Consider the following 114,551-nt stretch of genomic DNA (forward strand, 5'->3'; position numbering starts at 1 on the left):
CTTCTCATTCTTATCCACAGACAAATTGCAACACTCTTTCTCAGTTGCTTCTGCAGTGCCTGTACCTGAAACAAAAGGCAATTGGTACAATCTATTTACACATTTTGCATACAGAATGAGCTTGCCATCTCTAAGAATTTCACAGCGAGATTTAGCAAACACCACCTTAAACCCTTGACGATCAAGCTGGGAAACACTCAACAAATTGTCCTGAATATCAGGTGCATACAGGACATTCTTAATAGTTGCATTCAGGCTCTTTAAGAACACAGTTCCCTGAGCCACACTTGTGAGAACTGTCCCATCTGCTTGATGAATTTCTTTCTCTTGCTTCTCAAGCTGAACAAAGAGATTCTTATCTTTGGCCACGTGGTTTGAACAGCCAGAGTCGACCACGAAGAAACTCCGCCCATGTTGACTGGAACAGCGAGAGATCAAGGCCTTTGAAGTAGCAGGTGCTTGGGGATTTCTTCCTCCTCCCCCTCTGCCTCTGAAGTTTCCCTTCTTCTTTGAAGACTTCTTGCACTGGAAACTCAAATGGCCTTGTGCTCCACACGAAAAGCACCGCTTCAATTTCAAAGCTTTAACAGCAGCAGTTTCACTTTCACTTTCCCCTGCTGAAGACTCAGGCACATTTTCAAGCACATTTTTAACAGCACAGTTTTCCCGGCTTTCTTTAACAGCCTGTCTGCGATCCCACTCATTCAGAAGCACGCTAGACACATAATCTTCTGTTAGCCGGTCAGAAGGCATCGTGGAAATCTGGGCAGCTACTCCATCATAAGACTCATCTAGGCTATTGATCATTAGCATTGCAAATACAGCCTCTGAAATAGCCAGGTCTCGCTGAACAAGGTCCTGTCTGAGACGCTTTAATTGAGATAGATGGCTAGGCAAATCACCACCTTTCTCCAACTGCAGCCTGCACAGCTTCTTAAAGAAAATCACACTGGAACCAGCATTTTGTCTCAGATGCATCTCTCTCAACTTATGCCAAACAGCTTGTGCAGTCTCTTGACCCTCTAAGTTCACCAGCAAGTGGTCTGAAACACTCAAAATAATTGTCCCTCGGGCTTTCATATCTGCAGCATGCCACTCAGCCCAATCATCACCATCCTTATCTGGAGGGTCATCTTCTATCGTGTGAAATAGCTTTTCCCTCTGTAAAAGCGCTTTCATCTTTACTTGCCAAATTGCATAGCTTTCAGGCGTGAGGAGAGGAAATGACAGAGCCATCTGGCCAGAATGTGCACAGGCCATGTCTGCTATTACTTAGAGCAAGACACTTCCCTCGTGCAACACAGATAAAGCCTTGACTCCTTCAGCCACTCTCTCTCCCACTCAGAGCGCAATTAACAGGCAAACAGGGATGCTATCTTCTTCCTTTGGCAGTCAGCAACATACCTCCATAAATCAAGCAGCAGCAACAGCAACAGCGGCAGCTTGAACACTCTGCTCCAAAACAGCTCTGCTTCTGGGCACCGTAAATTAGTCCAGCATGCAGCGTCCGTTCCACCGTCCGGCAATCAGCAACAGAAACCTCTGGCGACTGGGACGACTGGGACGCCTGGGATGACTGGAACAACGCCAGGTCAGACGACTGGAACAACGACTGGGCCCATAACCGATGTCAGCATCGCCCTAGAGCCAGTGTGCCAACTGGACTCGTGTACCTCAACCCCGACTGGGCTGGGCGAGCTGGGTAGCACCGCCAGAGACCTCCTTCCCGCAGGAAACGGTCACAGTGCTGTGGACTCACAGCTTAGAGCTGAGAGGACCGGATTCACTGTCTCAATACTACAGTCGTTGCGCAGCAGAGTTTTGCAGAGTCTTGCAGAGTATAAACCACTCGGAGAGCAGCTCTGTAAAATGTCTTCCTTTTATTCTATAACTACAACTATGGTACAAAACTATATACAGAGCTAAGTATTCTGAGCATAAAGCAATGCTACACTGAGAGTCTGCAGCTGCTCTTAGCAGCAATCTAATCTCTAGGTTCTCTAACACTCTCACTCTCTCCGATACACTGACTGACTGACTCTCTCTCACACACACAGATATGTTGCTGGGCAGAATAAGTAAATAGGCAGGACACGCCTCCTCTTCTCTGTGGAGAGTCAGCAGAGATCATCAGGAGATGGTCAGGAGATTCTTGGGTATGGGAGGGGTGAAATCTCCTCACGCCCTCCCATCAGATGTCAAAGAAATAAACAACTATCAGAGTTTTAGAAGACATCTGAAGGCAGCCCTGTTTAGAGAAGCTTTTAATATTTGATTAATCATTGTATTTTAATATTGTGCTGGAAGCTGCCTAGAGTGGCTGGGGACACCCAGCCTGATGAGTGGGGTAAAAATAATAAATTATTATAAAATTATTAATATAAGCACAAGCAGCTATTTGTGCTCCTAATAGAAAAACACCTCAAATATGGAAACATATAGACTGCCCAAAAAATGTGAGTATGTGAAACAAAGAACTATAAACAAAGAACTGTTTATAGATGTAATAAAGAAAAAACAATTAGCAAATACAAAAAGAATGGTTAGTTAACGTATTTGAGATATCAAGATGTAAGAGAGAATTAACTTTACAACTGCCCAGATGTATTCAGCATTCATAGTGGGTCATGGAATGAAATGGTCTTTTTATTTACCAATCTTCTTGTTCCACCATGTTTCAAATACTGTCTGATAAAGTGGGTTCTCCTTCATGAAGAGCACATGTTGTGGTGGGAGCAACCATGACATCCCCTGTTGCTGGGCGGGTTAGTTTGGATGGCCACGAATTTGATTGGGCACACCAAATTAAACAATGGCAAAACAACACATCACAATAAAAAAACAGAAAAATAGAAACAAGTAAAAAAAAAACAAAAAAACAAATCGAGCCTTCCCATAACTTTTCTTTCATTTGCTTGTTTCCCTGACCTCCTCACACCTCCCTTTTTTGTATTCTAAGTCAATTATCCATTTCAGCAAATCCTTTCCCTCTCTTCAAAATTTTTATCCTGAAAATTTATCTTGATCTTAATATAAGTTTACTTTCCCTCTTTTCACCAATTAACAGTCTATTTTTCTTAAATCTTTGATACATTTTCCCTAAAATCACAGAGATCCATTCCAACATCATTCTAACATTCATTAATTTTACAATGTTTCTGTAAATAGTCTTTAAATTTCTTCCAATCTTCCTCCACCGACTCTTCTCCCTGGTCTCAGATTCTGCCAGTCATTTCCGCCAGTTCCATATAGTCTATCACCTTCATCTGCCATTCTTCCAGAGTGGGTAGATCTTGTGTCTTCCAATACTTTGCAATAAGTATTCTTGCTGCTGTTGTGGCATACATAAAGAAAGTTCTGTCTTTCTTTGGCACCAATTGGCCGACCATGCCCAGCAGAAAGGCCTCTGGTTTCTTCAGAAATGTATATTTAAATACCTTTTTCAATTCGTTATAGATCATCTCCCAGAAAGCCTTAATCCTTGGGTATGTCCACCAAAGGTGAAAGAATGTACCTTCTGTCTCTTTACATTTCCAGCATTTATTATCAGGCAAGTGATAAATTTTCGCAAGCTTGACTGGTGTCATGTAGCACCTGTATATCATTTTCATTATATTCTCTCTTAAGGCATTACATGCCGTGAACTTCATACCTGTGGTCCATAACTGTTCCCAGTCAGCCATCATAATGTTATGTCCAACATCTTGTGCCCATTTAATCATAACAGATATCACCGTTTCATCCTGAGTATTCCATTTCAACAGCAAATTATACATTCTTGACAAATTCTTAGTTTTGGAGTCTAACAGTTCTGTTTCCAATTTTGATTTTTCCACCTGGAAGCCATTTTTTTTATCCAAATTATATGCCTCCATTATCTGATAATAATGAAGCCAATCTCGCACTCTATTTTTTAATTTTTCAAAACTCTGCAGCTTTAATCTGTCTCCCTCTTGTTCCAAATTTTCCCAATATTTCGGCCGTTTAGCCTCCATATTGAGCTTTTTCTGAGCCTTCGCTTCCATTGGTGACAGCCACCTTGGGGTTTTATTCTCAAGCAAATCCTTATATCTTATCCAAACATTAAACAGTGCTTTTCTGACAATATGGTTTTTAAAAGCGTTATGTGCTTTGACCTTATCATACCACAGATATGCATGCCACCCAAAGACATTATTAAAGCCTTCTAAGTCCAACACATCAGTGTTCTCAAGAAGCACCCATTCTCTCAGCCAGCAAAAAGCGGCTGATTCATAATAAAGTTTTAAGTCTGGCAGGGCAAATCCACCTCTTTCCTTAGCGTCAGTTAATATCTTAAATTTTATTCGAGGTTTCTTGCCCTGCCAGACAAATCTAGAGATATCTCTCTGCCACTTCTTGAAACACTCCATTTTATCTAATATTTGCAATGTTCGAAACAAAAACAACATCCTTGGCAATACATTCATCTTTATCACAGCAATTCGGCCTAGCAATGATAACTTCAGATTTGACCATATTTCTAGATCCTTTTTCACTTCCGTCCAACATTTTTCATAGTTATCCTTAAACAGATTCACATTCTTAGCAGTCATGTTAACCCCTAGGTATATTTTCTCCCCAAAATTGTTTACCCTTTCCGCACAGATGGTTGCTAACCAATGCCTAAGCAACCACTCACGTACTGTAATTCAATAATTCAAATCCCATTAGCAATACCACCATTGTTATAAGTAAGAACAATGAGGTCGGAGGAACATCACCTGGGTGTGAGGCGTGAAGGCAGCTCTCTGCAAGGCCCTTTCCACCTGGTCTAGGGGGCGAGGCCCCAACTCACCAGCCCTACTGAAGAGGCTCCTCATGAGGCTGGAGGAACATCGCCTGGCTATCGTTTTATTTGTTTTAATATGCTGTACACTGCTTCGGGACGCAGGTGGCACTGTGGGTAAAGCCTCAGCGCCTAGGACTTGCCAATCGCATGGTCGGTGGTTCGAATCCCTGTGATGGGGTGAGCTCCCGTCGTTTGGTCCCAGCTCCTGCCCACCTACTAGTTCGAAAGCACCCCTAAGTGCAAGTAGATAAATAGGTACCGCTATATAGCGGGAAGGTAAACGACATTTCTGTGTGCTGCACTGGTGCTGGCTTGCCAGATGCAGCTTAGTCACGCTGGCCATGTGACCCGGAAGTGTCTGTGGACAGCTCTGGCTCCCGACCTCTAGAGTGAGATGAGCGCACAACCCTAGAGTCGAACACGACTAGCCCGTATGGGCAGGGGTACCTTTACCTTTACCTTGACACCGCTTTGAGATTTGTATTAAAAATATAAAGCAGTATAGAAATTGAAAAGTAAATAAATAAATAAAAACAAAACAAAACCAGAAGTTGTGTAGGAAATATCACCTGTAACTACTGAAATCAATGATACTGATTAATCATGACAGTAGCAGTTCCTCTGAAACCTTACTTACTGGAGAATCACATAGAAAAAAATAAGGAGAAGCTTTTTAAGCCTCCCAATATATTGTTTTCTCTTATTCAGTGTATAATTAACCACCATCTGGTGTTCTAGTCAGGCCTTCATACTGAGCAGTATCCATGACAGTTTCTTAGTTTCCCAAACGTTGAAAAAGGTTGTGGACCCCTATTTCAGAAAGACCACAGAGGATTTTAAAAGTAATTGCACACAGGAATTGTAACAGATAAAATACAGCATGGTTATACGATGTAGAAAAAGAGAGATTAATTTGCCCATATTCTGATAGAACAAAAAACAGAGATGTTAGGCTAATTTGTTATTTCTTCTTTATTAACTTCTCCTTGCAGTTCAGTTCAGGCTTCAACACAATGATGTAGCATTTGGGAGCAAAGATGGAGCCCAGTATCCCAACACTGGAGGCCAAGATGGAGAAGATCTCCACAGCCACCATGTATTTCCCCTTGGTGCTCAGGTACACTGGAACAAATGAGATCCAAACACTACAAAACAACAACATGCTAAAGGTGATGAATTTGGCCTCATTGAAGCTGTCAGGCAGTTTCCTGGCAAAAAAGGCCACAACAAAGCTGAGAATGGCCAAAAAGCCCATGTAAGCCAGAACACAGTAAAACAGGGCGACTGACCCTTCGTTGCAGCCTAGAATGATTTCCCTCATTGCAGACTGCATGTCAGAATCAGGGAATGGGGGAGAGGTTCCCAACCACACAGCACAAATGCCTGCTTGGATAAGGGAACAAGAAATCACAATGGTGCTTGCCAGTCTTTTCCCCACCCACTTCCTCATTCGGGATCCTGGTTTGGTGGCCACAAAGGCCAGAACCACCGTGATCGTTTTGGCCAGAACACAAGAAACGGTCACTGTGAAAACAAGGCCAAAAGCCATTTGTCGGAGCAGGCAGCTCACTGTTTCTGGAGGGCTGAGGAAGATCAATGGGCAGAGGAAGCAGAGCAGGAGGAAAGTGAGGAGAGTGTAGGTGAGGTCCCGATTGTTTGCTCTGACAATGGGTGTGTCCTGATGTTTAATGAAGATGGCTAGGACCACCACTGTGAGGAGAGAGAGAGAAAGAGCCAACAATGCTAAGCTCAAACCCAGAGGCTCTTTAACGGACAGGAAGCTGATGGTCTTTGGAATGCATAGTGATTTGTCTCTGTGTGGATAGTGATCTTCGGGGCACCGAACACAGTCATCTATGTCTGGAAAGAAAATAATATATTCAGATTTCAAATGTTCTGGATAGCAACTACAAATGCTACCACTGTGAAACTCTTAAAATAGAAATATCACAGATGTCTCCTTTATACATTTGAAAAGTACCATGTATATATTGTGTCTCCTACCTTTCTGCGATGAAATCTTGCCTTGAGGACATGGAGCACAATCATAGCAGCAGAATGGCTCCCCCTCCTTCTTTTCCTTCCTGGAACCAGGAGGGCAACTTGGGTTACATAACGAAAGGGGTGGAACCTGCCCATTTAAATAAACACATAAACATTTTAGCACACAGAAATTAGTAGTATTTCAACCCACCCCCAACTAGAAACAGGAAGACACTAAAATACTTATTCCAAACTCAGAGCCAAACTACTCATTTTTCTATTCATGCTTTACAAAAAGTGTGCTCAACCTGACCATCTGGGGAACAAATATTTCAAAGGGAGTGCGATCTGTTGGAATGTAATGTTAAAGATATTCTCTTTTCCTGTCTCTCATGGATGTAGGAATTATGCCTCACCTGGTGAAAGCTCTGGTGCCACACCATTCTGTTGTCATCAATGGAAATCAGCTGGCCTGGGACAGCCTCCCCACCCAGTATTCCAACCTTGACTCTCATGAAGGAGTTATTTGGAAAAGTGACTATGTTGGTAATATCAAAGCCAGCTTCTACTTCCCTGCTCTCACTGAAAGATACCGTTTCTCCAGCAGAGTTGTTAAAGGAGACACTCCTAAGAAAGGGATGGAGCTGCATTGGAAGAAAAATAGGAACTATGAAGTAATACATATATCTCTCCTTACTGACACTCAGGATGCCTTCAGCGTTCGGTACTGGCAGGGACTGCTATGCAAACAGAATCCACTCATTGGAAATGGTTCGTAAGGCGATCATTCACAGAGAGAGCCAATGATTTCCTTTCTCTCCTATAGGGAAAATCCTAATGCATTCCTGACCAAGAAGAAATGAGGAAAAAATCCACGGCTTTCAGTTCCCACTGCCTGGATATGTCACACCCCACGGAAGAGAATCGTAGGGTAACCAGCCTCAAACAACGATCATGAAGACATCTAATAAACGCATGAAGGGGGCTAATGCCATGGAGTAAGCTTTCCATGAGTCTGACCAAACTGCGGGAGGCAGTGGAAGACAGGAGTGCCTGGCGTGCTCTGGTCCATGGGGTCACGAAGAGTCGGACACGACTGAACGACTAAACAACAGCAAAGCTGTCCTACCAGGCTTCGTTTATGTCACTTCCCTTCAGTTTGGGAGGAGATGGGCAACAAAGCCTTTTGGTTTGGGGAAAACTCAGCCTACATGTGAATTCTCTGGACTGATCTCACCTTCTCCTCTCATTGTAGGCTTGGATCCTCGCCTCAACTTGTGTGCAGAGAAACTGCTTGTAAAGGAGCAGGACAGAGCAAGATCAGATTCTCCTTCACTTACAGTTTCTCTATAAACATAGGTACGTATTAACAAAGAAGCAGCACAGTTCAGGATTCGCAGCTACTGCTTAACAACTGGAGGAGGAGCTTATCTGCCTACGTTAAGCGGAGGATCATAGCCTACAGTTAGTACTTGAAAATTTTCAGTTTAGTCTTCTACATTTAGATACGATGAGGTAATCTTTATTGTCATTGTCCCATACAGAACAACGGAATTGAAAAAATCTACATCAGACGTTCAAAAACCAACAAGCCTGCTATCCCTCCTATCCCAGCCTGGTTAACCCCCTAAAAACTCTGATACCCCATAATTAAATACAATATACTCCCACAGAGACTACCTTACACTGTGTTTAAAACCAAAATCACAATTGAATAAAAACTGTTTCTCAGGAGGCTAGTCCTAGTTTTTATAACCCTGTACCTTTTTCCGGAAGGCAAAAGCTGAAAGAGATCACTTCACTGCCCATGTCAAATAACTTGTATGTTATGATAGCATTACCTGCCAAGGCTGGAATTTCTGAAGCGTCTGCATCCCTCCTTCCACCGTTACCCTGTATTTGGTCCCGGGCAAGAACATGGCATGTAGAGCATGTGCTGTGGCATAAACAGCATTATAGATGCTATAGCTGTGGCTTGTTATGCTCATCTCAAAGCCAGACGAAGGGAGATCTTCCAGCTTCTCCTCTCCAGTGCAGATTTCACTGGCCTGCTCTTCTGTGTTGGGGTTTGGAAATAAACAGAGAAATACCTGTGCCCAGAACTGCTTGACAAAGCCATTTCCATTTGCCTCAAAAGGATTTTGTACACGAAGAAAGGCTTTGAATCCTTGTACCACATTTGAATAAACTGCAAAGGAGAGGGAACCGTGGAAGACATGCATGTCCCAACTCATTTGGTAGGTCAATGTTGTGAAATCCACCTGTGCTGTCAGAATCCACACCTTGACCACAGATGTTTTGTTAATATTTTCCATTTCACCTAGCACTAGCATTGTTCGCAAGCGAATCATGGGCGTTGTTCCTCCATAGAAAACAACAACCTTGGCTTCACTTTCTATAATAACATGATAGATTTGGATGAAGTCAGACTGCACATGATAAAAGTCTGCCAGATATGTTGTTTTCAGGGTTGTCTCTGAGAAGGCCAAGCAAATGCCTTTCTGGGAGAGCAGAGGTCTCAGGGTCTGAATAAATCTCTCTCCACTGTCATCATCCACAGCGAGCAACCCAACCCACGTCCAACCAAAATGCAGAAGTAACTCAACAATCCCAGTGTACTGATGGGCTTCATTGGGCACCATCCTATAGAAGGAACTAGATTGGCTTTGACCAGGATCTTCTGGAGCAAAGGAACCATAAGTGAGCTAAAGGGAATAAAGAGGCATAATTCATAAATGCAGAAGAAGGACTGTATGTGTATTCAACCCCTGCCTGCCATGGAGACATGATGAGCCAGTTGCCTCAGGAAGGAGACTCCAGGAAGTTGGGGTGGCGGCCGATTTGGCCTCCATGGAGTGCTGCCCTGCTTTGCTCTCCTTTCTTCTCATCTTCTGTCTCCAGTTCATCCTCCTTGCTTTCCTGTGCTGCTGCTGTCTCCCACCCTAGTTAATGCACGAGGGTGTAAAGGCCCTAGAGTAGTAAGCTGCTGTTGCCTATCTTGTGTAGGTCATGCCTCCCTTACCTCCGGTGAAAAGAGGGCACCTTTCTGCCAACACATGAGCCAAAGTGCAAAATCAATCCAGACCATTCTCTGCATGCCTCAGTTGAAGCTCTGTACAGAACCATTTCCAAACATAAATAGAAAGTCACCTATTGAAAATCCTAGTACAGTGGTGCCCCGCAAGACAAATGCCTCGCAAGACGAAAAACTTGCTAGACGAAAAAGTTTTCCGTTTTTTGAGTCGTTCCGCAAGACGAATTTCCCTATGGGCTTGCTTCACAAGACGAAACGTCTTGCGAGTTCTTGTGAGTTTGTTTCCTTTTTCTTAAAGCCGCTAAACCGTTAATAGCCACTAAGTCGCTAAGCTGCTAATAGCCGTGCTTCGCAAGATGAAAAAACCGCAAGACGAAGAGACTCGCGGAACAGATTAATTTCATCTTGCGAGGCACCACTGTATTGACCTTTGAAAGCTCTAATTTGTCTGAACCTCATATATCTAGAGGGCTACCTTCTCCCACACCACCCACACTTCCTGGTTTATTGGGTGAGGCCAGGTCACACCTAATACATTCTGCTGCCTGAGATAGAAACCAACTGCTCCTGCCCTTGAATCCTCCTTCAATATACCAATAGGACCGTATCATCCACTGCACTTGGGACACCAGACTAGTTAGAGGAGTCAGGGGAGGCACTGCTGAGACCTAGAGCAGAGAGAAAAGGCAAGTGTGCTTAAGAAGGGGAAATAGGACTGCCCACCTAGAGCAGACATCTTTAATTGCAAAGCCCACAGGAAACACATTTTGTGAAGAGCAGGACCAGCCTCCTTTTTTAGTCACAATTCTACAAAACGTTTTTGGATAGAAAAGATCATGGTGATTGAGTGTGAAGAGTCCAAGGCAGTATCTTACCTGGGGAATCTTGTAGATGCTCAATATGTCTGCCATTTGGAGGGAGGTATCAAAGTCCAGTCCCCCAATTACTGCCACCAGGTGTTTCTGGGTGTCGCACTTGTAGTTGGGTATAAGTGTGGAGGGAAGGTTCAGAGCAGCCCGGTAGGTCATCCTTTCATTGAAGTAACTGTCATAGATGTGGAATCCTAAGGTGATATTAGGTAAAATCTTGGGGTTCTCATTGATCTCCTTGACAGCAAATATCAAGGCCAGAATATGCTGGTAGTTCTTTGGCACAACACTGCAATGAGAATTTCATGCTATATATATTTGAAATATATGCTATGCATTTAAAAAAAGGGGGGGAGGCTTGACAATTCTTCAAGATTTTAGTTGAAATTTTGTCCTATTATATATGGAAAGGAGTTTCCCTGAAGGAATACATTCTATCCCACTTTTATACTTGTAGCTCACTTTTATTAATACAGTGGTACCTCAAGTTACAGATGCTTAACTGCCATTTCTTGGCTGATCAGAACCTTCAGCCAATTAGTCTGTTGTTGCCCAGGCCAATTGGAATGAATGGACCGGATCCAGTCCCTGTCTATAAATGAAATTCCCTCTCTTCCCCTGCCACCAGTCCTCTGTCATCGAACAAGCCTGCACCATAGTGAGAGCACAAGGCTACAGACATTGACAGTCACACAGAGACATCAACAGAAGCCATAAAATATTTTGAAACCATGAAGCTGATTAATTATACGACTACTACTACTACTAATAATAATAATAATAATAATCCCCCCTTCATCCGAAGATCTAACATGATAAAAATAGAGTGTAGGGGCTGCCCTTTGGGCTTAGACATATACAAATCAGTTATTTACAGGTACTGATCTGATCCCACAAAAAAGCTGTATCGAAATGCAGAGAAGCAGGTAGCCAGGCTTAATGTAGTTATTCTCATCATATTCAAACCTGTGACACATTTTAAACTGGGATGGTTATATAAGACTAGCCTGACTTGGATGAGAAGATCTGAATGAGAATTTCACCTCAAAGGAGAGGTGAGCTTTAAAGACAATTCACCCCAAACTTCCAGAGATGAAGTTCAATATTCAGAACAGAGAAGGGCTTTCCATCTTAAAGTAGGTAAGTTTAAGTTGTGGCTCCTCTTGTGAAACCCTTCTTGGAAGAAATTTGGTGGGATGTGGGGAGGAGAGAACTCATGAATGAAAGAAAGACTCTCTCATCTCACTGACGACACATTCAGATCTCAATTTCCCACCTTCCAAGCCAACTCTTTAGCTCTGAAACGGTCCCCCCTCCCCGACACCTCTGCCTGGAAGGAAATCCCTCTAAAATCAGTGGAACAGGCTTCTCTGTAAGCCTGGTTAGCGCTGGGGAAAGTTTCTGTATCACCTGATTACTACTTAATACATAAGTATTTACAAGGTATTAAGAAGTTGATGGGTGGTTAGCCTTTCTGTGAAGTCAAATTTGTCAAAATTGGTAAAGAGATGAGAAGCAAGTCCGCCAACGATAAGATCACCAGGTTGGTAGTATTCATGTGGAATTCTGGACAGATCATGGATGGTGCAACGTGTATGTTTGCACACCATATGAGGCAGATGAAAGAGAATGGGCACAACAAACAGCAACATACTGAGGCAAATATTCTTTCTCATCCGACACCCTCATTTCCATTTGGAAAATGAACCTCAGCTTCAGAACCACGCTCAGTACAATATTCTGCCTTGACAGGAACAGCACTTCCCTACCAATTCACAGATTAAAATCCTATTTTACACCTCAGCAAAGAGAAAAGCAGAAATCCTCCCTCTTCCTCTTACCTCTCCTTTGCTTAGAATGGCAGGAAGGGGTTTTATGCCCAGACTCAGGCTGGTATTGCCTGGAAATCTATTGAGACATTATTCAAGAGAGACTTAATCATGATGAGATTGATAATTACAGCTGTGATGATAACTAGGTCTCTCTACATCAAAAACAGCAAAATGACCAGAAAAAACACCAGCACATGCTTCTGTTATTTCATCAAAAGTGGTTTCTGTCTGTTTATGGGACAACGAAAGAGCATGCAAAAATAACTACAAGGAGGAAGAAAAAAACAGAACAGAACAGTGGTCCAGTCTGCTATCAGTGCTGAAAAGCTTCATCTGAACAGGGGAAATGTTCAGTCTGACCTCCAAATTTCCCCCCTGAACATCTGTTCATTAATTTACAGACAATCATACTAAGACTGAAAAACTGTGAAAGAGATTGAGTTATGACAGATGATTTGTGTAGATGGCAAGTAAAATTAAGTATAAAAAAGAAGAATACCCTGTATGCCAAGATCCAGGTTTGGGGCAAGTGCTCTTTGGTGAGAGAACCCCAGCACAGATTTCAAATCACAAAATTCAATGAAGTGTGGAAATATAGGTTGTTAGATCTTAAAAATATACCCCCATGAGTTCCAAAACTTCCCTCTCCCCTTACCATTGAAATGGACCACACATCTGGCTTGCTTCCAAACTCTTCAAAGGTGAGGTTCATGTGTTTCTCCATATATCAGTCAGAAAACACAGGCAGTAACACTTGGCTTAGTTACAGTGGTGAAAGCTCCAAATTATTGGTATCTGAGTCCAAGAGAGCCATGAGTTCTGAGCTTGTAGCAACCAGTTAAGACCTTAAATGTTGCGCTTCTTGGGTAGACTGATAGAGAGCAATAGGCCATGTATTTCTGGATAAAGCCTGCTGGCGGGGCCTATGATTCTAAAGGTTGGTAATTAGGGTGAGGTAAGCTAGCCTTTGCTATTTTGGAGCTCCGCTCAAATTCCAAGAGTGTCTTGGTATGTAATTCTAAGGTAAAATGGTTCTGTTTGGTGCTGCAATCTCTCAATAACGTATTTGCTTCTATTTGCTGCTTTCACTTCTTATTGTAGGAATTCATCTGAATGTGGTATGTAGGTGCTTGGTTATGGCTATAACTTGTGGGCTTGTGGCTCAGCAGGCAAGCTTTTTGTCTTGGGGAATCCCAAGAATATCCAGCATCCAACCTGAGTTCCATGACTCAGAATTTTGGGTGACTTTGCTGGGGTAGTGTCAGGGTTCGTTTCCCCTGGTTACCCTTGGTTAAAGGGTGTTGTCAGGAATGAGGTGCAATAACACATCCCAATGCTTTTACCAGCTAGCAAGAATAAAGGAGCAAGGTATTAACTACGTACCCAGGCAAGCTAGGATATCCACATTAGCACAAAGCAGAACAAATGTCCCCAAAGCTTGCTCCATGACCAGCAGTAACATAGAACTTCCTTCTCAAGAACCCATACCAATCATTTGAAGTAAAAGGGATCCAAAGATCCAATATAAGTTGACAAATAAATCAACAGTTCAAAAGTATTCGGTGTACATAAAAAAGTCCACTTACAGATTTTTTAAGACTCTTGCTTAGCCCTAAGAAATACCTCCTCACAAGCCATGCCACACACCCTGGTTTATGCTGGTTTATATATGTTCATTATAAGGCAGGTGAAAACAAGAGGGAAAACTGAAAGCCAAGTTGTGAGTGAAGCATGAGGTAGATAGCGGTTTATACCCTTTTTCTGGAACCTGATATAGTATCCCCTAATGAGACTGATTTAATCATGACAGTAGCAGTTCCACTGTAACCTTATTTACCAGATAATCACATAGAAAGGAATAAGCAGAAGCTTTTAAAGCATCCCAATATACTGCTTTCTCTCATTCAGCTTCTAATTAACCTTTATCTGGTGTTCTAGTCAGGTCTTAATACGTTCCAGTACCCATGACAGTTTCTTAGTTTTCCAAATGCACCCGAAAGTTGAAAAAGGTTGAGAACCCCTATTTCAGAGAGACCACAGAGGATTTTTAAAGGAATTGCACATAGGAATTGTAACAGATAAAATATAACAGTTATAGGATGTAGAAAAGGGGAGATTAATTTACCCATATTCTGATAGAACAAATAAACAGAGTTGATAGGTTAATTTATTATTGCTTCTTTATTAACTTTTCCCTACAGTTCAAATCAGGCCTCAACACAATGATGTAGCATTTGGGGGCAAAGATGGAACCAAGTAAGCCAGCACTGGAGGCCAAGATGGAGAAGATCTCCACAGCCACCATGTATTTTCCCTTGGTGCTCAGGTATACTGGAACAAAGGAGACCCAAACACTACAAAACAACAACATGCTGAAGGTGATGAATTTGGCCTCATTGAAGCTGTCAGGCAGTTTCCTGGCTAAAAAGGCCACAACAAAGCTGAGAATGGCCAAAAAGCCCATGTAGCCCAGGACACAGTAAAAGAGGGCAACTGACCCTTCGTTGCAGCCTAGAATGATTTCTCTCATCACAGAGTGCATGTCAGAATCAGGAAATGGGGGAGAGGTTCCTAACCACACAATGCAAATGCCTGCTTGGATAAGGGAACAAGAAATCACAATGGCATTTGCCAGTCTTTTCCCCACCCACCTCCTCATTCGGGATCCTGGTTTGGTGGCCACAAACGCTAGAACCACCGTGATCGTTTTGGCTAGAACACAAGAAACAGTCACTGTGAAAACAAGGCCAAAAGCCATTTGTCGGAGCACGCAGCTCACTCTTTCTGGACGGCTGAGGAAGATCAATGGGCAAAGGAAGCAGAGCAGGAGGAAAGTGAGGAGAGTGTAGGTGAGGTCCCGATTGTTTGCTCTGACAATGGGTGTGTCCTGATGTTTAATGAAGATGGCTTGGACCACCACTGTGAGGAAAGAGAGAGAAAGAGCCAACAATGCTAAGCTCATCCCTAGAGGCTCTTTAAAAGACAGGAAGCTGATGGTCTTTGGAATGCATTGTGATTGGTTCCTGTGTGGATAGTGGTCCTTTGGGCATGCAACACAGTCAATCATGTCTGGAAAGAAAATAATACATTCAGATTTCAAATGTTCTGGATAGCAACTACAAATGCTTCCATTGTGAAACTCTTGAGGTTAAAATAGAAATATCACAGGTGTCTCCTTTATACATTTGAAAAGTACCATGTAAATATTGTGTCTCCTACCTTTCTGGGATGAAATCTTGCCTTGAGGACATGGAGCACAATCATAGCAGCAGAATGGCTCCCCCTCCTTCTTTTCCTTGCTGGAACCAGGAGGGCAATTTGGGTTACATAAAGAAAGGGGTGGAACCTGCCCATTTAAATAAATACATAAACATTTTAGCAGAGAGAAATTATTAGCATTCATCCCCACCGCCTCAATTAGAAATAAGAAGACATTAAATTACCTATTCCAAACTCAGAGTCAAATTATTCATTTTACTGTTCATGCTTTTTTAACAAAAGAGTGCTCAACCTGACCATCTTTGTGCTCCCTTCAGGCCCCCAAAAAGAATGCATGAGGGCTCAAGTTGGGAAGCGAATTAGGAGTTTATCTTCACCAGCCCTGCATCCATTGTACCCATGCATAATAGGAATAACTGGTCCATACCCGATTTTCTAATCATAGCACATGTTTAAAATTTTGCTTCTTTGAGAGAACAGCCGCATAGTGTCAAGAATGATCTACAAATATTGATAGATGCATAAGAGAGAAGAGGTTTCTCTGCCATATATAACATTATATTACGAAGCATATTGTTTTCGTTGTTTGAAGGAATGGATGACACTGCAGATCCCACATATCTTAGATTTAGATTTAGAGAATATCTATACATTGATTGATTGATTGATTGATTGGTCATGATAATATTTTATGTAGTGCAGAGAAAATATTTCGAATCAGGCTGGAAAGCCAGGGATGGGCTGCACCGATGATCTATAAGTGCAAAAACGTTCTTTTTTTTCTATCTTTCATGGATGTAGGAATTATGCCTCACCTGGTGAAAGCGCTGGTGCCACACCATTCTGTTGTCATCAATGGAAATCAGCTGGCCTGGGGCAGATTCCACACCCACCCTTCCAACCTTGACCCTCACGAAGGAGTTATTTGGAAAAGTGACAATGTTGGCAATATCAAAGCCAGCTTCTACTTCCCTGCTCTCACTGAAAGATACCGTTTCTCCAGCAGAGTTGTTAAAGGAGACACTCCTAAGGAAGGGATGGAGCTGCATTGGAAGAAAAATAGGAACTATGAAGTAACGCCTATGTCTCTCCTTACTGACACTCAGGATGCCTTCAGCGTTCAGTACTGGCAGGGACTGCTATGCAAACAGAATCCACTCATTGGAATTGGTTCGTAAGGTGATCATTCACAGAGAGAGCCAATGATTTCCTTTCTCTCCTATAGGGAAAATCCTAATGCATTCCTGACCAAGAAGAAATGACAGGAAAATGCATGGTTTTCAGTTCCCACTGCTTGGATATTTCCCACCCCACGGAAGACAATTGTAGGGCAAACGGCCTCAAAAAACCACCATGCAGACATCTAATCAATGCAAGAAGGGGGCTAATGTCATGGAGTAAGAGATCCTACCAGGCTTCCTCTATGTCACTTCCCTTCACTTTGGAAGCAAATGGGCAACAAACCAAATTCAAATTGTAACTTGCTAAACAGGTGAACTATCTTTCCGAATGGGAAGTAGAATAATTTGGCGTTCACTGGAAAGAGCACATGTTAGGGTTTTGCACTCTTATCTCCATGCCTTTATTTGCCTTTCTGTCAAATAAATTGTATGTTATGATAGGTATTACCTGCCAAGGCTGCAGTTTCTGAAGCTCCTGTATCCCTCCTTCCACCGTTGCCCTGTATTTGGTCCTGGACAGGAACATGGCATGTAGAGCATGTGCTGTGGCATAAACAGCATTATAGATGCTATAGCTGTGGCTTGTTATGCTCATCTCAAAGCCAGACGAAGGGAGATTTTCCAGCTTCTCCTCGCCAGTACAGGTTCCACTGGCCTGCTCCTCTGTATTGGGGCTTGGAAATAAACAGAGAAATACCTGTGCCCAGAACTGCTTGACAAAGCCATTTCCATTTTCCTCAAAAGGATTTTGTGCCTGAAGAAAGGCTTTGAATCCTTGTACCACATTTGAATGAACTGAAAAGGAGAGGGAACCCTGGAAGACTTGCATGCCCATGCTCATTTGAAAGGTCAGTGCTGGGAAATCCACCAGTGCTGTCAGAATCCACACCTTGCCCACGGATGTCTTGGTCACATTTTCCAATTCACCAAGAGCTACTATGTCTCTCAAGGCAAGCATAGACTTTGTTTCTCCATAGAAAACCACCACCTTGGCTTTACTTTCCATAATAACTTGATAAATTTGAATCCAGTGCGGATAAAGGTCATAATACTCAGCCAAATATGTCGTTTTCAGGGTTGTCTCTGAGAAAGCCAAGCAAATGCCTTTCTGGGAGAGCAGAGGTTTCAGGGCCTGAATAAATCTCTCTCCACCTTCACTTTCTCTAGCAAGCAATCCAACCCACGTCCAACCAAAGTGCAGAAGTAACTCAACAATCCCAGTGTACTGATGGGCTTCATTGGGCACCATCTTGTAAAAGGAAGAGGATTGACTTTGACTACCATCCTCTGGAGAAAAGGACCCATAAGTGAGCTAAAGGGAAATAAAGGAGCATCATCTACAATTGCAGAAGGTCTGGGTATGTGCATCCAGGAGGCAAAATGAGCCAGTTGCCTTAAGAAGGCAGGTTCCACAAAGCTGGGAGGAGTGGCAGGTTGCACCCTGTGTTTCTCAGCTTCCAGCTCCTTTTGTGCCACCCCTGCATGTCCAGTTTCCTGCTCTCCTGCTTTCCTCTCCAACCTCCACCTTTTCTTCCTCCACTTTCTCCTCTATGCCTTCCCAAGCTGCTGCTTTCCTCTCCCCTGTTTTTTCACTTTGTTTCACCACAGCATTTCAGCTTCTGATTTCATGGCATCTTCCCGTCCTCTCTCAAACCACTAACACACAGAATCCCTATGAAGTGCAACAATGTGTGGGCAGCTGACTCCTGATACGCAGGCTTCCAGCTTTGCAAGAGAGCAACTTTTGTCTCCAACCAGTAGCCCATGGAGATAACGGTGATTTTAGGTGTGTGTGGACAAGGAAATGGGGTGAGAGGAGAACTCTTCTAACAGCACATTACATTGTGAAGGGCAGAATCACTCTCCTTTGTCTCTCACAACTATTTCTATATTAAAGAAATCCTTTCTGAATAGAAGATATGATGGTGAATGTTTGAAATCCCCAAGGCAGCATCTTACCTGAGGGATCTTGTAGATGCCCAAGATGTTTGCCAGGTAGACGGAGGTATCCAAGTCCAGTCCCGCAATAACTGCCACCAGGTGTTTCTGGATGTTGCACTTGTAGTTGGGTATAAGTGTCGAGGGAAGGTTCAGAGCAGCCCAGTAGGTCATCCTTTCATCGAAGTAACTGTCATAGATGTGGAATCCCAATGTGATGTTAGGCAAAATCTTAGGGTTCTCATTGATCTCCTTGACAGCAAATACCAAGGCCAGAATATGCTGGTAGTTCTTTGGCACAATACTGCAAAGAGAATTTTATGCTGTATCATAGAGAGATATACTATGCATGTCTTTCAGGGGCTTCTTTATAATTCTTCAGAATTTTAGTGTCAATTTTGCCCTAATACACATATAACTGCAGAACAATTTCAACTAAAAGAGCAGAATTTCAGCTTAATGTAGGACTCATTCAGACTTCCCGATTCCTGCCATTTTTCTCCAGGAAAATCTGATCTTTACCACTGAAGTGGAACTCACACCTCCCTCATTACGTCTCCCAACTGACAGTTAACTGACTTTTATTCACAGATCACTACCTTCAGCTGAATATAGTCAGATTGTATCTAATCCAGGCCCTGTCTATAACTATTAAAGACAATCATCTAGCCTGACTTGGATGAGAACATCAGAGGTTATTCAAGCATCACCTCAAAGGAGAGGCGAGCCTTTAAGACACTTCACATGAAAGTTTATGAGGTGAATATTAAGAACAGAGAAGGGCTTTCCATCTTAAACTAGGGAGGTTCAATCTTTGAGTCCTCCTCTTGTTAAACTCTCCTTGGAAGAGATTTGCTGGGACCAGGCTCTCTTATCTCACTGACACATTCAGATCTGCATTTCCCTTCAGTGGAAGTAAATCCCACTGAAATCAGGGGAACTAGCTTCTGAGGAGGCCTGGTTAGAGCTGGGGGATATTTCAGTATCATTTGACATTTGATGTCTTTACTGGGTATTAAGGCGCTGGTGGATAGTTAGCCTTTCTTTGAAGTCTTCTTTGTCAAAAGCAGCAAAGAGATGAGAAGCAAGTCCGCCAACAATAAGATGACCAGGTTGGTAGTATTCATGTGGAATTCTGGACAGATCATGGATGGTGCAACTGATGGTATGTTTGCACACCAGATGTAGCAGATGAAAGAGAAGGGGCACAATAAACAGCAGCATATTGAAGCACATATTCTTTCTCATCAAACGGCATTATTTCCATCCAGCACATTAACCTTGCTTCACAACCAACCTTAGTATAATATTCTGTTTTATCATGAATATCACTTCTCAAACAATTCACAGATTAAAATCCTATAACTTGATTAAGAAAATAGTTAAACTCCTTCCTCTTCCTTTTCCTCTCTCCTCTCCCTTGCAAAGAATGGCAGAAAGAGGTTATAATACCAATGTTTTGACATTGGTTAGTATTCTCTGGAAATCTATTGAGACATTATCCAAGGGATACTTAGCCATGCTGAGAGTGATAATTATAAGTGAGATAATAACAAGCTCCCTTTACATCAGGAACATCAGAAAATGCCCAAACATAATAATAATAACCCTGTTTCTGATGTTTCATTCAAAGTTCTTTCTGACTGTTTATGGGACGACAAAAGGGCACGCAGATTTAACAGCAATGAGGAAGAAAAAAACAGTGGGCCAGTCTCTTATCAGTGTTGACCAGTGGAAATGATTAATCTGACCTCCTAAAATTTCCCAGCCGAACACCAGTTCATTAGTTTTCTGATAATTATACTGGGATGAAGGAACGGTGAAAAGGACAACTATTTGTGTTCCTGACAGAAAAGCACCTCACCACTAGTCAGTGGGACACTATATAGAATTAATAAATAAAAAGTAGTGAATGGTGGTATTATATTTTCTAATAAAATGGAGCTTAATTTTACTCGTGTTCAAAATACTTTTAGTCCAAAATATTCATTCAGATGCATTCTGCCCATCGTATAACAATAAACCCATTAAAAATACCAAAATCGTTATTCATTGAGTTTTAAGTTTAAAACTCCCACACCAGGAATGGTCCAGCATATATTGCCCATGACCACAGGCATCCCCCACTGCACACGATAAATAACCAAATAATTTAATTAATACCCAGAAATGGAGGGAGAGGGCTGGAGAGTTCTCATGGCTTGTGAGGGCAGAGACTGGAGGTGCAGCAGGGGGTTGTTTACGCTACTCAGCCCCCCCCCCACCGGACAGTTAATGTGCATAGAAGAGCAGCAGAAGCAGCAACTTTCCCCACACATCCTCCAGTCAGCCCCCAAAATTCCAGATGTGTGTATTTTAGGTGCAGTATTTTTGATCTGGAATGGAGGGAGAGCAGCAGAGAAGGCATCCAAAGAGTTTTAGAGAGTACTCCCCACCTATCCAATTTTTTATTTATGAATGTGGGCCACTTGAACATAACCCCCAAGTAAGTGGGGACTCACTGTACTGAAATCTCTGAGACTGGTTCATCATGACAGTAGCAACTCTACTGAAACCTTACTGAAGGGGAAAAATATAGAAAGGAATGAGACTTTTTTTAAAAATGCCGCTCAGTGTTTTGTTTTTTCTTGTTCAGTTTCTAATCAATTACCCTCTGAATTTCTAGTCAGGTCTCAATATTTTATGGTACTGATGGTTTCCAAAATAATGCTTAGGGTTAAATCAAGATAAGGGGCTCCTGTTTCAGATAGACCATATTTTGGTTTTAAAAGAAATTGCACAAAACAATTGCAACATGTAAAATATAACAGAATTTAATGGTGTGGATACGGAGAGATTACATTGCTCATGGTTTGGTGGAAAAAAAAACCAAAGGATGAAAGGATAATTTATTATTTCCTCTTTATTAAGCACTCCTTGCTGTTCAGATCAGGCCTCAACACAATGATGTAGCATTTGGGAGCAAAGATGGAGCCCAGTAAGCCAGCACTAGAGGCCAAGATGGAGAAGATCTCCACAGCCACCATGTATTTCCCCTTGGTGCTCAGGTAGACCGGAACAAAGGAGATCCAAACACTACAAAACAAGAACATGCTGAAGGTGATGAATTTGGCCTCATTGAAGCTCTCAGGCAGTTTTCGGGCTAAAAATGCTACAACAAAGCTGATAATGGCCAAAAACCCCATGTAGCCCAAGACACAGTAAAACAGGGCAACTGATCCTTCGTTGCAGCCTAGAATGATTTCTCTCATCATTGAGTGCATGTCAGAATCAGAGAATGGGGGAAAGATTCCTAACCACACACTGCAAATGCCCACTTGGATAAGGGAACAAGAAAACACAATGGCACTTCCAAGTCTTTTCCCCACCCACTTCCTCATTCTGGATCCTGGTTTGGTGGCCACAAAGGCCAGAACCACCATGATAGTCTTGGCCAGCACACAAGAAACAGTCACTGTGAAAACAAGGCCAAAAGCCATTTGTCGGAGCAGGCAGCTCACTCTTTCTGGAGGGCTGAGGAAGATCAATGGGCAGAGGAAGCAGAGCAGGAGGAAAGTGAGGAGAGTGTAGGTGAGGTCCCGATTGTTTGCTCTGACAATGGGTGTGTCCTGATGTTTAATGAAGATGACTAGGACCACCACTGTGAGGAGAGAGAGAGAAAGAGCAAACAATGCTAAGCTCATCCCCAGAGGCTCTTTAAAGGACAGGAAGCTGATGGTCTTTTGAATGCATTGTGATTGTTTCATGTTGGTATAATGATCTTCTGGGCATGCAACACAGTCAACCATGTCTGGAAAGAAAATAATACATTCAGATTTTGGATGTATTGGAGAGCAACTGCTAACGGTGCGAGTAGGGAATGGATAATGTTAAATTAGAGGTATCACACATATTTCCAGAATAACCAGAATGAACATGATGCATGAGAACTCCACCTCAGCACTTTGCGTTGGGTTATGTGGAGTGTCCTGTGATGGCTTGCTAACTCCACATAAACCACATTGCTATTGTTCAGAATAGGTACAGTCCGTGAACATTTTGCACAGGGGTTCCATTCCCAGCCCTCTTCCACCCCCACGCCCTATTCTGACCCCATTCCACCTCGCCCGGGTATGTGATCGCGCATCAATCAGACGCATGTTTGTTTGTTATTGCATGAACTAAGACAGGTGTCTCCTACCAAGTCATATCACTGGTGCATTGAATTCAAAATTGCCAGCTGTATTTTAACCTGTGACAAAGATTAGATCATGGGTGACAAACAGATTCTTCTTAGGTCCATAATCCTTTATGGGGGCTGTCTGCCAATAGGTATGGAGGAGAAATTTTGTTTTTATGCCACTTGAATGGGAAAGTTATCTAAATTGAACTCAATGTAACAACACGTTAATCAAAGTACAGATGCCCTTAAAAATGTTTACTTCTTTAAACATTTGTGATGTAGTTCTCCATTCAAACAATACATACAAAAATGCACACGATACCACAGATTTATTTATCCTTTTCCTCAGCTTCTAACATGACTTATTTCTGAACAACATATATCCTGATTCTCTTACCCTTCTGGGTCGAAATCTTGCCTTGAGGACATGGAGCACAATTATAGCAGCAGAATGGCTCCCCCTCCTTCTTTTCCTTCCTGGAACCAGGGGGACAACTTGGGTTGCACACAGAAAGGGGTGGCATCTCCCCATTGAAATAAACACATAAACATTTTAGCACCCAGAAATTATTAGCACTTTTTGTTTCCTTTTTCTTCCAACCAACAGTAGGAAGACACTAAACTACTGTACTTATTCCCGACTCAGTGCCAGCTACTGATTTCTTTTTCATTGGTTTAAAATAAAAAAAAAATAAAAAATGCTGAAACTTACCATGTTGGAGCCCCTTTCGGGCTTCAGGAAGAATGCATGAGGAGGCAAAGGGGCAGAGGATTGGGGATTCTCCTTCACCAGCACTGCCCCTATTGTCCCCATACAAAATATAATACCTGTTCCACCCCCTATTTTCCAATCATAGCATGTATAAAACAATTGTGCTTCTTGGAGAGGACAGAAACATACTGTATTTTTCGCACCATAGGGCGCACCTAGTTCTTAGACGGGTAAATCAATAATAATAAAAAATCCCCCCCCCCAGCCCCAAAGAGCAGCTTACAGGCTGCGCACAACCTCTCCCTGCCAGAGGGTTTGCGCGGCTATGGAACAAGCCAAGGCAGCGAGTGGGATGGATCCCACTGCCTGCTTTGGCTTCCTCTTTAGCCCCACGCAATCTCTCCCTGACGGGAGAGGCTGTGTGGAGCTAAAGAAACCATAGCCCCGTGCAGCCTCTGCGCGCGGCTATGGCACAAGCCTGCATTCGCTCCATAGGACGCACACACATTTCCCCTCAATTATTGGAGGGGAAAAACTGCGTCCAATGGAGCGAAAAATACGGTACTCCAAAGAATGAGCTACAAACTTGGAGACTGTGTGGAGAGTGATCTTGTTCTCAGGTCTAACTTGTAGATTTCCCACAGGGTCATTTTCTGTATAAAACCACAAATATCTACCTTATACAGTAACAACTGAAACAATATCACCGCCAGTTCAAAAGGCCAGAGATACTTTAATCTGACAAAAAACTGGGGGAAGAGGAATGTTTTCACCTGGCACCTAAAGAGATTTAGGTTTGAGTCTTCCTCAATCTAAGAAATCAATTTCCTCATTGCACTGTTGGTGAGAAAAACAGCTGCCCACAAACTCCATAGTCCCTGCTTCCTTCCCATCAGAGCAACCAACACCTCATTCTTGACAAGAGACTCATGAAATACCCTGGGATAGAGAGACACACAAGGTAACAGTCACATGTACACCATATCCAGATGCAGGACAAGACTGGCCATGGGTGTTATCCTGCACAAGATGGGCCATTGGCCTGATCTAGCAAGCTCGTCTTACGTTCTTATGTAGTGCAGAGGAAAGTCTATAAGTGCAATACCATTGTTTTCCTATATCTCATGGATGTAGGAAGTATGCCCCACCTGGTGAAAGTTTCAGGTTCAGAACGGATCTCCAGAACGAATTAAGTATTTAACCTGAGGTACCACTGTATTCTTACACAGTGCAGAGAAAAAAATGTTTAGAATCTGGCTGGAAAGGCAGGTATGTGCTGGACTGATGATCTGTAAGTAGAATAACATTCTCTTTTCCTATATCTCATGCATGTAGGAAGTATGCCCCACCTGGTGAAAGCTTCTGTGCCAAACTATCCTGTTGTCATCAATGGAAATTTGGTGGCCTGGGATGGCTTCCACATCCACCCTTCCAACCTTGACCCTCACGAAGGAGTTATTTGGAAAAGTGACCAGGTTTGTAATATCAAAGCCAGCTTCTACTTCCCTGTTCTCACCAAAAGATACAGTTTCTCCAGCAGAGTTGTTGAAGGAGACACTCCTAAGAAAGGGATGGAGCTGCATTGGAAGAAAAAGAGTAACTGTGAAGTAATGCATATGTCTCTCCTTATTGGCACTCACGATGCCTCCAGTCTGTCTATACATGCAGGAATTGCTATAAAAACCTAATCTGTTCCGGAGAAATAATTCGTAAGGTGAGCATTTGCCTTCTCGGGTGACGATTTCTATCGTTTCTTGTGGGGGAAATTCCAATACATTCCTCACTAAAATAAAAAAAACAGCATCCTTTCAGTTCCCACTGGTTGGATATCTCCTGCTTCCAAGGAAATGGTAATCAGCACGCTTGAACCTAATTAATGCACAAGGTGCTTGATGCCACAGAGGAAGTTGTCCTGCCAGGCTTGGCCAATGTCACTTCCCCTCACCTTGGGAGGAAATGGGCAACGAAACCTTTGGCTCCACTCAGCCTACATTTGAATGATGTTCCTGTGGAGCTCGGAGCTGCTCCCCCCAACCAGTTTCCTATGTTTCAGACAAGAATGGAGTCTGAAACCAGTATTTTCTATACCAATATTTACGACCTTTAACCATTTTGTAACCAAGCTATGTTTGACTGCCTGCAAAACTGACAGCCGTATGGAAAAGCACATGAATCTGGCCTTTGAAGCGTTTTGTATGTAAACAATGTATAACTTACTAATTGTGTGGTCTATCCTTGTGCTAAGTAAGTGGGATGCTTTGGGATTGACTTAAAGGGCACATTTTAAGATTTTAACACCTAAATTTCATGCCTTTATTTGCTGCAGGAGTTGCCATATTAAATCTCTTCTGGGTTCTGTCACGAAGGAATCCAACAAGAATGATAGTTTAGCAAGCTAAGTAAAAACTAAAAAACAGGTTTAAAGTCCTCTTCCTTGCTGTTCCCCATCTCATTTCCATAGCCAAAGATACTTTTTTCTCCAGCATTTCCTTGCCAGGTCTCTCCTACTCGTCTCAGTCTAGGCTGGGATCCCCCCTCTAACTTCTGTGCAGTGAAGCTGCTTTGGAAGAAGCAGCACAGTGCAGGATTGGATCCGCCTTCATTAACAGTTTCTCTGCACACAAAGGAAGTTGCTCACAAAAAAGGGGGACAGGTCTGGTACTTCACTGTCTTACTCCATGAGTAGCTTTTCTGCACACAAGGGGAGAATGTGCTCTTTCACTGGAGCCTGAAATTTTTCAGGGTACTGTTTTGCATATCACAGCCTATGTCAAATAAATTATATCTCATGATAGGCATTACCTGCCAAGGCCAAACCTCCTGCATCCCTCCTTCCACCGCTGCCCTGTATTTGGTTCTGGACAAGAACATGGCATGTAAAGCATGTGCCGTTGCATAGACAGCATTATAAACACTGTAGCTGTGGCCAGCCATGCTCATCTCAAAACCAGATGAAGGGAGATTCTCCAGCTTCTCCTCACCAGTGCAGGTTCCACTGGCCTGCTCCTCTGTATTGGAGTTTGGAAATAAACAGAGAAAGACTTGTGCCCAGAGCTGCTTGACAAAGCCATTTCCATTTTCCTCAAAAGGATTTTGTGCCTCAAGAAAGAATTTGAATCCTTGCACCACATTTGAATGAACTGTAAAGCAGAGGGAACCCTGGAAGACCTGCATATCCAGGTTCATTTGATAGGTCCGTGCTGTGAAATCCTGCTGTGCTGTCAGAATCCACACCTTGCCCACAGATGTCTTGGTCACAATTTCCAATTCACCAATTGCTACGATTTCTCTCAAGGTAAGCATGGACTTTATTCCCCCATAGAAAACCACCACCTTGGCTTTACTTTCCATAATAGCTTGATAAATTTGGATCAAGTCTGGAAACATGTCATAATACTCAGCCAAATGTATCATTTTCAGGATTGTCTCTGAGAAGGCCAAGCAAATGCCTTTCTGGGAGAGCAGAGGTTTCAGGGTCTGAATAAATCTCTCTCCACCTTCACTTTCTCTAGCAAGCAAGCCAACCCACGTCCAGCCAAAGTGCAGAAGTAACTCAACAATCCCAGTGTACTGATGGGCTTCATTGGGCACCATCTTGTAGAAAGAAGTGGATTGGCTTTGACCACCATCCTCTGGAGAAAAGGACCCATAAGTGAGCTAAAAGGAAATAAAGGGGCATCATCTACAATTGCAGAAGGACTGGGTATGTGCACCTAGGACCTGCCCACCCAGGAGGCAAAATGAGCCAGTTGCCTTAAGAAGGCAGGTTCCAGAAAGCTGGGAAGGGTGGCAGGTTGCACCCTGTGTTTCTCAGCCTCCACCTCTTTCTTTGCCATACCTCCAATCCCAGTTCCCTGAACTCCTGCTTTCCTCTTCTCTGCCCTCCTTTTCTTTATCCACTGTGATCTCTAGGTTTTTTCTGTACTGCTGCTTTTCTCTCCCCTGTTTCTTTCATGTTGCTTCACCACAAAATTTCAACTCCTGATTTCATGGCATCTTTCCTTACTCTCTCAAGCCACTAATACACAGAATTTGCATCAAGTGTCACAATGCATCAGCAGCTGACTCCTGATAGGCAGGCTTCCAGCTTTGCAAGAGAGCAGCTTTTGTCTCCAACCAGTAGGCCATGGAGCAAAGGTGAGAGGGTGTCAGCTGGTAGCATGGAATTTGGATACATGTTTTTAGGTGTGTTTGGACAAGGAACTGGGGTGAGATGAGAACTCTTCTACCATCACATTACCTTGTGAAGGGCAGAATCACTTTCTTTCGTCTCTCACAACTGTTTCTATATTACACAAATCCTTTCTGGGTACAAGAAATCATGGTGAATGTGTGAAATCCCCTAGGCAGCATCTTACCTGCGGAATCTTGTAGATGCCCAAGATGTTTGCCAGGTAGACAGAGATATCCAAGTCCAGTCCTCCAATAACTGCCACCAGGTGTTTCTGGTTGTTGCACTTGTAGTTGGGGACAAGTGTGGAGGGAAGGTTCAGAGCAGCCCAGTAGGTCATCCTTTCATCGAAGTAACTGTCACAGATGTGGAATCCTAGTGTAATATTAGGCAAGATCTTGGGGTTCTCATTGATCTCCTTGACAGCAAATACCAAGGCCAGAATATGCTGGTAGTTCTTTGGCACAATACTGCAACAAGAATTTTATGCTGTATCATTGAGAGATGTGCTATGCATGTTTTTCAGTGGGCTCTTTATGATTCTTGAGTATTTTAGTGTAAATTTTGCCCTAATATACACATATCTGCAGAACAATTTCCCCTAAAAGTGCAGAATTTTAGCTTAATGTAGGGCTCATTCAGATTTTCCCAATCCTGCCATTTTCCTCCACGAAAATCTGATCTTTACCGCTGAACTGGAACTCACACCTCCCTCATAACCTCTCCCAACTAACAGTTAACTGACATTTCTTCACTGATCACTACCTTCAGCTGAATATGGTCAGAATGTCTATAAAGATTAAAGACAATCATCTAGCCTGACTTGGATGAGAACATCAGGGGTTATTCGAGAATCACCTCAAAGGAGAGGTGAGCCTTTAATACCCCTCACACAAGAGTTTCTGAGGTGAAGATTAAGAACAGAGAAGGGCTTTCCATCTTAAACTAGGGCTGTTTAATCTTTGAGTCCTCCTCTTGTTAAACTCTCCTTGGAAGAGATTTGGTAGGATGTGGGGAGGAGAGAACACATCAACAAGACCAGGCTCTCTCATCTCACTGACACATTCAGATCTGCATTTCCCTTCAGTGGAAGTAAATCCAACTGAAATCAGGGGAACTAGCTTCTGAGGAGGTCTGGTTAGAGCTGGGGGATATTTCAGTATCATTTGACATTTGATGTCTTTACTGGGTATTAAGGCGCTGGTGGATAGTTAGCCTTTCTTTGAAGTCTTCTTTGTCAAAAACAGCAAAGAGATGAGAAGCAAGTCCGCCAACAATAAGATGACCAGGTTGGTAGTATTCATGTGGAATTCTGGACAGATCATGGACGGTGCAACTCGTGGTATGTTTGCACACCAGATGTGGTAGATGAAAGAGAAGGGGCACAATAAACAGCAGCATATTGAAGCAAATGTTCTTTCTCATCAAGCAATCTTATTTCCATCCAGCAAATGAACCTTGCTTCACAACAAACCTCAGTACAATATTCTGCCTTATGATGAACAACGCTTCTCTAACAATTCACAGATTAAAATTCTATTTTATAACTTTATTAAGAAAATAGTTAAACTCCTTCCTCTTCCTCTGTCCTCTCCCTTGCAAAGAATTGCAGAAAGAGGTTATAATACCCATGTTTTGACATTGGTTAGTATTCTCTGGAAATCTACTGAGACATTATCCAAGGGATACTTAGCCATGTTGAGAGTGATAATTATAGGTGAGGTAATAACAAGCTCTCTTTACATCAGAAACATCAGAAAATGTCCCCCAATAATAATAATAACCCTGTTTCTGATGTTTCATTCAAAGTTCTTTCTGACTGTTTATGGGACAACAAAAGGGCATGCAGAATTAACAGCCACGAGGAAAAGAAGAATAGTGGGCCAGTCTCTTATCAGTGTTGACCAGTGGAAATGATTAATCTGATGTCCTAAAATTTCCCACCTGAACACCAGTTGATTAGTTTTCTGACAATTATACTGAGACGAAGGAATGGTGAAAAGGACAACTATTTGTTTTCCTGACAGAAAAGCACCTCACCACTAGTCAGTGGGACACTATATAGAATTAATAAATAAAAAGTAGTGAATGGTGATATTACATTTTCTAATAAAATGGAGCTTAATTTCACTCCTGTTCAAAATGCTTTTACTCCAAAATATTCATTCAGAAGCATTCTACCCATCGTATAACAATAAACCCATTAAAAATACCAAAATCGTTATTCATTGAATTTTAAGTTTAAAACTCCCACACCAGGAATGGTCTAGCATATATTGCCCATGACCACAGGCATCCCCCACTGCACACGATAAATAAACAAATAAATTAATTAATACCCGGAAATGGAGGGAGAGAGCTGGAGAGGTCTCATGGCTTGTGAGGGCAGAGACTGGAAGGGCAGCAGGGGGTTGTTTACGCTACTCAGCCCCCCCCCCCCCCCACCTGACAGTTAATGTGCATAGAAGAGCAGCAGAAGCAGCAACTTTTCCACACATCCCCCAGTCAGCCCCCAAAATTCCAGATGTGGGTATTTTAGGTGCAGTATTTTTGATCTGGAATGGAGGGAGAGCAGCAGAGAAGACATTCAAAGAGATTTAGAGGGTGCTCCCAACTTATCCAATCTTCATTTATGAATGTGGGCCAGTTGAACATAATCCCCAAGTAACTGGGACTCGCTGTACTGAAATCTCTGTGACTGGTTCATCATGACAGTAGCACAGCCACTTCCAACCTCTGAAGGAGGTGTTGTTGCGGGCATCACACCCCCAACACACGCGCAGAGACTGGCTTCCAGCCCCATGCGATCTGGGAAATCCTCGGCCGCGTCATCCCCGGCCAGCCAATCGGCTTGCCCCGGGGTGTGTGGCTTGCCTCGTTTAAGGCAAGCGTGGCTGGGAATCTCCCTCTTTGGCCACTCAGCTGCGTTGGTTTCCCACCTGCCCGCCCTTCAAGGTTCCTCTTTTGACCTTGCTATGGACCTCGGTTGGTCGCCGTTAAGGGGCCGGATAGGATTTTTTTCCACTTGGCAAATTGGCACCAGCCATTGGGTTTTTTGCCTACCTCGTAACAAATCATCACAACTTTCTCGGCTTTGGCGGTTAGGCATTGGTATGGGTATTGTTATGTAGATATATGGGTGGTAGCGCCATCACCTCCCCCGGATATTGAAGGGTAGTCCAGTAAAGGATTCCGGGGGCCGTGGCCCCGTCCAAAGCCTATGGAAACCAGGGCCCAAGGCACGCCCCCGAGCGGTGACCCCGGGGGAGTGCCTAGTTGATGTGCATCAGCAGGGCTCCCCTGCTGGTGTTAACCCTTCCCGGTCTTCAAGCAAGCAGGCTGAAGCTGGATAGTCAATAGGACCAATGCCTAAGCCAATACCACTCATCACCTGTAGCCAATAAATTTGTGGCCTAATTATAGCCTATTAACCTAAATTACTGTGTCCTGTGTCTTTATTTCTACTGGTGGGAGGCGGGATCTCGCCACACAACTCTACTGAAATCTTAGTGAGAGGGAAAAACCTAGAAAGGAACAAGCCTTTTAAAAAAATGCCTCTCAGCATATTGTTTTTTCTTGTTCAGTCTCTAATCAATTACGCTCTGAATTTTTAGTCAGTCTCAATATTTTATGGTACTCATGACAGTTTTTTGGTTTCCAAATAAGCCTTAGGGTTAAAACAAGATGAGGGGCTCTTGTCTCAGAGAGACCACAGGGGAGTTTAAAATAAATTGCACATAACAGTTGCAACATGTAAAATACAACATAATCAAAAGGTGTGGATCAAGAGAGATTAAATTGCTCATAGTTTGGTGGAAAAAAACCACAGGATGAAAGGATAATTTATTATTTCCTCTTTATTAACTGCTCCTTGCTGTTCAGATCAGGCCTCAACACAATGATGTAGGATTTGGGGGCAAAGATGGAGCCCAGTAAGCCAGCACTGGAGGCCAAGATGGAGAAGATCTCCACAGCCACCATATATTTCCCCTTGGTGCTCAGGTACACTGGAACAAAGGAGATCCAAACACTACAAAACAAGAGCATGCTGAAGGTGATGAATTTGGCCTCATTGAAGCTGTCAGGCAGTTTCCTGGCAAAAAAGGCCACAACAAAGCTGATAATGGCCAAAAAGCCCATGTAGCCCAGGACACAGTAAAACAGGGCAACTGACCCTTCGTTACAACCTAGAATGATTTCTCTCCTCATTGAGTGCATGTCAGAATCTGGGAATGGGGGAGAGGTTCCTAACCACATACTGCAAATGCCTGCTTGGATAAGGGAACAAGAAATCACAATGGTGTTTCCAAGTCTTTTCCCCACCCACTTCCTCATTCTGGATCCTGGTTTGGTGGCCACAAAGGCCAGAACCACCGTGATCGTTTTGGCCAGAACACAAGAAACGGTCACTGTGAAAACAAGGCCAAAAGCCATTTGTCGGAGCAGGCAGCTCACTCTTTCTGGAGGGCTGAGGAAGATCCATGGGCAGAGGAAGCAGAGCAGGAGGAAAGTGAGGAGAGTGTAGGTGAGGTCCTGATTGTTTGCTCTGACAATGGGTGTGTCCTGATGTTTAATGAAGATGACTAGGACCACCACTGTGAGGAGAGAGAGAGAAAGAGCCAACAATGCTAAGCTCATCCCCAGAGGCTCTTTAAAAGACAGGAAGCTGATGGTCTTTGGAATGCATTGTGATTGGTCTCTGTTTGGATAGTGGTCCTTTGGGCACGCAACACAGTCAACCATGTCTGGAAAGAAAATAATACATTCAGATTTTGGATGTGTTGGAGAGCAACTGCTAAAGCTTCGAGTATGGAACTGATAATGTTAAATTAGAGGTATCACACATATTTCCAGAGTAACCAGAATGAACGTGATGCATGAGAACTCAACCTCCATCTTTGTGGTGGGTTATGTGGTGTGTCCTGTGATGGCTTGCTCACTCCACATAAACCACATTTTTGTTGTTCAGAACAGGTACAGTCCATGACCTTTCTGCACAGGGGTGCCATTCCCAGCCCGTTCCACCCCCACGCCCTATACTGAACCCTTCCAACTTGCTCGGGTGCACGATTGTGCATCAATCAGACGGATGTTTGTTTGTTATTGCCTGAATTAAGGAAGGTGTCTCCTACCAAGTCATATCACTGGTGCATTTAATTCAAAATTGCCTGCTGTGCATTTAATTCAAAATTACCTGCGACAAAGATTACAAGATGGGTGACAAATGGATTCTTTTTAGGAGTGGGTCCATAATCCTTTATGGGGGCTATCTGCCAATAAGTATGGAGGAGAAATTTGGTTTTTATTCCCCTTGAATGAGAAAGATATCTAAATTGCATTCCTTGAATCAAAACGTAAACCAAAGTAAATTTTCCCTTAAAAATGTGTACTTCTCTAAACATTTGTGATGCAGTTCTCCAATCAAACAATATGTACAAAAATGCACACGTTACTACTGATTTATTTATTTATTCTTTTCCTCAACTTCTAACATGACATACGCTTTGAAAATTATATATCCTGTGTCTCTTACCCTTTTGGGATGAAATCTTTCCTTGAGGACATGGAGCACAACCATAGCAGCAGAATGGCTCCCCCTCCTTCTTCTCCTTCCTGGAACCAGGAGGGCAACTTGGGTTACATACCGAAAGGGGTGGCACCTGCTCATTGAAAGAAACAGATAAACAGTTTAGCACACAGAAGTAAGTAGCACTTTTGGCTTCTTTTTTCTTCCAGCTGGCAGTAGGAAGACACCAAATACAGTGTATTCGAAACACAGTGCCAGGCTACAAACACAGTGCCAAAATAATAATAATGTGGAAATTGACCATGTTTTAGCCCTTTTCTGGCATTCAGAAAGAATGTATGACCACTGAAATTGGGAAGGGGGTTGGGGGTTCATCTTTGCCAGTCCTGCCCCCTTCCCCCCCCATATATAAAGTAATACCTTTCACACCTCCAATTTTCTAATCGTAGGAAGTGTAAAAAAAAACAAAAAACATGCTTTGTGAAGATGACAGAAGTGTAATTCCAAAAATGATCTACAAATGTGGAGACTTTGTGGTGTGTGGTCTCACCAGCTCTGCCCATCTTGTTCCCATAGCTGTTCCACCAATGATCTTTGCATACTAAGCGGAAAGCTCTGACAGGCTGAACACAATGAGAAGCCTCCCTGTAGGAGGTTCCGTATGACCAAGCTGTAACGGTTCTCTTCCTCGTCGTTCTTCGGAATCCATCTAGGCTCCCCTCCGACAATGATTAACGACCTAAGTCTTTGATGAGGCTCAGGCACGCTCCCCTATTACGCAGAGTATCCGAACAGCTGAAGGAGCTGAAATATGTGCTACATTGCTACATTTATTCCTAACTACGCAGGACAGAAAAGAATATGCGACTACTCTCTCTGTGAGAGACAGTGAACAACAGGAAACAAAGAAAGAGGAAACTAGTAACATCAACATCCGTCTCCCGTCTCCCGTGAGACTTCCAGCAATCTGGAATGTCAATAGAGTCTTGTGACTCCAAAACCTGCACAGTGGTACAACAGAAACCTAACACTCCCTGTGATTTGGGATTTTGTGTTTTTTCTCGGTCCCCAAATATGAGTCTTCTAAAGGGGTTCAGCCAAATGTTCTTAGAAGCTCCCTTCACACTCCCTGCCACGCATTTTATCTTAACAGATGCAATTTCAAGTGTATTTTATCCTACCAGGTGTATTCTTCAAACCATTTTGGTCCTTTTTTGAGTTGAGAATGTACCACAAGATCCACAGAAATGTGAAACCTGAAGGATAAGCAATGATGTTCCAATATGTGTACTAGTCTGAGAGTTTCCATAAAATTGTAGACAATATGAAATTCTCCTCCACCCTTGCCTACAGTTCCTTTTTCCTTAGGATACATGTGGCTAGCATAAGCACACTTGGTTTTGGGTTGTTTTTTTTAAAAGAACATGAATAATGGAATGTGTGGTTTGTCTTAGGTGTCTCACTAGAATTAGGGCTGCCATATGTCCGGGATTTCAAAGGCGGAAGCAGCGTCCTGGGGAAAGTTCTGGAAGGTGGAGGTTTGTCCTGGATCTTTGGAAGTAAAACAAAAAATTGTGGGATTTTGGCATTTTTGTAAAAAAGAAAAAGTTCAACAACTTTCAGGGTGTCCTGCAATATGTCAACCCTAGTATCACTGAAAGGTGTGATAGTTTGGGTGTGATTTCTCCTCCATTAAGTCAATGTAAGAAATACATTAGAGGAATGTTTTCGGCTGGTGCCTACAGATACAAAGGGAGGTGCCAGGCAAGCCATGTCTTGGGGAGGGCTGATTCTTCTCCAATCTAAGAAGGCCCTTTCCTCATTCTACACTTGGTGACAAAGAATAGCTACCCACAAACCTCCACAGCCCCTACTTCCTTCTCAACCATCAGCATTTGAACTGAAAGCGACAAACCCCTTCTTCTTCCCAAGAGACTCATGAAATACACTGGGATGAAAAGAGCCCCAAGCCAAAAGCCACAATCCATATTCAGAAGCTGGACAAGACTGGCCAATGGCAATATTCTGCACTAGTTGGGTATTGATCTGAGCCAGCAAGGTCATCTTATGTTGTGATTTCTGCATTGCAGGCCAAATAGCCGTTGTGATGACTTCCAACTTAAGATTCTACAGGGCAGAGAAAGAAAATTTAGAATCTGGCTGGAAAGGCAGGTATGTCCTGGACTGATGATCTGTAAGTATAATATCATTCTTTTTTCCTATCTCTCATAGATGTAGGAATTATGCCTCACCTGGTGAAAGCTTCTGTGCCACACCATTCTGTTGTCATCAAGGGTGAATTCCTGGACTGCGGCAGCCTCCCCGCCTACCCTTCCAACCTTGACTCTCATGAAGGAGTTATTTGGGAAAGTGACCAGGTTGGTAATATCAAAACCAGCTTCTACTTCCCTGTTCGCACTGAAAGATACCGTTTCCCCAGCAGAGTTGTTAAAGGAGACAGTCCTAAGAAAGGGGTGGAGCTGCATTGAAAGAAAAAAAGTAACTTTGAAGCAATGCAAATGTCTCTCCTTTCTCACATTCAGGATGCCTCCAGACTGTCAACACAGAGAGGTGGTGACATGCAAATATAATCTGTTTTCTGAGAAATGGTTTGTAGGACGAGCATTCACATATTGAGCCAATGATCTCCATTGTTTCCTATGGGGAAAATCCCAATGCGTGTCTGACCATGCTTGGATATCTACACACACTCTCACTGCCCAACAATCCTCATATAACCAGCATGCTTGAGTCTAATAAATACATAACGGGTTTAATGCAGGGGTCAGCAAACCTTTTCAGCAGGGGGCCGGTCCACTGTCCCTCAGACCTTGGGGGGGGCAGACTATATTTTGGAGGGGGGGAAGGAACAAACTCCTATACTCCACAAAAAACCCAGAGATGCATTTTGAATAAAAGGACACTTTCTATTCATGTAAAAACACGCTGATTCCTGGACAGTCTGCGGGCCAGATTTAGAAGGCAATTGGGCCGGATCCAGCCCCCGTGCCTTAGTTTGTCTACCCATGGTTTAATGTCATAGAAAAAAGTGTTCTGACAGACTCGGCCAACGCCCCTTCTCCTTACCTTGGGAAGAAATGGGCAACAAAGCCTATTGTTCTGCTCACTGTATATGTGAATTTCATTTGTGTGGAGATCTGAACTGCTCCCTGCAGCCGCATGGAATTAAGAAGCCTGTTTTTCAGATAAGAATGTAATCTGAAACCACCATTTTCTATACCAATAGAAAGATTAGGAACTTTTACCATTTTTTCTTCTACTTCTGCAACATTTTTATGAGTGTTGTGTTCCAAAAAACTGTTGAACTTAGAAGAGTTTTGTAAGTAAACCACATTATGACCTGCTAAGCTTGTGATCTATTTTTGTGCTAGGAAAGTGGGATATTCTGGAATTCACGGGAAAGGGCATATTTTAAGGTTTTACATCCTGTATTTCCATGCTTCTGTTTGCTGCATGTTTTCCCATGCACACAAAGGTAGTTGCTCACAAGAAAACTGGAGAGTGCAGGATTGGGTCCTCCTGCTTACCAGCTGTAAGCAGAACAGTTTGATTCTTCACTGAGCTAGTCCTCAATGAGCAGCTTCTCTGCACACAAACGGGGAATGTGGAGCTTAAAATTTTTCAGGGTATTGTTTTACATATCACAGCCTATGTAAAATAAATTATATCTTATGACAGGCATTACTTGCCAAGGCCGGAACTCCTGCATCTCTCCTTCCACCATTCTCCTATATTTGGGTCCAGGCAGGAACATGGCATGTAGAGCATGTGCTATGGCATAGACAGCAGTATAGAGACTGTAGCTGTGGCCAGACATGGTCATCTCAAAAGCAGACAAAGGGAGATTCTCCAGCTTCTCCTCTCCGGTGCAGGTTTCACTGGCCTGCTCCTCTGTACTGGAGTTTGGAAATAAACAGAGAAATACCTGTGCCCAGAACTGCTTGACAAAGCCATTTCCATTTGCCTCAAAAGGATTTTGTGCCTGAAGAAAGGCTTTGAATCCTTGTACCACATTTGAATGAACTGTAAAGGAGAGGGAACCATGAGAGATTTGCATATCCAGGCTCATTCGCAAGGGCGGTGCTGTGTAATCCAGTTGTGCCGTCAAAATCCACACCTTGCCATCAGATGTCTTGGTCACATTTTCCATTTCACCTAGTACTATCATTGTCTGCAAGGCAAGTATGGACTTTGTTCCTCCATAGACAACCACCACCTTGGCTTTACTTTCCATAATAGCTTGATAAATTTGCATCCAGTGGGGAAACATGTCATAATACTCAGCCAAATATGCCATGTTCAGGGTTGTCTCTGAGAAGGCCAAGCAAATGCCTTTGTGGGAGAGAAGAGGTTTCAGGATCTGAATAAATCTCTCTCCACCTTCACTTTCTCTAGCAAGCAATCCAACCCATGTCCAACCAAAGTGCAGAAGTAACTCAACAATCCCAGTGTACTGATGGGCTTCATTGGGCACCATCTTGTAGAAAGAAGTGGATTGGCTTTGACCACCATCCTTTGGAGAAAAGGAGCCATAAGTGAGCTAAAAGGAAATAAAGGAGCATCATCTATAATTGCAGAAGGACTGGGTATGTGCACCCAGGACCTGCCCACCCAGGAGGCAAAATGAGCCAGTTGCCTTAAGAAGGCAGGTTCCACAAAGCTGGGAGGAGTGGCAGGTTGCACCCTGTGTTTCTCAGCTTCCACCTCCTTCTTTGCCATACCTCCAATCCCAGTTCCCTGAACTCCTGCTTTCCTCTCCAACATCCGCCTTTTCTTTCTACACTTTTTCCTCTATGCCTTCCTGTGTTGCTTCTTTCCTCTCCCCTGTATTTTCCACTTTGCTTCACCGCAGCATTTCAACTCCTGATTTCATGGCGTCTTCCCTTCCCTTCTCTTCCCTTCATCTCTCAAGCCACTAACACACAGAATCCCCATCAAGTGCCACAATGTGTGTGCAGCTGACTCCTGATAGGCAGGCTTCCAGCTTTGCAAGAGAGCAGCTTTTGACTCCAACCGGTAGGCCATGTAGCAAAGGTGAGAGGGTGTCAGTTGGCAGAATGGAATTGGGATACATGTTTTTAGGTGTGTATGGACAAGGAAGTGGGGTGAGATGAGAACTTTTCTATCATCACCTTACCTTGTGAAGGGCAGGATCACTCTTCTTCGTCTCTCACAACTATTTCTATATTATACAAATCCTTTCTTGATAGAAGACATCATGGTGGATGTGTGAAATCCCCTATGCAGCATCTTACCTGGGGAATCTTGTAGATGCCCAAGATGTTTGCCAGGTAGACAGAGATATCCAAGTCTAGTCCCCCAATAACTGCTGCCAGGTGTTTCTGGTTGTTGCACTTGTAGTTGGGTATAAGGGTAGAGGGAAGGTTCAGAGCAGCCCAGTAGGTCATCCTTTCATCAAAGTAAGTGTCATAGATGTGGAATCCCAGTGTAATATTAGGCAAGATCTTGGGGTTCTCATTGATCTCCTTGACAGCAAATACCAAGGCCAGAATATGCTGGTAGTTCTTTGGCACAATTCTGCAAAGAGAATTTTATGCTGTATCATTGAGAGATATACTATGCATGTTGTTCAGGGGGCTCTTGATAATTTTGCCCTAATACACACATATCTGCAGAACAATTTCAACTTAAAGAGTAGAATTTTAACTTAATGTAGGGCTCATTCAGACTTTCCCACTCCTGCCATTTTCCTCCAGGAGAATCAGATCTTTACCGCTGAACTGGAACTCACACCTCCCCCATAACGTCTCCCAACTGACAGTTAACTGACATTTATTCACAGATCACTACCTTCAGCAGAATATAGTCAGAATGTATCTAATCCATGCCCTGTCTATAACTGTTAAAGACAATCGTCTAGCCTGACTTGGATGAGAATATCAGGGGTTATTTGAGCATCACCTCAAAGGAGAGGTGAGCCTTGTGTAAGACACTTCAAACGAGAGTTTCTGTGGTGAAGACTAAGAACAGAGAAGGACTTTCAATCTTAAACTAGGGAGGTTTAATCTTTGAGTCCTCCTCTTGTTAAACTCTCCTTGGAAGAGATTTGCTGGGATGTGGGGAGGAGAGAACACATCAACAAGACCAGGCTCTCTCATCTCACTGACACATTCAGATCTGCATTTCTCTTCAGTGGAAGTAAATCCCACTGAAATCAGGGGAACTAGCTTCTGAGGAGGCCTGGTTAGAGCTGGGGGATATTTCAGTATCATTTGACATTTGATCTGATTATTTGACATTGGATGGCTTTACTGGGTATTAAGGCGCTGGTGGATAGTTAGCCTTTCTTTGAATTCTTCTTTGTCAAAAACAGCAAAGAGATGAGAAGCAAGTCCGCCAACAATAAGATGACCAGGTTGGTAGTATTCATGTGGAATGCTGGACAGATCATGGATGGTGCAACTCGTGGTATGTTTGACCAGCAAATGTGGCAGATGAAAGAGAAGGGGCACAATAAACAGCAGCATATTGAAGCACCTTTTCTTTCCCATCAAATAGCCTTCTTTCCATCCAGCACATGCACCTTGCTTCACAACCAACCTCAGTACAATATTCTGCCTTGTCACCAAAGACACTTCTCTAAAAATTCACAGATTAAAATCCTATTTTATAACTTGATTAAGAGAAAGGTGAAAATCCTTCCTCTTTCTCTGTCCTCTCTCTTGCTTAGAATGGCAGGAAGAGGTTACAATACCCATGTTTTGATATTGGTTAGTATTCTCTGGAAATCTACATTATCCAAGGGAGACTTAGCCAAGCTGAGAGTGATAATTATAGGTGAGATAATAACAAGCTCTCTTTACCTCAGGAACATCAGAAAATGCCCAAACATAATAATAACAACCCTGTTTCTGATCTTTCATTCAAAGTTCTTTCTGACTGTTTATGGGACAACAAAAGCCCATGCAGAATTAACAGCAATGAGAAATTCACTGGGCCAGTCTCCTACCAATGTTGACCAGTGAAAATGATTAATCTGACCTCCTAAAGTTTCCCACCTGAGCACCACTTCATTAGTTTTCTGACAATTATACCGAGACGAAAGAATGGTGAAAAGGACAACTATTTGTGTTCCTGATAGAAAGAATAAGAATAAGAATAAGAATAAGAATAAGAAGAATAAGAATAAGAATAAGAATAAGAATAAGAATAAGAATAAGAATAAGAATAAGAATAAGAATGAGAATATATTATTTATACCCCATCCACTCTGTGTGGCTTCCAACAGAATATTAAAATACAATAATCTATTAAACATTTAAAGCTTCCCTAAACAGGGCTGCCTTCAGATGTCTTCTAAAAGTCTGGTAGTTGTTTTTCTCTTTGACATCTGATGGGGGGGCATTCCACAGGGCGGGTACCACTACCAAGAAGGCTCTCTGCCTGGTTCCCTGTAGCTTTGTTTCTCACAGTGAGGGAACTGCCAGAAGGCCCACAGAGCTGGACCTCAGTGTCCGGGCAGAACGATGGGAGTGGAGACGCTTCTTCAGGTATTTTGGATGGATGCCCTTTAGGACTTTAAAGGTCAGCACCAACACTTTGAATTGTGCTCAGAAACATACTGGGAGCCAGGGTAGGTCTTTCAAGAACTGTGTTATGTGGTCTCAGCGGCCCCTCCCAGTCACCAGTCTAGCTGCTGCATTCTGGATTAGTTGTAGTTTCCAGGTCACCTTCAACGCATGAGGGAAGAGAACAGAACCCTGAGGCACCCCACAAGTGTAAGCCCAGGGGTCTGAACACTCACCTCTCCCCCCCCCACTTTCTGAACACGGCCCAGGAGGAAGGAGGGAACCACTGTATTACAGTGCCCCCAACTCCCAGCCCCTCTAGACGGTCCAGAAGGATGTTATGGTCGATGGTGTCAAAAGCCACTGAGAGATCCAGCAGAGCAAGGAAACAGCTCTCACCTTTGTCCCTAGCCCGCCGGAGATCATGGACCAGTGCACCCTAGGCAGTTTCAGTCCCATGATGAGGCCTGAATCCCGACTGGAAGGGATCCAAATGGTCTGCTTCTTCCTGGCGTGCCTGGAGTTGTTCAGCAACCACTCGCTCAATCACCTTGCCCAAGAATGGAAGATTTGAGACTGGGTGATAGTTGGCTATATTGGCAGCATCTAAAGATGGTTTTTAAAGAAGCAGTTTGATAACCGCCTCTTTCAGCGGGTCTGGGAAGGCTCCGTCACAGAGAGAAGCATTCACCACCCCACGAAAACCCATCACCCAGCCCTTCCCGCCTAGCTTTTATAAGCCAAGACGGGCAGGGATCAAGGAGACAGGTGGTCACTTTCACTCGTCCAAACAGCCTGTCCACATCCTTGGAGGAAAAGCACCTCACAACTGGTTGGTAGGACAGTATATAGAAGTAATAAATAAAAAGTAGTGTGTGGTGGTATTATACTTATTAATAAAATGGAGCTTAATTTCACTCATGTTCAAAATGCTTTTACTCCAAAATATTCATTCAGATGCATTCTGCCCCATTTATTAACAATAAACCCATTAAAAAAACCCAAAATTGTTATGCATTGAATTTTAAGTTTAAAAATCCCCATGAGGAATGGTCTAGTGCATATTACCCATGACTACAGGAATCCCCCACTGCACACAATAAATAAACAAATAATTTAATTAATACCCAGAAATGGAGGGAGAGAGCTGGAGAGTTGTCATGGCTTGTGAGGGTAGAGACTAGAGGTGCAGCAGGGGGTTGTTTATGCTGCTCAGCCCCCACCCCCACCTGACAGGTAATGTGCATAGAGAAGAGCAGCAGAAGCAGCAACTTTCCCCACACATCCCACACTCAGCCCCCAAAATGCCAGATGTGGGTATTTTAGGTGCAGTATTCTTGATCTGGAATGGAGAGAGAGCAGCAGAGAAGACATTCAATGGGTTTTAGAGGGTGCTCCCCACTTATCCAATCTTCATTTATGTGTGGGGGGCACTTGAACATAAGCCACAAGTAAGTGGGACTCGCTGTACTGAAATCTCTGAGACTGGCTAATCATGACAGTAGCAACTCGACAGAAACTTTACTGAGAGGAAAAAACCTTGAAAGGAATGAGACTTTTAAATAATAATAATAATAATAATAATAATAATAATAATAATAATGCCTCTCAATGTATTATTTTTTTCTGTTCAGTTTCTAATCAATTACCCTCTGAGGTTCTAGTCAGGTCTCAATATTTTATGGTACTGATGGCTGTTTTTTGGTTTCCAAATAATGCTTAGGGTTAAAACAAGATAAGGGGCTCCTGTTTCAGAGAGACCATATTTTGGTTTTAAAAGAAATTGCACATAGGAATTGCAACATGTAAAATACAACACAATTTAATGGTGTGGATACAGAGGGATTACATTGCTCATATTTTGGTAGGAAAACCCCCACAAAGATGAAAAGATAATTCATTATTTCCTCTTTATTAAGCACTCCTTGCTGTTCAGTTCAGGCCTCAACACAATGATGTAGCATTTGGGAGCAAAGATGGAGCCCAGTATCCCAGCACTGGAGGCCAAGATGGAGAAGATCTCCACAGCCACCATGTATTTCCCCTTGGTGCTCAGGTACACTGGAACAAAGGAGATCCAAACACTACAAAACAAGAACATGCTGAAGGTGATGAATTTGGCCTCATTGAAGCTCTCAGGCAGTTTCCTGGCAAAAAAGGCCACAACAAAGCTGACAATGGCCAAAAAGCCCATGTAGCTCAGGACACAGTAAAACAGGGCAACTGACCCTTCGTTGCAGCCTAGAACGATTTCTCTCATCACAGACTGCATGTCAGAATCAGGGAATGGGGGATAGGTTCCCAACCACACAGCACAAATGCCCGCTTGGATAAGGGAACAAGAAATCACAATGGAGCTTGCCAGTCTTTTCCCCACCCACTTCCTCATTCGGGATCCTGGTTTGGTGGCCACAAAGGCCAGAACCACCGTGATCGTTTTGGCCAGAACACAAGAAACGGTCACTGTGAAAACAAGGCCAAAAGCCATTTGTCGGAGCAGGCAGCTCACTCTTTCTGGAGGGCTGAGGAAGATCAATGGGCAGAGGAAGCAGAGCAGGAGGGAAGTGAGGAGGGTGTAGGTGAGGTCCCGATTGTTTGCTCTGACAATGGGTGTGTCCTGATGTTTAATGAAGATGGCTAGGATCACCACAGTGAGGAGAGAGAGAGAAAGAGCCAACAATGCTAAGCTCATCCCCAGAGGCTCTTTAAAGGACAGGAAGCTGATGGTCTTTGGAATACATTGTGATTGGTTTCTGTGTGGATAGTGGTCCTTTGGGCATGCAACACAGTCAACCATGTCTGGAAAGATAATAAAACATTCAGATTTTCGATGTGTTGGAGAGCAGCTGCTAACGGTGTGAGTATGGAACTGATAATGTTAAATTAGAGGTATCACGCATATTTTCGGAGTAACCTGATTGAAAGTCATGCATGAGAACCCCACCTCAGAACATAGCTGTCAACGTTTCCCTTTCAGATTTCAGATGTGTTGCAAAGCAGCTACTAATGGTGTCAGTATGGAACTCATAAGCTTAAATTAGATATATCACAGACATTTCCAGAGTAACCAGATTGAGAGTGATGCCTGAGAACCCCACCTCAGCACTTTGTGTTGGGTCATGTGCAGAGGTGGAGCTACTTGCTCTGACACCCAGAGCGGCATGTGGGCGGGACTAGCCAGCCCAAAGGGGCAGGCGTGGGGGGCGCTGCTAGCTGCCCATGCAGCAAGCATCCAAGGGCACTGCCAGTGCAGTGAGCGTTGGGGGGAGGGTGGCGTGGCGATGTCAGCCCCCTCAGGGATTTCACCCAGGGTGGTCCACACACCCCGCACCCTCCTTCCTCTGCCAGTGGGTGTGTGGGTGTCCTGTGATGGCTTACTAACTCCCCATAAACCGTGTTGTGCAGTTTAGATGGACAAAGTTGGTAAGTACAAATACAAATCAGCCTCGCATTATAATTGTTCAGAACAGGAACTCAGGAATGTGTCATCCCAACTCAGATCTCTGGTCCATTCAGCTCAGCATTGCCTACTCTATTTTAACATTCATCATGGGTGACAAATCCTTTTTTGTAGAGGGGGGGACAAGGACAACGTCCATATTCCATTATGGGGGCTGTGTGCCAATAGGGATGGAGGAGAAATTTGATTTTGTTGACATTTGGATGGGAAAGTTATGTAAATTGTACTTCGTGAACCAACACAAAGCATAATAGAGTTTCCCTGAAAAATGGTACAATTCTCCAATCAAACAAAATGTACAAAATGTATATTTCCATAACTTTTCCATAATTTCTAAGATTACTTATGTTTGAAAACTATATCCCTTTTGTTTCTTACCTTTCTCAGATGAAATCTTTCCTTGAGGACATGGAGCACAACCATAGCAGCAGAATGGCTCCCCCTCCTTCTTCTCCTTGCTGGAACCAGGAGGACAACTTGGGTTACACACAGAAAGGGGTGGAATCTGCCCATTTAAATAAACACTTAAACACTTTAGCACACAGAAATCATTAGCACTTTTTGTGTCCTTTTTCTTCCAGCCAGCAGTAGGAAGACACTAAACTACTTATTTGAAACTCGGTGCCAAGTTACTCATTTTGTGTTTGAAAAAAATTATACTTCATTATATCACTGTGGAAAAGAGAACTGCGAGAAAATGGAATCTTATTTGAGTGATTATTACATATTCCAAGTACCCAAAGAAAATCGGCCAGGTTTGAATGCACCTGTATTGATATCTGAATTACAAATGGCAATTGTCAGGGGACTGCCATCGGAAAGCGGGAGGGAGGCAGGGGGATACAGAGAGCCTCCAGTGATTCTGAGAAGCAGCTCCTCGCCTGGCAGTGGAGAAAATCATAACTCCAGTGGAGCCGAGGGGGAGGGGAGTAGCCGGGTATAGGGAGGGCTCAAAGATGCTACAGAGAGCCTTACCTAGCCCGGCCAGCCAGGAGGCACACACACCGCTGCCATCGCCCTGCTTGCACAGAGGGGTGAAACGTAAGGAGGGGAGGTAGAGATTTGGGGTGTCTAAGTTCATATGCTGGGGAAGAAACCGGAAAGGGGCACTCCCGGAATCTGCAAGTGACTAAGACAGACATGAACTTTTGAGTTGTGCACCGTGAGTTTGCACCAATAAAACCTGAAAAAGACAGTCTTGCCTGGTTACTCACGAGCAACCACCTGCACATCTGACAGCAATAAATAGAATGAAGATGGGGAAAACACCCAGGCCAGATGGACTTGCGACATTTTATTATAAAAAGTTTCAGGATGCACTTATTGAACCACTTAAGGACACCATGAATAAAATTTGGGTGACTGGAGTAATTCCTGCTTCAAGGAAGGATGCATTCACTGATCCTTAAACAGGATAGTGACTTAGCAAAGACAAAAAATTACAGACCTATTTCTTTATTGAACTGTGACTATTAACTATTTGCTACAATTATAGCTAACAGACTAAAAAAGACATTGACTGGGTCAGTCCACAGAGACCAAGCCGGGTTCCTACTAGGCCAACAAATGAAGGACAACGTAACAAATGCAATTAAGTTAATAGAGTATTTGGAAGTGAGAAATGAATAACAGGCCACATTAATATTTTTAGATGCAGAGAAAGACTTTGATTATATTTAATGGTCATTTTTGATTAAGGTTTTAGAGAAAATGGAAGTAGGTAATTCTTTCCTGGGTGATCTATACCGATCAATCCGCAAATATTTTAATAAATAATATTCCTTCATACAAATGCAAAATAGAAAAAGGAACAAGACAAGGGTGTCCCCTGTCTCCATTGCTGTTTATTTAGAAATATTGCTTCAGAATATAAGGACAAATAGGGAAATTAAAAGTACTGAGGTGGGATGCAGAGTCTATAAATTAATAAATATAAAATATGCAGAGATTTATGATATGTAAAAGAAACCATGGAAAGAGAAGAAGGGAAGTCATTGATATTATAAGGATGTTAAAATGAGTATTTTAAATTGCTAAACAAAATTTAATTAAGAAAAATATATGAAAAAATAACAATGCTGAAACTTACCATGTTTGAGCCCCTTTCAGGCATTCAGGAAGAATGCATGAGGATGCAAATGGGGAAGAGGATTTAGGATTCATCTTCACCAGCACAGCCCCTATTCTTCCCATATTGTTGTTTGGTCGTTTAGTCATGTCTGACTCTTCATGACCCCATGGACCAGAGCACGCCAGGCACTCCTGTCTTCCACTGCCTCCTGCAGTTTGGGCAAACTCATGTTTATAGCTTCAAGAACACTGTCCACCATCTCATCCTCTGTTGTCCCCTTCTCCTTGTGCCCACAGTCTTTCCCAACATCAGGGTCTTTTCCAGGGAGTCTTCTCTTCTCATGAGGTGGCCAAAGTATTGGAGCCTCAGCTTTAGGATCTGTCCTTCCAGTGAGCACTCAGGGCTGATTTCCTTCAGAATGGAGAGGTTTGATCTTCTTGCAGTCCATGGGACTCTCAAGAGTCTCCTCCAGCAGCATAATCCAAAAGCATCAATTCTTCGGCAATCAGCCTGGGAAAACCATAGCTTTAATGATACAGACCTTTGTCGGCAAGGTGATGTCTCTGCTTTTTAAGATGTCTAGGTTTGTGATTGCTTTTCTCCCAAGAAGCAGACGTCTTTTAATTTCATGAATTCTGTCACCATTTGCAGTGATCATGGAACCCAAGAAAGTAAAATCTCTTACTACCTCCATTTCTTCCCCTTCTATTTGCCAGGAGGGGATGGGCCCAGTGGCCACGATCTTCATTTTTTTGATGTTGAGCTTCAGACCATATTTTGTGCTCTCCTCTTTCACCTTCATTAAAAGATTCTTTAATTCCTCCTTACTTTCTGCTATCAAGGTTGTGTCATCTGCATATCTGAGGTTGTTGATATTTCTTCCAGCAATCTCAATTCATCCAGTGCAGCCTTTTGCATGATGAATTCTGCATATAAGTTAAATAAGCAGAGAGACAATATACAGCCTTGTACTCCTTTCCCAATTTTGAACCAATCAGTTGTTCCATATCCAGTTCTAACTGTAGCTTCTTGTCCCACATAGAGATTTCTCAGGAGACAGATGAGGTGATTAGGCACTCCCGTTTCTTTAAGAACTTGCCATAGTTTGCTATGCTCAACACAGTCAAATGTTTTTGCGTAGTCAATGAAACAGAAGTAGATTTTTTTTCTGGAACTCTCTAGCTTACTTCATAATCCAGTGCATATTTGCAATTTGGTCTCTGGTTCCTCTTCCCCTTCGAAATCCAGCTTGCACTTCTGAGAGTTTTCGGTCCACATACTGATTAAGCCTGCCTTGTAGAATTTTAAGCTTGCTTAACCTTGCTAGGGTGTGAAATGAGCGCAATTGTGCGGTAGTTGGAGCATTCTTTGGCACTGCACTTCTTTGGGATTGGGATGTAGACTAATCCTCTCCAACCCACTGGCCACTGCTGAATTTTCCAAACTTAGAATCATAGAATCATAGAATCATAGAGTTGGAAGAGACCACAAGGGCCATCGAGTCCAACCCCCTGCCAAGCAGGAAACACCATCAGAGCACTCCTGACATATGGTTGTCAAGCCTCTGCTTAAAGACCTCCAAAGTAGGAGACTCCACCACACTCCTTGGCAGCAAATTCCACTGTCGAACAGCTCTTACTGTCAGGAAGTTCTTCCTAACGTTTAGGTGGAATCTTCTTTCTTGTAGTTTGGATCCATTGCTCCGTGTCCGCTTCTCTGGAGCAGCAGAAAACAACCTTTCTCCCTCCTCTATGTGACATCCTTTTATATATTTGAACATGGCTATCATATCACCCCTTAACCTCCTCTTCTCCAGGCTAAACATGCCCAGCTCCCTTAGCCGTTCCTCATAAGGCATCGTTTCCAGGCCTTTGACCATTTTGGTTGCCCTCCTCTGGACACGTTCCAGTTTGTCAGTGTCCTTCTTGAACTGTGGTGCCCAGAACTGGACAAAGTACTCCAGGTGAGGTCTGACCAGAGCAGAAACTTGCTGGCATATTGAGTGTAGCACCTTAACAACATCATCTTTTAAAATTTTAAATAGTTCAACTGGAATATCATCACTTCCACTGGCCTTGTTATTAGCAGTGCTTTCTAAGGCTCATTTGACCTCACTCTCCAGGATGTCTGGCTCAAGGTCAGCAACCACACTCCAATTTTCTTGAACAGATCTCTGGTTTTTCCCATTCTATTGTTTTCCTCTATTTCTTTACATCGCTCGTTTAATTTTGATGCTGCCCATCTGGTGATGCCTCTTGTGTTGTTGGAAAAGAGTGTTTATGATGACCAGCTTGTTCTCTTGACAAAACTCTATTAGCCTTTGCCCTACTTTGTTTTGAACTCCAAGGCCAAAATTTCCAGTTGTTCCTTTTATCTCTTGACTCCCTACTTTAGCATTCCAATCCCCTCTAATGAGAAGAACATCCTTCTTTGGTGTCGCTTCTATAAGGTGTTGTAAGTCTTCATAGAATTGGTCAATTTCAGTTTCTTCAGTACCGGTAGTTGGTGCATAAACTTGGATTACTGTGATGTTAAACGGTCTGCCTTGGTTTTGTATCGAGATCATTCTATCATTTTTGAGATTGCATCCCAGTACAGCTTTCGCCACTCTTTTGTTGACTATGAGGGCCGCTCCATTTCTTCTACAGGATTCTTGCCCACTGTAGTAGATACGATGGTCAGCTGAACTGAATTTGCCCATTCCCGTCCATTTTAGTTCACTGATGCCCAGGATGTCAATATTTATTCTTGCCATCTCATTTTTGACCACATCCAGCTTACCAAGGTTCATGGTTCTTACATTCCAGGTTCCTATGCAATATTTTTCTTTACAGCATTGGACTTTCCTTTCACTTCCAGGCATATCTGCAATTGAGTGACCTTTTGGCTTTGGCCCAGCCGCTTCATCAGCTCTGGATCTACTTGTACTTGTCCTCTGCTCTTCCCCAGTAGCATGTTGGACGCCTTCCGACCTGAGGGGTTCATCTTCCAGCGTCATAACTTTTATATGCTGGTTGTTTTTGTCCATGGAATTTTCTAGGTTGTGGGACATTGAACGCCAGGAACTAACAGCAGCAGCAAAGAAAACACACTCCCCTCTTAACTTTCAGCTTTCTTGGGCACATGAAATTAACCACAATTATCTTGAATTTTTGCTCAATACTCATGATAGAAGGGCATTTTCGCTGACCAGGTTTAATTCAAATCCTTCAAACCTCCTATGGGGAATCTTCTTGAGAATGGTGGAAGGAGAAAGAATTTGCACATGTGAAGACCATCAGTTGGAAACTCTTAAACATATGGTTCTTAAACGTAAACTATATGTTGATCTCCGCCAGCAGTTCCTAGGTATCTGAAGAAGTGTGCATGCACACAAAAGCTCCTACCAATAAAAAAATTAGTTGGTCTATGAGGTGCTACTGGAAGGAATTTTTTTATTTTGTTTTGACTATAGCAGACCAACACAGCTACCTACCTGTACCTTACATGGTAACAACCAAAACAATATCAACCCCAGATCAAAAGGCGAGAGATATTTTAATCTGACAACAAACTGGGAGAAGAGGTATGTTTTCACCTGGCGCCTAAAGATATGTAGGGAAGAGAGCCTCCTTGGAGGGGGAGAGATTGATTTTTAAAAAATTCTTTGGCCCCCATTGTTTGAGTCTTCCTAAATCTAAGAAGTCCATTTCCTCATTCCACTGTTGGTGAGAAAACAGCTACCCACAAACTCCATAGTCCCTGCTTCCTTCCCATCGGAGCAACAAACACCTCATTCTTGACAAGAGACTCATGAAATACCCTGAGATAGAGAGACACACAAGGTAACAGTCACATGCATGCCATATCCAGATGCAGGACAAGACTGGCCATGGGTGTTATCCTGGACAAGATGGGCCATTGGACTGATCCAGCAAGCTTTTCTTTTGTTCTTATGTAGTGCAGAGGAAAATCTAAAAATGCAATAATATTGTTTTCCTATATTTCATGGAAGTAGGAATTATGCCCCACCTGGTGAAAGCTTCTGTGCCAAACCATTCTGTTGTCATCAATGGAAATTTGCTGGCCTGGGATGGCTTGCACATCCACCCTTCCAACCTTAACCCTCAGGAAGGAATTGTTTGGAAAAGTGACCAGGTTGGTAATATCAAAGCCAGCTTCAACTTCCCTGTTCTCACCAAAAGATACAGTTTCTCCAGCAGAGTTGTTGCAGGAGACACTCCTAAGGAAGGGATGGAGCTGCATTGGAAGAAAAAGTAGTAACTGTGAAGTAATGCATATGTCTCTCCTTATTGGCACTCACGATGCCTTCTGTTTGTCTGCACTCTGTTTCTATACCAATATTTTAGGAACTGTAGCCATTTTTGTAACCGAGCTATGTTTGACTGCCTGCACAACTGACTGCTGTATGGAAAAGCACACGAATCAGACATTTGAAGAGCTTTGCAAGTAAACAATGTATAACTTATTAATTATGCGACCTGTCTTTTTGGTAAGGAAGTGGGATGTTTTGGGATCAACTAGAAGGGGTACATTCTAAGGTTTTAACGCCTACATTTCATGCCTTTATTTGCTGCATGAGTTGCCATATTAAATCTCTTCTGGGGTTCTCTCACCAAAGAGTCCAACAAGAATGATATTGTTTAGCAAAAATAAAAAAATTCCTTCCAGTAGCACCTTAAAGACCAACTAAGTTAGTTCTTGGTATGAGCTTTCGTGTGCATGCACACTTCTTCAGATACACTGAAACAGAAGTTGCCAGATCCTTCTATATAGTGAGAAGGTGGGGAGGGGTATTACTCAGAAGGGTGGTGGGAATGGGAGATTGGCAGATAGCTGAGATGAGCCTGTTGACGACTCTTAACGACTGTAATAGGTCTTACCTATAGGTCTTACCCAAGAATCACAAAACAGAGAAACCAGTAGGAGAACACTTCAATCTCCCAGGACATTCTATACAAGATCTAAAAGTAGCTGTTTTACTACAAAGGAATTTCAAAAATAGACTGGAAAGAGAAGCTGCTGAATTGCAACTCATTACCAAACTTAGAACCATGGAGAGACCTGGTTTGAACAAAGACATTGGATTATTATCCCATTATACATGACTAAGCCATTTCTCACCTTCTCATCCCTTGCCTTTTCCTGTAAGACCTATTACAGTCGTTAGGAGTCGTCAACAGGCTCATCTCAGCTATCTGCCAATCTCCCATTCCCACCACCCTTCTGAGTAATACCCCTCCCCACCTTCTCACTATATAGAAGGATCTGGCAACTTCTGTTTCAGTGTATCTGAAGAAGTGTGCATGCACACGAAAGCTCATACCAAGAACTAACTTAGTTGGTCTTTAAGGTGCTACTGGAAGGAATTTTTTTATTTTGACTATGGCAGACCAACACGGCTACCTATCTGTAATTGTTTAGCAAGCTCAGCAAAAACTAAAAGAACAGGTTTTAAATCCTCTCCCTTACTGTTCCCCATCCCACTTCCCAAGCCACAGCTACTTTTTTCTCCAGGTCCACTGGCCTCTCCCTGCCAGCTCTCTCCTATTCATCTCAGTATAGTCACGGATCCTCCATGTAACTTGTAATGGATCCAAACTACAAGAAAGAAGATTCCACCTAAACATTAGGAATAACTTCCTGGCAGCAAGGGCTGTTTGACAGTGGAATTTGCTGCCAAGGAGTGTGGTGGAGTCTCCTTCTTTGGAGGTCTTTAAGCAGAGGCTTGGCAACCATATGTCAGGAGTGCTCTGATGGTGTTTCCTGCTTGGCAGGGGGTTGGACTCGATGGCCCTTGTGGTCTCTTCCAACTCTATGATTCTATGATTGTATGTAGAGGGTCCGCCTTCACTAACAGGTTCTCTGCATGCAAAGGCAGTTGCTCACATGAAAAATTGGACAGGTCTGGTACTTCACTGTCTTACTCCGTGAGTAGCTTTTCTGCACACAAGGGGAGAATGTGCTCTTACACTGGAGCTTGAAATTTTTCAGGGTGCTGTTTTACATATCACTGCCTATGTCAAATAAATTATATCTCATGAGGCATTACCTGCCAAGGCCAAAGCTCCTGCATCTCTCCTTCCACCGCTGATTTGAATTTGGTCCTGTACAAGAACATGGCATGTAAAGCATGTGCCGTTGCAAAGACAGCATCGTAAAGACTGTAGCTGTGGCCAGACATGGTCATCTCAAAAACAGACGAAGTGAGATTCTCCAGCTTCTCCTCTCCAGTGCATGTTCTACTGGCCTGTTCCTCTGTACTGGAGTTTGGAAATAAACATAGAAAGACTTCTGCCCAGAACTGCTTGACAAAGCCATTTCCCTTTGCCTCAAAAGGACTTTGTGCCTCAAGAAAGGATTTGAATCCTTGTACCACATTCGAATGAACTGTAAAGCAGAGGGAACCATGGAAGACTTGCATATCCAGGTTCATTTGATAGGTCGTAGCCGTGAAATCTAGCTGTGCCATCAGAATCCACACCTTGCCCACAGATGTCTTGGCCACATATTCCAATTCACCAAGAGCTACTATGTTTCTCAAGGGAAGCATGGACTTTGTTCCTCCATAGACAACCACCACCTTGGCTTTACTTTCCATAATAGCTTGATAAATTTGGATCCAGTGGGGAAACATGTCATAATACTCAGCCAAAGATGTCGTTTTCAGGGTTGTCTCTGAGAAGGCCAAGCAAATGCCTCTCTGGGAGAGCAGAGGTTTCAGGGTCTGAATAAATCTCTCTCCACTTTCTGCAGCAAGCAATCCAACCCACGTCCAAGCAAAGTGCAGAAGTAACTCAACAATCCCAGTGTACTGATGGGCTTCATTGGACACCATCCTGTAGAAGGAAGTGGATTGGCTTTGACCAGCATCTTCTGGGGCAAAGGAGCCATAAGTGAGCTAAAGGGAAATAAAGTAGCATCATCTACAATAGCAGAAGGACTGGGTATGTGCATCCAGGGCCTTCCCACCCAGGAGGCAAAATGAGCCAGTTGCCTTAAGAAGGCAGGTTCCAGAAAGCTGGGGGTGTGTGGCAGATTGCACCCTGTGTTTCTCAGCCTCCACCGCCTTCTCTGCCACCCCTGCATGCCCAGTTTCCTGCTCTCCTGCTCTCCTCTCCTTCCCTATCCCTTTTTCTTTATCAACTGTGATCTCTAGGCTTTTATAAGCTGCTGCTTTCTTCTGCTGTTTCTTTCATGTTGCTTCATTTCAACTACTAATTTCATAGCATCTTCCCTTCCTCTATCAAACCACTAACACACAGAATTTGCATCAAGTGCCACAATGTGTGGGCAGCTGACTCCTGATTGGCAGGCTTCCAGCTTTGCAAGAGAGCAGCTTCAGTCTCCAACCAGTAGACCATGGAGCAAAGGTGAGAGGGTGTCAGTCAGCAGAATGGAATTTGGATAGGTGTTTTTTGGTGGTGTGTGTGGACAAGAAAGTGGTGTGAGAGGCGAACTCTTCTACCATCACATTACCTTGTGAAGGGCAGAATCACTCTCCTTTGTCTCTCACAACTATTTCTATATTAAAGAAATCCTTTCTGAATAGAAGATATCATGGTGAATGTGTGAAATCCCCTAGGCAGCATCTTACCTGGGGAATCTTGTAGATGCCCAAGATGTTTGCCAGGTAGACAGAGGTATCCAGGTCCAGTCCCCCAATAACTGTCATCAGGTGTTTCTGGTTGTTGCACTTGTAGTTGGGGACAAGTGTGGAGGGAAGGTTCAGAGCAGCCCGGTAGGTCATCCTTTCATCGAAGTAACTGTCATAGATGTGGAATCCCAGTGTAATATTAGGCAAGATCTTGGGGTTCTCATTGATCTCCTGGACAGCAAATACCAAGGCCAGAATATGCTGGTAGTTCTTTGGCACAATACTGCAAAGAGAATTTTATGCTGTATCATTGAGAGATATGCTATGCATGTTTTTCAGTGGCCTCTTTATGATTTTTGAGTATTTTAGTGTAAATTTTGCCCTAAATTACACATACCTGCAGAACAATTTCCCTTAAAAGAGCAGAATTTTAGCTTAATGTAGGACTCATTCAGACTTCCCCACTCCTGTCATTTTTCTGCAGGAAAATCTGATCTTTACCACTCAATTGGAACTCAAACCTCCCTCATAACATCTCCAGTTACAGATAGGTAGCCGTGTTGGTCTGCCATAGTCAAAATAAAAAAAATTCCTCCCAGTAGCACCTTAAAGACCAACTAAGTTAGTTCTTGGTATGAGCTTTCGTGTGCAAGCACACTTCTTCAGATACAGAAGAATCTGAAGAAGTGTATCTGAAGAAGTGTGCTTGCACACGAAAGCTCATACCAAGAACTAACTTAGTTGGTCTTTAAGGTGCTACTGGAAGGAATTTTTTTATTATAACATCTCCCAACTGACAGTTAACTGACATTTCTTCACTGACCACTACCTTCAGCTGAATACAGTTGGAATGTATCTATTCCAGGCCCAATTTATAGCTATTAAAGACAATCGTCTAGCCTGACTTGGATGAGAACCTGATGGGTTATTCGAGCATCACCTCAAAGGAGAGGCAAGCCTTTAAGACACTTCACAAGAGAGTTTCTGAGAGGAAGATTAAGAACAGAGAAGGGCTTTCCATCTTAAACTAGGGAGGTTTAATCTTTGAGTCCTCCTCTTGTTAAACTCTCCTTGGAAGAGATTTGGTGGAATGTGGGGAAAAGAGAACACATCAACAAGACCAGGCTCTCTCATCTCACTGACACATTCAGATCTGCATTCCCCTTCAGTGGAAGTAAATCCCACTGAAATCAGGGGAACTAGCTTCTGAGGAGACCTGGTTAGAGCTGGGGGATATTTCAGTATCATCTGATGATTTGACATTGGATGGCTTTACTGGGTATTAAGGCGCTGGTGGATAGTTAGCCTTTCTTTGAAGTCTTCTTTGTCAAAAGCAGCAAAGAGATGAGAAGCAAGTCCGCCAACAATAAGATGACCAGGTTGGTAGTATTCATGTGGAATTCTGGACAGATCATGGATGGTGCAACTGATGGTATGTTTGCACACCAGATGTAGCAGATGAAAGAGAAGGGGCACAATAAACAGCAGCATATTGAAGCACATATTCTTTCTCATCAAACAGCATTATTTCCATCCAGCACATGAACCTTGCTTCACAACCAATCTCAGTACAATATTCTGCCTTATCATGAATATCACTTCTCTAACAATTCATAGATTAAAATTCTATTTTATAACTTGATTAAGAGAAAGGTAAAGATCCTTCCTCTTCCTCTGTCCTCTCCCTTGCAAAGAATGGCAGGAAGAGGTTATAATACCCATGTTTCGGCGTTGGTTAGTATTCTCTGGGAATCAACTGAGACATTATCAAAGTGATACTTAGCCATGCTGAGAGTGATAATTATAGTTGAGATAATTAGAAGCATATGAAAATGCCCAAACATAATAATAATAACCCTGTTTCTGATGTTTTATTCAAAGTTCTTTCTGACTGTTTATGGGACAAGAAAAGGGCACACAGTATTAACAGCAATGAGGAAGAGAAAAACAGTGGGCCAATCTCTTATCAGTGCTGACCAGTGGAAATGATTAATCTGACCTCCTAACATTTCCCACCTGAACACCAGTTCATTAGTTTTCTGACAATTATACCGAGACAAAGGAATGGTGAAAAGGACAAGTATTTGTGTTCCTGATAGAAAAGCACCTCACAACTAATTGTTGAGAGTAATATATATAGAAGTAATTAAAAAAATATTAGTGAATGGTGGTATTATATTTTCTAATAAAATGGAGCTTAATTTCACTCCTGTTCAAAATGCTTTTACTCCAAAATATTCATTCAGAAGCATTCTGCCCATCGTATTAAAATAAACCCATTAAAAATACCAAAATAGTTATTCATTGAATTTTAAGTTTAAAACCCCCATACCAGGAATGGTCTAGCATATATTGCCCATGACCACAGGCATCCCCCACTGCACACGATAAATAACCAAATAATTTAATAAATACCCAGATATGGAGGGAGAGAGCTGGAGAGGTCTCATGGCTTGTGAGGGCAGAGACTGGAAGGGCAGCAGGGGGTTGTTTACGCTACTCAGCCCCCCCCCACCTGACAGCTAATGTGCATAGAAGAGCAGCAGAAGCAGCAACATTCCCACACATCCCCCGTCAGCCCCCCAAATTCCAGATGTGGGTATTTTGGGTGCAGTATTTTTTATCCGGAATGGAGGGAGAGCAGCAGAGAAGGCATTCAAAAGGTTTTAGATGGTGCTCCCCACTTCTCCAATCTTCATTTATGAATGTGGGCCACTTGAACACAACCCCCAAGTAAGTGGGACTCGCTTTACTGAAATCTCTGAGACTGGATAATCATGACAGTAGCAACTCTACTTAAACCTTACTGTCAGAGCTGCTTCCAGATCCCAGCTCACAGAGGATCACGCTAGCCAGCGTTCACTTTATAAAAGTCTTTATTGAGTTACAGTTTCCATTTTCAAGCCGCAGCGTGCAGCTCTACGTCTTAGAAGCTAGACCGGCGAAGCTCCGTCTGAGTCTCCGCCTCCTGTACACCAACTTAATACTCTAGCCTTACTCCACCTCTTCCGCCTTTCCCTCCTTCTCTGGGTCCCTCTGCCCCCCGTGGTCTCTTCCTTCCTGGACTCTTCTGACACTGACCCCCCGGACCCTTCTCCTTCCTTGCGGCGGGCTTTAGGACCTGGCTCCCTTTCCAGGCTGCTTACTGTGCCGCCTTCCTGTGCATTTGAACTTGGCGCGCGCGCCCAACCTTCCACCTTCCTCTTGACCGTTTCCTCACTCCCCAATGGAGGTGTGGCCACCCCTGACTCATGCCCTCCCTCCTGTAGCGAGCCGCCGGATCCCGATACCTGGCGCCCTTCCTCCCCACTGCGCTCTGTTGGGGACGCTGGCCCCGATTTCCAACTGCTGCTCTCTGAGTCCCCTCTGGTCCCTTCTTCCTGGGGTGTCCCCCTAGGCCCCCCCTTGCTCTGACCACTGGCGCTCCTTTCTGTGAATCTTCCGATTCACTGGAAAGACTCGGAGATCTTGGGTCGTTGTCGTCACTCATCTTTCCTTCGGACTCCTCCCCCTCGCTCTCTGTTTCCTCCCTTTCCTGCGCCTCTGCTCCTGAACCCCTGACATCCATCCCCCCCTCGAAGCCCCCCTTCCCCCCTCCCCTTCCTCAGGTGTGGGTGCTGGGTGCTCCATTGTTATGGGGGTGAATGCCGGATACAGTTCGTCTGCCGTGGCGTGCATCCAACTGGATAAGTCTGGCTCTTGCTCCTTGCGTTCGCCGACGTTGATCACCTCTGCTTCCATCTCTGTGCCGCCGTGCTCGAAACCAAAATCCTCCCCGAACACGTCCAAGTCAGTCTCTGCCTCGGTCTCTCCTGGGTCCGTTGCTCGCCCTGGACCCTCCAGCCACTTCCTGCGCCACTGTTCCTCTGGTCGATCGTCCCACCAATACGAGGGTTCCGAGGCCGATCCCGAGGGTGACTCTTCCGGGGAGCGTGTGCCCAGTGTAGGTTCCACGTCCGAGTCAAACCCCTGGAACGTGCTGGATGAAAGCGTGGGTGTGAAAAGCCAGTCGTCGAAAAAGTCGGCTGGCATGGGCCTGTGTGGGAAGAGGGCATGGAATTCGTCTTTGAGCAGAGGGTCCTCCAAAGCGTAGCCGTGCACCCAGCAGTTGGCACTGGCCGGGGTGCCCTCTCTGGCGAGAAGGTATTCTACCCCCTCTTCCCCCCATCTAGAGTCTAAAATCTCTGTGACCTCGTTGATGGGCTCCTCCTCTGGCAACCCCCCCCCTGCGCGGTCCTTTCCCGGAGCGGACTCGGTGCCGTTCCGGGCTCCTGAAATCTGTGAGGTGCCTTGTAGGGAGTGAGCACCGATCTGTGGAACACCGGATGCATCCTGGATCCCTCCGGAAGTGTCAGCCGGAAAGCCACCGGATTGACCTGTACCTCGACTTGGTAGGGCCCTAGCTGCTTATGCCCTAGCTTCTTCTTAGCTAACGATCTGGCCTGCACTGCGTGGGCTGCCAACCAGACCCAGTCTCCCACCTGTATTCTTTCGCCAACCCTCCTGTGTCTGTCAGCTTGCACCTTGTATGCGTGCTTAGCTAGCTCCAGCTGCCGTCGAAGCTGGTCGTGGACCTCCTGCAACTCTGACGCGAAAGCGTCCGCTGCCTGCGGCTCCCCCTCCCCCACTCTTTCCAGTCCCGGGAAGGTTCTGGGATGCCTCCCATTGTTGGCGAAGAACGGCGTCACCCCTGTGGACATGTGCTTCATGTTGTTGTAGGCGAACTCGGCGAGTGGCAGGTAATCCACCCACGTTGCAGGCTGTTGATTTGCATAACATCTCAGGTACTGCTGCATGATGGCATTGACCCGCTCCGCTTGCCCGTTGGTCTGCGGGTGTCTCGCTGACGCTAGGTTGATCTTGACGTTCAGGAAGCCCATCAGCTTAAGCCAGAAGTTCGAGATGAACTGTCGCCCCCGGTCGGACAGTATAGACCGTGGCAGACCGTGAACCTTGAACACGTGATCTATGAACAGTTTGGCGGTCTGTTCCGCCGTGGCCACCTTCGCACACGGAATGAAATGTGCCATCTTGGTGAACAAGTCCACTACCACTAGCACTGCTGTCTTGCCCCTCAAGCTGGGTAGATCTGTGACAAAGTCCAGGGCCACTCTCTCCCATGGTTCGAACGGGGTTTGCAGCGGTTCCAGCAGTCCCGCCAGCGGTTTGTGCACTGGCTTAGCCCTCTGGCCGGTGTCGCACCTCGCAACGTAGTCCGTGACTTCCCCTCGCATTCTGGGCCACCAGAAGTTTCTAGCGACTAATTCCACCGTCTTCTCCGTGCCAAAGTGCCCGGCTGTGGGCGCGTCGTGCAACTGCTGCAGTACCTTAGCGCGAAGTTCGTCTCCCGGCACGTAGATGGCCCCTTTACGGATGAGCAAGCCGTCACGCACCTGGAACTCGTCGCTCTTCGCTGTGCCCCTCGCTCCCTGATGGAGGTGTGGCCACTCCTGGCTCATGCCCTCCCTCCTGTGGCGAGCCGCCGGATCCCGATACCTGGCACCCTTCCTCCCTACTGCGCCCTGTTGGGGGAGCTGGACCCGATTTCCAACTGCTGCTCTCTGAGTCCCCTCTGTCCCCTTTTTCCTGGGGTGTCTCCCTAAACCCCCCCCTTTGCTCTGACCACTGGCGCTCCTTTCTGTGAATCTTCCGATTCACTGGAAAGACTCGGAGATCTCGGGCCGCCGTCATCGCTCATGTTTCCTTCGTATTCCTCCCCTTCGCTCTCTGTTTCCTCCCTTTCCTGTGCCTCTGCTCCTGAACCCCTGACACTTACTGAGAGGAAAAAAACCTAGAAAGGAATGAGACTTCAGTTTCTAATCAATTACCCTCTGAATTTCTAGTCAGGTCTCAATATTTTATGGTACTGATGATTTCCAAAATAATGCTTAGGTTAAAACAAGATAAGGGGCTCCTGTCTCAGAGAGACCATATTTTGGTTTTAAAAGAAATCGCACATAACAATTGCAACATGTAAAATATAACAGAGTTTAATGGTGTGATACAGAGAGATTACATTGCTCATATTTTGGTGGAAAAAGCAGAGATGTTAAGTTAATTTGTTATTTTTTCTTTATTAAGCACTCCTTGCTGTTCAGATCAGGCCTCAACACAATGATGTAGCATTTGGGAGCAAAGATGGAGCCCAGTAAGCCAGCACTGGAGGCCAAGATGGAGAAGATCTCCACAGCCACCATGTATTTCCCCTTGGTGCTCAGGTACACTGGAACAAAGGAGACCCAAACACTACAAAACAAGAACATGCTGAAGGTGATGAATTTGGCCTCATTGAAGCTCTCAGGCAGTTTCCTGGCAAAAAAGGCCACAACAAAGCTGAGAATGGCCAAAAAGCCCATGTAAGCCAGAACACAGTAAAACAGGGCAACTGACCCTTCGTTGCAGCCTAGAATGATTTCCCTCATCGCAGAGTGCATGTCAGAATCAGGGAATGGGGGAGAGGTTCCTAACCACACAGCACAAATGCCCACTTGGATAAGGGAACAAGAAATCACAATGATGCTTGCCAGTCTTTTCCCCATCCACTTCCTCATTCGGGATCCTGGTTTGGTGGCCACAAAGGCCAGAACCACCGTGATCGTTTTGGCCAGAACACAAGAAACGGTCACTGTGAAAACAAGGCCAAAAGCCATTTGTCGGAGCAGGCAGCTGACTCTTTCTGGAGGGCTGAGGAAGATCAATGGGCAGAGGAAGCAGAGCAGGAGGGAAGTGAGGAGAGTGTAGGTGAGGTCCCGATTGTTTGCTCTGACAATGGGTGTGTCCTGATGTTTAATGAAGATGACTAGGACCACCACTGTGAGGAGAGAGAGTGAAAGAGCCAACAATGCTAAGCTCATTCCTAGTGGCTCTATAAAGGACAGGAAGCTGATGGACTTTGGAATACATTGTGATTGGTTCCTGTGTGGATAGTGATCTTTGGGGCATGCAACACAGTCGACCATGTCTGGAAAGAAAATAATACATTCAGATTTTACATTTTAGATACTTTTTAGGTTTTAGATTAGAGCAACTGCTAATGCTGCAAGTATGGAACTCATAATTTTAAATTAAAGGTATCACAGATATTTCCAGAATAACCAGATTGAAAGCGATGCATGAGAATCCCACCTCAGCCTTTGTGTTCGGTTATGTGGGGTGTCCTGTGATGGCTTGCTAACTTCTCATAAACCAGATTTTTATTGTCCAGAACAGGCACAGTCCATGACCATTTTGCACAGAGGTTCCATTCCCAGCCCTGTTCCACACCCTTTGCTGAACCCATTACACCCTGCCCAGGTGTGCGATTGCGAATCAATCAGACGCATGTTTGTTTGTTATTGCCTTAATTAAGATAGGTGTCTCATACCAAGTGATATCACTGGTGCATTTAATTCAGAATTGCTTGCTGTATTTTCACCTGTGACAAAGATTACATCATGGGTGACAAACCGATTCTTTTTAGGAGTGGGTCCCTAATCCTTTATGGGGGCTATCTACCAATTGGTATGGAGACAATTTGGTTTTTATGCCACTTGAATGAGAAAGATATCTAAATTGCACTCCTTGAATCAACACGTAAACCAAAGTAAATTTTCCCTTAAAATTTATACTTCTCTAAACATTTGTGATGCAGTACTCCAATCAAACAACATGTACAAAAATGCAAAGGTTACCAATTCTTTATTTATCCTTTTCCACAACTTCTAACATGCCTTATTTTTGAAAATCGTATATCCTGTGTCTCTTACCCCTCTGGGACGAAATCTTGCCTTGAGGACATGGAGCACAACCATAGCAGCAGAATGGCTCCCCCTCCTTCTTCTCCTTCCTGGAACCAGGAGGGCAATTTGGGTTACATACCGAAAGAGGTGGAACCTGCTCATTTAAAGAAATGGATAAACCGTTTAGCACAGAGAAGTAAGTAGCACTTTTGGTTTCTTTTTTCTTCCAGCTGGCAGTAGGAAGACCCCAAACTACTTATTCGAAACACAGTGCCAGGCTATTCATTTGGCTCTTCATGGTTTTTTAAAAAATAATAAACCAAAATAATGCGGAAACTGACCATGTTTGAGCCCCTTTCTGGCATTCAGAAAGAATGCATGATAGCTGAAATAGGGAAGGGGATTGGGGGTTCATCTTTGCCAGTCCTGCCCCCCTTTCCCCCCATATATAAAGTAATACCTTTCACACCTCCAATTTTCCAATTGCAGCAAGTGTAAAAAATAATAATCATGCTTTGTGAAGATGACAGAAGCGTAGTGCCAAAAATGATCTACTAATGTGGAGACCTTGTGGAGTGTGGGCTCACCAGCTCTGCCCAAATTGTTCCCATAGCTGTTCCACCAATCATCTCTGCATACTAAGCAGAAAGCTCTGACAGGCTGAACACACTGAGAAGCCTCCCTGTTATTTGGAATTTTCTGTTCTTATCTCAGTCCCCAAATATGAGGAGTCATCTAAACAAGTTCAGCCAAATGTTCTTAGAAGCCCCCTTCACAGCCATGCATTTTATCTTAACAGATGCATTTTCAAGTGTATTTAATCCTACCAGATGTATTGTTCAAACAATATTGGTACTTTTTTGAGGTGAGACTATACCACAAGATCCACAGAAATTTGAAACCTGTTCCAATATGTGTACCAGTCTGAGAGGTATAAAATTGTAGACAATATGAAATTCTCCTCCACCCATGCCTACAGTTCCTTTTTCCTTAGGATACATGTGGCTAGCATAAGCACACTTCTTGTTGTTTTTTAAAAAGGAACATGAATAATGGAATGTGTGGTTTGTCTTAAAGGTAAAGGGACCCCTGACCATTAGGTCCAGTCGTGACCGACTCTCGGGTTGTGGCGCTCATCTCACTTTATTGGCCAAGCGAGCCGGCGTACAGCTTCCGGGTCATGTGGCCAGCATGACTAAGCCGCTTCTGGCGAACCAGAGCAGTGCACGGAAACAGCGTTTACCTTCCCGCCAAAGCGGTACCTATTTTCTATTTGCACTTTGACGTGCTTTCAAACTGCTAGGTTAGCAGGAGCAGGGACCAAGCAATGGGAGTTCACCCCGTCACGGGGATTCGAACTGCCGACCTTCTGATCGGCAAGTCCTAGGCTCTGTGGTTTAACCCACAGTGCCACCCATGTCCCATGGTTTGTTTTAGGTGTCTCAATAAAATTAGGGCTGCCATATGTCCAGGATTTCAAAGGCGGAAGTGGCGTCCTGGGGAAAGTTCTGGAAGGTGGAGGTTTGTCCTGGATCTTTGGCAAGTAAAACAAAAATTGTGGGATTTTGGCATGTTTGTCGAGAGAGATTCAGGGGGTCCTGAAATAGGTCAACCCTAGTATAACTGAAAGGTGTGGTAGCTTGGGTGTGATTCACACACACACATACACACACACCCACACACCCATTATGTCTAAGAAATTCATTAGAGGTTTTCGGCTGGTGCCTCTTCTTCTTCCCAAGAGACTCATGAAATACACTGGGATAAAAAGAGCCCCAAGTCAAAAGCCACATGCCATATCCAGATGACTGGCCAATAACAATATTCTGCACTAGTTGGGCATTGATCAGACCCAGCAAGATCATCTTATGTTGTGATTCCTGCATTGCGGACCACATGACTTCCAACTCTAAGATTCTATTATTCTTACACATTGCGGGGGGGGGGGGAGTTTAGAATCTGGCTAGAAAGGCAGGTATGTGCTGGACTGATGATCTGTAAGTAAAATAACATTATCTTTTCCTATCTCTCATGGATGTAGGAACTATGCCTCACCTGGTGAAAGCTTCTGTGCCACACCATTCTGTTGTCATCAAGGGTGAATGGCTGGTCAGGTGTAGCCTCCACATCCACCCTTCCAACCTTGACCCTCATGAAGGAGTTATTTGGGAAAGTGATCAGGTTGGTGATATCAAAGCCAGCTTCTACTTCCCAGCTCTCACCAAAAGATACAGTTTCTCCGGCAGAGTTGTTGAAGGAGACAGTCCTAAGGAAGCGATGGAGCTGCATTGAAATAATAATAGTAACTGTGAGGTAATGGATATGTCTCTCCTTTTTGGCACTCACGATGCCTCCAGTCTGTCTGTACAGTGTTTTCTATACCAATATTTTAGGAACTGTAGCCATTATTGTAACCAAGCTATGTTTGACTGCCTGCACAACTGACTGCTGTATGGAAAAGCACATGAATCTGACCTTTGAAGAGCTTTGCAAGCAAACAATGTATAACCTATTAATTATGTGACCTGTCTTTGTGGTAAGGAAGTGGGATATTTTGGGATCAGCTAGAAGGGGTACATTTTAAGGTTTAAACGCCTACATTTCATGCCTTTATTTGCTGCATGAGTTGCCATTTTAATTCTCTTCTGGGGTTCTCTCAGCAAAGAGTCCAACAAGAATGATATTGCTTAGCAAGCTCAGCTAAAACTACAAAATAAAAAGGTTGAAAGTCCTCTTCCTTGCTGTTCCCCATCTCATTTCCCCAGCCACAGCTACATTTTTCTCCAGCTCCACCTGCCTCTCCCTGCCAGCTCTCTCCTACTCGTCTCAGTCTAGGCTGGGATCCTCCCTGTAACTTGTGTGCAGTGAAGCTGCTTTGGAAGTAGCAGCACAGTGCAGGATTGGATCCGCCTTCACTAACAGGTTCTCTGAACGCAAAGGAAGTTGCTCACAAAAAAGCAGGACAGTGCAGAATAGGATCCTCCTGCTTAAGAGCTGTAAGCAGAACTGCCTGATACTTCCCTGTGCTAGTCCTTAATGAGCAGCTTCTTCACACAAGGGGAGAATGTGGTCTAGTAGTGAGAGCTTGCAATTTTTCAGGGTACTGTTTTGCATATCATTGTCTATGTCAAATTATAACTCATGAGGCATTACCTGCCAAGGCCAAACCTCCTGCATCCCTCCTTCCACCGCTGCCCTGTATTTGGTTCTGGACAAGAACATGGCATGTAAAGCATGTGCCGTTGCATAGACAGCATTATAAAGACTGTAGCTGTGGCCAGCCATGCTCATCACAAATGCAGATGAAGGGAGATCTTCCAGCTTCTCCTCTCCAGTACAGGTTCCACTGGCCTGCTCCTCTGTATTGGAGTTTGGAAATAAACAGAGAAATACCTGTGCCCAGAACTGCTTGACAAAGCCATTTCCATTTGCCCCAAAAGGATTTTGTGCCTCAAGAAAGGCTTTGAATCCTTGTACCACATTTGAATGAACTGAAAAGGAGAGGGAACCCTGGAAGACTTGCATATCCACGTTCATTTGATAGGTCAATGCTTTGAAATCCAGCTGTGCCGTCAGAATCCACACCTTGCCTACAGATGTCTTGGTCACATTTTCCAATTCACCAAGAGCTACTATGTCTCTCATGGCAAGCATGTACTTTGTTTCTCCATAGAAAACCACCACCTTGGCTTTACATTCCATAATAACTTGATAAATTTGAATCCAGTGGGGATACATGTCATAATACTCAGCCATATATGTCGTTTTCAGGGTTGTCTCTGAGAAGGCCAAGCAAATGCCTTTCTGGGAGAGCAGAGGTTTCAGGGTCTGAATAAACCTCTCTCCACTGTCTCCACTAGCAAGCAACCCAACCCATGTCCATCCAAAGTGCAGAAGTAACTCAACAATCCCAGTGTACTGATGGGCTTCATTGGGCACCATCTTGTAGAAGGAAGTGGATTGGCTTTCACCAGCATGCTCTGGGGCAAAGGAGCCATAAGTGAGCTAAAGGGAAATAAAGGAGCATCATCTATAATTGCAGAAGGACTGGGTATTTGAACCCAGGGGACAAAATGAGCCAGTTGCCTTAAGAAGTTCCACAAAGCTCCTCTGCCCTCCTTTTCTTTATCCACTGTGATCTCTAGGCTTTTTCTCTACTGCTGCTTTTCTCTCCTCTGTTTCTTTCATGTTGCTTCACCACAACATTTCAGCTCCTGATTTCATGGTGTCTTCCCTTCCCTTCTCTTCCCTTCCCTTCCCTTCCTCTCTCAAGCCACTAACACACAAAATCCCCATCAAGTCCCAGAATGTGTGGGCAGCTGATTTCTGATCGGCAGGCTTCCAGCTTTGCAAGAGAGCAGCTTCACTCTCCAACCAGTAGGCCATGGAGCAAAGGTGAGAGGGTGTCAGTTGGAAGAATGGAATTTGGATACATGTTTTTAGGTGTGTGTGGACAAGGAAGTGGGGCGAGAGGAGCACTCTTCCACCATCCCATTACCTTCTCTTCATCCATAGACACTGACAGTCTGATGCTTGGTGAAGAGGAATGGCTACCTAGAGCAGACATGTTTTTATTATGCTGATAGCTTAATGTCACCTGACAGCTTGATGCTACACATTCTATTTAATTGTGCAAAGCACACTGGGAACACTTTTTGTGAAAGGCAGAATCACTCTCCTTTGTCTCTCACAACTATTTCTATATTAAACAAATCCTTTCTGAATAGAAAACATCATGGTGAATGAGTGTGGAAACCCCAAGACTGTATCTTACCTGGGGAATCTTGTAGATGCCCAAGATGTTTGCCAGGTAGACAGAGGTATCCAGGTCCAGTCCCCCAATAACTGCCATCAGGTGTTTCTGGATATTGCACTTGTAGTTTGGTAGAAGGGTGGAGAGAAGGTTCAGAGCAGCCCAGTAGGTCATCCTTTCATCGAAGTAACTGTCATAGACGTGGAATCCTAAGGTGATATTAGGTAAGATCTTGGGGTTCTCATTAATCTCCTTGACAGCAAATACCAAGGCCAGAATATGCTGGTAGTTCTTTGGCACAATACTGCAACAAGAATTTTATGCTGTATCAGTGGGAAATATCCTATGTTGTTGTTTTTTAATGTGCTACTTAATGATTCTTTAATATTTTAGTGCAAATTGTGCCCCAATATACTCATATCTACAGAACATTTCCCACTGAAATAATGCATTGTATTCCAATTCTATTCCATTTACACTAATATATAAATTTTTATGCACACTTTGCCTACATATATTCATTTTTGTTTACATTGTTTGGCTGGAGAACTGTTTTGAACAATTTGGAGAAATGTGAATTTCAAATGATGGCTGTGTTTTGGTTTTTATAACTATTTAGAGCAAAGAACGTTTGGTAGGTTCACCTTCAAATATGAACTGATTTGAATTGCCTCCTTCCCAAGAATGGAATACTGATGTTTACTTTGGGGTCCATCATATACTTGACAACACTTTTTGAAGACCCAAGAGATGCTGTGGCTGACAGAAGCATCTAAAGCCTTTTATCTCATATCAACTTCCCTAAGCCTCCACTCCTGTTCAGTTCACTCACAGATTAGTTGAGCAGCTAGGTACAGCCTGCCTCTGACTGGCAAACTCCTCAGGTTATATTCTTGGCTGCTTGGACATCCAAGCTCCTTTAAGAAATCTGCGTTTCTAATGTTCTTCTGGTATGAACTGAGCAGAATTTTGGCTTAATGTAGGGTTCATTCAAACTTCCCCTAGTCCTGCCATTTCCCTCAGGGAATACCTGATCTTTACTGCTCAATTGGAACCCACACCTCCCTCAGAACTTCTCCTAACTGGCAGTTAACTGACATTTATTCACTGATCACTACCTTCAGCTGAATACAGCCTGAATGTATCTGATCCAGGCCCTGCCTATAAATATTAAACACAATTGTCTAGCCTGACTTGGACGAGAACATCAGGCGTTATTCGAGCATCAGGGGTTATTCAAAGGAGAGGTGAGACTTTAAGACACTTCACAAAAGAGTTTCTGAGGTGAAGATTGAGAACAGAGAAGGGCTTTCCATCTTAAACTAGGGAGGTTTAATCTTTGAGTCCTCCTCTTGTTAAACTCTCCTTGGAAGAGATTTGGTGGAATGTGGGGAGGAGAGAACACATCAACAAGACCAGGCTCCCTCATCTCACCGACACATTCAGATCTGCATTTCCCTTCAGTGGAAGTAAATCCCACTGAAATCAGGGGAACTAGCTTCTGAGTAGGCCTGGTTAGAGCTGGGGTATATTTCAGTATCATTTGACATTCGATGTCTTTACTGGGTATTAAGAAGTTGATGAATAGTTAGCCTTTCTTTGAAGTCTTCTTTGTCAAAAGCAGCAAAGAGATGAGAAACAAGTCCGCCAACAATAAGATGACCACGTTGGTAGTATTCATGTGGAATTCTGGACAGATCATGGACGGTACAGTTCGTGGTATGTTTGCACACCATAAGTGGCAGATGAAAGAGAAGGGGCACAATAAACATTAGCATACTGAAGCAAATATTCTTTCTCATCAAACAATCGTATTTCCATCCAGCACATGAACCTTGCTTCACAACCAACCTCAGTACAATATTCTGCCTTATCACGAACAGCACTTCTCTAACAATTCACAGATTTAAATCCTATTTTACAACTTGATTAAGAAAATAGTTAAAATCCTTCCTCTCCTCTGTCCTCTCCCTTGTAAAGAATGGCAAGAAGAGGTTATAATACCCATGTTTTGACATTGGTTAGTATTCTCTGGAAATCTACTGAGACATTATCCAAGAGAGACATAGACATGCTGAGAGTGATAATTATAGGTGAGATAATAACAAGCTCTCTTTACATCAGGAACATCTGAAAATGCCCAATAATAATAATAATAACAACCCTGTTTCTGATGTTTCATTCAAAGTTCTTTCTGACTGTTTTATGGCTCAACAATAGGGCATGCAGAATTAACAGCAATGAAAAGAGAAGAACAGTGGGCCAGTCTCTTATCAGTGTCAACCAGTGGAAAAGATTAATTTGACCTCCTAAAATTTCCCACCTGAACACCACTTCATTAGTTTTCTAACAATTATACTGAGATGAAATAATGGTGAAAAGGGCAGAGTTTTGTAGGTGGTTTCGTTGGAAGCACGAAAAAATAGGAATCAAAAAAGGAGAATGCTCTGGATGCCAAGATCTGGGTTGGGGGCACAAACTCTTGGTTGAGAGATTCCAACAAACAACTATTTATGTTCCTGATAGAAAAGCCCCTCACTACTAGTTGGAGGGAGTAATATATAGAAGTAATAACTAAAAAGTAGTGAATGGTGGTATTATATTTTCTAATAAAATGGAGCTTAATTCCACTCATGTTCAAAATGCTTTTACTTCAAAATATTCATTCAGAAGCATTCTGCCCTATCTTATAACTATAAACCCATTAAAAATACCAAAATTGTTATTCATTGAATTCTAAGTTTAAAAACCCCTCCAGGAATGGTCTAGCATATATTGCCCATAACCATGGGCATCCCCCACTGCACACGAATAATAACTAAATACTTAATTAATACCCAGATATGGAGGGAGAGAGCTGGAGAGTTCTCATGGCTTGTGAGGGCAGAGGCTGGAGGTGCAGCAGGGGGTTGTTTACGCTACTCAGCCCCCCCCCACCTGACAGTTAATGTGAATAGAAGAGCAGCAGAAGCAGCAACATTTCCACACATCCTCCAGTCAGCTCCCAAATTAAGAGATGTGGGTATTTTAGGTGCAGTATTCTTGATCTGGGATGGAGAGAGAGAAGTATAGAAGACAGTCAAAGGATTTAGATGGTGCTTCCCACTTATCAAATCTTCATTTATGTGTGGGGGCACTTGAACATAACCCCAAGTAAGTGGGGACTCACTGTTCTGAAATCTCTGAGACAGTAGCAACACTACTGAAACCTTACTGAGAGGAAAATAACCTAGAAAGGATCAAGCTTAAAAAAAAATGCCTCTCAGTGTATTGGTTTTTTTGTTCAGTTTCTAATCAATTACCCTTTGAGGTTCTAGTCAGGCCCCAATATTTTGTGGTACTCATAACAGTTTCTTGGTTTTCCAGATAAGCCTTAGGTTTAAAACAAGATCAGGGGCTCCTATCTCAGAGGGACCACAATAAATTTTTTAAAAGAAATTGCACATAGCAATTGCAACACATAAAATACAAGATAATTTAATGATGTGGATAAAGAGAGATTATATTGCTCATAGTTTGGTGGCAAGAAACCAAAGGATGATGGTATAATTTATTATTTCCTCTTTATTAACTGATCCTTGCTGTTCAGATCAGGCCTCAACACAATTATGTAGCATTTGGGAGCAAAGATGGAGCCCAGTAAGCCAGCACTGGAGGCCAAGATGGAGAAGATCTCCACAGCCACCATGTATTTCCCCTTGGTGCTCAGGTACACTGGAACAAAGGAGATCCAAACACTGCAAAACAGGAACATGCTGAAGGTGATGAATTTGGCCTCATTGAAGCTCTCAGGCAGTTTCCTGGCAAAAAAGGCCACAACAAAGCTGAAAATGGCCAAAAAGCCCATGTAGCCCAGGACACAGTAAAACAGGGCAACGGACCCTTCGTTGCAGCCTAGAATGATTTCCCTCATCACAGAGTGCATGTCAGAATCAGGAAATGGAGGAGAGGTTCCTAACCATACAGTGCAAATGCCCACTTGGATAAGGGAACAAGAAATCACAATGGAGCTTGCCAGTCTTTTCCCCACCCACTTCCTCATTCGGGATCCTGGTTTGGTGGCCACAAAGGCCAGAACCACCGTGATCGTTTTGGCCAGAACACAAGAAACAGTCACTGTGAAAACAAGGCCAAAAGCCATTTGTCGGAGCAGGCAGCTCACTCTTTCTGGAGGGCTGACTAAGATCAATGGGCAGAGAAAGCAGAGCAGGAGGAAAGTGAGGAGAGTGTAGGTGAGGTCCCGATTGTTTGCTCTGACAATGGGTGTGTCCTGATGTTTAATGAAGATGACTAGGACCACCACAGTGAGGAGAGAGAGAGAAAGAGCAAACAATGCTAAGCTCGTCCCCAGAGGCTCTTTAAAAGACAGGAAGTTGATGGTCTTTGGAATGCATTTTGATTGTTCCGTGTTGGGATAATGATCTTCAGGGCACGCAACACAGTCATCCATATCTGGAGAGAAAATAATACTTTCAGATTTCAGATGTGTTGGAGAACAACTACTAATGATGTTAGTATGGAACTCATAAGCTTAAATTAGATATATCACAGATATTTCCAGAGTAAGCAGATTGAGAGTGATGCTTGAGAACCTCACCTCAGCACTGTGTCATGAGGGGTGTCCTGTGATGGCTTACTAACTCCCCATAAACCATGTTGTGCTGTTTAGATGGACACAGTGGTAAGTACTAATACAAATCAGCCTTGCATTATAATTGTTCAGAACAGGAACAGAGGAATGTGTCATACCAACTCAGATCACTGGTCCATTCAGCTCAGCATTACCTGCTGTATTTTAACATACATCATGGATGACAAATCCTTTTTGGGGGAGGGGGGCAAGGACAGCGTCCATATTCCTTTATGGGAGCTGTGTGCCAATAGGGATATATGAGAAATTTGATTTTGTTGACATTTGGATGGGAAAGTTATTTAAATTGCACTTCGTGAACCAACTCAAAGCAAAATAGAGTTTCCCCCCAAAATGGTGCAGTTCTTCAATCATCAAAATGCATATTTCCACAACTTTTGCATAATTTCTAACATGACTTATGTTTGAAAAGTATATATCTTCTGTTTCTTACCTTTCTCGGATGAAATCTTTCCTCGAGGACATGTAGCACAATCATAGCAGCAGAATGGCTCCCCCTCCTTCTTCTCCTTGCTGGAACCAGGGGAACAACTTGGGTTGCACACAGAAAGGGGTGGAACCTGCCCATTTAAATAAACACTTAACCATTTTAGCACACAGAAATCATTAGCACTTTTTGTGTCCTTTTTCTTCCAGCCAGCAGTAGGAAGACACGAAAGTACTTATTCCAAACTCAGTGCCAAGCTACTCACTTTCTTTTTCATTGGGTTTTTTAAAAATAAAAAATAAATGCTGAAGCTTACCATGTTGGAGCCCCTTTCAGGCATTCAGGAAGAATGCATGAGGATGCAAAGGGGAAGAGGATTGAGGATTCACCTTCACCAGCACTGCGCCTATTGTCCCCATACAAAATGTAACACCTGTTCCATCCCCAGTTTTCCAATCAAAGTATGTGTAAAACAATTCTGCTTCTTGGAGAGGACAGAAGCGTCGTCCCAAGAATGAGCTACAAATCTGGAGACTGTGTGGAGAGTGATCTTATGCTCAAGTCCAACTTGTAGGTTTCCCACAGGTATCTGGTTGGCTACTCTTGACAACCAGGGGCATTTTCTGTATAAAAACACAAATATCTACCTTATACAGTAAGTCCGCTCCACTTCACTGTGGGGAGGAGTTGTGGTGGACCGCCTGGCCACCCACTCTCCTCCAGGGGTGGGGGACGAAATCTCGCATTGCCCGGGGATCTCAGTCACGTCAGTGACCAGCCGGCCAATCCGCTAGCTGGTGGGGTCATGGCCAGGACCATTTAAGCTGAGGCACGAGCCGGAGGGCTTCCTCTTGGCACACTTCTTCAATCTCCCGCCCTCCCTCCCTATTTTACAGGTTTCTCTTTATTGGCCTTGCAAGACAGAGCTGTTCCGCCTGGCCTTTGGTTCGGACTCAGTCTGACCCTCATGTTTCCCTTCCCTTATGGTCTTGATTTATCGGCTACTTTTAAAATGAGGCTGCATTTTAAATTGCATTTTAACCTGTATTTTAAATAATAACAATAACAATAACAATAACAATAGTAATTTATTATTTATACCCCGCCCATCTGGCTGGGCTTCCCCAGCCACTCTGGGCGGCTTCCAAAAGAATATTAAAATACTATAATACATCAAACATTAAAAGCTTCCCGAAACAGGGCTGCCTTCAGATGTCTTCTAAAAGCCTGGTAGTTGTTGTTCTCTTTGACATCTGGTGGGAGGGTGTTCCACAGGGAAGGCGACACTACCAAGAAGGCCCTCTGCCTGGTTCCCTGTAACTTGGCTTCTCGCAGTGAGGGAACTGCCAGAAGGCCCTCGGTGCTGGACCTCAGTGTCCGGGTAGAACGATGGGGGTGGAGACGCTCCTTCAGATATACTGGACCAAGGCCGTTTAGGGCTTTAAAGGTCAGCACCAACACTTTGAATTGTGCTCGGAAACGTACTGGGAGCCAATGTAGGTCTTTCAAGACCGGTGTTATGTGGTCTCTGCGGCCGCTCCCAGTCACCAGTCTAGCTGCCGCATTCTGGATTAGTTGTAGTTTCCGGGTCACCTTCAAAGATAGCCCCACGTAGAGCGCATTGCAGTAATCCAAGCGGGAAATAACCACAGCATGCACCACTCTGGCGAGACCGTCCGCAGGCAGATAGGGTCTCAGCCTACGTACCAGATGGAGCTGGTAAACAGCTGCCCTGGACACAGATTTGACCTGTGCCTCCATGGACAGCTGTGAGTCCAAAATGACTCCCAGGCTGCACACCTGGTCCTTCAGGGGCACAGTTACCCCATTCAGGACCAGGGAATCCTCCACACCTGCCCGCCTCCAGTCCCCCCAAAACAGTACTTCTGTTTTGTCAGGATTCAACCTCAATCTGTTAGCTGCCATCCAACCTCCAACCGCCTCCAGGCACTCACACAGGACCTTCACTGCCTTCACTGGTTCTGATTTGAAAGAGAGGTAGAGCTGGGTATCATCCGCATACTGATGAACACCCAGCCCAAATCCCCTGATGATCTCTCCCAGCGGCTTCATGTAGATGTTGAAAAGCATGGGGGAGAGGACAGAACCCTGAGGCACCCCACAAGTGAGGGCCCAGGGGTCTGAACACTCATCCCCCACCACCACTTTCTGAACACGGCCCAGGAGGAAGGAGCGGAACCACTGTATAACAGTGCCCCCAGCTCCCAGCCCCTCAAGACGGTCCAGAAGGATGTTATGGTCGATGGTATCAAACGCCGCTGAGAGATCCAGCAAATTGTGTTTTTCCCCCTGTTATGTTTTTACTGTGATTTTATTGGTGTTAGCCACCCTGAGCTGGGGTGGGCAGGGTATAAATAAATTATTATAAATTATTATTATTATTATTATTATTATTATTATTATTATTATTATTATTGACATCGGTTGGTTGCCATTGAGGGGCCTGGTAGGAATTTTTCCACTTGGCAAAATTGGCATGGGGCCATTTGGTTTTCGCCTACCTCATAGTAATCGTCACAACTTTGTAAGGTTTTGCGGTTAGGCATCGTTTGACCTTATGATGGGGGAGGGGAGGTGTGGCCATCACCTGCCCCTCCAAGCTTAAGGGTATTCCATTAAAGGAATCCGGGGGTGTGGATATTGTCTGAAGCCCGGTGCAGGGCTAGGGCCATGAAATGACCCCGTCGGCAACACCTGTGGGAGGTCAAGTTGGTCTGCACCAACGGGGCTCCCCCTTCTGGTGGTTTACCCTTACCTGACTCCCTGCGCTATGGGCAGGAGTCGAATATAGTCGGGTCTATTCAATGCCTAAGCCAATACCGCTCACATTCTGTAATCAATAAAGTTGTGGCCAAAATTTGCCCAATTACATTAACCTAATATTTGTGTCCTGGTGTGTTTTTATTCTTCAACGAGGGGGTGGTTGTGGGGTCAAGACATGCAACAACCAAAACAATATCATTCCCAGATCAAAAGGCGAATGATACTCTAATCTGATGGTCAACTGGAAGAAGAGGAATGTTTTCACCTGGCACCTAAAGATATGTGGGTTTGAGTCTTCCTCAGTCTAAGAAGCTGAGGCTCCAATACTTTGGTCAGCTCATGAGAAAGAAGACTCCCTGGAAAAGACACTGATGTTGGGAAAGATGGAGGGCACAAGGAGAAGGGGATGACAGAGGACGAGATGGTTGGACAGTGTTCTCGAAGCTACCAGCGTGAGTTTGACCAAACTGCAGGAGACAGGGGAAGACAGGAATGCTTGGCGTGCTCTGGTCCATGGGGTCACGAAGAGTTGGACACAACTAAACGACTAAACAACAACAAAAACAACAACAGTCTAGGAAGTCCATTTCCCCATTTCCCTCTTGGTGAGAAAGAACCTGCTTCCTTCCCATCGGAGCAACAAACATCTTATTCCTGCCAAGAGACTCATTATATACCCTGGGATAGAGAGACACACAAGCTAACATTCACATGCATGCCATATCCAGATGCAGGACAAGACTGGCCATTGGTGTTTTCCTGGACAAAACGGGCCATTAGCCTGATCCAGCAAGCTCAACTTATGTTCCTATGTAGTGCAGAGGAAAATCTAAAAATGCAATACCATTGTTTTCCTATATCTCATGCATGTAGGAAGTATGCCCCACCTGGTGAAAGCTTCTGTGCCAGATCATTCTGTTGTCATCAATGGAAATTTGCTGGCCTGGGATGGCTTCCACATCCACCCTTCCAACCTTGACCCTCACGAAGGAGTTATTTGGAAAAGTGACCATGTTGGTAATATCAAAGCCAGCTTCTACTTCCCTGTTCTCACCAAAAGATAGAGTTTCTCCAGCAGAGTTGTTGAAGGAGACACTCCTAAGAAAGGGATGAAGCTGCATTGGAAGAATAATAAACATAGTAACTATAAAGTAATGCATATGTCTCTCCTTTTTGGCACTCACGATGGCTCCAGTCTGTCTGTACATGCAAGAATTGCTATATAAACCTAATCTGTTCTTGGGAAATCATTAGTAAGGAGAGCCTTTGCCTACTGAGCCGACAACTTCTATTCTTTCCTATTGGGAGAATCCCAATGCATTCCTGACCAAGAAGAAATGAGGAAAAAAATCCACGCCTTTCAGTTCCCACTGCTTGGATATCCGCTCTGTAACTTGTGTGCGGAGAAGATTAGATTAGATCCGCCTTCACTAACAGCTCCTCTGCACATAAAGGAAGTTGCTCACAAAAAAGCAGGACAGTGCAGGATTGAATCCTCCCACTTAACAGCAGATAGGCATTACCTGCCAAGGTTGAAGCTCTTGCATCTCTCCTTCCTCCACTACCCTATACTTGGTTCCAGGCAGGAACATGGTATGTAAAGCATGTGCTATGGTATGGATAGCATTATAGAGACTGTAGCCGTGGCCAGACATGATCATCTCAAAAGCAGACGAAGGGAGATTCTCCAGCTTCTCCTCTCCAGTGCAGGTTCCACTGGCCTGCTCCTCTGTATTGGAGTTTGGAAATAAACAGAGAAATACTTGTGCCCAGAACTGCTTGACAAAGCCATTTCCATTTTCCTCAAAAGGATTTTGTGCCTCAAGAAAGGCTTTGAATCCTTGTACCACATTTGAATGAACTGCAAAGGAGAGGGAACCCTGGAAGACTTGCATATCCCGGCTCATTTGATAGGTCAATGCCGTGAAATCCAGCTGTGCTGTCAGAATCCACACCTTGCCCACAGAGGTCTTGGTCACATTTTCCAATTCACCAAGAGCTACTATTTCTCTCAAGCCAAGCATGGACTTTGTTGCTCCATAGACAACCACCACTTTGGCTTTACTTTCCATAATAGCTTGATAAATTTGGATCCAGTGGGGAAACATGTCATAATAATCAGCCAAGTACGTCGTTTTCAGGTTTGTCTCTGAGAAGGCTACACAAATGCCTTTCTGGGAGAGCAGAAGTTTCAGGTTCTCAACAAATCTCTCTCCACTGTCATTATCTCCAGCAAGCAACACAACCCACGTCCAACCAAAATGCAGAAGTAACTCAACAATCCCAGTGTACTGATGGGCTTCACTGGGCACCATCCTGTAGAAGGAAGTGGTTTGGCCTTGAGCAGTATCCTCTGCAGCAAAGGACCCATAAGTGAGCTAAAGGGAAATAAAGGAGCATCATCCATAATTGCAGAAGAACTGGGTATGTGCATTGAAGGCATACCCACCCAGGAGCCAGAATGAGCCAGTTACCATAAGGCAGGTTCCAGAAAGCTGGGAGTGGGTGCAGATTGCACCCTGTGTTTCTCAGCTTCCAGCTCCTTCTCTGCCACACCTGCATGCTCAGTTTCCTGTTTTCCTGCTTCCAACTCCTTTTCTTTCTCCACTTTGATCTCTAGGTTTTTAGGTGCTGCTGTTTTTCTCTCCCGTTTCTTTCATGTTGCTTCACCACAACATTTCAGCTCCTGATTCATGGAATCTTCCCTTCCCTTCCCTTCCCTTCCTCTCTCAAACCACGAACCCACAAAATCCCCATCGTCCCAGAATGTGTGGGCAGCTGGTTCTTGATAGGCAGGCTTCCAGCTTTGCAAGAGAGCAGCTTCCGTCTCCAACCAGTAGGCGATGGAGCAAAGGTGAGAGGGTGTCGGTCAGCAGATTGGAATTTGGATACATGTTTCTAGGTGTGTGTGGAGAACATTACCTTGTGGAGGGCAGGATCACTCTTCTTTGTCTCTCACAACTATTTCTATATAAAACAAATCCTTTCTGGATAAAAGACATTATGGTGAATGTGTGAAATCCCCAAGGCAGCATCTTACCTGTGGAATCTTGTAGATGCCCAAGATGTTTGCTAGGTAGATGGAGGTATCAAAGTACAGTCCCCCAATAACTGCCATCAGGTGTTTCTGAATGTTGCACTTGTAGTTGGGTCTAAGTGTGGAGGGAAGGTTCAGAGCTGCCCTGTACGTCATCCTTTCATCAAAGTAACTGTCATAGATGTGGAATCCCAAGGTGATATTAAGTAAGATCTTAGGGTTCTCGTTGATCTCCTTGACAGCAAATACCAAGGCCAGAATATGCTGGTAGTTCTTTGGCACAATACTGCAATGAGAATTTTATGTGGTATCATTGGGAGATATCCTCTGTATTATTATTTTTAATAGGCTTATATATTCAGTATTTTAGTGCAAATTGTGCCCTAATATACACATATATGCAAAAGAATTTCCCCCTAATGAATGCATGGTATTCCACTTCTATTCTTCTTGCACTAGTATATGCATTTCTATAGACACTTTACCTTTATATAGTCATTTTTGTTTATATTGCTTGGCTGGAGAACTACATTGAACAATTGGGAGAAGTCAGAATTTCAAATGATGGCTGTGATTTGGTTTTGATATCTTTTTAGAGCAAACAATTTTTTTCAGGTTCACATTTAAATTTGAATTTATTTGAATTCCCCCCCTTTCCAATAAAGAATATTGATATTTACTTGCGCTCCTGTCCAATTTACTCAGAAATTGGTTTACCAGCTAGGTAGAATGTGCCTCTGACTGGCAAACTCCTCAAATTATATTCCTGCCTGTTTGGACAGCTGAGCTCCTTTAAGGAATCTACTTTTTATAATGTTTTATAATGATTAAGAACAGAAAAGTGCTTTCCATTTTAAAATAGGGAGGTTTAATCTGAGAGTCCTCTGGTTAAATTCTCCTTGGGAGAGATTTGGTGGGATGTGGGGAGAAGAGAACACAGCAACAGTCATTTCACTGACACATTCAGATCTGCATCTCCCTTCTTCCAATCCAGCTCTTCAGCTTTGTAAATGCCCCCCATTATCTGCCTGGATGTAAATCCCAGTGAAATCCATGGAACTAGCTTCTGAGTAGGCCTGGTTAGAGCTTTGGGATATTTCAGTATAATCTGATTATTAGACATTTGAATTCTTTACAAGGTATTAAGAAGTTGATAGGTAGTTAGCCTTTCTGTGAAGTCTTCTTTGTCAAAAGAAGTAAAGAGGTGAGAAGCAAGTCCACCAACAATAAGATCACCAGGTTGGTAGTATTCATGTGGAATTCTGGACAGATCATGGATGGTGCAACTCGTGGTCTGATTGCACACCAAATGTGGCAGATGAAAGAGAAGGGGCACAATAAACAGCAGCATATTGAAGTAAATATTCTTTCTCATCAAACACCCTTAATTCCATCCAGCACATGAACCTTGCTTCACAACCACCCTCAGTACAATATTCTGCCTTGTCACAAACAGCAGTTCTCTAACATTTCACAGATTATAATCCTATTTTACACATTGATTAAAAGAAAGGTGAAAATCCTTTCTCTGTCCTCTCCCTTGCTTAGAATGACAGGAAGAGGTTTTCATACCAATGTTTTGACATTGGTTAGTATTCTCTGGAAATCTACTGAGACATTATCCAAGGGAGACACAAACATGCTGAGAGTGATAATTATAGGTGAGGTAATAACAAGCTCTCTTTATATCAGGAACATCAGAAAATGACCAAAAGAAAAAAGAAAAAGCCCTGCTTCTGATGTTTCATCTAAAGTGGTTTCTGACTGTTTGCGTGTCGAGGTCCCCAGGTCCACCCCAATAACTCACACATCACACAGAATTTTTGTTTAAGGTTTTTGGCATAATTTTGGCCACTTTATTAAAATACAAATTTGTGAGTGGTTGCTTAGGCATTGGTTGCGACTATCTGTCCCCACCATGGGGGACAGACTGACATTCCGCACAATGCAAAAGTCAGAATGGGGGAATACACTTGGGGGTTACGCGGAGCAGGGAATCTGCCCTCACCCCAAATGCAACCAGGAGCTCATTGCTATGGCCCGAGCCCCCTTGACAGAGTGGACAAGCAATAGTTAGCCCCCAATTCCTTTAACGGAATCCCTTGCAGCAGCAGCATTAGAGGGGCAGGCACAGCCAATCCATGCCCCTCAACCAACCAAACCATAAACCAATGCCTAACCGCAACCTTACAAGTTGTGACGATTTGCTACGCAGTAGGCAAAAACCAAATGGCCCCAGCCAATCAGGCAGATGGACAAAATTCCTACCAGGCCGCCGCTCCAAAGCAGACGACCCCATGACAGGCATAGCAAGGTCAAAGCGAACAACCCTATTCTAGGGAGGGAGGGACGGGCAATCCGCTGCACGGGCGAAAAGAGGAAGCCCTAGCCTCGTGCAAGGAGTTTTAGCATTTCTGGCTGTCAATCAATAAATGGCAACATTAATTTCTTCCCAACAACAAGGGAAGCCCCAATCGCATCAGTGGCCAACGATCAGTTAGCCCGCCCCCAACTTTGGAGTGTCCTGGTGGCCCCCACCGCAACACGTGCTCTCCATGAAGGAGAACACGCTTTGCGTGTCGAGGTCCCCAGGTCCACCCCAATAACTCACACATCACACAGAATTTTTGTTTAAGGTTTTTGGCATAATTTTGGCCACAACTTTATTAAAATACAAATTTGTGAGTGGTTGCTTAGGCATTGGTTGCGACTATCTGTCCCCACCATGGGGGACAGACTGACACTCCGCACGATGCGAAAGTCAGAATGGGGGAATACACTTGGGGGTTACGCGGAGCAGGGAATCTGCCCTCACCCCAAATGCAGCCAGGAGCTCATTGCTATGGCCCGAGCCCCCTTGACAGAGTGGACAAGCAATAGTTAGCCCCCAATTCCTTTAACGGAATCCCTTGCAGCAGCAACATTAGAGGGGCAGGCACAGCCAATCCATGCCCCTCATCCAACCAAACCATAAACCAATGCCTAACCGCCACCGAGCACTCAAGCTCGCCGCCAACCACTCACAACTGCAACCCTTCCTTCAATCCCAAAGCAACCGCATCCAGCCATGTGTTGTTCCCCATAGGGGAAAGATGCACCCCATCTGCCCTAAAGAGGGCAACAGCCTTGAAGGAAATAGCAGGGTGCAATATCACAGAAACACCTAAAGCAAGGACCTATTTTATTTTATTGGTTATTTTATTTTATTTATTTATATTATTTAATATTCCACCGCCTTATTAACATGCTTTCTGGCCTGCTCGGTGGTAGTTTGTCTAGGCATTGGTTCCGACTATCTGCACCTGACCGCAGCAGGGCAGCACTGACGTCTGGGCCCCACCATAGCATCAGTACAAGCAAACATCGTGGGGGAGCAATGAACCAGGATCAGACTCAAGCACACCCCAAATGCTCCATGGACCCTTGCGTGGCCCTACCCCTCGAAAGGGGTCTACAAAGGCATGGTGAATCATTGGATTCCTTTAAAGGATTACCTTTGCGCATTGGAGGGGACAGGTGCTCCGACCCCCCTCCAGACCACCTTGAACCAATGCCTTAAATTATTTTGAGTCCAGGGAGAGCTGCCATCAACTCATCTAAGTCCTCCTGCATGCAGGAACGCCAACTTATGCTGTAAGAAGATGGCAAGTCATTCTCGTCCAGCTGCACCACTAGCACTGCGGGAGGACCTGCACAGGTCACACTCGACCGCACCAAAGGAAGGATCTCTTCCCAAAGCATTTCCCATCTGGACACCCAGTATATGTTCACATGGGCAGGAAGACTGAGATGGCGCCCCAGTCCAGACTCGTCAGCGCGCTTGCCAGCCCAGTGTACAATGCTGTGACCGACAATCCAAATGTGCACAGTTGCTCCTATGAAAAAAGGAAATAACAGACAGGCATCAGCACAGACATCACTGGTGACACTTCCTGATGTAACCTTTGTCAGCATCAGACTTCCAATGACCCGTATTCACAATCCTGTCTACTGACAGGCCCCGAGTGTGCAGCCTTTGCAGCAGCCCTATTCGGAAGGAATGAGGCGTGTTCAGCGGTAGGCAAGCCGCAGGCCGTAATAACTGGTTCACTATGTAAGCACATTGATGCCTGGCTAATGGGAACCCATTTTCATGGACTAGGAGCAGGCCAGCCCCCAGGGGAACGAAAAGCTAAATATTTCTGGTGTCCATAACCGGGCAAAGGCCCTCCACACCTGTGAGGGGAAGCCTGATGGTGGCACTCCTGCCCACTAGGTCTGTTTTAGAGTTCCCAACTCTAATGACCAGCTCCAAAGCAGATAAGGAAAAGTCCTGAAGCAATAAGCCTCCAGACTCTCAGCCCCGTGCTGGCTCCAACACAATTTCCCCAACCCTCAGTGCACCAAAAATGCCATGGAATACGGAAAGGAGTCTCTCTTTGATCTTCAACCAGCAGACAAGTTATAACATGTTGCAGATACTGCATAGGTAAAAACTGACCGACTTCCTGCCCACTGCTGTATGAGGTTGGAGCCTATTCCAACCTTCCAAGGCCCTGCGCATGACAGACTTTATATAAGGGTCTCTGCAAATTAAAGCTTTACTATAACAGACATTGCAGCGGACTGAATACTGATAGTTTTAACAGCACATCCAATCTGCAGCAGGTGGACCAAATTCTGCAGGATCTGCTTAGCGGATGGGGGCAAGTTCCTCTGAATGGCCAAGGGCTGTCAACTAAACCCTAAGAAATCCATCCAGGCCTTCTCATAAGAGCTAAAAGCAGAAGGGGAATGGAAACTGCTACTCCCTGTAATTACTAATTGTTGTCAAAGTACAACAGGTGGTCTGGAAAAGTCCGGCAATAGCTGAGATTCTGGAGCCCAGGATCTGAAGCACTCCATCTGAAATGGGATAGAGTGTCAGCAATATCATTAGAGGATCCCAGAATCAGGTGAGCAGCAAGCACAATATTAAACCTTAAGCAGTGCAGCTCAAAAGCGTGAGCAGAGGGGCGGAGACTCTGCTGGAGCGTGAGGACTGTTCTGCCAAGATGCTCACCGCTGCCTGGTTATCAGACCGAGCAGATCCAACGGTCACTGAACTCCTCGGTCCAGATGTGAACTGCTACTACAATGGGGAAAACTCAAGCAAAGTTAGGTCACATGACAGCCTCACCACACCAGGCTTGAGGCCATGGCTTTGCACACCAACAGCCCCTGTAATAAAAACCAAAGGCCAAAGATCCAGCAGCATCAGCATGAACCTGAAAATCGCTGTGCAGGTTCAATGTATCCTGCCATGGTGAACTACTACTGCATCCATTTAGGAACTACAACCACCGCATGAGATCCGGCTGCACCTCAATTGGTAAGCATACACGAAGGTAAGGGGACCTCGGGCCACAGGCAGCCTGGCCAAGTGGGAACGGAAGGGGTGGCCTGGGGCAACCAATCTGCATGCAAAATTAATTTTAACTGACCTAGCAAATGATAGGATTTGACAAAGCAACACTTGCTTCAGAAGAAGTATAACAAAATAAATTCCTTGAAGGCAAACAGCTTCCCCACAGGCAAGCAGATGTTTGAGCAACGGTATCCAGCTAACCCCCAAATATTAAAAGGGGGTCCCATCCACTGCCTATGAAACACCCAGCTCCTCAAAGGGAATAAAGGATGTCTAGCAAGCCTACACAGAGGCTGGTGTCACATGAACCAGCCAGTAAAATAATCCAAAAAATTGGTACCCTCAGTTAAATGAGTATAGACTCGCACTGTTCAATCCAAAAAGGCGCTAAAGGACTCGAGTGCCGCTTGCTCCAAAGACGTGAACTTCGCGGAACAATTCCTTAAGGATAGCGTCATTCACTGAGGTGCCTTAGGGATGCGATAAATAAGGATCAGATGGAATTATATGGGGGTTTCTTAGGGGTCCCACCATACGTCCCAATGCAAGCTGCTACCTGACCTTCTTTCTGGCTGCCTCAAGTGGCTCTCTAACTGGCTTTTGATTTGCTGTATTCCAAGCCACTGGCTGAAAAGCCAGAGGAATCCTAAACCTTGAGAAAACCCTTTCCACAAGCACAAAGTCGCTGACCCCTCTAGATAACCTTTTAGCCAGGCTTTCAGGGGAGATAATTTTATGGGAATATGGGCCAGAGATGAGGAGCTATTGCTTGCCAGCTCCCAACCCCCGCTTGGGCAGGGGGCGTCTTGTGCTGCCACCTAAGATATGTGAATTTACAGGGCTGCCACTGTCCAGAACCCCTAAACAACAAAGCTGCCGCCGGGCCAGCTTCCTGCACACCAGTTTCAGGTTCTACTGCTCAGGGAATTTCCATTTGAAATGTGGAGCTGCGGAAGTGGTCCACACGTCCCCGTCCCTGCGATCCCAGCAGGCTGTGGGAATGATGGCAGCCCTGCGTCTAACATTCCCATCATAGTGAATTGCTACTTATAGAATCATAGAGTTGGAAGGGACAGCAACAATCTTCTAGTCCACTCCCTAATAATAAATAAATAAATAAATAAATAAATAAATAAATAAAATATGCCCCGCCCATCTAGCTGGGCTTCCCCTGAGTGGCTTCCAACAAAATATTAAAATATAGTAATGCATCAGACATTAAAAGCTTCCCTAAATAGGGCTGCCTTCCGATGTCTTTTAAAAGACTGGTAGTCGACATCTGGTGGGAGGGCTCTCCACAGGACAGGTGCCACCACCAAGAAGGCCCTCTGCCCAGCCCCCTGCAACCCGGCTTCTGTCCAGTTAGAACGATGGGGGAGCATGCAGCTGTCCCATACAGGGACCAATCCTGCAACCTAGGCATTACTGGCACCACGTGCTGACCTGCTGAGCTAACCAGGATGATCCTTAAAGACCCGGGATAGCCTCACCCTGACCCCATAGAGGTCCAAGGTGACGTCTGAATAGTCATAAGAGCCCAGGGATGAAGCACCTGTGAGGAAGTGTAAGTATCATCTCTGCTCTTCTTTGCCCTCCCCTCCTGGAATGCCGCCTCTGAAGACGCTTTCTTCCAGAAGAAGGCACCTGGGGCATCAGCAAAGCATCCTCTGCAGGAGAGGCAAGCTCTGGAGGCATCTGCAAAGGCCCTGCCATAGTCTGCAAAAAAACTAAATAATGTGAGGAACCAGTGAAACCAATGCTTCGTGCACCACATGGGAACGCTATTCAGGCCGAAAATTGCTGCCAGAGGCCATCAAATTCTCGAGCAAAGCCCTAGGATCACCTGCTAGGCCAGACATAAAATGTTTCAATGAGATAACAGACTTGAGGCAGCCCACCGCCTGTCCAGGTACCCCTGCTTGCCCTTTTAGAGGGAAGCATCCCCTCAAGAAACCCAAATTTATTTTGATTTGTTTTATTATAACAATGGCTAAGTGAGGGATATGAACCCTGTCTCCCAGGACCTAGTCCTGCACTCTAGCTACTAAGCCACAATGGCTCGTCTCTAAAATATTTTCTTTACAATTAAATTACACAGGCTGCAATTACAGATAGGTAGCCGTGTCGGTCTGCCATAGTCAAAATAAAAAAATCCTTCCAGTAGCACCTTAAAGACCAACTAAGTTAGTTCTTGGTATGAGCTTTCGTGTGCATGCACACTTCTTCAGATACACTGACAGGCTGCAATGTCAGCCTAATTTAATGGAATAAAAACAAGCGCTGCAGTACCTCAGAACGGCCACTAGAGGGCCTACGAGAGCAAACTAGGCCTCAAAAATGGCGCTCCCGCCAAAAAGAAGCAGGGAAGGTGGCGATCACAACGGGGCCTGCTCCCAGGCCCCAATTAGGCCGCGCCTGTCTCCCTGCAGCCCTGGCAGACACCAGGCCTCCCTGCTTCGCAGGGAAGGCCTGCCAGGCTAACAAGGCTAACAAGGCCGAAACCGGCCCTTTAAAGAATAGGGGGGGGGCTCACGGCAAGGCCTCCCAAGGGCCTGGCAAGGCCGGAGGCACCTCCCGCTGCGGTGCGGCACCAGGTGCCGCCGAAAAAGGCCTAAAAACGGCCGCCCAAGGGTGCTGCGCCCTCAGCCAGGCCCACCCTTCACCCGGGACTGGCAGAAAAGGGGCAGTCGGGGCAATGAATTAAAGAAAACCGGCCTTGGAAAGGCCTGCCACCAAATTAGAAGACCCAACGTTAAGGTAAGCTAATGAAATGGACATCGGTATTCAGACTAGGAATGTAAAAATCAGGCAGCAAAGTTTCTTAAAGAAAAAGTTTTTTTATTTGGTTTTGTCAGACAAAAGCAAAGGGTGCATTTAGGAAAATGAGAAAATGCCCACCCCTCCTTAGGGGCAGCCTACCTATATACCTTTCTGCAAAGCATAGTTCAGCCCCTTGGCATCCCTTTAGCCAATGATTGACAATTTCCTATGGTCATTGATACATATTCATTAAAGCTCAACCAAAGAATAAATTGGTGTGTCCTTTCGGTTCCAAGTTGCCTATTCCACTAGGTGGCGCTAATGGCTTATAAACTAATTAACCTCCTTACTAGTTCCAGGAAGTGCCCCTGAACCCCGGGCTTCCCAGAAATGTACTTGTGGTTTAGCAACTTCACACCTAAGAGTTATATCTGGACCCTGGCGGTTAGCTACGTCCTGCTTGTCAGGGGTCGTTTCTCAGAAATGGCTTAACCTCAACTGGCAAACTTCCTGCAGGTTACAAAAGGTGGCAAAGTGGTAAACAGGAGACAGAGAAATAGTCTTTAGCTTTCTAAAATGGCTTTGTGCTTTTAGCTTCTAGTTTGCTCTCTAAAATGGTGTCAGAGGTTCTTAAAAGGCTTTAGAGGTCCTTAGCCTGGCTCTCCATTGGTCATCCTGACCTTCACCCCTGCACTAAGGGGTGGTGGGGGGAGTAGGGGGGAATTAAAGACCAAAGGGGGGTGGGGTGGGAAAGCAGAGAAAAATTAAAAGAAAATTAAAAGAAAATATTACACAGAAAAGGAAATTTAATAGGACTAAAATATCAATTAAATATAAAGGTAACACAATTAAAGCAGGCCAAAGACACAAGGTAATTTGTAGAAAAATACAACCGTCTCCTTTCACTGTGATCAATCCGCTGCACGGGCGAAAAGAGGAAGCCCTAGCCTTCTGCAAGGAGTTTTAGCATTTCTGGCTGTCAATCAATAAATGGCAACATTAATTTCTTCCCAACAACAAGGGAAGCCCCAATCGCATCAGTGGCCAACGATCAGTTAGCCCGCCCCCAACTTTGGAGTGTCCTGGTGGCCCCCACCGCAACACGTGCTCTCCATGAAGGAGAACACGCTTTATGGGACAACAAAAGGGCATGCAGAATTAACAGCAACAAAGAACAGTTGGCCAGTCTCTTATCAATGCTGACCAGTGGAAATGATTCATCTGACCTAAAAATCCCACCTGAACACCAGTTCATTAGATTTCTGACCATTATACCAGGACCAAAGAATGGTGAAAAGGACTGAGTTACATAGGTTGCTTGCAATGGTAGCAAAGAAAAATGCGTATCAACAAAGGAGAATGCTCTGGATGCCAAGATCCAGGTTTGGGGCAGAAACTCTTTTTTTGAGAGAGATTCCCAGCTGAGATTTTAAATCACAAAATATGCAGTGAAATAAAGCGTGGAAATATAGGTTGATAGACCTTTAAAATATGACCTTCCTCTTCCCTTAGCATAGCATAAGACTAAACATTTGGTAAGTTAAGAACTGGTATATTTACAAACTCTTCAAAGGTCATGTTCGTGTGCTTCCCCACATATCAGTCAGAAAACACAGACAGCAAAACTTACTCTCAATGCTGAAAGTTCCAGATTATTGGTATAGGAATGCAATGAAGGCCTGTTAGAACCATGTGGTCTGAGGATGAGGAAACCAGTTCATCTAAAACGTTGTGCTTCTCAGGTAGAGTGAAGGAGAGCAATAGGCCTGATTACCAATTGACTCTTAAGCAGGGTCGAAGGAAGGTGTCGTGACACCCGGGGCAGGCATCGCTGCGTAGGGCGCGTGTCCAGCTTTGCTATGTACAACACATGCGCTGTATAGCGGTTTGCCGCCGACGCTGCTCCAGCGCCATACAGACAGTGCAGGGATCCTCTGCTTGCAGCTATAGAGGTGACTGAGGAATCCAGACACCATCTGTATGGCGCTGGAGCAGCGGTGGCAATCTGCTATGCAGCACATGTGCGGCGTCACTACGTACAGCGCATGTGTTAGACTCAGCACATGCGCTGTACTTCGCAGTTTGCTGCCGGCGCCAAGATCCTGTGCTTGCGGCTGCAGCCGCAAACGGTGATTCTCCACATGCAGCTGTGGCAGCGCAATGGCTGCTCGCGCCACTGTGAGCCCCCATGGGATGACTTCTTGTCACCCCCGCAGACATGGAAGCCGGGGCAAACTGCCCCCCACCCCTGTAGCTCAAGGTGAGCTAAGTCTGGCACAGCAGCTTACTCTGTAGCCTAATACCTGTCTTGTATTAATACAACTTTAGCATATTGGCCTTGGTGACTTCTTGGTAAATGGTGGGGACTGTGTTTTGGTTTCAACTGGTTTCCATCGATTTGGAATCAACTGAGCTATTTCTTGATGTTGAGGAAGAAGGGGAAAGACTGGCTCATGCCTGTGTGCAGTATCTCCAAGGCCTGTCAGACAATAGTAGAGTAGCTGGTGGGTGGAAAAGTAATTCCCCTGCAGCTCCCATACAGAGCCCAAAGAAAAACATACACAGGCATCAGGCTTTCTTCCATAATATTTTACTGAGGTTCTTAAAGCATTAAAATGGTTATAAAGCCCAAAATTCTCGCTGGATGCCCAGGCAAGGCTCAAAACCTAGCTCAAAAGAGTGTATCCATTTAGAGAAACAATAAAGACAGGTAGATTTGTACAGGAGAAAGAGAAAAATAGAGAACGAATACAGAACTGCTCAGTAGCAGGATATTTATCTCTCGAGTTTTTGACCTTTAGTGTCACATGACACCAGCTGCAGAGAAGCTTTGAGAAAGTTCAGTAACATTGTGCACCCATAAAACTTACAATCCATGACACACAGACTGGTCCCCAGTGGTGAAAATGGGTGTAGAAAACCCTCCACCTTCCTTACTTGTGAGCATCTCTCTCAACTTCTTTACATGGTTTGCAGCAATGGGAATTTAGCCCTGGGAAGATGTCAAGAAAACGTGCCTTCTTTACAAGCACAAACAACTATTTGTGTTCCTGATAGAAAAGCACCACTCAACTGGTTGGTGGGACAGTATATAGAAATAACTAAACGTAGTGTGTGATGGTATTATATTTTCTAATAAAACTGAGCTTAATCTCACTCATGTTCAATATACTTTTATTCCAAAATATTCATTCAGAAGCATTCTGCCCCATCTTATAACAATAAGACCATTAAAAATACCACAATTGTCATCCATTGAATTTTAAGTTTTAAAAAAACTCACCAGGAATGGTCTAGAATATATTGCCCATAACCACAGGCATCCCCCACTGAACACGAATAATAATTAAATAATTAATACCCAGAAATGGATCGAGAGAGCTTGAGAGCTTTCATGGCTTGTAAGGGCAGAGAAGAGACTGGAGGATGTTTTATGGGGGGATGTTTATGCTGCTCAGCCCCCCCCCCACCTGACAGCTAATGTGCATAGAAGAGCAGCAGAAGCAGCAACTTTTCCACACATCCTCCAGTCAGCCCCCAAAATTCCACATGGGTATTTTAGGTGCAGTATATTAGATCTGGAATGGAGAGAGAGCAGTAGAGAAGACATTCAAAGGGTTTAGAGGGTGCTCCCCACTAATCAAATCTTCATTTATGTGGGAGGGGGCACTGGATAATAATCCAAAGTAAGTGGGGACTCGCTGTACTGAAATATCTGAGACTGGTTAATCATGACAGTAGCAACTCTACTGAAACCTTACCCGTAGGAAAAATAAGCTAGAAAGCAACAAGACCTATATAAAAGTTTTCTCTCAGTGTATTGCTTTTTTCATGTTCAGTTTGTAATCCATCACCCTCTGAAGTTCTAGTTAGGCATCAATATCCTGTGGTACTCATGACAGTTTTTTAGTTTTCCAAATAAACATTAGGGCTAAAACAAGATCAGGGACCCCTGTCTCAAAGAGACCCCAGGGGATTTTAAAAAGAAATTACACATAACAATTGCAACACAGAGAATACAACATAATTTAATGATGTGGATAAAGAGAGATTATATTGCTCATAGTTTGGTGGCAAGAAACCAAAAGATGATGGTATAATTTATTATTTCCTCTTTATTAACTGCTCCTTGCTGTTCAGATCCGGCCTCAACACAATGATGTAGCATTTGGGAGCAAAGATGGAACCAAGTAAACCAGCACTGGAGGCCAAGATGGAGAAGATCTCCACAGCCACCATGTATTTCCCCTTGGTGCTCAGGTACACTGGAACAAAGGAGATCCAAACACTACAAAACAAGAACATGCTGAAGGTGATGAATTTGGCCTCATTGAAGCTCTCAGGCAGTTTCCTGGCAAAAAATGCCACAACAAAGCTGACAATGGCCAGAAACCCCATGTAGCCCAGGACACAGTAAAACAGGGCAACTGACCCTTCGTTGCAGCCTAGAATGATTTCTCTCATCATTGAGTGCATGTCAGAATCAGGAAATGGGGGAAAGATTCCTAACCACACACTGCAAATACTTGCTTGGATAAGGAAACAAGAAATCACAATGACGCTTGCCAGTCTTTTCCCCACCCACTTCCTCATTTGGGATCCTGGTTTGGTGGCCACAAAGGCCAGAACCACCGTGATCGTTTTGGCCAGAACACAAGAAACGGTCACTGTGAAAACAAGGCCAAAAGCCATTTGTCGGAGCAGGCAGCTCACTCTTTCTGGAGGACTGAGGAAGATCAATGGGCAGAGGAAGCAGAGCAGGAGGAAAGTGAGGAGAGTGTAGGTGAGGTCCCGATTGTTTGCTCTGACAATGGGTGTGTCCTGATGTTTAATGAAGATGACTAGGACCACCACTGTGAGGAGAGAGAGTGAAAGAGCAAACAATGCTAAGCTCATCCCCAGAGGCTCTTTAATGGACAGGAAGCTGATGGTCTTTGGAATGCATTGCGATTGTTCCATGTTTGGATAGTGATCTTCAGGGCACCCAACGCAATCTTCCGTGTCTGGAAAGAATGTAATGCGTTCAGATTTCAGATGTTAGGATAGTAACAACATGCTGTATGGAACACCTAAGGTTAAATTAGAGTCATCACAGATATTTCCATAGTAACCAAACTGAAAGTGATGCATGAGAATCCCACCTCAACCTTTGTGTTGGGTTACGTGGGGTGTCCTGTGATGGCTTGCTAACTCCACATAAACCACATTGTTATTGTTCAGAACAGGTACAGTCCATGACCATTTTACACAGGCGTTCCATTCCCAGCCCCATTCCACCCCCACATACTAGGTTGAACGCATTCCACCGCGCCCGGGTGTACGATCATGCATCAGCCATACGCATGTTTATTTTTTATTGCCTGAATTAAGATAGGTGTCTCCTGCCCAGTCATATCACTGGTGCATTTAGTTCAAAATTCCCTGCTGTATTTTAACTTGTAACAAAGATTAGATCATGGGTCACAAACCAATTCTTTTTAGGAGATGGTCCATATTCCTTTGTGGGGGCTATCTGTCAATAGGTATGGAGGAGAAATTGGCCACTTGAATGAGAAGGCTACATTGCCCTACTTGAACCAACACACTGAACAAAGTACAGATTCCCTTAAAAATGTGTACTTCTCTAAACAATTTTGATGCAGTTCTCCATTCAAACAATATGTACAATAATGCACACTTCACCACTAAATTATTTATCCTTTTCCTCGACTTCTAACATGACATACGGTTTGAAAATTATATATCCTGTGTGTCTTACCCTTCTGGGATGAAATCTTGCCTTGAGGACACGGAACACAAGCATAGCAGCAGAATGGCTCCCCCTCCTTCTTTTCCTTCCTGGAACCAGGGGGACAACTTGGGTTACACTCAGAAAGGGGCGAAACCTGCTCATGTAAATAATGGGGAAGAGGGTAAGGAAAAGCTTTTTCTCCGTCTCTCATAACACTAGAACTCAGAGATATCTAATTTGATTGATTGGGGCACTTTTTCACGCAGTATAGCTAAAACTATGAGATCCAATTCTACAAGAGACAGTGACGGGCATCAACTTGGCTGACTTTAAAAGGTGATTGGAAAAACTAATGGAAGAGAAGCCTATCGGAGACCACCACCCCTTGGTGGAGGGTATGCATTTACTCAATGGTCAGAGGCAGTATGGTGCTGAATACCAGTTGTCAGAAACCACAAAAGGGGAGAGAGGTCTTATGTCCTACAAGTGTCTGGTTGGCCACTTTCAGAACCTTATTTATTTATTTATTTATTTATTTATTTATTTATTTATTTTACCATGCCACAGGGCAGTTTACATTATAAAAACATAAAAAGGAAAAGCATGACAAACAGAAACAGTAACATCCCAGTTTGAAAGACCATAAATAGTTTAATTCACTAATGGCTTGGGAGAAGAGCAATGTTTTCGCCTGGTGCCTATAGATATGTAGGGAGGTGCCAGGCAAGCCTTCTTGGGGAGGGCTGATTCTTCTCCTATCTAAGAAGCCCCTTTCCTCATTCTACACTTGGTGACAAAGAATAGCTACCCACAAACCTTCACAGCCCCTACTTCCTTCTCAACCATCATACATTTGAACTGCAAGCAGCAAACACCTGCATCTTCTTCCCAAGTGACTCATGAAACACACTTGGACGAAAAGAGCCGCAAGCCAAAAGCCACATGCCATATCCAGATGCTGGACAAGACTGGCCAATGGCAATATTCTGCACTAGTTGGGCATTGATCTGAGCCAGCAAGATCATCTTATGTTGAGATTCCTGTATCCCGGACAACATGAGCTTCAGGATGTCTTCCAACTCTATGATTCTATTATTCTTAAGCAGTGCAGAGGAAAATGTTTAGAATCTGACTGGAAAGGCAGGTATGTGCTGGACTGATGATCTGTAAGTAGAATAACATTCTCTTTTCCTATCTCTCATAGCTGTAGGAATTATGCCTCACCTGGTGAAAGCTTCTGTGCCACACCATTCTGCTGTCATCAAGGGTGAATTCCTGGCCTGCAGCAGCCTCCCCACCTACCCTTCCAACTTTGACTCTCATGAAGGAGTTATTTGGGAAAGTGACCAGGTTGGTAATATCAAAGCCAGCTTCTACTTCCCTGTTCACACTAAAAGATACCGTTTCCCCAGCAGAGTTGTTAAAGGAGACACTCCTAAGAAAAGGGTGGAGCTGCATTGAAATAAAAAGAGAAACTTTGAAGTAATGCAAATGTCTTGTAATACATACATAAAGGGTTTAATGCTGTAGAGTAAGGTGTCCTGACATGCTTGGCCTATATCACTTCCTCTTACCTTGGGAGGAAATGGGTAACAAAGCCATTTGTTCTGCTCACTCTAAATGTGAATTTGGTGTGTGTGGAGTTCTGACCTGCTCCCTACAGCCACATGGATTTAAGAAAAAAAAAACAGAGATACAACTTTGAACACTTTTGGACCATAACCCAAACCAGGGAAATTGCTGGCATGGCAGTTAAAGAAAAAAGGGAGTGAACATTTAATAAATAAACTGAAAGTAGAAGGGAAAATAGTAGACAATCCAAAAGATATAAGGAAACAGTTTGTTATTACACAGAGCTATATTGAGCCGGTGAGGAACACAGAGAAAAAATAGGTTATTTAAAGCAGAACAACTGACCAAAAATTCCGAAGGAAAAGATCAGTTCTTTGAATGCACCAGTAACAATGATGGAGATGCAACAGGGAATAGGCCAGACTAAAGCTGATAAATCGCCAAGACCGGATGGACTATCAGCTAAGTATTATAAGAAATTGCTGTATTGGCCTGAATATAAGCTCCACCTTTTTCCCAAACTCAGACCGTGAAAAGTTAATGTGTGGCTTATATTCGCAACCTTATGATATGTAGCCTGGAGCGTTGGGCAAACAGTGCCAGGAGCATGGCAAAGCAGTGCCTGCCCCGTGCATAGTCCCACATCTTCTCCCCCAAGGCCGGGAAGGGATAAGGCTGCCAGCAATGCAGATCAGCCCCCGCCCCCGCCCCCGGTATGCAGCCAGGAGCAGCAAGGAATGAAGCAGCTTATATTCAGGTATTTTTTTCTTTTTCTCTCCCCCCCCCCTCCAATCTTAAAGGTGCAGCTTCTATTTGGGTGCAGCTTATATTCGGGCCAATACAGTGCAGGATTTTCTGGCACAACCACTTAAGGATATAATGAATGGAATATTAAATACAGAGAAACTGCCAGAATCTCGGAAAGAGGAATATATTACATTGATTCCGAAATAAGATACAGATTTATTGTCAGTTAAAAATTGCAGGCCAATCTCTTTATGAAATAATGACTACAAACTATTTGCCAATATTTTGGCAAATAGAATGAAAAGGATTTTAAAGGATTTCATCCATCCAGATTAAGCCGGCTTTCTTTTTGGTTGGCAGATGAAGGATAACATGAGAAATATAATTGATTTAATAGAATATTTGGAGGCCAGGAATGATAAGCACACAGCATTAATATTTATAGATGCAAAAGAAGGCCTTTGACAATGTTTCCTGGACTTTTATGGGGGGGGACATTAGAAATGATGGATTTTGGAGAGACATTTTATAGAGGAAATGATGCAATTTATTCAGAACAACAGGCAAAGCTGATTGTGAATAATGTAATAATGGAGGATATAAAATAATGAAAGGAACAAGACAGGGATGTCCCCTGTTGCCATTACTGTTTATTTTAGTACTAGAGACACTGGCATAAAATATAAGATCAGATGAAGAAGTAAAAGGAATATTGGAGGGAAGTAAAGCATGAATCTATCATTTTGGGGGAGGACATCTGTGATAAAAAAGAACGTATTGCCAATAACGTTTTTGTTTCAATCAATTCCTGTGATCAGTGGGGCAGGGCGCTTTAAGGAATGGCAAAGAGATATTTCAAAATTTATCTGGCAGGGGGAAGAATCCAATAATAAAACATAAACTATTAAAAGACTCTAAAGATAGAGGTGACTTTTCCCTTCCAGATTTAAGAATATAATATGAGGCGTCCTGCCTTTGCTGGTTTTGGGAATGGATAACATTACAAAATACAGATATTTTGGATTTGGAGGGTTATGCTAACAGATTTGGTTGGCATGTGTATCTATGGTATGAAAAAGTTAAGGTACACAGAGGATTCCTGAACCATGAAATAAGAAAGTAATTATATATGGTATGGGATAAATATAAAAATTGGCTAGAACAGAAAACACCATTGTGGTTCTCCCCATTAGAAGAGATCTCTGTGAAGAAATTGAATATGAGAAAAGGCTGGGCAACATATTGGGAGTTATTAGTAGAGGAGGAACACCAGCTGAAATTGGAAAAAAAATGAGATTGGTTACAGTATCACCAGCTGAATGATGTCTTTAAAATAGATAAAAGAAAAGGTTTCGCTATTAAACTATCAAGGTTTGAGAAAGAATGGTTGGAAAATAATGTGAAATTATTTTCTAAAATGTATAAATTGTTATTGGAATGGTTTACTAAAGATAAAGAAGTTAAATCGATTATGATTCAATGGGCAATAAACTTTGGGTGTAATATACAGTTCGCAGCATGGAAAAAACTATGGAGAGGGGATTTGAAATTTGCAGGGTGTTATACTTTAAAAGAAAATTATATGTAAATGATGTATTGCGGAGGAAATGAGCAAAAATGTATAGGACAAGTTCAAATGTTTCTTGGAAATGTAAGGAAAAGGAAGGCACCTTTTATCATATGTGGTGGAATTGTAAAGTGGTAAAGGAATTTTGGGAAATGATATACAATGAATTTTTTAAAAAAGGTTTTAAATAGCTTTTGTTAAAAAAACAGAAGCCTTTTTGTTAGGAATTGTAGGTACAGAGATACCGAAGGAACTAAAAAGACAGTTTATGTCTGCTACAACAGCTGCAAGGATGCTTCTTGCCCAGAGATGGAAAGACGACAAGATACCTACTAGGGCAGACTGGCAGATGAAACTATTGGGCTATGCAGAGATGGCAAGATTAACCAGGAAAATCAGAACTCAGGAGGATCAAAACTTCAACAAAGAATGGGACAAATATATATTGTACAGTACTTGAAAGACCACTGTAAACGCTTGAACTCGTTGGCAGACTTTAAATAACTCTTGCAATGATACATAGGACTTGGATACAATGAAGGATGATAAATTAGATGGATTTATAATATGCAAATTAAAAAGTTATTTAAAGAATCCATGGAGGGGAGGAGGGAAATCTTGAGATTCAGAAGAATCTTGTGCAAGTTTAAATATCTGTAATAATACTATGCATGTGAATGAATTTGTAAAAACAATTTTTTTGTTTTTTTAAAAGCAAGATGGTCTGATACTTCACTGTGCACAGAAGCGGAGAATGTGGAGTTTGAATTTTTTCAGGGTACTGTTTTACATATCACTGCCTACGTCTAATAAAGTATATCCCATGATAGGCATTACCTGCCAAGGCTGAAGCTCCTGCATCCCTCCTTCCACCGCTGCCCTGTATTTGGTCCTGGACAAGAACATGGCATGTAGAGCATGTGCTATGGCATAGACAGCAGTATAGAGACTGTAGCTGTGGCCAGACATGGTCATCTCAAAAGCAGACGAAGGGAGATTGTCTAGCTTCTCCTCTCCAGTGCAGGTTCCACTGGCATGCTCCTCTGTACTGGAGTTTGGAAATGAACAGAGAAATACTTGTGCCCAGATCTGCTTGACAAAGCCATTTCCATTTGCCTCAAAAGGATTTTGTGCCTCAAGAAAGGCTTTGAATCCTTGTAACACATTTGAATGAACTGCAAAGGATAGGGAACCCTGGAAGGCTTGTATATCCCAGTTCATTTGATGGCTCAATGCTGTGAAATCCAGTCGTGCTGTCAGAATCCACACCTTGCCGACAGATATCTTGGTCACGATTTCCATTTCACCTAGTGCTACCATTGTTCGCAATGTAAGCATGGACTTGGTTCCTCCATAAACAACCACCACCTTGGCTTTACTTTCCAGAATAGCTTGATAAATTCGGATCAGCTGGAAATACATGGCATAGTATGCAGCCAAATGTGTCGTTTTCAGGTTTGTTTCTGCAAAGGCCAAGCAAATGCCTTTCTGGGAGAGCAGAGGTTTCAGGGTCTGAATAAATCTCTCTCCACTTTCTGCAGCAAGCAACCCAACCCATGTCCAACCAAAGTGCAGAAGTAACTCAACAATCCCAGTGTGCTGATGAGCTTCATTGGGCACCATCCTATAGAAGGAAGTAGATTGGCTTTGACCAGGATCTTCTGGAGCAAAGGAGCCATAAGTGAGCTAAAGGGAAATAAAGGAGCATCATCTATTATTGCAAATGGACTGGGTATGTGCATCCAGGGCCTTCCCACCTAGGAAGCAAAATGAGCCAGTTGCCTTAAGAAGGCAGGTTCCAGAAAGCTGGGAGGGGGGTGGCAGATTACACTCTGTTTCTCAGCCTCCACCTCCTTCTCTGCCACCCCTGCATGTCCAGTTTCCTGCACACCTGTTTTCCTCTCCTCCCTCCTCCTTTTCTTTCGCCACTTTTTCCTCTATGTCTTCCTGTGTTGCTGCTTTCTTCTCCCTGTTTCTTTCTCTTTGCTTCACCACAGCATTTCAGCTCCTGATTTCAGGGCGTCTTCCCTTCTTCTCTCAAATCACTAAGACACAGAATCCCCATCAAGTGCCACAATGTGTGGGCAGCTGACTCCTGACTGACAGGCTTCCACCTTTGCAAGTGAGCAGCTTCCGTCTCCAACCAGTAGGTCATGGAGCAAAGGTGAGAGGCTGTCAGTAAGCAGAATAGAATTTGATACATGTTTTTAGGTGTGTGTGGATAAGGAAGTGGGGTGAGATGAGAACTCTTCCACCATCCCATTACCTTCTCTTCATCCACAGACACTGACAATTTGATGCTATGCATTCTATTTAACTGTGCAAAGCATACTGGGAACACTTTTTCTGAAGGGCAGAATCACTCTCCTTTGTCTCTCACAACTATTTCTCTATTATACAAATCCTTTCTGCATAGAAGATATCATGGTGAATGAGTGTGAAATGCCCAAGGCAGCATCTTACTTGGGGAATTTTGTAGATGCCCAAGATGTTTGCCAGGTAGATGGAGGTATCAAAGTCCAGTCCCCCAATAACTGCCACCAGGTGTCTCTGGATGTTGCACTTGTAGTTGGGTATAAGTGTCGAGGGAAAGTTCAGAGCAGCCCAGTAGGTCATCCTTTCATCAAAGTAATTGTCATAGATGTGGAATCCCAGTGTAATATTAGGCAAGATCTTGGGGTTCTCGTTGATCTCCTTGACAGCAAATACCAAGGCCAGAATATGCTGGTAGTTCTTTGGCACAATACTGCAATGAGAATTTTATGCTATATCATTGGGGGATATCATATGCATTATTCTTTAAAAATGGGCTTCTGTATGAATCTTCAGTATCTTAGTGCAAATTGTACCCTAATATCTGCATATCTGCAGAAGAATTTCCCCACAGGAATGCATTGTATTCCGCTTGTATTCCACTTACACTAATCTATGCATTTTAAGGGATACTTTGGGGACCTCCAGATATTCATTTTTGTTTATATTGTTTAGCTGGGGAACTGCATTGAACAATTCGGAGAAGTGTGAATTTCAAATGATGGCTGTGTTTTATTTCTGATATATTTTTAGAACATCTCTCTTTTTTTGTAGTTTCACATTTGAATATGAACTGATTAGAATTATCCCCTTTCCAGTAATGGAATATTGATGTTTACTTTGGGGTACATCATATACTTGACAAGGCTTCTTGAAGATAGAAGAGATATTCTTGCTGACACCAGCATCTAAATCTTTTTCTCATACCAACTTACCTAAGCCTCCCCCTCCTGTCCAGTTCACACAGAGATTAGTTGAGCAGCTAGGTACAGTCTGCCTCTGACTGGCAAACTCCTCAGATTATGTTCCTGCCTACTTGGACAGCTGAGCTCCTTTAAGAAATCTGCTTTTATAGTGTTCTTCTGGTATGAACTGAGCAGCATTTTAGCTTAATGTAGGGCTCATTCAGACTTCCCCTAGTCCTGCCATTTTCCTCCCAGAAAACCTGATCTTTACTGCTCAATTGGAAATCACACCTCCCTCAGAACTTCTCCCAACTGACAGTTAACTGACAATTCTTCACTGATCACTACCTTCAGCTGAATGCAGTCTGAATATATCTGATCCAGGCCCTGTCTATAAATTATAAACACAATTGTCTAGCTTGATTTAGATGAGAACATCAGGGGCTCTTTGAGTGCCACCTCAAAGGAGAAGTGAGCCTTTAAGACCCCTCACATGAGATTTTCTGAGGTGAGCATTAAGAACAGAGAAGGGCTTTCCATCTTAAACTAGGGAGGTTTAATCTGTGAGTTCTCTTGTTAACCTCTACTTCGAAGAGATTTGGTGGGATGTGGGGAGGAGAGAACACATCAACAAGACCAGGCTCTCTCATCTCACTGACACATTCAGATCTGCATCTCCCTTCTTCCAAGCCAACTCCTCAGCTTTGTAAATACCCCCACACCATCTGCCTGGATGTAAATTCCACTGAAATCAGTGGAACTAGCTTCTAAATAGGCCTGGTTAGAGCTGAGGGATATTTCAGTATCAGCTGATTACTTGACATTTGAATTCTTTACAAGTTATTAAGAAGTTGATGGATAGTTAGCCTCTCTTTGAAGTTTTCTTCATCAAAAGCAGTAAGGAGGTGGGAAGCAAGTCCGCCAACAATAAGATCACCAGGTAGGTGGTATTCATGTGGAATGCTGGACAGATCATGGATGGTGCAACTCGTGGTCTGATTGCACACCAAATGTAGCAGATGAAAGAGAAGGGGCACAATAAACAGCAGCATACTGAAGCAAATATTATTTCTAATCAAACACCCTTATTTCCATCCAGCACATGAACCTTGCTTAACAACCACTTAGTACAATATTCTGCCTTGTCGTGAACAGCACTTCTCTAACAATTCACAAATTAAAATCCTATTTTACAAGTTGATTGAAAGAAAAGTGAAAATCCTTCCTCTTCCTCTGTCCTCTCCCTTGTAAAGAATGGCAGGAAGAGGTTATAATACCCATGTTTTGACATTGGTTAGTATTCCCTGGAAATCTACTGAGACATTATCCAAGGGAGACTTAGACATGCTGAGAGTGATAATTACAGGTGAGGTAATAACAAGCTCTCAGAAAATGAGCAAAAAAAAACCCCTGCTTCTGATTTTTCATCCAAAGTGGTTTCTGTCTGTTTATGGGACAACAAAAGGGGATGCAGAATTAATAGCAATGAGGAAGAGAAGAACAGTTAGCCAGTCTCTTATTAATGCTGACCGGTTCAAATGATTAATCTGACCTCCCAAAATTTCCCACCTGAACACCATTAGTTTCATGACAATTATGCCAAGACAAAAGAATGGTGAAAAGGGCTGAGTTTTGTACGTGGTTTGTGTTGGTAGGAAGGAAAAATAGGTATCAACAAAGGAGAATGCTCTGGATGCCAAGATCCAGGTTTGGGGCACAAACTCTTTGGTGAGAGATTTCCACCCGAGATTTTAAATCACAAAATATGCAGCAAATTGAAGTGGGGAAATATAGTTTGCTAGACCTTTAAAATATGACCTCCCTCTTCCCTTAGCATAGAATACGACCATACATTTGTTAAGTTAAGAACTGGTAATACTTATAAACTCTTCAAAGGCAAAGTTCATGTGCTTTCCCACACAACAGTCAGAAAACACAGGCAGCAAAACAAGGCTTATTTACAATGCTGAAAGTTCCAAATTCTTGGTATAGAAATGCAAGGGAGGCTTCTAAGAACCAGGTGGTCTGAGTATGAGGAAACCAGCTCAGACCTAAAATGTTGTGCTTCTCAGAAAAAGTGAAGGAGAGCAAGAGGCCTGATTACCATCTCGATCCCAAAGTGAGCTATGCCTGGCACAACATAACTGAATGGGGTGGATAAAGAGAGATTACACTGCTCATATTTTGGTAGGAAAAACCCCACAAAAATGATGGGATAATTTATTATTTCCTCTTTATTAACTGCTCCTTGCTGTTCAGATCCGGCCTCAACACAATGGTGTAGCATTTGGGAGCAAAGATGGAGCCCAGTATCCCAGCACTGGAGGCTAAGATGGAGAAGATCTCCACAGCCACCATGTATTTCCCCTTGGTGCTCAGGTAGACCGGAACAAAGGAAATCCAAACACTACAAAACAAAAACATGCTGAAGGTGATGAATTTGGCCTCATTGAAGCTCTCAGGCAATTTCCTGGCAAAAAATGCCACAACAAAGCTGATAATGGCCAAAAAGCCCATGTAGCCCAGGACACAGTAAAACAGGGCAACTGCCCCTTCGTTGCAGCCTAGAATGATTTCTCTCTTCACTGAGTGCATGTCAGAATCAGGGAATGGGGGAAAGATTCCTAACCACACACTGCAAATGCCCACTTGGATAAGGGAACAAGAAAACACAATGGCACTTCCAAGTCTTTTCCCCACCCACTTCCTCATTCTGGATCCTGGTTTGGTGGCCACAAAGGCCAGAACCACCATGATAGTCTTGGCCAGAACACAAGAAACAGTCACTGTGAAAACAAGGCCAAAAGCCATTTGTCGGAGCAGGCAGCTCATTCTTTCTGGAGGGCTGAGGAAGATCAATGGGCAGAGAAAGCAGAGCAGGAGAGAAGTGAGGAGAGTGTAGGTGAGGTCCCGATTGTTTGCTCTGACAATGGGTGTGTCCTGATGTTTAATGAAGATGACTAGGACCACCACTGTGAGGATAGAGAGAGAAAAAGCAATCAATGCTAAGCTCATCCCTAGAGGCTCTTTAAAAGACAGGAAGCTGATGGTCTTTGGAATGCATTGCGATTGTTCCATGTTTGGATAGTGGTCTTTGGGGCACCCAACGCAATCTTCCATGTCTGGGAAAAAAGTAATGCATTTTTATTTCAGACGTTAGGATAGTGACAACTACTCCTGTGAGTATTGCACGCATAAGGTTAAATTGTAGTTATCACAGATATTTCCAGAGTAACCAGATTGAAAGTGATGCATGAGAATCCCACCTCAACCGTTGTGTTGGGTTATGTGGAGTGTCCTGTGATGGCTTGCTAACTCCACATAAACCACATTGTTATTGTTCAGAACAGGTACAGTCCATGACCTTTTTGCACAGGGGTTCCATTCCCAGCCCCATTCTACCCCCACATACTAGGTTGAACGCATTCCACCGCGCCCGGGTGTACGATCACGCATCATTCATAGACATGTTTATTTGTTATTGCCTGAATTAAAGAAGGTGTCTCATACATAGTCATATCACTGGTGCATTTAGTTCAAAATTGCCTGCTGTATCTTACCCTGTAACAAAAATTAGATAATGGGCGTCAAACCATTTCTTTTTGGGGGGAAGGTCCATATTCCTTTGTGGGGGCTATCTGTCAATAAGGATGGAGGGGATTTTTTTTTATGCCACTTGAATGAGAAGGCTATCTACATTGCACTCCTTGAGCAAAGACATTGACCAAAGTACAGATGCCCTTAAAAATGTGTACTTCTCTAAACATTTGTAAAGCAGTTCTCCATTAAAACAATATGTACAAAAATGCACACATCACCAATAATTTATTTATCCTTTTCCTCAACTTCTAACATGACATACGGTTGGAAGATTATATATCCTGTGTCTCTTACCCTTTTGGGATGAAATCTTGCCTTGAGGACACGGAACACAATCATAGCAGCAGAATGGCTCCCCCTCCTTCTTTTCCTTCCTGGAACCAGGGGGACAACTTGGGTTACACTCAGAAAGGGGTGAAACCTGCTCGTGTAGATAATGGGGAAGAGGGTAAGGAAAAGCTTTTCTCCCTCTCTCATAATACTAGAACTCAGAGATATCCAATGAAGTTAATTTTTGATTGATTGGGGCACTTTTTCACGCAGTATAGCTAAAACTATGAGATTCAATTCTACAAGAGACAGTGATGGGCATCAACTTGGCTGACTTTAAAAGATGATTGGAAAAACTAATGGAAGAGAAACCTATCAGAGGCTACCATCCTTGGTGGAGGGTATGCATTTACTCAACGGTCAGAGGCAGTATGGTGCTGAATACCAGTTGTCAGAAACCACAAAAGGGGAGAGAGGTCTTATGATCATGTCCTACAAGTGTCTGGTTGGCCACTTTCAGAACCTTATTTATTTATTTATTTATTTATTTATTATACCATGCCACAGGGCAGTTTACATTATAAAAACATAAAAAGGAAAAGCATGACAAACAGAAACAGTAACATCCCAGTTTGAAAGACCATAAATAGTTTAAGTCACCAATGGCTTGGGAATGTTTTTGCCTGGTGCCTATAGATATGTAGGGAGGTGCCAGGCAAGCCTTCTTGAGGAGGGCTGATTCTTTTCCGAAATAAGAAGTCCCTTTCCTCATTCTACACTTGGTAACAAAGAATAGCTACCCACAAACCTTCACAGCCCCTACTTCCTTCTCAACCATCATGCATTTGAACTGCAAGCAGCAAACACCTGCATCTTCTTCCCAAGAGACTCATGAAACACACTTGGACGAAAAGAGACCCAAGCCAAAAGCCACATGGCATATCCAGATGCTGGACAAGACTGGCCAATGGCAATATTCTGCACTAGTTGGGCATTGATCTGAGCCAGCAAGATCATCTTATGTTGAGATTCCTGTACAGTGGTGCCTCGCAAGACGAAAAGAATCCGTTCTGTGATTCTCTTCATCTAGCGTTTTTTTTTCCGTCTTGCGAAGCAAGCCCATTGACGGATTAGCGGATTAGCGCTATTAGCGCTATTAGCGGCTATTAGCGCTATTAGCGGCTTTTAGCGGCTTATCGGCTTATCGGATCAGCTGATAAGCGGCTTAGCGGCTTAGAAAAAGGGGGGAGGAAAAAAACCCCGCAGGAACTTACAAGACAATTTCGTCTTGCGAAGCAAGCCCATAGGAAATTCGTTTTGCGAAGCACCTCCAAAACCAAAAACTCTTTCGTCTAGCGAGTTTTCCGTCTTGCGAGGCATTCGTCTTGCGGGGCACCACTGTATCCTGGACAACATGACCTTCAGGATGACTTCCAACTCTCTTATTCCTAAGAGAGGGGGAAATGTTTCGAATCTGGCTGGAAAGGCAGGTATGTGCTGGACTGATGATCTGTAAGTACAATAACATTCTATTTCCCTCTCTCTCATAGATGTAGGAATTAAGCCTCACCTGGTGAAAGCTTCTGTGCCACACCATTCTGTTGTCGTCAAGGGTGAATTCCTGGCCTGCAGCAGCCTCCCCACCCAGTCTTCCAACTTTGACTCTCATAAAGGAGTTATTTGGGAAAGTGACCAGGTTGGTAATATCAAAGCCAGCTTCTACTTCCCTGTTCGCACTAAAAGATACTGTTTCCCCAGCAGAGTTGTTAAAGGAGACACTCCTAAGAAAGGGGTGGAGCTGCATTGAAAGAAAAAGAGTAACTTTAAAGTAATGCAAATGTCTTGTAATACATACATAAAGGGTTTAATGCTGTAAAGTGTCCTGACAGGCTTGGCCTATGTCACTTCCTCTTACCTTGGGAGTAAATGGGCAACAAAGCCTTCTGTTTTGCTTACTCTGTGTGCGAATTTGGTTTGAGTGGAGTTCTGAGCTGTTCCTTACAGTCAGATGGATTTAAGAAGCCGCTTCTTTCAGAAAAGAATATAGTCTGAAACTACCACTTTCTATACCAATAAAAAGTTTAGGAACTTTTGCCATTTTGTAACCAAGCTATGTCTTCTGCTTCTGCAACTTTTTTCTGAGTTCTGTGTTCCAAAAAACCTTTGAACTTTGAAGAGTTTTGTAAGTAAACCATGTAGGACCTGCTAAGCATGTGATCGATTTTTGTGCTAGGGAAGTGGGATCTTCTGGAATTCACTGGAAAGGGCATATTTTAAGGTTTTACAGTGTGTCTTTCAATGCTTCTGGTTGCTGCATGTTTTGCCATGCACACAAAGGAAGTTGCTCACAAAAAAGCAGGATAGTGCAGGATTGGGTCCTCCTGCTTAACAGCTGTAAGCAAGGTGGCCTGATATTTCACTATGCGAGTCCTAAATGAGCAGCTTCTCTGCACACAAGGGGAGAATATGGTCTTGCATTGAAGCTTGATTTTTTTCAGGGTACAGTGTTACCTCGGGTTACATGCGCTTCAGGTCACAGACTAACCCAGAAATATTACCTCGGGTTAAGAACTTTGCTTCAGGATGAGAACAGAAATCATGCTCTGGCAGCGCGGCAGCAGCAGAAGGCCCCATTAGCTAAAGTGGTGCTTCAGGTTAAGAACAGTTTCAGGTTAAGTACAGACCTCCGGAACGAATTAAGTACTTAACCTGAGGTACCACTGTACTGTTTTATGTATCACTGCCCAGGTCAAATAAAATGTATCTCATGAAAAGAATTGCCTGCCAAGGCTGGAATTTCTGAAGCTTCTGCATCCCTCCTTCCACTGCTGCCCTGTATTTGGTCCTGGACAAGAACATGGCATGTAGAGCATGTGCTATGGCATAGACAGCATTATAGAGACTGTAGCTGTGGCCAGTTATGCTCATCACAAATGCAGATGAAGGGAGATCTTCCAGTTTCTCCTCTCCAGTGCAGGTTCCACTGGCCTGCTCCTCTGTACTGGGGTTTGGAAATGAACAGAGAAATACCTGTGCCCAGAACTGCTTAACAAAGCCATTTCCGTCTTCCTCAAAAGGATTTTGTGTCTGAAGAAAGGCTTTGAAACCTTGCACCACATTTGAATGAAATGTAAAGGAGAGGGAACCATGAAAGACTTGCATATCCATGCTCATTTGATAGGTTAATGCTGCAAAATCCAGCTGTGCTGTCAGAATCCACACCTTGCCCTCAGAGGTTTTGGTCACATTTTCCAGTAAACCTAGTGCTACCATTGATCGCAAGGCAAGCATGGACCTTGTTCCTCCATAGACAACCACCACCATGGCTTTACTTTCCATAATAGCTTGATAAATTTGGACCCAGTGGAAATACATGACATAGTACTCAGCCAAATATGTCGTTTTCAGGGTTGTCTCTGAGAAGGCCAAGCAAATACCTTTCTGATAGAGCAGAGGTTTCAGTGTCTGAATAAATCTCTCTCCACTGTCTCCACTAGCAAGCAATCCAACCCATGTCCAACCAAAGTGCAGAAGTAACTCAACAATCCCAGTGTACTGATGGGCTTCATTTGACACCATCCTGTAGAAGGAAGTGGATTGGCTTTGATCAGCATCCTCTGGAGCAAAGGAGCCATAAGTGAGCTAGAAGGAAATAAAGAAGCATAATCTGTAAATGTGGAAGACAGACTGCATATGTCCATTGAGGGCCTGACCATACAGAAGGTGAAATGAGCCAGTTGCCTTAAGAAGGCAGGTTCCAGAAAGTTGGGAAGGGCAACAGATCTTGCCTCCATGGAGCTTCTCAACTTCTGCCTCATCCTCTGCCACCCCCACATGCCCACTTCCTTGCATTCCTTTTTCCCTCCCCCCCCCCCATTTTTCCTTCTTGAGTTTGTAGTCCTTGGTTTCCTGCACTGCTACTTTCCTCTCTTTCTCCATTTCATCCCCTTTTCTTCATCACTGCATTTCAGCTTCTCATTTCATGGTGTCTTAACTTCCTTTCCACACATCTATCAAACCACTAATGCACAGAATCCCACTCAAGTGCCACAATGTGTGCACAACTGCCTCCTGATGGTCTGAGTCCCAGCTCTGAGGATAGCAGCTTCCTTCTCTACTGTACAAAACCTTTCTGGATAGAAAATAGGATGGTAAATAAGTATGAAGTCACCAAGGTGGTATCTTACCTGGGGGATCTTGTAAATGTCCAGAATGTCTGCCATTTGGAGGGAGGTATCAAAGTCCAGTCCCCCAATAGCTGCCATCAGATATTTCTGGGTGTGGCACTTGTAGTTGGGGACAAGTGTGGAGGGAAGGTTCAGAGTGGCCGTGTAAGTCATCCTTTCACTGAAGTAACTGTCATAGATTTGGAATCCCAGGGTGATATTAGGTAAGATCTTGGGGTTCTCATTGATCTCCTTGACAGCAAACACCAAAGCTAGAATATGCTGGTAGTTCCTTGCCACCACACTGCAAAGAGAATTTTAAGCTGCACCCTTGGAAAATATGCTATGCAATTTTTAAAAAGGGCTTCAGAATTATTCTTCTGTATTTTACTGCAAATAGTTCCCTAGTATACACATATCCGCAAAGCAATTTTCCCTAAAAGAATGCATTGTATAAATTTTAAATGATAGTTGTTTTTTGGTTTTGTTATCTTTTTAGAGCATGCTAATTTTGGTAGGTTCACATTTAAATGTGAACTGATTTGAATCCTGCCTCTATCTCTAATAAGGGAATACTGATACTTTCGGGTCCTACATATACTTGACAACGCTATCTAAAGATTCAAGAGATGCTGTTAATAATAATAATAATTTACTATTTATACTATTCCTATCTGGCTGGGTTTCCCCAGCCACTCTTTAAAAACACAATACAGCATTAAAAATTGAAAACTTCCCTAAACAGGGCTGCCTTCAGATGTCTTTTAAAAGTAAGATAGTTGCTTATTGCCTTGACATCCTCTGGGAGGACGTTCCACAGGGCAGGAGCCACTACCGAGAAGGTCCTCTGCCTGGTTCCCTGTAACCTCACTTCTCGCAGTACCTAACTATTTAAGTCTCAGTTGTCCACTTTTACCTCAGCTTTCTCTTGTCTTTGCCTCACACCTCACTCATTACTTCTCCCAACTGACAGCTAACTGCCATTTCTTCACTGTTCAGAACCTTCAGCCAATCACTGTCTGTTGTTCCCAAGACCAATCAGAATGAATGTACCTGTTCCAGGCCCTGCCTATAAATATTAAATGCAATTGAATCTCTTTCCCCTTCGTGTCTTCCTATCACCAAGTAGCTATAACTGAACAGGTCTGCACAACATTAAGAGCACAAAGCATCAAACTTTGACACTCACACACTGACATAAACAGAGACCTTCAACAGAGGATATAAAGCATTTTTAAACCACAAAGCACAGAAATATACAAAACATTTATATACAGGTACTGATTTGATCCAATTAAAAATGTGTATCAAAATGCAGAGAAGTAGGTAGCCTAGTTTAATGGAGTGGTTCTCATAATTTCCAAACCTGTGACATATTTTTAACTAGGAGTATCCTACTTGGATGTGAATATCTGGGGGTCTTGGAACCCCACCTCTTAAGAGCTCTCAGCCCAAGCTTCCTGAGGTGAAGTTCAATATTCAGAACAGAGAAGGGCTTTCCATCTTAACTAGGTAATTCTTCAGCTTAGCAATTGTTCCCCACCACCACCACCTCTGCCTGGAAGTAAATCCCACTGAAACCAGTGGCACATGCTTCTGAGTAAGCATGGTTAGAGCTTAGGAATGTTCCTGTATTATGACATATGAAGTCTTTACAAGGTATTAAGAAGTTCATGGGTAGTTAGCCTTTCTTTGAAGTCTTCTTTGTCAAAAGCAGAAAAGAGGTGAGAAGCAAGGCCGCCAACAATAAGATCACCAGGTTGGTAGTATTCATGTGGAATTCTGGAGAGATCATGGATGATGCAACTCCTGGTACGTTTGCACACCAAATGTGGCAGATGAAAGAGAAGGGGCACAATAAACAATAGCATGCTGAGGCAAATATTATTTCTCATCCTCAAACACCCTTACTTCCATGTGAAACATGACCCTTAGTTCCAATACAATCCTCAGCACAATATTCCACCTTGACAGGAACCACACTACACAAGATCCTATCTTACAACTCAACATAGACAACAGCAGAAATCCTTCCCCTTCCTCCGCCCTCTCCCTTGCATAGAATCACAAGAAGGGTTTTTATATTCTAATATTTAGACTTTGACTTTTATTCTCTGGAAATCTATTGAGACATTATCCAAGAGACAGTTAGTAATTATGAGAGTAATAATTACAGATGAGATAATGACTAGCTCTCTTTACATCAGGAAAATGAAACAGATGACAAAACAAATCACACACCATGTTTGTGATGTTTCATTCAAAGTGGCTTCTGTCCCATTATGGGACAACAGAAGGGCATGTAGAATAAACTGCCATAAGAATTTGGGTCTGTCTGTTATCAATGCTGAAATGCCTCACTTGACTGTGGCAATGATTAATCTGACCTAAAATTTCACACCTGAACATCTGTTCATTAATTTAATGACATTTAAACTAAGACAGGCTAAAGAATGGGGTGAGATTCTCTTGGCGAATCTCATTCAGTTTCTAATCAATCACCCTTGGATGTTCTCGTCAGGCCTGCATATTTTGTGGTACCTATTAGACTTTTTTAGTTTTCCAAAGCCTCCAGCCTTGATCCAGCCCCCAAAATTTTAGATGTGTTTATTTTTGGTGCAGTATTTTTGATCTCGAAAGGAGAAAGAGCAGCAGATGTTCATTGATGTTCGGAACATAACCCCCTATTAAGTGTGGAGTGGCTGTACTGAAATCACTGGCACTGGTTAATCATGACAGCAGCAACTCTACTGAAACCTTACTTATAGGGAAATAACCTAGAAAGGAATGAGATGTGTTTGTTTGTTTGTTTGTTTGTTTGTTTGTTTGTTTGTTTGTTTTTTAATTGCCTCTCAATATATTGTTTTTCCTTGGCCACTTCCTAATCAATTACCCTCTAACGTTCATGTCAGGCATCAATATTTTGTGGTACTCATGATAGCTTCTTAGTATTCCAAATGAATCTTAGGAAGAAAAGAGATTGGAGGCACCTGTTGTAAAGAGGCCAGTAGTGGATATTTAAAAGAATTGCACATAACAGTTGTAAGAGATAGAATACAGCATAATTATATGATGTAAATAAAGAGAGATTATATTTGCTATTTCCTCTTTATTAACTGCTCCTTGCTGTTCAGATCAGGCCTCAACACAATGATGTAGCATTTGGGAGCAAAGATGGAGCCCAGTAAGCCAGCACTGGAGGCCTGAGCAATCCTCGGCCGCGTCATCCCCGGTCAGCCAATCGGCTGGCCCAGGGAGTGTGGCTTGCCTCATTTAAGGCAAGCGTGGCTGGGAATCCCCCTCTTTGGCCACTCAGCTGCGTTTGTTTCTCACCTGCCCGCCCTTCAAGGTTCCTCTTTTGACCTTGCTATGGACCTCGGTTGGTCGCCGTTAAGGGGCCTAGTAGGAATTTTTTCCACTTGGCAAATTGGCACCAGCCATTGGGTTTTTTGCCTACCTCGTAGCAAATCATCACAACTTTCTCGGCTTTGGCGGTTAGGAATTGGTATGGGTATTGTTATGTAGATATATGGGGGCGGAGCGCCATCACCTCCCCCGGATATTGAAGAGTAGTCCGGTAAAGGATTCTGGGGGCCGTGGCCCCATCCGAAGCCTATGGGAGTGGGAGTGCCTAGTTGATGTGCAACCCTGCTGGTGTTAACCCTTCCCGGTCTTCAAGCAAGCAGGCTGAAGCCGGATAGTCGATAGGACCAATGCCTAAGCCAATACCACTCATCACCTGTAACCAATAAAGTTGTGGCCTGATTTTAGCCCATTAACCTAAATTACTGTGTCCTGTGTCTTTATTTCTAATGGTGGGAGGCGGGATCTCGCCACACAACTCTACTGAAATCTTAGTGAGAGGAAAAAAACCTAGAAAGGAAAAAGCCTTTAAAAAAAAAAAGCCTCTCAATGCATTATTTCTTCCTGTTCGGTTTCTAAGCAATTACCCTCTGAATTTCTGGTCAGGTCTCAATATTTTATGGTACTCATGACAGTTTTTGGTTTCCAAATAAGCCTTAGGTTTAAAACAAGATGAGGGGCTCCTGTCTCAGAGAGACCACAGGGGAGTTTAAAATAAATTCCACATAACAGTTGCAACATGTAAAATACAACATAATCAAATGGTGTAAATAAAGAGAGATTAAATTGTTCATAGTTTGGTGGAAAAAAAACCACAGGATGAAAGGATAATTTATTATTTCCTCTTTATTAAGCACTCCTTGCTGTTCAGATCAGGCCTCAACACAATGATGTAGCATTTGGGGGCAAAGATGGAGCCCAGTAAGCCAGCACTGGAGGCCAAGATGGAGAAGATCTCCACAGCCACCATGTATTTCCCCTTGGTGCTCAGGTAGACCGGAACAAAGGAGATCCAAACACTACAAAACAAGAGCATGCTGAAGGTGATGAATTTGGCCTCATTGAAGCTGTCAGGCAGTTTCCTGGCAAAAAAGGCCACAACAAAGCTGAGAATGGCCAAAAAGCCCATGTAGCCCAGGACACAGTAAAACAGGGCAACAGACCCTTCGTTGCAGCCTAGAATGATTTCTCTCATCATTGAATGCATGTCAGAATCAGGGAATGGAGGAGAGGTTCCTAACCATACAGTGCAAATGCCCACTTGGATAAGGGAACAAGAAATCACAATGATGCTTGCCAGTCTTTTCCCCACCCACTTCCTCATTCTGGATCCTGGTTTGGTGGCCACAAAGGCCAGAACCACCGTGATCGTTTTGGCCAGAACACAAGAAACGGTCACTGTGAAAACAAGGCCAAAAGCCATTTGTCGGAGCAGGCAGCTCACTCTTTCTGGAGGGCTGAGGAAGATCAATGGGCAGAGGAAGCAGAGCAGGAGGAAAGTGAGGAGAGTGTAGGTGAGGTCCCGATTGTTTGCTCTGACAATGGGTGTGTCCCGATGTTTAATGAAGATGGCTTGGACCACCACTGTGAGAAGAGAGAGAGAAAGAGAAAAAAGTGCTAAGCTCATCCCCAGGGGCTCTTTAAAAGACAGGAAGCTGATGGTCTTTGGAATGCATTGTGATTGGTCTCTGTGTGGATAGTGGTCCTTTGGGCATGCAACACAGTCAACCATGTCTGGAAAGAAAATAAGACATTCAGATTTTGGATGTGTTGGAGTGCAACTACTAATACTGCGAGTATGGAACTCATAATGTTTAATAATAATAATAATGATAATAATAATAATAATAATAATAATAATAATAACAACAACAACGACAATAACAATAATAATAATAATAATAATAATAATAATAATAATAATAATAATAATAATAATTTATTATGTATACCCCACCCATCTGGCTGGGCTTCCCCAGCCACTCTGGGCGGCTTCCAAAAGAAATATTAAAATACTGTACTACATCAAACATTAAAAGCCTCCCTAAACAGGGCCGCCTTCAGAAGTATCACAGATATTTCCAGATAAACCAGATTCAAAGTGATGCCTAAGAACCCTACCTCAGTACTGTGTGTTAGGCTTTTTGGGGTGCAGTTTAGATGGACAAGAGTGGTAACTACAAATAAAAACCATCCTTATAATTGTTCAGAATAAGAATTAAGAAAGGCATCTTATACTCAATCAGATCAATGGTCCATTTATCTCATGGGTGACAAACCTTGTATTTTTAGGACAATGTCTATATTCCTTTATGGGGGCTGTCTGGCAATAGGGATGGAGGAGGAATTTGGTTTTGTTGACATTCGAATGGGAAAGTTATCCAAACTGCACTCTTTGAACCAACACATGAACCAAAATATAGTTGCCCCCCCCAAAAAAGGGGAACTGTTCTAAAAAATATGTGGTTCTCCAAACAAACAATATGTTACCAATTATTTACTTAACCTTTTCCACAACTTCTAACATGACTTATCTTTGAAAAGCATATATCTTGTGTCGCCTACCTTTCTGGGGCGCAATCTTGCCTTGAGGACATGGAGCACAATCATAGCAGCAGAATGGCTCCCCCTCCTTCTTCTCCTTGCTGGAACCAGGAGGGCAATTTGGGTTACACTCAGAAAGGGGTGGAACCTGCCCATTTAAATGAACACACAAACAGTTTAACTCACAGAAAGTAGTAGCACTTTTGACTTCCTTTCCCCCCCCCCATAGGAAAATACTAAAGTATTTATTCCAAACTCAAAGACAAACTACCTACTGTATTTTTCAGTGTATAAGACTAGGTTCCCCCCTAAAAAAATAATGTCTGGAATTTGGGGGAGTCTTATACATGGGGGTGTCTTATAGACGGATAAATATGGCACTTTGCTATTCTTGGCTTTTAAAAACAATGCGGAAACTCACGATCTTTGAGCCCGCTTCAGGCATTCAGAAAAATTGCATGAGGGCTCAAATTAGGAAGGGGATGGGAGGTAATCTTCACTAGCCCTGCCCCCATGGTCTCCATTCATAAGGGAATACCTGTTCCAGCCTCCATTTTCCTATCATAGCACATGTAAAAAAATAATGCTTGCATGCTCCAATGCAAGAGGCATGCGGACTTGTGAAGGGGGTGACCCATGTTCAATGAGACACAGGACATCAGTATTGGGATGAAATAGACCACAACTTTATTGTTTTAGAGAAGGAATTGGGTTTGCCTCCTAAATCAAGCAACTGATCCGCTGGTTAATACTGGTTGGGTCAACCGTGGGAAAAGAGGTCACACCCCACCTGTAACATACATTGAGTGTGGCACTCCCTCCGGGGCTGCCTCCTGAAGGGGTGCTGTGGCCCATCAGCCCCCATATGGGCTCCCAGAGAGCAATAGCTCTTCCCCAACCCCTTTAGCGAGGTGCCCAGTTCTTAATGATACGGACCCTGTGCCTTAACGGTCAAGTTGTGACAATATGAGGCAGGTGAAAACCCACAGACTGGCCAGTAAGTCTGCAGGAAAAAATCCTCCCTGGTCCCAAATACAGTTACAGAGTATTCCCAAGCAAGGTCTTATTGCATTCTGGCCTGCTCAACTTCAGGTGAGATGACTAACACAGTAAGGTGGTAGAGGGAATGATTCCACACTCAATGCCTCCTGCCCTCCTCTAACTGGCCCGTGGTAAGAGCCCAGTAATTATAATAATTAGAAAAATCGTGTTTGTTTGTTTGTTTGTTTGTTTATATCCCGTCCATCTGACTGGGTCACCCCGGCAACTCTGGGCAACTTCAAACTTAGTAAAAACACAGCAAAACGTCAAACATTTAAAACCTCTCATTACAAGGCTGCCTTCAGAATGTGCAACAACCTTCTATTTTCTAATATCTCATGGATGTAGGAATTATGCCCCACCTGGTGAAAGCTTCTGTGCCACACCATTCTGTTGTCATCAATTGAGAATTTCTGGCCTGGGGTAGCCTCCACACCCACCCTTCCAACCTTGACTCTCACAAAGGAATCATTTAGAAAAGTGACCGTGTTGGTAATATCAAAGCCAGCATCTATTTCTCCATTCTCACTAAAAGATATCGTTTCTCCAGCAGAGTTGTTAAAGGAGACAATCCTAAGGAAGGGATGGAGCTGCATTGGAAGAAAAATAGTCACTATGAAGTAATGAAATGTCTCTCTTTACTAGCACTCAGGATCAGTGGCAGGGAGCAGAGGGGCTGTGGCCACGGGTGCAGAATCTTAGTGTGTGTGTGTGAACCAGGCCCCCAGGCCCCTACAAAGATCCCTGCACCCTGCCTGGCTTTGGTGGGGGGGGGGCTTGGTGAGACTGCAAGGTGAAGAGCACCCTCCATGTCCTGCCCCCGTCCAGCATGTGAACGCCCACCCAGTGGGGGGGGGAGGCCTAGGCAAGCACGCTCCACCCACACTTGGCATCCGTGCACCTGCCCTGGGCACCAGCAAGCAACGCTACGCCCCTGCTCAGGATGCCTCCAGGCTGTCAATACATGCTATGCGAACATAATCCTTTCCTGAGAAATGGTTCAGAAGGGATTTGCCTGGTGAGCCGATGACTTCCATTATTTCCCATGGGGAAAATCCCAATGCATTCCTGACCAAGAAGAAATGGGGGGGGGGAACCCC

General features: G+C 43.7%; 4 protein-coding genes and 1 long non-coding RNA gene across 5 annotated transcripts; 1 reads left to right on the forward strand and 4 right to left on the reverse strand.

The window, feature by feature from the left end:
* Window positions 1-5,437: 5,437 nt before the first annotated feature.
* Window positions 5,438-113,948, reverse strand: LOC309515954 (uncharacterized protein). Its single transcript, XM_082194279.1, has 26 exons — window positions 113,814-113,948; window positions 112,432-112,558; window positions 97,713-97,995; window positions 96,087-96,935; window positions 92,588-92,815; window positions 91,391-91,470; window positions 77,490-77,772; window positions 75,337-75,564; window positions 71,672-71,798; window positions 66,609-66,796; window positions 65,228-65,839; window positions 63,890-64,117; window positions 61,862-61,941; window positions 54,117-54,399; window positions 52,572-53,420; window positions 50,531-50,758; window positions 33,445-33,524; window positions 28,099-28,381; window positions 26,543-27,397; window positions 16,563-16,790; window positions 15,748-15,874; window positions 10,703-10,890; window positions 8,635-9,498; window positions 7,210-7,437; window positions 6,815-6,941; window positions 5,438-6,670 (listed from the first exon to the last, which is right to left on the reverse strand). Exons 2-26 carry the CDS (start codon window positions 112,461-112,463, stop codon window positions 5,772-5,774), a joined length of 8,457 nt encoding a protein of 2,818 aa, XP_082050405.1. The 5' UTR covers window positions 112,464-112,558; window positions 113,814-113,948; the 3' UTR covers window positions 5,438-5,771.
* Window positions 17,410-20,156, reverse strand: LOC309516050 (vomeronasal type-2 receptor 26-like). The gene is made up of 3 exons (XM_082194551.1): window positions 19,876-20,156; window positions 18,888-19,170; window positions 17,410-17,591 (listed from the first exon to the last, which is right to left on the reverse strand). The coding sequence occupies exons 1-3, from the start codon at window positions 20,112-20,114 to the stop codon at window positions 17,520-17,522; spliced, it is 594 nt and encodes a 197-aa protein (XP_082050677.1). The 5' UTR covers window positions 20,115-20,156; the 3' UTR covers window positions 17,410-17,519.
* On the forward strand, window positions 28,705-100,035 carry LOC309516083. Its single transcript, XR_014212756.1, has 2 exons — window positions 28,705-29,673; window positions 99,857-100,035. It is a non-coding gene; the product is annotated as an uncharacterized lncRNA (long non-coding RNA).
* LOC309516059 (vomeronasal type-2 receptor 26-like) lies at window positions 37,201-39,969 on the reverse strand. Its single transcript, XM_082194564.1, has 3 exons — window positions 39,733-39,969; window positions 38,715-38,997; window positions 37,201-37,355 (listed from the first exon to the last, which is right to left on the reverse strand). The coding sequence occupies exons 1-3, from the start codon at window positions 39,945-39,947 to the stop codon at window positions 37,335-37,337; spliced, it is 519 nt and encodes a 172-aa protein (XP_082050690.1). The 5' UTR covers window positions 39,948-39,969; the 3' UTR covers window positions 37,201-37,334.
* Window positions 99,520-104,563, reverse strand: LOC309516015 (vomeronasal type-2 receptor 26-like). The gene is made up of 3 exons (XM_082194468.1): window positions 103,908-104,563; window positions 102,362-102,488; window positions 99,520-101,589 (listed from the first exon to the last, which is right to left on the reverse strand). The coding sequence occupies exons 1-3, from the start codon at window positions 104,139-104,141 to the stop codon at window positions 100,691-100,693; spliced, it is 1,260 nt and encodes a 419-aa protein (XP_082050594.1). The 5' UTR covers window positions 104,142-104,563; the 3' UTR covers window positions 99,520-100,690.
* Window positions 113,949-114,551: the final 603 nt, after the last annotated feature.

This window comes from Podarcis vaucheri (genome assembly GCF_965113315.1).
Source record: "Podarcis vaucheri genome assembly, chromosome: 13".
Classification (NCBI taxonomy): Eukaryota; Metazoa; Chordata; class Lepidosauria; order Squamata; family Lacertidae; genus Podarcis; species Podarcis vaucheri.

What these genes read in the sequence shown, in the direction of transcription:
- LOC309516050 (XM_082194551.1), bottom strand. Translation starts at nt 20,114, where the DNA reads ATGAGAAAGAATATGTGCTTCAATATGCTGCTGTTTATTGTGCCCCTT. An exon ending in CACCAGCGCCTTAATACCCA is followed by an intron (nt 19,171 to 19,875) that starts GTAAAGACATCA and finishes TTCTCTTTGCAG; the next exon opens with TATTGTGCCAAAGAACTACC. An exon ending in GCATCTACAAGATCCCTCAG is followed by an intron (nt 17,592 to 18,887) that starts GTAAGATGCTGC and finishes GCCCCAATACAG; the next exon opens with AGGAGCAGGCCAGTGGAACC.
- LOC309516059 (XM_082194564.1), bottom strand. Translation starts at nt 39,947, where the DNA reads ATGCTGCTGTTTATTGTGCCCCTTCTCTTTCATCTGCCACATTTGCTG. An exon ending in CACCAGCGCCTTAATACCCA is followed by an intron (nt 38,998 to 39,732) that starts GTAAAGCCATCC and finishes TTCTCTTTGCAG; the next exon opens with AATTGTGCCAAAGAACTACC. An exon ending in GCATCTACAAGATTCCCCAG is followed by an intron (nt 37,356 to 38,714) that starts GTAAGATGCTGC and finishes TCCAAACTCCAG; the next exon opens with TACAGAGGAGCAGGCCAGTG.
- LOC309516015 (XM_082194468.1), bottom strand. Translation starts at nt 104,141, where the DNA reads ATGCAGCTCCACCCCTTTCTTAGGAGTGTCTCCTTTAACAACTCTGCT. An exon ending in GGCACAGAAGCTTTCACCAG is followed by an intron (nt 102,489 to 103,907) that starts GTGAGGCTTAAT and finishes CTACACGAGCAG; the next exon opens with GTTTCACCCCTTTCTGAGTG. An exon ending in CAAGATTTCATCCCAAAAGG is followed by an intron (nt 101,590 to 102,361) that starts GTAAGAGACACA and finishes CTTTTTTCCCAG; the next exon opens with ACATGGAAGATTGCGTTGGG.
- LOC309515954 (XM_082194279.1), bottom strand. Translation starts at nt 112,463, where the DNA reads ATGTCCTCAAGGCAAGATTGCGCCCCAGAAAG. An exon ending in GGCACAGAAGCTTTCACCAG is followed by an intron (nt 33,525 to 50,530) that starts GTGGGGCATAAT and finishes TCCTGGTTCCAG; the next exon opens with GAAGGAGAAGAAGGAGGGGG. An exon ending in CAAGATTTCATCGCAGAAAG is followed by an intron (nt 6,671 to 6,814) that starts GTAGGAGACACA and finishes TTTTCTTTCCAG; the next exon opens with ACATAGATGACTGTGTTCGG.